This window comes from Stegostoma tigrinum, chromosome 10, assembly GCF_030684315.1.
Source record: "Stegostoma tigrinum isolate sSteTig4 chromosome 10, sSteTig4.hap1, whole genome shotgun sequence".
In the NCBI taxonomy this organism is placed as follows: Eukaryota; Metazoa; Chordata; class Chondrichthyes; order Orectolobiformes; family Stegostomatidae; genus Stegostoma; species Stegostoma tigrinum.
Window position 1 is genome coordinate 61,295,623 of NC_081363.1, and position 111,067 is coordinate 61,406,689.

At 39.5% G+C, this 111,067-nt stretch overlaps 2 protein-coding genes across 4 annotated transcripts; both read right to left on the reverse strand.

The window, feature by feature from the left end:
* Nucleotides 1-212: 212 nt before the first annotated feature.
* Nucleotides 213-75,149, reverse strand: coch (coagulation factor C homolog, cochlin (Limulus polyphemus)). 3 transcript variants are annotated; one of them, XM_048538581.2, is made up of 12 exons: nucleotides 74,901-75,149; nucleotides 73,856-73,917; nucleotides 73,134-73,178; nucleotides 72,612-72,768; nucleotides 41,260-41,393; nucleotides 39,234-39,296; nucleotides 33,332-33,391; nucleotides 22,208-22,355; nucleotides 21,958-22,061; nucleotides 13,230-13,456; nucleotides 5,641-6,154; nucleotides 214-2,852 (listed from the first exon to the last, which is right to left on the reverse strand). In XM_048538581.2, exons 2-12 carry the CDS (start codon nucleotides 73,887-73,889, stop codon nucleotides 2,677-2,679), a joined length of 1,662 nt encoding a protein of 553 aa, XP_048394538.2. In that variant the 5' UTR covers nucleotides 73,890-73,917; nucleotides 74,901-75,149; the 3' UTR covers nucleotides 214-2,676. The 3 variants fall into 3 exon arrangements, with proteins under 3 accessions (XP_048394536.2, XP_048394538.2, XP_048394537.2); XM_048538580.2 differs by lacking the exon at nucleotides 74,901-75,149 and adding an exon at nucleotides 74,434-74,829; XM_048538579.2 differs by lacking the exons at nucleotides 73,856-73,917; nucleotides 74,901-75,149 and adding an exon at nucleotides 73,441-73,528 and having other exon boundaries at nucleotides 213-2,852; nucleotides 73,134-73,225.
* A 936-nt stretch (nucleotides 75,150-76,085) lies between these two features.
* Nucleotides 76,086-108,905, reverse strand: opn6b (opsin 6, group member b). The gene is made up of 6 exons (XM_048538329.2): nucleotides 108,788-108,905; nucleotides 88,857-89,062; nucleotides 87,468-87,567; nucleotides 86,989-87,093; nucleotides 78,716-78,939; nucleotides 76,086-77,064 (listed from the first exon to the last, which is right to left on the reverse strand). The coding sequence occupies exons 1-6, from the start codon at nucleotides 108,903-108,905 to the stop codon at nucleotides 76,630-76,632; spliced, it is 1,188 nt and encodes a 395-aa protein (XP_048394286.2). The 3' UTR covers nucleotides 76,086-76,629.
* Between the last annotated feature and the right edge of the window lie 2,162 nt (nucleotides 108,906-111,067).

The following is a 111,067-nucleotide window of genomic DNA, read 5'->3' on the forward strand; positions in this document are numbered from 1 at the left end:
CACCACCTCATGTTCAAATCCATCAGCATTCATAATAATCTCTCATCCTGTTGTTGCTACCAAAGTGGATAACCTCTCATTTATCCACATTATAATTCATGTGTCATGCATCTGTCAATCTACTCAACATGCCCAAACCATTTTAAGTAAAGTAAAAAAGCAATTTTTAAGGTGCATATTTTAATGACAGTTACAAAATAAATATTAGGTAAATATATGTTTTTAATGTCACTTGATTCTTTCCTGATACACCTATGTTGTAGTCACTGGCATGGAATAGAAGTCACAAGCCAGTTTTGTTGTTTTTGCCATTTTTAATACTTTTTAGTTAGCTTCCATTTTTAAAAAATTTCATTTCCATTTGTTCTTGTTAAACACAATTTTTGTAGTGATTGTAACAAAGTCAGATTGGTGGACATTGTAGAATATGAGTTTCCTGATTGGACCAGTTAACAGCTCCAATCAGGGAGCCCTGCCTAACAGATATAAACGGGAGATTCCTCCCATTTCCCCCCGCCTCCGCCAACTCTATTTTGATTTGATCCCTACACACTCCTTGACCTTTTTCATGTAAGCATTGCTCGTTCTGAACTTTACTTGTTAATGATTCACTGGTCACGTGAGCATTTTTTCTGGCAGTGAAAACGCAGAATAAAATTGTCTTTCACATTTGTGTTTTTACTGACTCTTGTACTTAGATGCTCACACAACATAGGTGCTGTGGGGAGAAATAAGCACTATCGCTGTAAGGCAGTGGTGTAGTGATATTTAAAAAATGAAAGAGGGGAGAAAATAAAAAGGAGTAACAAGGGTTCTGCTCTCTCTCTCTGAGATAGCTGGGCCAGTGCCAATGGACTGTGCATGTGTAAATAAAGGGGTACTTGGTAATGGGCTACTAGCCTTTGTGGAGATATTTCAGCTACCAAATGGAAACTGGCCTAGATTTAAACAGGATATATCAAACTTGATTTTGTGGAATGGTTATACAAAGAGACAAGGATGATGTATATGTTTCTGTCCAAGTTTCCTTCTCTGTCTCTTGCCATGTCTTCTTGCAATGTATGGTTGCATCACTTTGACCAGCATGCCTACACTTTGGCTCAGTGGTTTTTTTATATTGTGAGATTGTTAACAGTAATCAAAGGCCACTTTAAACACAAAGGGCAAAACAAATGGGATTAGTTTGATTTCTAACCATGATCTACACTTTCACATTTTCTAGCAACAATTACTTGATTACAATCAAGAATGGGAACCATAGCTCATTTTTCACTTCCTAGTCCAGGGATACAGATGCCATCGATTAGGTTAGTATATACTTAGAATGGAAACTTCTGCTGTTCACGGTCTGATACTATACACTTAAGAGTTCAGAATGCCGAGCTTTTACTTCAATTGTTTCTGCTCTCCAGTCCGAAAGCAAGTTGATTCACCTCAGAATTCACTTTACTGTAGCCTGGTAGTAGGGGAAATTTTAAGTTCTAGGAAATTATCAGTTAAGGTGCATGGAATTATTAGCCCTTCCAAGATAATTAGTGATTTCAATTCTGAAGAAGGATCACTCGACCCAAAACATTAACTCTATTTTCTCTTCACAGATGCTGCCAGCCCTGCTGATTTTTTTTTCTAGCAATTTTGATTTTGTTTCTGATTTGCAGCATCTGCAGTTCTTTTTTCTTTTGTTTAGTGATTGTGATTCACTGGCAAGATCCTGTTTTATCAAATCTAAGGAAGCAGAATGGAAGAAGAAGCCCACATTGTCTTAAAATGTTATTTTCTTGTCTCTGGTAATTTGGCAGTCAAGTTATCAGTGGGCCAAATGTTGAAGTTAATATTTTATGTACAATAAACAAAACATGAGAAATTGAACATTTAATCTGCAAATATTATTTTGTGATAATGTGAGCAATCAATTCCAAGAGATTGTGAGTAGTTCGTTGTTTGTGCAGTTTGTATTTTAAAAAGCACTTCTTTAAAAAAAATCACTATCATACCTAAGAAATATAATAAACTGTACTACCTTAAATTTATTTTTGAAGACATTCTACTCTACACCGTAAGGATGTAGTCCGTTCTAAAAAGGTAACAAGTTGCAAGGTGATTTCCAGTGCTTGGAATTGATTCCATTTTCAAGCTGATAATTTTCTTCAGGATTTAAATTTTTGGACATGACCTTATCTACTACTAGAACTATTGTAAGCACAAATACCCACTTGGTCGCTCATTCAAATTTAATAGACTGGTATTCATTTTAAACTGTAAGGTATCTGTAAATTGGCTTACACAACATTCAGACAATAAGGACATGTTAGATACATTTTAAACCAGTCATTTTATGTAAAGAACCTTTAACTGAAATCAAATGACCAACACACTTTTTAAACACTCTTACTGAAACAGTACCAACATTTATCTCAAACATGCAGTACATTGTCTATCACCATACAAGCTCTGATTATAAAGGCATTCTTGCATACTGCCATGTTAATTAAATCTTAAAATTCCTGATTTTATTTTGAATAATTTGTGAAGTAGTAGAAATAGCATATGCAGTACCATATATTAATATATCCAGGCCTATATTTCTACAAAATAATGCACTAGCATGTTTGTTAGTATTGATGACAAGAATCAGTTCATTGCCTTTGAATATCAAGGCACACGGTAGCTGTTGGATCACATTGCTACAGCCAAATAATCTTTGCAGATGCCTTTGAGAATATCAGGCACGAGCTTGAACACCATTGGGAAATCTCGCACGAAGAAAGTATGTGCATCTTTGGGTTCTGAAGCCATTGCTTTCAGTTCCTGCTCCATTGCCCATGAAATTCCAACTGAAAATATGACTGTACCTGAAACAAAATGTAGAAAATCTTGAACTCCTATGAAAAAGTTCCAGTGTTGAAAACCAACTCAATAGTCCATTTAGCCATGTGCATAAACTTCTTATTGCTATGGTTCTAATGTCCAAGTCAGTGCCAGTTTAATTCCTCAATTTTCAGATTCTAATTTGAAAGGTAAAGAAAATATCTTTTATCGCAGACAATTCTGCTGACTGAATAGATCCTTTTAAGCAAATTCTAGAGACCACTAACAATAATTCTAGTCCAGAGTTGTTAAAGATAATTTTCTTCCATCATGCTTTTTTCAATACAAACGCCTCATCTTGAGAAAAACTTGCACTTTTTGTTCAACAGTATATACTTTAAATGTCAGTTGGACTCAATATTCTATTTGTATTGGCTAACTATAGCTATGCTTATATTTTGGCCAAATGTGTCATTATTAAAAAATCTTTTTTTTAAGAATATGCTGTAGATTTTGAAAAGAAAATAAATTTTTAGAGGTACACGAGATCAGTGATTTTATCACTAATTGTTCAGCCTAAATATTTTACAAGATGGGGTTAGCAAAAATGTTTTGCTATGTATGGTATGGTCATGCTTACATAAACTTAAAAATATTTATCTTTGCTATTACAGGTATGACCAGAAAGCATTCATGAAATAAGGAGAGAAACTTGGACTTGTTGGTCGGTTTGCTGAGCTGACTGGTTTTAATGCAAACATTTTGATCCCCTTCTCGGTGACATCGTCATTGCTGTGTACCTTCTGTCGAAGCACTGCTGTTCTGTCCCACTCTGAATTTATATGGTCCGCCGGTCATGGCGGGCAGTGTTTCTGGTTCTATACCATAGTGGTATGTGGATGTGGTCTATTTCAACATGCTTGCATCGGTGGTTGAAAGCCAGGCCTTTAGAAATTCTAGTGCTTGTCTTTGCCTTGCTTGTCATAATACTGTAACTTTGTCCCAGTTAAATCGATGTCCTTCTATGTCAGAGTATACTGAAATGAGGGAGAGTTTGTTGTGCTGTTTTGTTGCGAGTTTGTGTTCGTGTATCCTGGTGCGAGTTTCCTGCCTGTCTGTTCTATGTAGTGTTTCTCGCTGTTGCTGCATTGTATTTTATATGTAACATTTGTCCTGCTTTTTGTGGCTACACAGTCTTTTGTCTCTGAGAGTAACTGGTGAAGTTTAGCTGTTGGTTTGTGTACTATCGTTATTCCAGGAGGTCTTTGGACTCTTGTCAGCTCTGATGTGTTTCTGTCGTAGGGCAGGTTGGCCAGTGTGTGGAGTGTACAGTGTCTTATTGGTGTTGTTTGTTTGCCAGGCATCGATGGGCGAAGCTTTTAGGATAGCCATTGTTTGCAAAGACTCCGTTTAGGTGTTCTCTTCATTTTTGCATAATTCCTGTTGCTACGCCTTCAACACCCCAGAACTGTGCAAAAATGAAGAGCAACACCTATACAGTGTCTTTGCAAACAATGGCTATCCCAACAGCTTCGTCTGCTGATGTCTGGTTTAAAAAAAAACATCAAGAAGACACAATGCCCCAAAACACTGGCCACCCTGCCCTATGTCAGAAACACATCAGACATGACTACAAGATAACAAAGTGTGGAGCTGGATGAACGCAGCAGGCCAAGCAGCATCTTAGGAGCACAAAAGCTCACGTTTTGGGCCTAGACCCTTCATCAGAAAACTGCAAGACTCCTATGACGACTTGGAAAAACGATGGCACACAAGCCAACAGCCACACTTTGCCAGTTACTGCCAAAGATGAAAAACACCCTAGTCACAGTGAGCAGGACAAATGCGATATATAAAATACAATGCAGCAACTGCGAGAAACACTACACAGGACAGATGGGCAGGAAACTCGCCGCCAGGATACATGAACACGAATTTGCAGCAAAACAGCATGACCACCTCTCCCTCATTTCAATACAATCCAACATAAAAGGACATCAATTTGACTGGGACAAAGTTACAGCATTAGGACAAGCGAGACAAAGACTAGCACAAGAATTCCTAGAGGCCTGGTTTTCAAGCAATGATGCAGACATGTTGAAATAGACCCCATCTACATACCTCTACAGTACAAAACCAGAAACAAGACTGCACGCCACGACAGACCAGACCATATAAATTCAGAGCGGGACAGAACAAAAGTGCTTCAACGGAGGCTGCACAGTAGTGACGATGTCACCTAGAAGGGAGACAAAATGTTTGCGTGAAAACCAGTCAGCTCAGTGAATCAGCTAACGACTCCAACCACAAACCAATATACAGATCTTCATTAAAACATCAAGGAGAGCAATGTGCAGACAATTAAACCCACTGTTTCAGAGATAATAGGAACTGCTGAGGCTGGAGAATCTGAGATAATAAGATGTCGAGCTGGATGAACACAGTAGGCCAAGCAGGAAGGCTGACATTTCAGGCCTAGACCCTTCTTCAGATTTCTGAAGAAGGGCCTAGGCCCGAAACATCAGCCTTCCTGCTTCTCTGATGCTGCTTGCCCTGCTGTGTCCATGCAGCTCTTCACGTTGTTATCTCTGACAATTAAACCTGAGCAGCTCTTTCTGACTAGTTGCACCAGCATATGTTGATCTCTGGGAGTGTATTGGCTGTTTTGTTCCTCACCTGGGAAATGATGTGATGTCAGAAGCCTCAGGAGTGTGAAGTGTAAACTGGTATTTTTATATATGAATTACTTTAAATATTGTTACCGTGAAAAGAATTCCCCAAATTTGCACTAATGTAGCTGATGTGTTTTTTTAACATCCAAACAATAGTTACCTGATTGATGTGCCACAGTTGCTGGAACCTCAACATCATCATAAGATTGGCCATCAGTGATGATGATCAGCACATTCAGATTGCTGTTCTTCAATTTTCCAAACAAATTCTTTGTGGTGTAAGTAATTGCTTCCCCAGTGGCTGTGCCACCACTCCAGTAAGGGATAGCCTTGATAGCATTTAGCACCGAGTCCGTTGTTAAATGTTCACCAAAATCAAATTCAGTTCTCTGATTGTATGTGAACTGGACAGCACCAACTCTTGCACCAATCTGATGAATGTCAAAGGATTTCACAATTTCAGTGATGAAGCTCAGAACAGTGCGAAAATTGGCATCCCCAACACTGCTGGATCCATCGATAAGAAAGCCGAGGTTTACTGAATTATAACAAGTTCTACTGCATGTCATCTGGTCGTAGGAGCACAACCTTTGTGCTATAGGTTTTATAAACTTGTATGTCCCAAACCAGTTTGGAATAGCATAGGAAAAGAGCCCATTGTTTCTGCAAACAATCTGTGAAAGCAACGAAAAAGGTGCAAAGTAATCATCGTGCAATACTACAGGTGATGGCAAGGAATTTTTGCCACATTTGCTCTTGGTTTGGAGGTATTTTTGAGTAATATGAAGTTAAAGTCTACATTTGATATGCGTAAATGGAATTAGCAAACGTCTAAATGCTGGTGAAATTTATCGCAGTAAAGAAACCAATATTTATTGCTAACGTTACATTTTGTTGACATTAAATACTCAGAAACAAAATGTGGCATGAAATAAAAGATGACTGAACCCTCTAAAGCGTATGTTTTTGGTGTAATTGTGAGATTGCTCTTATGCTACAAACCAGATTTCAGTCCAACTACTTCATTCACAAATTGTTCTGCACGTTTGTCCATAATATAATGGAATTTGTGGTAAACCCATTACAATTTCTGCACATTATCGACTGTATTTAGGCTTTCTCCTTACGGTTCTCCCAAAGTGTGTATCTAGCTGAGATGTGTTTCAATGAATCTGTTACTTTTCAAGATATGTAAAATGTAGCAAATTTGTTAATTTCATAATATGTGCTCAGAAACCTTTAGAAATGCATAGATTAAACAATATTTGTTCCACCTATTAAAAGTAACAAAGTTAGGAGATAATGAGGGCAAAAAGCAAAGCTTTCATAATTGATGGGCAGCACATGCACATGACAAAGTTTATGAAAAAGCCGAGGGAAATTATTGAAATGTCATTTGACGTGGATTGCAAATGCTTCATCTTATTTATTACTAGAAATGTCGAATACAACAGGTTGCATTATTTAATTTGTCACATTGAAAGGCTGTAGGTTACAGTCTGTTAGCAATTACAGAGCCATGATTGCAGAGTGGCCAGCACTGAGACATCTTGAATGTTTAAAGATATTTAATGGTTTGGAAGGACAAGAGGGAAGGGCAAAGGAGCTAGCATATCTCTGATAATAAATGATAAGGTCAGTTCATTTACAGGAAATGATTTTGGTTTCAGCAGATCAGGGTGTCTGATCAGTTTGGTTGGAGATAAGATATAGCAAAGGGAACAAATCATTGGTGGGAGCGGTCTGCAGGCCCAAGTAATTATACAGTGGGATGACTTTAATCTTCATACTGATTGGGCAAAATCAAATTTGAAAAATGAGTTGATAGCCTGCATCCAAGACATTTTATTTTTGAACAACACATCCTTGAGGCTACTGGGGACCAAGCTATTTTGGATCTGGTAATGTACATTAGGCATGAGTGATCATAATATTACAGAATTTCATGCTCAGTTTGAGTGTGAAAAATGTGTGCCTGCAAGTGCTATCTTCAAATACTTGGGTATAAAAGTAGACTTGCCTAAAGTGAACTGGGACAATAGGTTAAAAGTAAGATGGTGGAGATACAGTGGCAGGCATTTAGTGAGATGTTTCATAACTTTCAGAGAGTATTTCATTCAGGAAGGAAGACTACCAGCAGGTGTATTATCCATGGCAATTAAGGAATTTAAAGTGCAAATCAAATTGAAAGACAGTGCTACGAAGATTAATGGTAAGTTTAGCTAAAGAATGCAATGGTCCCTTAGGTGAGATCGGAATGTTATTAATAGCCATCAAACAAATGTCAAAGATTCTGAAAACATATTTTGTATTCTTCTTCACTGTAGGGGATGCAAAAAGCACCTGAAACACAGTTGAAAATGAAGTGGCGGAAGGAATTTAGAACGAGCCTTAAAGAGAAAAATTAATGGGATTGCTGATGAGTTTTGAGGATGACAAGTCACTGGACCTGATTGTCTGCATTCCAGTGTCTTAAAAGAAATGGCTGCAGATATATTGGATACAGTAGGGCGGCACGGTGGCTCAGTGGTTAGCACTGCAGCCTCACAGCGCCAGTGACTGGGGTTCAATTCCAGCCCCGGGTGACTGTCTGTGTGGAGTTTGCACATTCTCCCCGTGTCTGCGTGGGTTTCCTCCGGGTGCTCCGGTTTCCTCCCACTGTCCAAAGATGTGCACGTTAGGTGGATTGGCCATGATAAATTGCCCGTAGTGTTCAGGGGTGTGTGAGTTATAGGGGGATGGGTCTGGGTGGGATGCTTCAAGCGGCGGTGTGGGCTTGTTGGGCCGAAGGGCCTGTTTCCACACTGTAGGTAATCTAATCTAATCTAATCAGTTGTTATTTTGCAAAATTCCTTGGATTCTGTAAAAGCCCTCATAGTTTGGGAAGTTGCAAATGTGACACCTTTTATTCAAGAAAAAGAGATAGAAAGCAGGAGGCTAATAGATAGCTGGACTAATGCTGATATCCATTAATGAAATAGAATGAATAAAATAATATGAATAAAATAAGTAGTAGTAGTAGCTGGACATTGAGAAAGTCATAGTACTATCAGTGTTGTCTTGGTTTTCTGAAAGAACTTTGCTGGATGGCATATGCAGCAAGAAATAATGGAGGCTTAAGTGAAAGATATGGTGATAATCATGAGTAATTATCATCTCCATGTTTATTGGGTGAATCAGATTGGCAAAGGTAGTCTGGACGATGAAAGCAACATGTTCAAGAGCCAGAGAGCAGATGTTCTAGGGAATTGATAATGTGCGATAAGATAGGAGTAATGACGTCAGGGTGAATATGTCTCCAGCTACCAGTCACGATTGAGTTTTGCATTCAGTTAAGAGCGACAAAAGTGGGTATAAGGTTAATATTTCAAACATAAAGGCAATTATGAGCATATGAAGGCAGGCCAGGCTGAAGTGAGCTGGAAAATTAGGTTACAGAATAGGTCAATATGATGCAGTGAGAGACATTTCAGAAGATATTACATTCAGCAAAAATATATTTAGGGTGGCACGGTGGCTCAGTGGTTAGCACTGCAGCCTCACAGCACCAGGGACCCAGGTTCGATTCCAATCTTGGAGTTTGCACATTCTCCAGGTGCTCCAGTTTCCTCCCACAGTCCAAAGATGTGCATGCTAGGTGGGCTTGCCATGCCAAATTGCCCATTGTGTTCAGGAGTGTGTGGGTTGTAGGGGGATGGGTCTGGGTGGGATGCTTCAAAGGGCAGTGTGGACTTGTTGGGCCAAAGGGCCTGTTTCCACACTGTAGGGAATCTATTCTTTGAGAAAGCCCATGGGGGAAGACACTTACCCAGGCTAATGGAGGAAGTTAAAATCGATGTCAAATTGTATGAAAAATATCATGGCATGGGGCAGCACTATAGCTCAATGGTTAGCACTGCAGCCTCACAGCACAGGGACATGAATTCAATTCCAGCCTTGGGTGACTGTGAGGAGTTTGCACATACTCCATATGATTGTTAAGAGGATTGACCATGCTAAATTGCCCTATAGTGTCCAGACCAGGATTGTGCAGACTGGCTGGATTAGCCATGGGAAATGCAGGGTTTCAGTTACATGGGGTTGGGTCTGGATAGGATAGGGTCAGTGTGGACTTGATGAGCCAAATGCCTGTTTCCACATTATAGGGATTCTGTAATTCAAGTTTAGAAAACTGGACAACATAAAAAGCAACAAAAAAATGAAGGAATACTAAAAATGGAGAAATTCCATCCTAAGAAAAAGCTGCTTAGAAATATAACACAGATGGTAAAAGCTTCTGTGGGTTTTTAAAAAAGGGGGGGAAAAAAGTAAGTAAAGTGATGAGTAAGTAAAGTGAATTTGATCTTCTAGAAAAGTCTGCTGAATTTTAATAGGAAATGGAGAATTAATTGATCGTATTTTGGATTTGGTTTTATTACAGAAGATACAAATAATATCCCAGAGATAATTGGGTTACGAGCTGAAAGAGAGGGAGGATCATAAAATGATTAGAATCACTCAGGAAAGTGTAGTGAGAAAATTATTAGACCTAAAAGCTGACACCTCCCCACGTTCTGATGAACTTTGTCTGGGGATTTAAAAGGGGTTGGCTGCTGAGGTGATAGATGCACTAGCTTTAATTTTCCAATATTCCCTAGATTTTCAAAAGATCCCATCAGTTTGGAAAGTTGTCAATCTATCTCTTGTATTCAAGAAAGAAGGGGCAACAAGACACTTTAGGATAGTTGGCTTCACATATGGAAATTATTATGAAGAAGATACTATAGAGAGTACTTAGAAAATCTTAAAGCAATCAGGCAGTGACAGTGTAGTTTTGTGAAAGAAATGTCATGATCTTGTAATGTTTAGAATTGTTGGAGGAAATAACAGGCAATGTAGATGTAGGGGAACTTATGGAAATCATGTACTTAGTTTTCTGGGAGTTATTTGCCGTATTGCCACATTAAAGATTGCTATGCAAAATAAGAGCTAATGGCACAGGTGGTAACATATAAGCATACCAGGGGTTTGTTTAACTAACAGGAAACAACAAGTAGGCATAATGTGTTGTTGCCATGTTTCCAAGATGTAACAAGTGGAGTGCCACAGGGATCATTGCAGGGGCCTCAAAAAATTGCCAAAGACTTTGGTGAAGGAATTCTATGGTTGAAAATTTGTTGGTGACAAAAAGTAGGAAAGTAGTTTGCTAAGAATTTTTAAATTAATGTAGATGAGTTAAGTGAGTAAGACTAAAAATTGATGGAGTAAAATGTGAGAAAAAGTGAACTTGTCCACTTTGGCAGAAACCACAGAAGAGCAGTACACTATTTAAACAGGTTGTGGAATTCTGAGGTAGAGAGCATTTTTAGTAGATGAATCACAAAGTTTGTGTGCAGGTGCAACAAATAATTCATAAGGCATGTGCAATGTTTATTGCAAGAGGAATACAATATAGAAGTAGAAAATTTCTTGTACAGTTGCACAATGTGTGTTTTGAGTACAATGTACAGCTTTGACCTCCTCGTTTAAGAAAGGACGTAGCTGCATTAGGAGCAATTCAGAAAAATTTTATTCAATTGATTCTTGTGATGGGGGGTATTATCTTAGGTCTGTATCCATGGATTTAGAAGAAGGGAAGGCAATCTTATTGAAATCTATAAGAACCTAAGTAGACTTCACAAGGTGAATACCAGAAAGATGTCCCCCCGCCATTGTATGAGAAAATAGAACTCGCAACAGAGTCTCAAAAAGTGTCTCATTTAGGATGGCAATAAGGAGGATTTTGTTTTTATCTGTATATTGAGACCCGATGGAGCTTTTCGTCCTATATTGGTACAGACAGTCATTGAATATTTTAAAGTATAGAGACTCTTGTCTAATAAAGGAGTCAAAGAATATGGCAAGCCTTACCACTTTCAGCCATCACCTTTTCTAATGGCACAACAGGTTCAAGGGACTGAATGGTCTGGATCTATTTCAAATGCTTGTTTGTGTTTAACAAATTTACTAGAGTTTTTTGAGGATGTAAAGAAGTGAATCAGTATGTTATATATTTGCATTCACCAAAGCTCTTTAGACCTTTCAAAACCCATGAACATTTACTTCTTGAATGATAATGGCAGCAGATGAATGGGAACACCACCACCTGCAAGTTCCTCTCTAAGACACTCACCTTCCTGACTTAGAACTATATCACCATTCCTTCAATATCGCTGAGCCAAAAATCTTGAATTCCCTCCCTAATGGCATCACGGGTCTGCCTACAGCAATGGTCTGCAGCAGGTCAAGAAGGCAGCTGACCACCACTTCAAGGGCAACTAGTTCGAGGCAAGAAATGCTGACCCGGTTAGCAACTCCCACATTGCCTCAGCAATTTTTTTTTGTTAAATTCTTAAAGACTATCAATATGGTACCTCGAAACAGGTTTCTGTACAAGATATGAGCACGTACTTTGAGGTTATATTTTAGCCTGGATAGAGGACTGGCCAACTACCAGAAAGACAAACCTTAACTAGTTGCCTCAGGAATCAGTGCTGTGACTTCAACTATTTATGATTTATATTAATTACATGAATGAAGGAACCAACTGTGTTGCAGCCAAATTTGTTGGTGGTATGAAGCTAGATAGGAAAAATAAGTCACAAGGAAAGTTCACAAAGAGTCTGCAATAGAGAGAAGTGAATCAATAAACCTTTGGCAGATGGAATTGAATGTGGGAACGTGAGCTTTTCAATTTGGTAGGTAGAATGGAAAAAGTTAGAATTTTAATGGAATGAGACGATAGGACATTGTAGCAAAGAAGGCCCTGGGCATCTTAGAACATAGGACATAGAACATTACAGCACAGTACAGGCCCTTCGGCCCTCGATGTTGTGCCAACCTGTCATACCGATCTCAAGCCCATCTAACCTACACTATTCCATGTACGTCCATACGTCTTGTACATACAGTGCAAAAAAGTTAGTATGCAGGTGCAGCATAAAATTTAAAAAGCAAATGGAATGTTGGTTTTTTATTGCAAGGGAGATGAAGCATAAAAGTAAGTTAGTTTTTTGGTATAATTGTGCATGGTATTGGTGAAACCACATGTACATCAGTGTGTGCTGTTTTGGGCACATTACTTAAGGAAGGACATATTTGTAACTGAAGAAATTTGGATGTGCAAAGCTGATTCCTGAGTTGAAGAGGTTGCCCAATGAGAAAAAATGACAGGTTAGGCAGATACAGCAAACTTTTTATTAGCTGACACCTATAGGACCAGGAGTTTGCTGGTTGATCAAATGTTCTGAATAATCAAGAGGTGCAAATAATGTAAAAATCCAGCATTTCAGGTATATAATTTTTGCCAAAGAATGCCAGTTTATAAGATGCCAGTTAAAACAAGGTTTTCTGTATGGGAGTTAAGAAGAATGGGGAGTGATCTTATTGAAACATATAATATTCTGAGCATTTACTTTGTGAAGCACCTAAGGGAGAATCTAGAACCAAGAATTACAATTTGAAAATAAGGAGTCTCCCATTTAACTGGAAATAAGGAATGATCTCTTTGAGAGAATCATTAATTGTTGCAATTGATTGAATAAATTGAAATCTTTGACAGAATTTTGATTAACAAGAGGTCTAGGGTAATGAAGACAGGCAAGGAAGTGGAATTAAGGCCACTTCCAATCAGCCATGATTTTATTGACTATTGGAGCAAGCTTGGCTGAAAGCTGACTTCAGGCCTCATTTTCTACATTCTAATGATAATAACTGGTGCAATGAGCTTACCTTATCCATGTAGGTAGGGTCTGGGACCATCTTTTGCTCTTCTGGGAGTGCTTTTGCAACGGAGACAATGAAAACATTCACGCCAGATTCTCTGGCCAGATTTGCTGCTCTTTCGATTTCATCTGAGGGCCATCCATCCACCACAACAACTATGACTTTTGGGTACCCAGGCCGCGTCCCCTTATCAGGAGTGAAAAAGTTTTCTGTCGTGTGAATTAGAGCTTTACCTATTGTATAAAATCAACATTATGAATAAACTTGAGAGAATGTATGCAGAAACATGGAGCAAATTAATTTTCACATGCTCTACTGTGACAAAAAGTTGATTGTTGCATGGGATTTTTAATTAGTGCAGGAACTCTGAGATCTTTCTCTGTTTCTTCTGACCCTTCCAAACGTGTAGGCATTAGAATGTCAATGAGCATAAGAGAGAAGATAACCACAGCTTCTGTCTTTAGATATCTGCTAGAAGTTTTGAGATACCATCCAGGCACTTGCTCCCCATCATTGCATCAAACAGCATCATTGAATTTGAGATCCGAGTACATTTTTTGCAATGATATTTGTGACGAAACCATTTTATACCAGCATACATGAGAGTCTCCATTAGCTCTGCGAGTACATCACTCTCAAATATTCTTATTACATGGAAAGTAGAATTAATTTAACCCACAAGAGATTACATCTGAACATTAAACAGGAAGGAAAATTAATTAGAATAAAGGAGAACATTCATGATTTATGGACTACCACTGCAGTAGATGAAATCCTCAACAGATCAGGTAGTTTATTTTAAAGAAGGAAGAAAGCCAATTCGAAGTTGGAAATGGGGAAAGAAACTGATAAATTCTTGTTTTTACATCATTAAACCTGTACTTCAACTCCCACTTCGCCCAATTCTGCTTGCCACTTGGGATGGGTGTCAGCCAACATTACACGAAACATGTATGATCCATTAGTCCCAACTTTGAAATTTTAGCTTTGAGAGGTTTATGCTTTAAGAATAAAAAGTAAAAAAAGATAGTTGATGCTGACAAAAGCTGCTTTTTTTTAGACTAAAAGTTTCTGTTTCAGTTTTAGGTGATAATACATTCTCTGAACCAGCATTTTACAAGGGTCAGTTGATGCATCTGTTGACATAATTTTGCCTTTTTTTTCCCCCCACAAGAAACTACTCTGCAATAAATCACAATGTACAAGTTGTGCTGTGTAGGAAGTCAAGGTCTTTCAAAGGTTTGAAGACAATTTCCTTATCAAGGTAGGTGAGTGGCAATACTGCCAGACCAGCAACTCAGAGTGGAGAGGTCACAGTCGCATGTGTCACAGTCACAGATGTGTAAGAATAGCCGCCACCAGAAAATAGCTTTGAAAGTGGCTAAATATTTGTAGAAATAAAAATAGCCCACTAAAATCCTTCATGAAAGGATGGCTTACAGATTCCCTACACTAACCTGAGAAGTAGGAATATATAATTAATTGGTGCTTGATAGTATGACAGACATCTTTGGCTGCACTGTTGTTTGTCCATCTATTGACATTCTGGCTGTCACTTTGATTTTGAACAGAATCTTCATATTTCCTCCATTGCAAAAGTCATTGCATCTCTTGGAGGTTCTTGTAGCTTTGGTTTCTATTTAAATTCCTTCAACCTAGATGCTTTTAAAGCTTTTCTTTCTTTTAATCAACATACATCTTGATTTATTTCATTTTCTCAATGTTCATGATCGATTTCATTATAATTGTTACAAAGATGGAGCCCCTGTTATCATGAGATAAATGTAAAATTACAGGTAACTATAGTTAAAATACTTTTTTCATCAATTTCAAACTTGGGAAAAATGATGAGTTCAAAAAAAATTAGTTTTGTATCGAAACTTAACAGCACAGAAGGAGGCCATTCAACACAACTGAACAGTTTCCAAGCAGATAGTAAGGACTGCTGATGTGGAGTCAGACTTAACACAGTGTGGAGCTGGAGGAACACAGCAGGCCAGGCAGCAGCAGAGAAGTAGGAAAGTTGACATTTTGGGTTGGCACCCTTCTTCAGAGAGTTGGAGTAATCTAAAGCTCATCCTACTATCCCACTGTCTTCCAATGGTTTTGCCTCTTCTTCTGTTTCTTCTGATCAGTGTTTCTTTTAAAAAAAAATCCCTTGGCCTCAAAATCTTCCTGTGATTGGTGCGTAACCAGATTTGTTTAGATTGGAGAATAACTAATATGACTTCTTTATTCAAAAAGGGAGGGAAGCAGAAAGCAAGAACTAACGGCTGGTTAGCTTAACATCTGTCATGGGGGAAAAGGTTGAGTTATTATTAAAATTGAGATATTATTAAAAATAACAGGACACTTGGATAAGTTAAAGGTAATTAAGTAGAGCCAACATGGTTTTGTGAAACGGAAATCATGTTTAACTATTTTATTGGAGTTCTTTGAAGGAGTATGTGAGGTGCTGCATTTTGATAAGATAAATCAAGGCAGGACTTATATACTCAATGGTATGGTTGTGCGGAACAAAGAGAAAATGGAGTCACAGGTAGATAGAGTGGTGAAGAAGGCATTTGGTATCAGAGATAATGGGATCTGCAGATGCTGGAGAATCCAAGATAACAAAGTGTGAGGCTGGATGAACACAGCAGGCCAAGCAGCATCTTAGGAGCACAAAAGCTGACGTTTCGGGCGTAGACCCTTCATCAGAGACGGAGACGGGGATGGGGGGAGGGCTCTGAAATAAATAGGGAGAGAGGGGGAGGCGGACTGAAGATGAATAGAGGAGAAGATAGGTGGAGAGGACAGTACAGGTGGGGAGGTAGGGAGGGGATATGTCAGTCCGGGGAGGACGGACAGGTCAAGGGGGTGGGATGAGGTTAGTAGGTGGGAAATGGAGGTATTTGGTATGTTTGCCTTTATTGGTCAGCGCATTGAGTATAGGAGTTGGGAGGTCATGTTGCAGCTGTACAGGACATTGGTTAGGTCCCTTTTAGAACGCGGCATTCAATCCTGGTCTTGCCGCTATTGGTAAGATGTTATGAAACTTGAAAGTGTTCAGAAAAGATTTACAGGGATGTTGCCAGAATTGGAGGGTTTGAGCTACTGGGAGATGCTGAATAGATTGGGGCCTATTTTCCCTGGATCGTCAGAGGCTGAGGGGTCACCTTATAGAAGTTTATAAAATCATGAGGGACAAAGATAGGGTGAATAGCCAAGATCTTTTCCCCTAGGGTAGAGGAGTCCAAAACTAGAGAGCATAGGTTTAAGGTGAGAGAAAAAGGTTTAAAGGGGACTCAAGGGGCAACATTTTCACACAGCGGGTGGTGCATGTATGGAATGAGCTGCCAGAAGAGGTGGCGGAAGCTGGTACAATTAAAAAGCATCTGGATGAATAAATGAATTATTAGTCCCTTTTGTCAGCATTTGGCCCATATCCCACAGAGTTTAGTGGGATATGGGCCAAATGCTGACAAAAGGGACTAATAAATTAGGATATTTCTTGGCACGGACAAGTTGGATTGAAGGGTTTGATTCTGTGCTGTGATCTCTATGATCTAAGTAATTGTGCTGTAGATAAACAAAAACAAGTAGAAGTACTTAGATTTCCAGAAGTATTTTGATATGGTGCCACATCAAACGTTATTACAGGTTATTAAAACTGATTGTGTACATGATAACGTATTGGCATGGATAAAATATTGGTTTTCTACAGGAAGCTGAGAATAGGAATAAATGGATTTTTTCAGGCTGGCAGTATATCACAAGTGGTGTGCCACAGGGCTCAATACTTCACTCTTTACAATTTATAGAAATGAATTGGATGGGGGAGTTGAAGGTATAGTAGATAAATTTACTGATGACACAAAGGAGTAGGCAAAGACCTGGCAAATTTTGTAGTGTAGGAAAATGTGAAATTGTCAATTTTGGCAGAAAGAATTTAAAAAAGTACACTATCAAAATGGTGAGAAATTTGAAAGTGCAAGGATAAAAATTTTAACAGAAAGTGAAAATATGCTGGATACTTTGCAAGCATGTTGAAAATTAGTTAGGGATAAACCACATAGAAGATTTAAACTTACTTTTCAACAAGAACTTATATAGAGGTCTCTTGGAATGTTTAGCTCTGTGACTGTAATATTTTACTTAGTTTTCAATTTCCTTGTTTGTAATGGATGAATTTCAGACCAATCATATAAAGTCCTTTGGAACGGCACCAAATGTTTCCCATTGGCATGTATCTGAAAGCTAAGCTTTCTATCTTGCAATGAGAGAATTTTTGAGATTCTCCAGTTGAGCTTTACTGTGCTTTGCAGTAACATCAGCAATGTTGATACTCAGAAATAGAAACCATGATTCAGTCTGTCACTGAATGTGCATTATAATTTCCAGCAGTGAGGACATCCTTGCCCTGCAAGAAGTCATTAAGAGTTGTCAATAATTTACCATTCAGGCCACAATTACCACCAATAATTGCAGATTGTTGAACCAGATTGTATTACTAAAGAGAAAGTAGTTGGTCGTTGGAGAATTTTCCAGATTGCTGTCAAAAATGCTTTGTCTAAAAGCATTTTAAAAATGCAGTTTTAGAGTTGTATAGTTTGGAAGGATTACATGTATACATCGTTTGAACTGAAACTGGAAAAGGGAGTTTTGAACTGCTTTTTGCTGACAATGAACCAGTTTTTTTTTACTATAACCAAAGGAAAAGTGGAACTGTGTGATCACAGTTACACAAGGTCTTGTAATTTTTATTTAAAATTTGATTCTATCTATCTATCTATCTAAATATCTATCTATCTATCTCTATCTCTATCTCTATCTATCCATGAGTAGAAACAAGTAACATTCAAAGGCTCTGTAAATTGAAAAACACTTTTACTTCAAGCCAAGACCTAGGTCCAGCTGACCAGCTACTGAACTGAGAATTACCACAGTTAACAACAATATAATATTATCATCAAGACCCCAAAAGGAACTGTAAGAAAGTCACCTCATTTTCCCTTGTTTGTACTCTTCATCCACAGACTTTGTTCCTTTTTGCCGATATTTTCCAGCCACAATATTTCTGAAAATCTGTTTGTCTTGTCTGTCCTAATTGTGAATAAATGTATGTGTGTTTCGATTTATAGAGGGTATACTTTATGTTTGAATATTAGAAATTAATAATCCATTTTGCCACCTGCTAGAGGTGTCTGTTGTAATAAATAAGTTTTTTGTTTTCTTATTCATAGATGAAACCTGGTGTGAATTCCATTTATCCTGGATAGTGGTCACAGCCAGACATTAGACATCCCACTGATTAAATTGGACCTATTTTATACTATTGATGGCCTTCAGTACCGTGGAGCTTGATTTCCAGTGCCCTATTGCCATCAGGTCTATGGCAAGTGCTAAGACAAATCAAGATTCCAGTCTACGGCAACATATAGACAGTGCATATTAACATTTCCACTTGTTCATATTGCATGCCAAGGTCCAATTCCCAGTTCAGGAAGTTTAAGAAAGAGAGTTAAGGAAAGTTCACATTAGAAATCTGCCTTTTGGCCAGATCATGGTTGATCATCTATCTCTATTTTCCTTGGTGTCATTAGTCTCTGAAGATTTATCAATTTTTGTCTTGAATGTGTTCAGTGATGGAGATCCTGCAGCCCTCTGGATAGACAATTCAAAAGCTTCACTACATTCTGAATGAAGAATATCCTTATCTCAGTCTTAAATGGCCTAACCCGTATTCTGCGATTGAGTCCTTTAGTTCTAAAAATCAGGGGAAACAGCCTACCTAGACTTACCATATCACAGCCAGTGAGAATTTTGTAAGTTTTTGTTGGAGCACCTCTTATTCTTTGGTGCTGTAGAAATTACAGGCCTGGTTTCCTCAATCTCTCTTCATAAAATAATCCTGTCATTTTAGGGATTACTCTGCCGAATCTCTGGTGCACATATTGTATGGCAAATACATCCTTCCAAAGATATGGAGTTCAAAACGGCCCACAATACTCCTGTTACATTCTCACCATACAATTGCAGTAAGGCAGTTTTACTTTCTTATGCAAATTCCTTTGCAATGAGGGCCAACATACCCTTTAGCTTCTTTACTAATTATTGAACCGCCCACGAGCTATTAGTGACTCATGAACAAGGACATCCAAGTCTGTTTGGATGCCAATAATTCCTAGCTTCCATCATTTAAAAATATTCTTTCATTTTATTCTACTAATGTGGATAACCTTACTCTGATTTCCATCATAGCTCATCTGGCACATTTTTGCCTGTTCACTCAGCCTGTCCAAGTCCAGTTGAAGTTTCCTTGCACCCTCATCATAATTCTTTGGTTTCTGTCTGTGAACCAATTCTCAATTTGTATTAGTATTTCACCCTGAATCCTATGCGGTCTAATTTTATCTACAAACCTTCTGTACGACACCTCATCAAAAGCCTGCTGAAAATCCAATATATTCACTGATTATTCTTCATCTATTCTATGAGTAATATCATTCAAAAACTCCAACAAATTTGACAAACATGTTTTCCCTTTTATATATCCATTTTGGCTCTGCTGAATCATACCACTAGTTTCTAATTGCCCAGTTATCACAGTCTTTATAGCACATTCTAATAATTTCCCTCCTGCCAGCATCAATACATCAAATCTCCTATTCTGCCTCTCCTCTGTCTTTGAATAGCACCACTTTCCAGGCTGCGGGAACCTTTCCAGAAACTACAGAATGCATCCATTATCATCAGTCACTTTTTTTAGCATTATTGGATGTAGCCTATCACGTCCACATGAATTACCAATCTTCAATCTAGTTAATTTTACAAGTACTACTTCTGCATTAATACTAATTTCCTTCAGTTCCTCAGTTTCATGAATCCCCTGGTTGCCTTACATTTCTGTGAAATCTTCCTCAGTGGAGACAGTTAGAAAGTACTTGCTTAGTTTCTCCACTATTTCCCTGTTTTCCACTATAAATTCACCCGTCTCCACCTGTAATGGGTCTATATTTGTCCAAGCTAATCTTTTCTTATTTTCATATGTAAAGAAGCAGTTCACATTATTGTTTCTCATTGGTTCACATTTATAATCTCTTTTCCCTTTTTTATACCCACTCTCTTACGCATACTTTTCTGAGTTCCAAATTGCTCCAGCGCTCAGACTTAGCATTTTTTCCCGGCATTCATGTAATCCACTTCCTTTGCTCCAAAGCATTCCCTTGTAATATCATCTGAATAGCTTTCCCATCTATTCTAACAGGTATTTTCAAAATGACAGAAACCTGTTTGTCTATTCTGACAATGAAAACATCTCAGTAGCACAGGATCTAAAAGGGCTAGGAAGATTCTTTCCAAGACAGTAGAAATTTCAGGATTATATTTCCCTACATTTTAAATTGCAAGGTGATTAATAACTGGGAAACCAGTGAATAAATGAACTTTTGTGTAATTAGTAGCAGATTTCACAAAATGCTTCTAAACTGCATAAGAAAACTTACATTGATTTGTACTTTGCTCATTCTATGTTTTCATTTTTTAAATATTCGATTATCTGCATTTATCTTTCTTTTATTATTTAACAGTACTTTATTTTTCGTGTCATTTAATCAAAAATTTTCTTTGGAATTAAATTTTCTTCCCTTTTTTTCCCAAAGTTTCTATGCAAATGTGTGTTTACTTTTTTGCTGGAAGAATTAACCTGTTAGATTTAAATGGGCCAATTAATTGGAACTATTATAATAGCTTTCTTAAAAAATGCCAAATTGAAAGAAAAAGAATGTAGGCAGTAAGTTAACCGATCATCAAGCAATGGGAATGGTGAGCACTGAATAGGAGAGAAATCATGTAATGCAGATTAAACAGTACCTGACTTTTCGGCAACAGCACATCATCAATTCATTCTGTGTGTGTGGTAGAGAACTGCATTGATGTATCAGTGGGTGAGGCAGCATTGCATTAATGCATCTATGGGACTTTTTGCACTCTGCGTTCAGATTGTATGCCTGTATTCCTAGCCATTTTCCAGAGTGGATTTCTAAATGAAATCTGATCTCAAACTACAATGATTTGCTATTTCTAGATTTTGAAAATTGTTGCCAGCTTGTTTGTCAGTAATTGTTTTGATAGAAGTGCAAATTTAATCAGATCATTTACGTTTTTTTTAAATAAAATTACTATTGATAACCAATAGGTTCATTATTTGTTTTTGGGATAAACCGTAATAGAGAACAACTAACTAGACAATGGAAAATAAAGATTTAGACCAACTATGGCTTCCTAAAAAGAAAATCCAAACATCAAATATAAAAGTAGTAGTCAAGAGGTGCAGTGTAATGCTTTATCAATGCACTGCAACATGAATCGATCTGATCAGGATTTACTCTGAAATCATATACATGGTGACATCCCTCAAAGCTGAATTATCCAAAGGGAATGTTAGTGCGTGCTTATTGTAATTGTTGGTTCTGAAATCAACACACTGACATACAATATTGTTTAGGGAGTAATACGCACAGTGAGCAGTAAGGGAAATAAAAGGGTTGGGTGAAGCAATATTCTGTCGTTATGAGGTCACTTCCCTATTTTTCTAGAATAATTTGCGGTTCCAGGTTAACATCTTAATCAAGTGTTGGGAAGCAGAGTGAAAAGAACAGAACTGAAAACAGGAAAAATATTAATTTCTCAGATTTAACATTTGTAATTGACAATAATATTAATTAGGTTGTTATGAGATGATATCACTCACCAACATTGGTGCTACCTCCTCTGTAAGTCACATTTTTGATTGCAGAGGCCACATCCTTTGAATTAGTGAAATTTTTCAAGTTGAATTCAGTTTTAGGATTCTCACTGCAGAAATAATACATGAATTGCAACTGAAATACTATAATTATGATGATCACAACATTTATATTTTTACTAACGGTTGAAAATGTTACTCAAGTCTGAGTATATTTGGAAAAGAATTTTGCACGATCATTTCTCACTTTGTTTACCTTACTTGTACAATGCCAACAAGTGGTCCTTGTGGTCCAACACCAAGTGAGTTGGTGACTCTAATGACAAAATTCTTCTGAAGCTCAAATCTGCGTTTACCAAGATTGCAGCTCCCATCAAGCAAGAAGGCAATGTCAGCTTTGCACTCTATAGATTGAAGAATAACATTTCAATACTTCTCATTGAACAAATGCAAGTCAAACAAAATGTTGTTTTGATCTAAATAGGTGGTACTATTGGACAAGTCAGATTCCAGAGTACATTCTAGCTTCACAAAGTGTAAAGTTTATTATTGCAAGTCAGATACTGTGGTGGATAGTCACAGATATATTTGTATGAGACTGTCAATGTACTTTTAACAAAAGAAAATAAGTGTATTATCTCAAAGGTGGAAAGGGTAAAAACATGTCCTTGCAAGACAATTTAGAAGTATCATAAATAACAAAAAGAGGCAGCTCTTTCTTTCCCTAATAACTCTCTTACAGCCACTCGACCCCAGTGAAGTATCATTTCTGACGCCTTAAATTTTGTTGTAGTGAACTAAGGCAATTACAAACATTTCCTTCAGTTTTCTGCGCATTCACAAGATAAGATTCTCTCTAATTCTCCCAGAGATATACGGACAGTACAACATACTTGGACAACTTTGAGGCTGCTAAAGACTTATTTTCATCTCTGCTGGCTGAAATACCTCATCAAATTAAACTGTTCTTTTTCTTTCATGAACCTGTTTGAGCTCAACCCATTTGTCCCCTGGTATTCATTTTCTGGTCATTAAGATGCAAGTTAACAAAAAGCATAAATGATCTTACCAGGTCATTTGTTGTGTCCTTTAGCTTAAGTCACGTAAATTCTTGGCAGTCTATCTTAAAACTACTGCTCTAAATTACTTTCTGATCCTTTCTTTTTTAAAAAAAATCAGTCCTTCACAACACTGAAAACATAGAACTCATTTAACATCATGCTAGATTCAAGTTTCCAAATAATAATATATTATAAACTTTGATCATAACTTCCAGCAACACCCCACCAAAAAGAAGTATTTTTAGGAGGCAATTTTCTATCAATATTCCCTCATCACTATTTCTATTTTACGCCAACAGTAATAACATATTTACATTAAACATGATTTTCTTCATAATCATATTCTAAAAAATCCATTTTTATCACAACGTCCATATTTGCTACAGACAAGCTATCAATTATAACATTAAAAATCATTCATATTGCAGGAAATTACAAACTATGTGGTTGCAGTATTAAACTCCAATGAAACAAATTCATATTTGTACTAAGGAAATTTTGTGGGATTTACAGAGACAGCAATCCTTTAAATATGTTTCTGTTGAGTTATTGGATATCTGGATGTTGTAGAGCCAATACTAGGCGCAGTTCTTCTTTCTCCACTGTCAAAAAGTTTTGTTGATGAATTTAATTTGTGTGGCAAATAACCGACTAGCAGTTCAATTCTCATCTCATCCTCATATAGTAACACTGCATCACACTGATGTCAATGATATCAAAAGCTAACTTAAATCTTATCAGAATTAAGAGGTGCTAAAACTGATGCAGTAGTCAGTATAGCTTTCAAGTTATCAAAGGCTCTCTGTCATTCTTTTGGCCACTCAAATCTTTGTCTTTCTCTAATAAAATTGTCAAAGGATCCACCATAGCGCTGAAATTCAGAAAAAAATTTCTGATCAAATCCACTTATGCCAATACATTGCAGAAATTTACATTTTGGTTGAGAGAAAAGATAATCTCAACTACACATTGTTTCACTTCTCTGGGTGCTATTCAGGGTTGTCTCACAGTGTAGTCCAAATAAGTAACTTTGGCTTTGTCAAATCTACTTTTGTCTAGATTTATGATCAAACTGGCTATTTGTAACTGTTAAAGTAGTCAACTGATGTCTTTAGAGAGAGAGAGAGAGAGATGGGTACTGCAGAGGATAAAGTGTTTTATGGTCCCTTCCAGTTCTACTTTGATTTGGCTCCTTTTCCCTCTCCCTACATTTCCCATACCTTTGGTGGCCTGCATTGCCTTAATGGGCTTTGCATGTAAATTGATGAATCAGAGAACATGAGTGATTCACCGGTGGCGGTTAATCAGTAAAAGAATACCACAGGTGGTTTAGTGCTGGGAGAAAATATTCAGTTCGGTATAAAAGCACTTCTGGATATTAAAAAGAAACAGTTTGTTCAATTGTTGTAAAAGTTCCTTCTAGATTTGACTGAATGGAACCATGTTGTCCATATATATAACATGTTTGTATATCATTTGATGGCCTTTTCGGTTAATCATTGAAAAATTGCTGGTGTATTTTCATTCCAAACAGTGTGACTTCACTTTGCTAAAGTCCATCTGGTGTTATAAAAGCTGACATATCTTTGGCTGTAACAGTCAATGGAGCTTGCCAATATCCTTTTAACAAATCTTTTTTGCAACCAACTGGACCTGCGTATCCTGTCAATGCAATCCTTTAATTATGCAATTGGATGTGAATTTGCTTTTGTCAGTGTGTTGACTTTATAATAATCGATCCACAGTTATTGTGAGCCATCTGGTTTTAGCTCCCACACAATAGCTGAACCTCAACTATAATGACTCAATTCAATAATGTCATTGGCAATTACAAATTTAATCTCTTTTCTCTCTCAAACTAACTTCTCTAGGTTAAGTCTGTAAGGCTGTTATTTTAGGGATTACTATTAATTAGAGACAAAGTCATTTTCTCCTGGCTGATTTACAAAATTGATTCATGAATCTATTAAAGCTTTTGCAACTTGCTTCACTGGTTTTTCTGAGAGATGGCATCGTATTCCATTTAATGCTTTAAGCATCTCTGTAACATTCAGTTTGATTACTGAAGGTTTGGATTTTGAATTTTCAATTTTTGAATCATTTTCCAATTGTCATAAATTTTTATTTCACTCCCTGTTCCTTTCACTACCTTAAATACAATTCTCCCCTGTCCATCTTCCAATTACTGTCTCACTGTCAGTTTTGATATGATGCGATAGTTCCATCCTTGTGCGATCTCACATTATAAGAAAATTGTGCAATAACTGCAAAATTTAAAGTGACAGGGACGGAATCACATTATAGTTAATATAGGTACGGAAAGTTTGTGTTCTACTAATAGCATTCTAAAATTCTTAATCATTTTAAAAGCAATTTGCGTTGAAGAAACAAGCATTATATGAGAACTGACTGTATTAACATGTCACACTCACTGATTATATTTGATTTGATGGTATCCTGTGGACCTTGTATTTTAATGGCTCCCCTGTGACAGATGGCTGTACTAACATATTTTCTCCAGCAACAATATTCTGATCTGTGTCTCCTCCAACTGATTTATTTTAATGGCCTGTTGAACATCTTTAAAATAACATTTTGCCAACTCACACACTTTGATCAGTTTCTTTCAGAAACATGGCACATTAGTCAAAAGTGTAGTCTCTGAACTTTGGTTTATATAGTTTTCTTTGATTAATTAATCAAGAAGGTTTCTCACCACATTTCCATAAATGAGTTTAAAAGAATGTGATTCTGCAGGTGCATTTGAGATATCTAAAAAGTCAAACAGTATCATGGAAATTCCTTGTCCCAATCATTACAACATTGATTAATCATATTTTTGAATGTTTGCAGCATAAAATTTGGAGCTTTATCTGATTGCAATTCTTTGTGTAATCCATATCTTGTAAACAAAAACTGGTCTTTTTATTTATCTTTTTGCCATAATTTTCCCCAAAGGTACAGTCTTAGGAAATCTTGTTTAAACATCCATAACTGTAAAAAGGACACTGATTCACACGTCTGGTTTTTTGATGCAAGACCTTGTTAAACAGTTCTTTTAAAGCCGGTATCGGAATTGAAGGTGCAGGTTTAATTGATGATAATTGTTTCCTCATCGGGCCATACAGTATGGGAACAGACCCTTTGGTCCAATCAGTCAAGGCCAACTATGTTCCAAAACTAAACTAGCCCCACCTGCCTGTGCTTGACCCATATCTCTCAAAACCTTTCCTAATTGTGAACTGATCCAAATGTCTTTTAAACATTGTACGTGTACTTTCGTCCACCACTTTCTGTGCTCATGATTTAACATATATGGTATTTTTGGCAAAATGTATTTCCATCTTTATGTAATCCTGCCAATAAAAATAGTTAGCCTGTGTTTTCTAATATCTAAGGGATATATTATTGGAATTTTGAGAGCTGCTTCTAAAAGTTTGTTTTGAAACTGCCACTGATAGCCTACTATCCGTTCCCTATTGTCTAGTAGTTGACCTGGTCCCCTTTCGCTCATTTAAAACCTCCTCATTTAAATACTAATCCCCAGGTATTAATTTGATTCAATTTCAAAATAGGCTCATTTCCGGCTCTAACTGTTGCATTTCAATTAAGGCAGATATTCTAAACATGTCAGCTTCTTTCTTTACAATTTTTTTCACTTAAGTTTTCAAAAATAACATTAAATGACTGAGTTTCCAAATTATCTCCCGTATTCATAGTCTCCTTCTCTTCCTGTCCATTTTATTGAGGCTGAGATCTAGACAAAACACAATCAGGAATCAATCCATAATGTTTCTCCTATAACATCTTACTTTCTTTCACTCTACTCACTATTCTCGACCCACGATAAGGACACTATTTTTAAACCAGCCAAGTTATTCCCTACAATAAAATATATTCCTTTTATTGGGATTTCTTTCATGACTTCAACCACAACTTAAACTCTCAGATGTTTACAGCACAGAAGGAGGCCCTGCTGTCTATCAGGCCTGTACCAGCCAAAAATGATCTGAATGTACTTGTAAAAACAGAAATTGCTGGAAGAGCTCAGCCAGTCTGGCAGCATCTGTGGAGAGAAATCAGAGTTAGTGTTTCAGTTCGAGCGAACTTGAGGTCACTCCTCCCAGAATTTTAACTCTGATTTCTCTCCACAGATGCTGTTGGACCTGCCGAGATCTTCCAGCAATTTCTGTTTTTGTTTTGGGTTTACATTATTCACAGTTTTCTGAATACACTTAGCCCATTTCCAGCTTTTCATTCATGGCCCTGGAGACTATACAGGGTTTTCTTACTAAACCACCATGTCAGGCAGTGATTCCCATCACTACATAAGTTATAAAAAACATTTTCTCCTCTTACCTTATAACTCTTAAATTTATGTTTCCTGGTTATTGGCACCTCTATTAATGGGAATAGTGCCTTCCTAACTTCCCCTATCAAGGCTTCTCATAGTCTTACACATTTCTATCACCCTCTCTAACTTTGCCCTGCAGAAAATAACCCCAGCCTACTTAACGATTTTTCAAAAATTTTCCCTCACTTCAATGATATCACACATTTATTTTTTCATTGCAAATTCTGAAAATGTTTCATCAGGTTATTTTCATGTGGGCCTAAATTTTAATTCCTCAGCTTCAAAGACAAAGTGATAGGCAATGAGTATTGTTCTTTTAACAGATTCATGGTCTGAAGATTGCACTTCTGATCATCTAGTATACTTATCCATAGCTGGACCTTCCAAGGCACTCTGCAGCACTAAAGTCTAAATGTCTTTTATATTCAACTGAGGTGAAGTGTTTTTCAATTCCGTCCTTTGTAAACCTAGGCCCTTTACTCAAATTAGCTCAATCAAATCCTTCATTGGAACAGAATCATCTTTAGTGTTACCAAGTCCTCTTTCTTTCTCTCATTCCTCTACACCTTTTTTAAGCAAATCATGTTGTTTTATTTCTCTATCTCTTTGATGTTCAAGTTTTCTAAATTCCATTATCCCTTCCATTGCCTTTTGCTTTTCTTTCTCTTCTCTTTACAATGCAACTTTTAAAAATTTTTCTTTTTTCTTTTCCCTTTTTTTCTTCTTTTACTATCTCTCAAATTTCCATTGCTCTATTCTTCTCTTTTCCTTCCAACGTAATATGTTTTCATTTCTCTTTTCTTCTTTTTGTTCTAACTCAAGTCTTCTCATTTCTCTGTTTTGTTCCTAAATCAAATTTTTCCATTTCTAACTGAATCTTAGCTAATTCCATTGGTGGCACCTACATTTCAGGTTGCCATCCTTTTAATTCTAAATACATAGTAATCATTTTAAGTGAATTAACATCGACACATCCTGCTTTTATTTCTACTTCCAATTTATTGGTGAATGGACTCAATAAAGCTTCAGGCAAAGATTTCAAAAAGTTCATGCTTAAAACTTGTACTTCCAGAAAATTCTTATTAACAGTTACTGCTTTTTTGAAATTCCAATCTGTGATGTAATATACATCATAACAACTATTGTTTTTTTTTATTAATGTCCACTATCTCCACTCACTTATATCTTTAAAGATTCACAGATGTCTCTTACAGTCACTGGATATCCATTCTGAACAAGCTCCTATTTTTTTATGATCCCAGCTGGTAATATTAAGCAAGTCAGATTCCATCTTGAAATCTAGCTTGATAGACTGTAAGGTTTATATTTGCAATTTGCTTATTGTAGTGGCAATGTCATTAAACATATTCACAGAAGACTTTCAGTGTTATTTTAGCAAAAGAGCTCTAACGCATTATACAAGAGAAAAAATGCAGTGTGTATACAAGATGATTTGACATGATCTCGTCATAAATAGTATAAAGGAAGATGCAACTCTTTTACCAGTTATATCCTTTAGACTCAACTCCTGTCAAGTATCAACACAGAACATAGAACATTACAGCAAAGTACAGGCCCTTCGGACCTCGATGTTGTGCTGACCAGTCATACCGATTTCAAGCCCATCTAACCTACACTATTCCATGTACGTCCAAATGCTTATCCAATGACGTCTTAAATGTACCCAAAGTTGGCGAATCTACTACCGTTGCAGGCAAAGCGTTCCATTCCCTTACTACTCTCTGAGTAAAGAAACTACCTCTGACATCTGTCCTATATCTTTCACCCCTCAATTTAAAGCTATGCCCCCTCATGCTCGCTGTCACCATCCTAGGAAATAGGCTCTCCCTATCCACCCTGTCTAACCCTCTGATTATTTTATATGTTTCAATTAAGTCACCTCTCAACCTTCTTCTCTCTAATGAAAACAGCCTCAAGTCCCTCAGCCTTTCCTCGTAAGACCTTCCCTCCATACCAGGCAACATCTTAGTAAATCTCCTCTGCACCCTTTCCAAAGCTTCTACATCCTAGCTTCACTTTAAAGTTTCATATTTAACTGATTTGGCTGCAAATATTTCCTTTGAGCACATTTTGGCACATTCCCCCATTTGATTCACCACACGTGATTCTCTCTGTTTATCCTGAGACATGCAGACTGGCTAACTCTTGACTTTTCTCTCACGAGGCCTATTTTCAGCTAAAACAGCTTAAAACTTCCTTCCAACTCTATTGGCCTGAAGACCTCAACAAACTAGATTGGCCTTCTGAAGTTATGGTCATTTTCTTTGAAATTGAATCTCCTACGTTGGTCCCTGCCTCCCCTTATCTGGTCATAAAAATGCAAGCCAACAAAAACCAGCAATTATCTCACGATTAGTTGAGTCATTTAGGTTATCTCATGAATTCTTAGAATTCTTAGAAAGGCTAAAATTAGATCATTGTTCCAAATCACTTTCTGATCCTTTCTTATATATAAGAAAGAGACTCACGGTTGGTGTGTTGCCTCTGAGGTGCCAGGGTCTGTGATGTCTCGGATCATGTCTTTGGGGTCCTGAAGGGAGACTGTGGCAAGCCCCAAGTCGTGGTCCACATAGGCACCAACGACATAGGTAGAAAGAGGGATAGGGATGTCAGGCAGGATTTCAGGGAGCTAGGGTGGAAGCTGAGAGCTAGAACAAACATAGTAGTCATCTCTGGTTTGTTACCTGTGCCACGTGGTAGCGAGGCAAAGAACAGGGAGAGATTTCGGCTGAACACGTGGCTGCAGGGATGGTGCAGGAGGGAGGGCTTCAGATACATGGACAATTGGGGCTCATTCTGGGGAAGGTGGGACCTCTACAAACAGGACGGTCTCCACTTGAACCAGAGGGGCACTAACATCCTGGGTGGGAAATTTGCTAGTGCTATTCGGGTGGATTTAAACTAGCTCAGAAGGGGGATGGGAAACTGAAGTGTAGTTCTAGTACACAGGAGGATGAGCGTAGGGAGGACATGGACAGGACCTCACTGTCACAGGAGTGTGCTGGCAGACAGCAAGCTAGATTGAAGTGCGTCTACTTTAATGCCAGGAGTATCCGGAATAAGGTAGGTGAGCTTGCAACATCGATAGGTACCTGGGACTTCGATGTTGTGGCCATTTCGGAGGCATGGATAGAGCAGGGTCAGGAATGGATGTTGCAGGTTCCAGGGTTTAGATCTTTCATTAAGGTCAGGGAAGGTGGTAAAAGAGGAGTAGGTGTGGCTTTGTTAGTCAAGGACAGTATAACGGTAGCTGAAAGAACATTTGATGAGGACTCATCGACTGAGGTGGTATGGGCTGAGGTCAGAAACAGGAGAGGAGAAGTCACACTGGTGGGAGTTTTTTATAGGCCCCCACAAAGTTCCAGGTATGTGGAGGAGAGGATTGGCAAAACTATTCTGGGCAGGAGTGAAAGGAACAGGGTGGTCATTATGGGAGACTTTAGATTCCCTAACATTGATTGGAAATGCTATAACTCTAGCACGTTGGATGGATCAGTTTTTGTCCAATATGTGCAGGAGGGTTTCCGACACAGTATGTCGAAAGGCGACAAGAGGGGAGGTCACACTGGATCTGGTACTTGGTAATGAACTAGGTGTTTGATTCAGTGGTAGGTGAGCACTTTGGATAGAGTGACCATAATTCAGTTACGTTTACTTTAGCAATGGAAAAGGATAGGAACATGCCACAGGGCAAGAGTTATAGATGGGAGAAGGGCAATTATAATGCGATTAGGCAAGACTTAGGCGGCATAGAATGGGTTAGCAAAATGCAGGGGATGGGGACAATCGAAATGTGGAGCTGGTTTAAGGAACAGATATTGCGTGTCCTTGATAGTTACGTCCCTGTCAGGCAGGGAGGAAGCGATAAGGTAAGGGAACCGTGGTTTACTAAAGAAATTGTGTCCCTTGTCAAGCGGAAGGGAGAGGCTTATGTGATGATGAGACAAGATGGTTCAGATGAGGCGATGGAGAGTTGCAGATTAGCTGGGAAGGATTTAAAGAGAGAATTAAGAAGAGCAAGGAGGGAACATGAGCAGACATTGGCAGGTAGAATAAAGGAGAACCCTAAAGCTTTCTATAGGTATGTGAGGAATAAGAGGATGACTAGGGTAGGAATAGGGCCAGTCAAAGACAGAATTAGGAAGTTGTGTGCGTACCCTGTGGAGATTGGACAGGTGCTAAATGATTATTTCTCATCTGTTTTCACTGAGAAACAGGAGAATATTGTAGAGGAGATGACTGAGTTACGGGCTACCAGAATTGAAAGGATTAAGGTTAGTAAGGAGGAGGTGTTATCAATTCTAGAAGGTGTGAAGGTAGATAAATCCCCTGGGCCAGATGGGATTTTTCCAAGGATTCTCTGGTAAGCTAGGGAGGAGGTGATGGAGCCTTTGGCCTTAATCTTTGAGTCCCCATTGTCTACAGGTTTAGTACCAGAGGACTGGAGGATTGCAAATGTTGTGCTCTTGTTCAAGAAGGGCAATAGGGATGACCCAGGTAATTATAGATCTGTGAGCCTTACGTCTGTTGTAGGAAAAGTTTTGGAAAGGATTATAAGAGATAGGATTTATAATCATCTAGCAAGCAACAATTTGATTGGAGATAGTCAGCATGGATTCGCCAAGGGCAGATCGTGTCTCACAAACCTCATTGAGATTTTTGAGAAGGTGGCCAAGCAGGTGGATGAGGGAAGGGCAGTTGACGTGGTGTACATGGACTTCAGTAAAGCCTTTGATAAGGTTCCACATGGTAGGCTTTTGGAGAAAATACAGAGGCAGGGCATTGAGGGAGATTTAGCAGTTTGGGTTAGAAACTGGCTTTCTGTAAGAAGGCAACGAGTGGTGGTTGATGAAAAATATTCAGCCTGGAGTCCGGTTACTAGTGGTGTGCCTCAAAGATCTGTTTTGGGACCACTGCTGTTTGTCATTTTTATAAATGACTTGGACGCAGGCATAGGTGGATGGGTTAGTAAGTTTGCAGATGACACTAAAGTCAGTGGAGTGGTGGACAGTGTGGAAGAATGTTGCAGGTTGCAGGGAGAATTGGATAAACTGCAGAATTGGGCCGAAAGGTGTCAAATGGAGTTTAATATGGATAAATGTGAGGTGATTCACTTTGGGAGCAATAATAGGAAGGCAGAATACCGGGTCAACGGTAAGATTCTTGATAGTGTGGATGTGCAGAGGGTTCTTGGTGTCCATGTACATAGACCCCGAAAGTTGCCACCCAGGTTGATAGTGCTGTTAAGAAGGCTTACGATGTGTTAGGTTTTATTGGTAGAGGGATTGCGCTCCCGAGCTGTGATGTCATGCTGCAACTGTACAAAATGCTAGTACGGCTTCATTTGGAATACTGCGTACAGTTCTAGTCGCCCCATTACAGAAAGGATATGGAAGCATTGGAAAAGGTGCAGAGGAGATTTACCAGGATGTTGCCTGGTCTGGAGCGCAGGCCCTATGAAAAAAGGCTGGGGGACTTGGGTCTGTTCTCATTGGAGAGAAGGAGGCTAAGAGGGGATTTAATAGAGACATACAAGATGATCAAAGGATTAGGTAGGGTGGACAGTGAGAGTCTTTTTCCGAGGATGATGACTTCAGCTTGTACAAGGGGGCATAGCTACAAATTGAGGGGTGTTAGATTTAAGACAGATGTCAGAGGCAGGTCCTTTACTCAGAGAGAGCCTGCCAATGTAGTTAACTCAGCCACATTAGGGGCATTTAAACAGTCCATGGATAAGCATATGGATGATGATGGAATAGTGTGGGGGAGGGGCTTAGATTAGTTCACAGGTTGACGCAGCATCAAGGGCCAAAGGGCCTGTTCTGCGCTGGATTGTTCTATGTTCTATGTTAAGATCAGAGCTTCACAGCACTAGAAAACAAAAACATACTTAACTCTACAGTAGATGTGATAAATTTTCATCACAGCATGGAAGGACCCTTACCCTTGTTCACTTTTAAAATCTTTTTTCCAGATTTTGCAGCTTTTTTCTTTGTTGGTCTTACTAAAATGTTTAAATAATGAAAAATATTAGTTGTCATTCAATTTTTATGCATTACATTTTGATGTGTGCAGAGAGTCTACAAATATACTCTATTAAAACTAAGAAGGGGGAAAGGTTTTTTAAAAATATGAGGCATTTTTACAGAAAGCTTGTTAAAAATATCAGAACCGCTAAATAAAGATGAGCAACAAGTGTGGAGTCCTTTGCATTTTCAATTATATGAACATTTTTCAGAAGTACACCTCAAAATAATCCTCTCTGAACACCCCTCTAATCCACCCAGTCTTTCTCTGTATCAGTAATTACACTGACAGAATATTGCAGTATCTCACAGTCTAAAATTAAAAGAAAAGGATGCAGATGATCATACAATCTAGAAGTAAATAACTAGTTCTGAGACTGAGTAGTTTCACTATTAGTGAATTTCCTTTTAAAAAGCAATGCCTGCGCCCCCCCCTCCAGAATATTCTCATATATACTTTGAAACAGGGTGCAAACTGAAACAGTTGTAATAAAGTCTGATGTCTTGAGTGGTTCACCTGCGTTTTTGGGGTATAGAAAACATTATATTGGAATAACATATTCAACGACACAATGTCAGTAATTGCAAATTTGGTTCTGAAATCTTTGGAAACAACTTTGTGTTCCACATGTAAGGGATGAAGTATCAAACGAGGGCATTAGTCTGATCATCGGGTTGTCGTAGAGTGAATGTACCCTGAAAGATGTGTGTTGAGATCTTGCAGAAGTCCCAATCCACTGAGTATGCAGTAATTACCTGGGGATCTGGAACTTTCCCTGGGCTATTGCCTAGTGCCTGGAATACTCCAAAAACAAATCCCCAATTCTGACACTTTAGTTCGATGATTCTGACTCACTTATCTTAACAGTTAGCCAGGGAAGGTTAGAGGCATAAAATCTGTTCTGGCCCCTGAGTAACTATAAAACATCCACTCCCATCACTCTGATGACCTACACCACATATACCCGCAGAGACCTGACTGGCTGTTTCTGGACACCTGTTTCCCTGCTCACCACCCCACATCATGGGCACTCAATCCAACCCTCCATCCCTGTCAAACACCCAAATGGGCACACCCCACTCTCTTAGCCACTTACCTGCCACTGAAAGCCACCCTCCCATCCACTTTGTGACTGAACCCTTTACCCACTTGCCACCCTACATCCTCACTTACCTTGCACACTTACCTTTTCTCATGAGCGGTTAAAGTGGCTTTGTGAGTTTTAAACACGTAGCACTACAGAAAAGTGAGAGTTTGGAATGGGGAAAGGGATATGGTTTCTGGGATGGTTAATACCACTGCTGTCAGCATGGCTTGATGGAGTACATCTGTTGTGAAGACACTTGCCTCAGAAATCCGGGTGGAGAATTCCTAGAAAAGTAAGTAGGCAACTTTTGATCTGACCTGGGTCAGAAGCAGTGTTTTCCTTGCCAGATGAGAGAATTTGGGCCATTGTGTGGAAGAATACAGAAATCATAAGTGTTTCGCTGCAGGAGTAGACGTTTTAGAAATAGGCAGGATGTTGAAATATGGTTGCAACAGTAATTGTGTCAATTGAGCTAAAGCATTTGTTCTGTTCATGAATCTCGCAGGAGAGTGACATATCTCTAATTCGTGAAAGCTAAATCTAATTGTGGGGTATGCCTTCCTCATATAATCCATATTTCTGCACAGCTTTGAAGTATTCCTTGTTCCTGAAGTGAAAGTTTTATCTGAAATAATGGAATGTCTAAAACTAAGCAAAGAGCTTTAAGACACTGAGATCCTCAGAGATGATATCAATTGGGTGGGAACTTCTCGAGTTTACCCTCATGCATGTTTGTTATTTTTCCTCCTCTGACTGTTCAGGTAGTAGTGAATGTTCCTTAGTAGTGTGGATGAGCAGAGAGATCTCGGTGTCCATGTGCATAGATCCCTGAAAGTTGCCACCCAGGTTGATAGGGTTGTTAAGAAGGCGTATGGTGTGTTAGGTTTTATTGGTAGAGGGATTGAGTTTCGGAACCATGAGTTCATGTTGCACAAAACTCTGGTGCGGCCGCACTTGGAGTATTGCGTACAGTTCTGGTCGCCGCATTATAGGAAGGATGTGGAAACATTGGAAGATTTACCAGGATGTTGCCTGGTGTGGAGGGAAGGTCTTATGAGGAAAGGCTGATGGACTTGAGGCTGTTTTTGTTTGAGGGAAGAAGGTTAAGAGATGACTTAATAGAGACTTACAAAATGATCAGAGGATTAGATAGGGTGGACAGTGAGAGCCTTTGCCCTCAGATGGTGACGGCAAGCATGAGGGGATATAGATTTAAATTGAGGGGTGATAGATATAGGTCAGAATTCAGAGGTAGGTTCTTTACTCAGAGTAGTAAGGGTGTGGAATGCCCTGCCTGCAACAGTAGTGCACTCGCCAACATTAAGGGAATTTAAATGGTCATTGGATAAACATACAGATGATAATGGAATAGTGTAGGTTAGGTGGGCTTCAGATTGGTTTCACAGGTCCAACGCAACAGAGGGCCGAAGGGCCTGTACTGCGCTGTAATGTTCTATGTTCTATAAAATGCCTAGGGGTCTGGTGATACTTTCATTATTCCACTCAAGGTTAACAATTTCAATTGCAATTTACTGCAAGTCGCTGGTAGGAAAAGTGAATTGATCACCAAAAATTATTCTGAAGGAGTTGTGTGTCATTGTGATAGCTGTGTTTAAGGTCAATATTACCACTTGGTGGAGCATCATACACAGAGGTGTGAAATTCGACTGTTTCACGACACATCTCCACAAAACAACAGAGTACTGCTGCCTGAACAGACAATTTCTGGGAGCAAGGGGTCCAGGTCTCAGAGTGTCTAACAGTTTCTGAGTTGAAACAGTCAACTCCCGGAAGTCCAGAGTAAAGACCGAAAGGAAGGCAAATCCTGTGCTGGAACAGTTCCACTTGTTGAAGGTCTTAACCTGTAATTTAACAGATGTCAATACTGCGTAAGAGAGACTGTATGAAAGGGGCAAGCACAACTGTGCCTTGTGAGTCTGATCTGTGAGATTTCTGAGTCTTTCCGGTTGGTGAGGTAATGAGCCAAGCACTTTGGCAGAGTGGGTGCCAAATTCCTGTTCCAGGCACATGTCAATAATGTCGTGCCACAGGCTCTCTCCTGTCCTGCTGCGATGGCAGGAGACACACTCTGGTTGGAACAGCTGATCACTTCTGGTTTAGACATTACGGCAGTTAGTGTCCAAGGCAGGACGAGATTCATTCAAAATTGAAGCAATACAAAAGTGTTCTTTAAATTCAAATTGGTATGAGTCAAAATATTTGTGTGTAAATAATGGAAAATGTGTTTAAGTCTCACACATTCTATTTTGATAACTGACCATGAAAATAGTAACGATATTGCCAATCTTTTCAGATTGATATTATTAAATTTTTCCCAATTTCATAGGGTTAGTGAAACTAAATTCATAAATTTAGAAACTACAGATAAGTCTTTTGTTTCCAGCTATCACCACATAATTATGCTCAAGCAATAATTCTGAACTGGTTGTTTCTGCTCAAGAAAAACTTCTGCACCGTTGAACAAATATAGCACAATTATTCAATAACACTGCATTGTGTGCAGTAATTATTGCTGAGTTGTGACTAACTCAAGTGTACCAAAGGCTACAACAGAAGACCACACCTTATGTTTTATGTCACCTTTAATTGTACAGGCAGTTTGCCTTCTTAAAAAATCTAAATGCAAATCAGCATCTCATTGAAAAGGGAAACACTTCCTCATATTACCAGTTGTCAATTCCTCAGGCTGACTCAGCTGATTTCAGAACACATCTAGAATGCCTGCAGGCTCTAGTTTTCTTTCTAAGCCTGCATAAATCTGCTTTGTTTTCAAAAATGACTTCAACATAGCTGAATCCCAATACCATCCTATGAAAGAACATGTAGCAACAGTCTCAAGATATGAAGCATACACTTACAAATGTTTACTGAGAGATGTTGTGAAATGAAAGATGTGTTACTTGAAGCATCAACCTTGAGTTTCACCCTTTTACTTCATATTCCTACCTGTAAACAATTCCAGGCAATAGATTTGGCCTACTTTCTGGCCTGATAACATAATATTTTTCACCACCTCAGATAATAGGAGAATGTTATTGGCATTCTACACATTTTCTCATCACTAATTTTGTTTGCAGTTTATCCAATTTTGATTTTAAGCTCATTCTTAAACCTAGAGCAGGCTAAGTCAACTATGAGAGAGGATAAAGATGCAAGATTCAGTTCATAGCTAGGAAACAAGTACATCCCATATGTATATCATATATCCAAGAGAGATACTGTTGGAGATTAGTAGCTCAAGTGAAAGAGATGGGGGTGGGAGGGAATGATCAAGATTAAATGACAGCGTGTTTATATGTGTTGTGATGATACTATGGCTTTAAGAGGTGTATTTGGTCCTCTTTTTTAAATGAGGTAAAGTCATGACAGAGACATTGAGCGATTTGCTTCAATGCTCGTAAAGTAAACAGTTTGTGAAGTCTTTGGGTTTTATTTTTACTAAATTCAGAACAATAGAAGCAGCCTGAATGGGTGGGGTCAAACTCCCTCAGAACCAGGATTTTTAGCTTTTGTTTTTCAGTAGCTGTTGCTGGGGTCTTGAAGCTGGGTTTGGAAGTTTTAATACATTACTCCCTACTACTCTTTCTAAGTTTTCTCTTAATGCTTTTCCTCCTGGACTGGAGAATTATGTGAGACAAACTATTTTACTGAATTTGCCTTTGCCAAGGGTGTGTTTATGGGATGTTATTATATTGGACAGTTACCATATAGTAGTTAATCTAGTATTCTGTAAAGTTTTCCAATAGAGTTAAGTTATTCCAATTCTTCCTTTGGTTGTATTTTAACTGGTGTGTATGAATGAAGTGTGTTTTGCTTCAAGACTGTAGTTGACCAATCGAATGGCATCTGGAACACAACATCTGGCACTTGCCTCTAAAATAAGAAAAAGTTAGGTAGGTTACCTTCCTAGTATATTTTGAGAGAGTTTGGTCTGGTCCATAACAGTGTGTGTTGGGGAGGTGCAATATGTGGGATATGTAGAATGAAGGGTTACTAGCTGCTGAGCATAAGGAGTTATTTCATGAAGTCAGATCAAATGGAACTGGAGTCTGAGTTAATACAGTGTGGAACTGGAGGAGCACATCAGGTTAGGCAGCATCAGAGGAGCAGGAGTTGATGTTTCAGGCCTAGACCCTTCATCCTTTCAAAAAAAATTTCAGCCTGACCTGCTGTGTTCCTCTAGCTCCATACTGTATTGACTCCAACTCCAGCATCCGCAGTTCTTGCTATCTCTGGTGTCTGAGCCTGTGGGGTTCCAGAGAATGCCTTCTCTTACCACCCCTGTATATCGATATCTTCAAGAAAACCTGATAATATTCAATATGCCTGATCTGAACATAACCAGTATTTAGGAAATGTTAAAACTCAAACTACAATTAATTATTTTGCAAAAAACCTCTCGTCCTCTTTCTCTAAATGTTACCAATCATTTAAATGACAATCTACTGCTGGAGTTATAATACTATTTGCGATGATTAAGATAAAGTAATCAAATTTTAAAAGAAACAGGATTTTAGGCAAGTTGATATTAGATTTGGGGATTTTTTACTCACTCAAAATAGGAATAAAAACCAAATAAACTTGGAAAATTGGATGAAATTGATTTATATCTAGTAAAGTGAAACTGGTATTCTCAGATTTTAGTGCATTGAATTCCAGTCTAATTAGGCAACATACAGCGTGCTGGGATATCCGGCTGAACAATACAAACCAGCAGTTGGAACAACTGTAGCTTTTGGTGGTCCAGATACCTCGAGTGCTTTTCTTCCAATTTCTGCAGAAGAAATTAACATTAAGATTGCAGGTAAATTAAGAGCAAAGGAGTTATTTACAGTAGGTTATTTGTCTCATGGATCCCATGCTTGCTTTTGTTGGAGCAATCTAGTCAGTCCCACTCCTGCAATTGGTCTCCTTTTCTGTGTGGGTTAATTTCACTAAAGTGCCCATTTGGCTTTCTTTTGAAATCATTCTTGTGGGTAGCATAGAAATGTTCCTTCTCGCATTTCCCTACATCTCTTTCCAGAATGTTAAATCTGTGTTCTCAGGTCCTTGCACTATGAGGCAATGGGAACTATTTTTCCTTGTCTGCTTCACCCAAATTTGTCATAAGCTTGCACATGTCTATAAATCTCCCGTTGATCTCCCCTGCACCAAGAGGAATAACCCCAGCTTCCCAATCTAACTTTGTAAGTAAAATCCCCAAATGGCTGAAACCAGTTTGGAAAATCTCTTTTGCACCCTCTTAAAGGCTCTTTCATGCTTCTGACTGTGGTAATTATTCCAGTTTGGGCCTCACTGGAGTTTTATCAAGGCTAGTCAAACCTTTCCTGCTTTTGTACTCAATGGCACTATTTATGAAACAAAAGATCCCAGAAACTTTGCAAACCATTCCCTCAACACATGCTGTCACCTTTGATGCACATGCACTCCCAGCTTCTTCTGCTCCTGTATAACCATGAGAAACAGTAATCAATTTGTGTGAATATGTTTGTCGTGTGAAATCTATCCTAATATTTTAATATCTGAATGCAAGTGGGGTTCATGACTGTTTATCCCCATTTAATTTTCCTGTGAATCATTGGTGAACATGTGATAAGCTGCTAATTACATTAGTAATACAGTTCGCAAGGACCAATCAAATTCTGAACACAGAAAATAGGTGGCATATTTTCACACTTGCTAATTTTATGAAAGTTTTAACAGTCTAAAAGCTAAACTGAATATTCAAACTTAATTATCACATTTAAAATATTCTCATTTAAAAATTCAACCTCTGCCTGAAATCTTGACTCACCTGCTCACAGTTCATGGCAAGATCAAAATCCCAGCTTCTAGACAAAACCTACAGCTCTGTTGGGGGCAAGGTTAGTCAGTCAATGCCTCCTTACTTTTGGCCCCAAATGGTTCCTACGAGTATTTTTACAGGAGGATCAGTTGTTGCGCTTATGAAACCAAAATTTATTTTTTAAATAAATAGTTTTCAAGAAGCCTAACTTGGCAATTAATATCCTCCAGACTGAACTGGAACCAAGCCTCTGCTTGGTTTCCCCAATGTAGAGGAGGCCACACCGGGTACAGTGGATGCAGTATACCACATTAGCAGATGTGCAGGTAAACATCTGCTTGATGTGGAAAGCCTTCTTGGGGCCTGGGGTGGGGGTGAGGGAGGAGGTGTGGGGGCAGGTGTAGCACTTCCTGCGGTTGCAGGGGAAGGTGCCGGGTGTGGTGGGGTTGGAGGGGACTGAGGAGCGGACAAGGGAGTCACGGAGAGAGTGGTCCCTCCGGAAAACAGACAAGGGTGGGAAGGGAAAAACGTCTTTGGGGGTGGGGTCGGATTGCAGATGGCAGAAGTGTCGGAGGATGATGCGTTGGCTCTGGAGTTTGATGGGGTGGTATGTGAGGACTAGGGGGATTCTCTTTTGGCGGTTATCAGTCAGTTACCAGTTGCGCAATTAGGTAGTTTTCTCCGGGTGATAGTGCGCCGCTCAACTTTTCAAAATACACCTCAGCAGTTTATATTTTGTTGGAGTACATAAGTCGTCGCTAATTCATTCATTTTTTTCCCCAAATGTCTTCAGAAAATATGCAATAAAAACATATAGCTTCATTTGCAGTCAGCTAATTATAGACTTCGGAAACAATGGCTTTTATTCCCGCAGTTTGTCTTTTTGTATTTGAATTTTCACCCCAACTTATTTACTATTTGAAATTTTTAAGGATAATAAAGTGCTGCTCACTGGAGACTGAAAAGGAGCTCATCCATTGAGAAAGCGGCAACGATCTTATCCCATTTGCGGTGGAAGATTGATAATTTTCTTGTCCTGTTGATTTCTGAAGACGAACTATTCCTCCCGAAGTCTTAATCACACCGCTGGAAGAAACCACAAGAGAAGACAATGCATCAGTGGAAAATTAAATCTTTAGCATTTCAACCGGGGAAAAGTCCCTGTTAGTGTAGGTTAGCTGTCACGTTCCTCCTTTACAAAAGTGACTGAGTAATTCATTGGCTATTAAGCGCCTTGAGACTATATAAATACATAATCTTATCCGCAGTTCTTTTTGTTCTTATAATCTTATAAGAATTATAAGATTACCCTGATGGGGTAGAGACAGTCATTTGACCTTCTAATTGCACTGCTGGACAATTCGGCCAAATTATCATTATGGCACTGACCTGTATGGTGAGCTTGGACCAGGCTGGCAGGGTCCAGTGGCATGCCCACCTCTGCCAGTCCCCTAGGAAAAGGACAACCTTCCTATGTACCGTTACAAGGTCATGAATTGAAATAGTATCCAACCATTAGTTTGGATCATATCACTGACAATATCTAATAATTACTATGTTAGCTTTCAGAAAAAAAACATTTGAATGTGTTGCATTATCAAACGAATACTCCTTACATGGTTACAATGTGGAAACCCCATGCAAAACTGGCAAACAGTTTTACAGAAACCCCACTGCTTGTGATAAAATTGAGACGGCTATCATTTTTAGGTGTCCCAATTAAATTAAAAAAGAAGGTAACTTCACAGCAAGGAGAAATCTTTGAGATTGCTGAAAAATTTAGGTTCTGAAACTTTCCCTCATGCTTTTAATTTGCCAAAATCAATCGTGTTCAATCCATTGAAGTAAATGGAGACATAATATTGGTAGCAAAATAAGTCATGCACAGGAACAAACAGAAGTTACAATCCAGCAATCACTCATTCTTCCAATTAGGTCATGTCAGTAGATGCCTTGTATATGAGAAAAATGCTTTAATCACTTATACCCATCCTGTTTCGTTTTCCATCTTGAATATTGGCATAATTACTGCCTCAATGATGAAACCTGTAAATAAATTTTGTTGTGAGGCCTAGTGTGTTCTCTCACTGTATTTTACAAAATGCTTCATTACTACCTATCCCACCACAAGGCGTTCATCTTTTTTGATTCTGGCCCCATCTTACACACACCATTACTGGAACAACTCACCACTCAGCAATATCTGAGAAGAGGTTGATGTCGCTTGTGCATGTGCCATCTTTAAATGAATGTTGTGTGCCGGAGGAGCACTGGTGTTCTGAAGGTTTCCTGCTTGGTCAGAGACATATTGTGAAAATGTTTGAGAAGGGGATGATGGTGTTGTGATTCTCCAGCAGGGACCTGGGAAGCCCTTGAAGAGGCAACGGTACATAGGAAGGTTGTCCTTTTTCTAGGGGACTGGCAGAGGTGGGCATGCCACTGGACCCTGCCAGCCTGGTCCAAGCTCACCATACAGGTCAGTGCCATAATGATAATTTGGCCGAATTGCCCAGCAGTGCAATTAGAAGGTCAAATGACTGTCTCTACCCCATCAGGGTAAATGCCATACTCTTCTTTCTACTACCTCACACTCACTCCATCTCTGCTTCTACACCCATCTCCTGCAAAGGCACATGCTTTCCATTTTCATGCATGTCTACTATATCTTCCCATACCCACTCTCATGCTCCTCAATCTCCCACACCACTAACCTGCGTAGTCTCTGTGCTGCCTCCTCATTCACCTCACCCACTTTTTGCCCACCAGTGCCAAAGCACTAACCAGCTATGCTGTCCATGCTCATCTCACTCAATCCCTCCTTTCTCTCATTGGCAGGACAAGGCTGCCCATACCAGGGCACAACAAGACCACAAAGAAAACTGAAGATGCCGGAAATCGGAAACAAAAAGACAGAAATTGCTAGAAAATCTCAGCAGGTCTGGCAGCATCTGTGGAGGGAAAGAGGAGTTAACATTTCAGGTCCAGTGGCCCTTCCTCAGAGCAAGCAAACAGCGCTGAGATCCAGTTTCAAAATCATCCCACCCCCGGCCTCATCCCATATCCAACCCTCCCCCACCTCCTTGACCTGGCCCAATCTGCCCATCTTCTCCCCCATCTATCTGCTCCTACCACTTCACTGACCAATCTCCACCACTCCCTACCTGCACTCAGCTATCACCATCTCACCTACCATTGCCAGTCCCACTCCTTCCCTCTCTATTTATTCCTGAGCTCCCTTTCCATAACCAAAAACCACCCCCCCAACCCAAACCATCTCTGGAGAAGGGTCCCAACCCATAACATCAACTTTCCTGCTCCTCTGATGCTGCCTGGCCTGCTGTGTTCATCCAGCTCCACACTGTTAGCCCTGAGATACAATCTGATCCAATCTGTGAGCTGGGTGTGTGTTTTTGTGTACAAAGTTTCTGCGACCCCATTGTGGTTGGCAATGTATAGTTTAGGCACCACTGTTCTTAACAGACAGAAATAGGGTGGGAGAGAATTCCAGAGCTAAAGTCCGGGAAGGTGAAGCCGCAGCCATCGATGGTGGAACAGTTAAAACCAGAGATGCTGAAGAGGTCAGAATTTGTGCACATATTTTAAAGGCTTGTGAGGCTGGAAGAGGTTGCAGAGATGGGAGAGGAAGACGGTTAAGACTATGAAAGGGTTGAAAACAAAGATGTAAAGTTTTGACTTGAGGCATTGTTTAATTGAGATCAAATATAAGTCAGAGAGCAAAAGAATGATCCATGAGCGGGACTTACTGTGAGTAAAGACATGGATACCAGAGATAACCTCAAGCGTAGGGAGGATCAAATATGAGATGCTGGCCTGGGGTGCTTTGTATTATTCATGCCTAGAAACAATAAACGTATGCACAGGAGTTTCAGCATCAAAAAAACTGAAGCGAGATGGAGTTTGGCGATGATGTTCAGAAATATGTGGTGCTGATTGGGTTGGAAGCACATTGCAGGATCAAATATGAGACTTAGTTCCAAAGAACTGCCAGGGAGAGAGGCAGAATCAAGAGCTAGTGAACAGACTTTGCAATAGGTATAAAAGCCAATGGCTTCAGTATTCCCAATAGTAAATACAAAGACATTTCGGTTAATCCAGCAGGAGGTGTCAAAAGAAGCTTTCATATTCATTCCATCGAGCACTAACAATGCCATCCCACCACTCTTTCTTTCCTATATGTCCTTTTGAAAAGTCACATACCCCTGAATATTTAGTTCCCAGCTTTGATCTCCTTGTGACCATGTCTCCTTCCCTGAAGGATATTAGTAGACCAGAAGACTTATCCAACAATTGGCAATCATGGTCATCATTCCAAATTCCAGATACGTTTTATTGAATTCAAATTTCACCATCTGCTGTGGTAGGATTTGAACCCAACTCTCCAGAACATTAGCTGAATTTCTGGATTAGTAATCTAGCAATAATATCATGAAGTCATCACCCCAACTTTGTGGCATGCCCTCATTATCTCCTGATCTTTTTGTTCCATCATACAGCTACTGTTAGGGGGCCAACAGACTACTCTCAGTATCTTCTTCCTTTTTCCTTTCGTATCTCCACCTATATAGATTCCAAATCTTCTGACTCAAGACCATTTTTTGCTATCGTGCTCATTGCACCCATCACTAACAATGCTACTCTTTCTTTACTGCATGTCCTTTAGAAAAGTTATATACCTCTGAATATTTAGTTATCAGCTTTGATCTCCTTGTAGCCATGTCTCGGTAACAGGTATAAAGTCATACCTGTTAACTTGTAATTGTATAGTTAATTTGTTTATTTTGTCTCAACCACTATGAGCATTCAAGAACCCTTAATTTTGCCTTTTTACAATTTGTTACATGTTAGACCCTATCTATTGCTTTATGTTTAGAAATTGTAGTATCCAAACAGCTGCCCTGTAAAGCTTCCATATCCTTTCGTTTTGTAAATCTACATTTCCCCTCTCCCACACCCTCCCCTCTCTAATTAATTTAAAGCCTTTCTATGGCCCTAGTTATTCAATTCACTCAGCCATTGGTGCCAGCACGGTTCAAGTGAAGCCTGCACCTTCAGACCAGTTCTCAGTCACACCAGTATTATATGCTGGCATATACCCAATAATATAATGTACCGAATATGCCTAGTAGTATGATAATATCCTTGTTGCTTCACAACTTTAACTGAATGGTTTCAGCCCTTGCCCACTCTAAGATAATTGCTTTATTTGACACCACAAAGTGCTCCCTAATGAGTATTACTACCCAGGATTTGAGAATACGAATCCCTGGCACCAGTGCTGATCCTGACCCAGACTTTCACCTTTGGATCAACAGAAAAAGTAATCCCACCTCCTGATTCAACTAGAGAGTGGCTTCACCTCATCCTGAGCACCTCAGCTCTACCCTCTGTCTGAACAACAGTAACCCTGCCCCTGCTTCAAACACAATAGAGGCCCTGCTCATAACCCAAGCACTGCAGCTCTGCCCCGACCCAAGCACTGAGGGGCCTCCCTAGAGCCCTGAACCCCAGTTAATGTAGCCTGATGTGTCTCTCTTCCCAAGTCCTTCAGCTATTCTATCTCCCTTTTCCCCTGCTCCACCATTTTCATTGTTTTAGACGAGATAGAGAGGAAAGTAAAAGCAGTGAAGGAGTTACATTACTAATCAGGGAGTATGTTACAACTGCAGTCAGAGAGGACATGCTTGAGGGCTCATCCACTGTGGTAATATGTGTAGATCTCACAAATAGGGTGGGTGCATTCACTCTAGTAGGATTATACTATAGACCCCCTAGTAGTCACCAAGACAATGAGGAACAAATATGTAAGTAGATTATTGAAAGGTGCAAGAAAAACATAGTTGATATGCGGGAACTGTTCAAAGACCTGCTGGGGAGAGTTCAAGACCAGCACGTTCTAGTAAAGAGAAAGGATAAGGAAAGCAATGTAAGGGACCCCAGGTAATGAGGGAGTTTGTGAAAAGGGAAAAGGCAGCTTATGTAAGGTTTAGGAAGCTAAAATTGGACAGGACCCATGCCAAATATAAGGAAAGCAGGAAAGTACTCAAGCAGGGAATTAAGAGAGCAAGAAGGGGCCATGAAATGACTTTGGCAAGTAAGGTTAGAGAGAACTCCAAGGTATTCTCTAAATATATTAAAAACAAGAGGATAAATAAGGGAGACAATAGGATCACTCAAGGATAAAGGAGGGAACTTGTGCTTGGATGCAGAGAATGTGCTTGAGACTCTAAATGAATATTTTGCATTTGTATTCACCTAGGAAAAGGATATGGAGGATAGTGAGATTAGTGTGGAGCATGATATTATGCTAGGATATTTTGAGATCAAGGAAGACGTGGTGTTGCATCTCCTGAAGAGCATTTAGGTGGATAAATCCCCAGAGCTCAATGGTATCCACCTCAGGTTGTTGAGCTGGAACCTTTGCTGTTTATGATGTATATCATTGACTTGGATAAAAATGTAGAAGGTTGGTTAGCAAGTTTGCAGATGATACTAAGATCAGTGGAGTTGTGGATAGTGTAGAAGGTTGTCAAAGGATACAGCAGGATATGTATCAGTTGCAGATATGGGTGGGGAAAAGGCAGATAGAGTTTAATCTGGGTAAGTGTGAGGTGCTGCAATTTGGGAGATTAATTGCTAAGGAAAAGTATACAGTTAATGGCATTGATGTACTGAAGGATCTTGGGGTTCAAGTCCACAGCTCCCTCGAAGCAGCCAGGGAGTAGACAGGGTGGTAAAGAAGGCATATGGCATGCTTGCCTTTATTGATTGAGGAATTGAGTACAAGAGTCAGGATGTCATGTTGTAGCTCTATAAGGCTTTGGCTAGGCCAGACTCAGAATATTGTGTACAATTCTGGTTGCCACATTACAGGAAGGATGTAGAGGTTTCAGAAGAGGTTTATGAGGATACTGCCTGGTTTGGAGGGCTTGAACTATAAGGAGGGGCTGGAAAAACTCAGGTTGTTTTTTTTCTTGTATAGTGCAAGAGGAGACTTGATAGAAGTCTATAAAATTATGAGGTTGACAATCAGAATCTTTTTCCCAGAGTTGAAATGTTAATTACTCGGGGGCATGCATATAAAAGTTAGAAGGGGAAAGTTCAAAGGAGATGTGAGGGGCAAGTTTTTTACACAGAGAGTGGTAGGAGTGCAGAGCGCACTATCAGGGGTAGTGGTGGAGGCAAATATGATAAAGGCATTTAGGGGACTTTTAGATAAGCACATGAATATGCAAGGAATAGAGGGATATGGACCAAAGGCGCAGAAAGGATTAGTTTCATTTGGCATCATGGTCAGCACCACATTTTGGGCCGAAGGTCCTGCTCCTGAGCTGTACAGTTCTATGTTCTATGTTTTCTGAACACTTAACATCCTTGTACATTACACAGCCAGTTCTCTCAGTTTTTGCAGGAACTGATGTGTCCTGATGGCTTTAGTTTTCAATGAAGGCAGTTAAGGGCTCTACTTAGGCTACATGTCCAAGTGGATACTGCAGTTTCCAATCCTTTGGTCTGCAGCAAGCCCAGAAGAATAAGCGGAGGAGTACGAGCTGCTTGAAGAGCAAGGAGGAGTGAAGGATTCTCAGCAGGGTTTATCACATGAAAGCCATGGAGAAGGTGCCAAGCAAATGTGGCAGAATGGTTCCAGGAATGAGGGCATTTAGATGCAAGGCTAGCTTTGAGAAGTTGGGGTTGTTTACATTGATGCAAATTAAGTTGAGGAAAGGTGTGATAGAGGTATACAAGATTATGATAGAGTTACACAGGGTAAACAATGGTAAAATGCTGTTCCCATTAGTTGCTGGTACAAGGATTAGAGGACACAGATCTAAGGTTTTGAGATAGAGGGAAATGAGTGGAAAATCTTTTCATGTGTTGAGTGGGAATAACCTGGAAATAATGCCTGTTCTGAAAATGGAAATGATCAATGACTTCAGAAACAAGTTCATTAGACACTTGATGAAAATAGACTATTTGAGAGAAAAACAGAGTAGAACTGGCTTTCCTGCTCCTACGATGCTGCTTGGCCTGCTGTGATCATCCAGCTCTTCCCCTTGTTATCTCTGTAGAACTGATTGGATTGTTCTACAGAGAGACATCATGGACACAATGGGCTGAATGATTACCTTCAGTGCTGTAAATACTCTTCAGCTCTATCATAGTCTAATGTGTTAATTTCAGTTTTGTTATTGAGGAGCATCAGAGCAGACTAATGATATAAAGGTGACCTTAGCCATGAATTCTTTCAGAACAGGCCGCTTCCAGGCTGGAATGTTGGAAGGTAAATGGAGTTGGAAAGGTAAAGGGAAAGGGCAATTCGATATTGCAGTGTAATGATGCGAGTAATAGTTATGCATGCATGATAGACTGGATTTAGTAAACCGACGTAAGGGGACATCAACAAACAAGTTTTGTGGGAAAAAAATGGTAAAACTGAAAGGCTCTTTCTATGAATATGCACAGCATTCATAAGATGAATGTATGGATAGCACAAATAGCAACAGTTGAGTCCACTTGTAAAAATAAAAAGAATGTGATGGCTTAGATTGAGAGTGATGTGCGAACAAAGCAAGGGTGAAGAGAAAAGCTCTCACACAGCGAGAAGTGCATGGAAATGTGGTGGAAGGAGACTCAGTTGAAACATTTGAGAAGGTGTTGGATAATGATTTGGATAGAGATAGTATAGAGGGATATAGGGAAAAGCAGGAGATGGATACTTGGTAACAGCACTGATGCAGGCACTGAGGGACTAATGGCCTCCTTCTGCATCGTAATAACTGTGACTCTAAGTATATGATAATCTTCACAGGCATGTTTCCAATGAGACCAGTGCTAATGCCGACATATCTGAGGGCATTTGTCATTTCAGTAGGGCAAGAAAAAAAGACATCAGGTAGCTGACTTAATAAAAAATGTAATCAATCAGGTAGTGAGGAATGGTTTTGGTTTGGAGGATCAGGATACAGAATTGGTTTGAATAGAGATAAGAAATAATAAAAAAGTCACCAATGGGTGGATTTTACAGGCCACTCTTCAATTTGAACTGAGAAAGTAAGATTTCATGAGAAGAATGCATCTTCCAGGGTAACCTCGGGAAGTTAAGGCTGATATTAAATTGAAAGAAAAGTTGCACATTGTTGCAAAGAGTGGTCGTAGCCCAGAATATTGGGAAAAGTTTAGAAACCAGCAAAGAATGACTAAAAGAAAAAGAGAGATATTGGAACATGAGACAAAATAGTAAAAACAGACAAGATAAAGACTTGTGCACTTCTTCTTCCAAAAGAAAACAACAAATGCTCATTCTTTGGCAGAGTAGGAGACAGAAAAATGCATGCCAAGAATAGCAGAAGTGGAGGGAACAAGGGAGAAATGAATTTTAAATAACTATAAACAGTCACCATCACTAACAAAAAGTACTATAATCACTATCTAATAAAGTAAAAGGGTGCCAAGCCCTCTGGCCTCATGCATCTTAGGGTTTTAGTGGAAGTAGCCACAGAGATATAGATGTTTGGTGTAATATAGAACATTACAGCACAGTACAGGCCCTTCAGCCCTCGATGTTATGCCGACCTGTCATACCGATCTCAAGCCCATCTAACCTACACTATTCCATGTACGTCCATATGCTTGTCCAATGACGACTTAAATGTACCCAAAGTTGGCGAATCTACTACCGTTGCAGGCAAAGCATTCCATTCCCTTACTACTCTCTGAGTAAAGAAACTACCTCTGACATCTGTCCGATATCTTTCACCCCTCAATTTAAAGCTATGCCCCCTCATGCTCGTCGTCACCATCCTAGGAAAAAGGCTCTCCCTATCCACCCTATCTAACCCTCTGATTATTTTATATGTTTCAATTAAGTCACCTCTCAACCTTCTTCTCTCTAATGAAAACAGCCTCAAGTCCTTCAGCCTTTCCTCGTAAGACCTTCCCTCCATACCAGGCAACATCCTAGTAAATCTCCTCTGCACCCTTTCCAAAGCTTCCACATTCTTCTTATAATGCGGTGACCAGAACTGTACACAATACTCCGAGTGCGGCCGCACCAGAGTTTTGTACAGCTTCACCATAACCTCTTGGTTCCAGAACTCGATCCCTCTATCAATAAAAGCTAAAACACTGTACGCCTTCTTAACAGCCCTATCAACCTGGGTGGCAACTTTCAAAGATCTGTGTACATGGACACCGAGATCTCTCTGCTCATCTACACTACTAAGAATCTTATCATTAGCCCAGTACTTTGCCTTCCAGTTACTCCTACCAAAGTGCATCACCTCACACTTGTCTGCATTAAACTCCATTTGCCACCTCAGCCCAGCTCTGCAGCTTATCTATGTCTTTCTGCAACCTACAGCATCCTTCGTCACTAACCACAACTCCACCGACCTTAGTGTTGTCTGCAAATTTACTAACCCATCCTTCTACGCCCTCATCCAGGTCATTTATAAAAATGACAAACAGCAGTGGACCCAACACCGACCCTTGCGGTACACTATTAGTAACTGGTCTCCAGGATGAACATTTCCCATCAACTACCACCCTCTGTCTTCTTTCAGCAAGCCAATTTCTGATCCAAACTGCTATATCTCCCACAATTCCATTCCTCCGCATTTTGTACAATAGCCTATTGTGGGGAACCTCATCGAACACCTTGCTGAAATCCATATACACTACATCAACTGGTTTACTCTCATCTACCTATTTGGTCACCTTCTCAAAGAACTCAATAAGGTTTGTGAGGCACGACCTTCCCTTCACAAAACCGTGCTGACTATCCCTAATCAATGTATTCTTTTCTAGATGATTATAAATCCTATCCCTTATAACCTTTTCCAACACTTTACCAACAACTGAGGTAAGGCTCACTGGTCTATAATTACCAGGGTTGTCTCTACTCCCTATCTTGAACAGGGGAACCACATTTGCTGTCCTCAAGTCATCTGACACTATTCCTGTAGACAATGACGAGTTAAAGATCAATGCCAAAGGCTCGGCAATCTCCTCCCTGGCTTCCCAGAGGATCCGAGGATAAATCCCATCCAGCCTAGGGGACTTATCTATCTTCACCTTCTGAAGGATTTCTAATACCTCTTCTGTGTGACCCTCAATCCCACCTAGTCTAGTAGCCTGTATCTCAGTATTCTCCTCGACAACATTGTCGTTTTCTAGAGTGAATACTGTTGAAAAATATTCATTTAGCGCTTCCCCTATCTCATCTGACTCCACACACAACTTACCACTAATATCCTTTTTTGGACCTAATCTTATTTTCGTCATTCTTTTATTCCTTAAATACCTATAGAAAGCCTTAGGGTTTACCCTGATCCTATCCACCAACAACTTCTCATGTCTCCTCCTGGCTCTTCTGAGCTCTCTCTTCAGGTCTTTCCTGGCTACCTCGTAGCCCTCAAGAGCCCTAACTGAGCCTTCACATCTCATTCTAACATAAGCCTTCTTCTTCCTCTTGACCAGAGATTCCACCTCCTTCGTAAACCACGGCTCCCGCACTCTACAGCTTCCTCCCTGCCTGACAGGTACATATTTATCTAGGACACACAGGAGCTTTTCCTTGAATAAGCTCCACATTTCTAATGTGCCCCATCCCCTGCAGTTTCCTTCCCCAATCTATGCTCCCTAAATCTTGCCTAATCTCATCGTAATTGCCTTTCCCCCAGCTATAACTCTTGCCCAGTGGTATACACCAATCCCTTTCCATCAATAAAGTAAACATAACAGAATTGTGATCGCTATCACCAAAGTGCTCACCTACTTCCAAATCTAACACCTGGCCGGGCTCATTACCCAGTGCCAAATCTAATGTGGCTTCGCCCCTTGTTGGCCTATCTACATACTGTGTCAGGAAGCCCTCCTGCACACTCTGGACAAAAACTGACCCATCTATAGTACTCGAACTATAGTGTTCCCAGTCAATATGTGGAAAGTTGAAGTCCCCCATGACAACTACCCTGTCTCTCTCACTCCTATCGAGAATCATCTTTGCTATCCTTTCCTCTACATCTCTGGAACTATTCGGAGGCCTATAGAAAACTCCCAACAGGGTGACCTCTCCTTTCCTGGTTCTAACCTCAGCCCATACTACCTCAGTTGACGAGTCCCCAAACATTCTTTCTGCAACTGTAATACTGTCCTTGACCAACAATGCCACACCTCTGCCCCTTTTATCATCTTCTCTGTTCTTACTGAAACATCTAAATCCCGGAACCTGCAACAATCATTCCTGTCCCTGCTCTATCCATGTCTCCGAAATGGCCACAACATCGAAGTCCCACGTACTAACCCATGCTGCAAGTTCACCCACCTTATTACGGACGCTCCTGGCATTGAAGTAGACACACTTCAAACCAACTTCTTGCTTGCCGGTGCCATCTTGCTTCCCTGAAACTTTATTTCGGACCACCCTAGTCTCAACATTTTCTATAGTCGAACTACAATTTTGGTGCCCATCCCCCTGCTGAATTAGTTTAAACCCACCCAAACAGCCTTAGCGAATTTCCCCCCCCAGGATATCAGTACCCCTCTGGTTCAGGTGAAGACCATCTTGCTTGTAGAGGTCCCACATACCCCAGAAAGAGCCCCAATTATCCAAGAATCCAAAACCCTCCCTCCTGCACCATTCCTGTAGCCATGTGTTCAACTCCTCTCTCTCCCTATTCCTTGCCTCACTAGCACGTGGCACGGGCAACAAACCAGAGACAACAACTCTGTTCGTCCTAGCTCTCAGCTTCCATCCTAGCTCCCTGAATTTCTGCCTTACATCCCCGTCTCTCTTCCTACCTATGTCATTGGTGCCAATGTGGACCACGACTTGGGGCTGCTCCCCCTCTCCCTTAAGGATCCCAAAAACACGATCAGAGACATCACGCACCCTGGCACCTGGGAGGCAAAACACCAACCGTGAGTCTCTCTCGTCCCCACAGAACCTCCTATCTGTCCCCCTAACTATGGAGTCCCCAATGACTAATGCTCTGCTCCTCTTCCCCCTTCCCTACTGAGCAGCAGGGACAGACTCTGTGCCAGAGACCTGTGCCCCACTGCTTTCCCCGGTAACTTGTCCCCCTCAACAGTATCCAAAACGGTATACTTATTGTTGAGGGGAATGGCCACAGGGGATCCCTGCACTGCCTGCTGGTTCCCTTTCCGTCCCCTGACCGAATATTCCAAATTTTGTTTGATTCTGAAAAGATTACAGCAGATTGGGAGGTTGCAAATGCAACATCAATATTTAAAGCAAAGGTGACAGAAAGCAAGAAATTAAAGTTCAGTTATTCTTATATCTATTATTGGAAAAAAAACCCTAGAATCCATTGTTAAGGACATAAGAGCAAAACATTAATGAAATCGTAATTGCAATTAGGCAAATTCAACATGGCTTTGCGAAGGGGAAGTCCTATTTAACAAATTCATCAAAGATTTATCAGGATGTAAAAGCCATGGTAGATTAAAGGAACCCAGTAAATATAGTCTATTTGGATTTTCATAAGGAATTCAATGAAGTGTTATACAAGATGAGAACATGGAATAAGGGCAATAAATTGCTTGTATAGAGGCCTGGCTAACAGGAAATAGAGAATCAGAATCAAGCTTTAGATTGACAAATTGTAACTGGTGGGATGCTGTGGGAATTATTGTTACAATCTTAACTTTTTATCATCTATATTAATGACTTGGCCGAATAAGGCAACTATATTGTAGCCAAATGTGCTGACGGGGAAAGGGTAAGTGGAAGAAGTAGTTGTAAGGAAATGCAAACTGATTGTAAAATGACATTGATAGGCTTTTATAGTTCGGTGGGGTCTGTGTGTCAGTATATTTGAATCACAAGGTGTCAGTATGCTGGTACATCAAGTGATTCGGAAGACAAATGGAATGTTGGTCTTTATTGAAAGGGAATGAGTATAAAAGGTAGGGAAGTCTTGCTCAACATATCGTTCCAGTAACATTTCATCAGAAGCATCTGAACTACTGGACTGGAAACATTAACTCTGCTTTCCCTCCACAGATGTTGCTGGACTTGCTCCAGCAATTTTTGTTTTGTTTCAGACGCCCAGCAACTACAGCATAAGACATATAGGATCCTGAGTGGGTTTGACAGAGTAGACACTACAAGAACGTTTTCTTTCAGAAGGGAATTTAGAACTGTGGGAACAGTTTAAAGATGAGGATGGTCCCACTTAAGATGTGAAGAAGAAGGAATTTCGTCTCTCAAAGTGTTTTTAGTTTGGCATTCTCTCCCATTGAGAACAATGTAGACTGGATAATTGAATGCATTTGAAGCTAAGTAAGACAGACTTTTGATCTTTAAGTGAATGAAGACTTATTGGGGCAGGCAACAAAGTGGTCATTGCATGGCACAATATGATCCAGGAATGAAATAGTCTATTCCAGCTCATTTTTCTTATAATATTATGAACTTTTAGAACATGGGACATTTGCAATTTCTCACATGGCACCCGACAATATTGTACAGGCAAGCTGAATGTAAGGAGAGGGAATGCATTCCTCTCCCTTGATCCAGAATGAAGCAAAGTCTAACATGTATGGATTCACCAGCAAGCTTCCCCATGGTGTCGGATGAAGAACTGCACTCATGCAGATTTATGGGTATAAGACACGTATTAAGCATTTAAAACTGCCCATGCCCATTCCCAGCTGTTTAGGCACTGTTGCCTTTAGTTATGCATCACATTGCCTTAAGCAGCTGGCAATATGTGCAGAAGCTGCGAAATGTAAGTGCGAAGCTTACAGTAGTGCTAAGTGTGTGATACTGAAGTCAGGCCATGGAGGTTAGTTCTGAATTATAGCTGATAGAGATTATTGGTAGGTGAGATTTGGGAGTGCGGTGTACACATCAGTCTGTGAGGTCCATTGTTCATGTGTTTGGATCTGGCATTTGAAGATGCATTTACTAACCCTGGGCATGAGTGGGAGACCATTGAACTTTTTATGTCAATGCATCCTCAAGACGTAGTCTTTTGCAGTCAATGCTAATAATTTGCTCGTACTGCCTTCAAATATCTGTCTGGAAGATCTCTTAGTTCCCTGTGGTTAGATGACCCCTATCCAGATTTCATACAAAGGATTCCTGTGCTATGTTCGAGAACCTTGTTGTACAAAATAAAAATCATAGTCCATTTGCCCCATTTTTCAGCATTCTGTCTGTGTGGATTCCAAACCACTTCAGGATCCTAAGATAATAAAATGTGAGGCTGGATGAACACAGCAGGCCAAGCAGCATCTCAGGAGCACAAAAGCTGACGTTTCGGGCCTAGACCCTTCATCAGAGAGGGGGATGGGGAGAGGGAACTGGAATAAATAGGGAGAGAGGGGGAGGCGGACCGAAGATGGAGAGTGAAGAAGATAGGTGGAGAGAGTATAGGTGGGGAGGTCGGGAGGGGATAGGTCAGTCCAGGGAAGACGGACAGGTCAAGGAGGTGGGATGAGGTTAGTAGGTAGATGGGGGTGCGGCTTGGGGTGGGAGGAAGGGATGGGTGAGAGGAAGAACCGGTTAGGGAGGCAGAGACAGGTTGGACTGGTTTTGGGATGCAGTGGGTGGGGGGGAAGAGCTGGGCTGGTTGTGTGGTGCAGTGGGGGGAGGGGACGAACTGGGCTGGTTTAGGGATGCAGTAGGGGAAGGGGAGATTTTGAAACTGGTGAAGTCCACATTGATACCATATGGCTGCAGGGTTCCCAGGCGGAATATGAGTTGCTGTTCCTGCAACCTTCGGGTGGCATCATTGTGGCACTGCAGGAGGCCCATGATGGACATGTCATCTAGAGAATGGGAGGGGGAGTGGAAATGGTTTGCGACTGGGAGGTGCAGTTGTTTGTTGCGAACTGAGCGGAGGTGTTCTGCAAAGCGGTCTCCAAGCCTCCGCTTGGTTTCCCCAATGTAGAGGAAGCCGCACCGGGTACAGTGGATGCAGTATACCACATTGGCAGATGTGCAGGTGAACCTCTGCTCAATGTGGAATGTCATCTTGGGGCCTGGGATAGGGGTGAGGGAGGAGGTGTGGGGGCAAGTGTAGCATTTCCTGCGGTTGCAGGGGAAGGTGCCGGGTGTGGTGGGGTTGGAGGGCAGTGTGGAGCGAACAAGGGAGTCACGGAGAGAGTGGTCTCTCCGGAAAGCAGACAGGGGTGGGGATGGAAAAATGTCTTCTAGAGAATGGGAGGTGGAAATTCTAGAGAATGGGAGGGGGAGTGGAAATTCTAGAGAATGGGAGGGGGAGTGGAAATTTCTAGAGAATGGGAGGGGGAGCGGAAATGTCTAGAGAATGGGAGGGGGAGTGGAAATGGGCCTCCTGCAGTGCCACAATGATGCCACCCGAAGGTTGCAGGAACAGCAACTCATATTCCGCCTGGGAACCCTGCAGCCATATGGTATCAATGTGGACTTCACCAGTTTCAAAATCTCCCCTTCCCCTACTGCATCCCTAAACCAGCCCAGTTCGTCCCCTCCCCCCACTGCACCACACAACCAGCCCAGCTCTTCCCCTCCACCCACTGCATCCCAAAACCAGTCCAACCTGTCTCTGCCTCCCTAACCGGTTCTTCCTCTCACCCATCCCTTCCTCCCACCCCAAGCCGCACCCCCATCTACCTACTAACCTCATCCCACCTCCTTGACCTGTCCGTCTTCCCTGGACTGACCTATCCCCTCCCGACCTCCCCACCTATACTCTCTCCACCTATCTTCTTCACTCTCCATCTTCGGTCCGCCTCCCCCTCTCTCCCTATTTATTCCAGTTCCCTCTCCCCATCCCCCTCTCTGATGAAGGGTCTAGGCCCGAAACGTCAGCTTTTGTGCTCCTGAGATGCTGCTTGGCCTGCTGTGTTCATCCAGCCTCACATTTTATTATCTTGGAATTCTCCAGCATCTGCAGTTCCCATTATCTCTGATACCACTTCAGGATCCTGTTCAGTTAAAATTCTCTTCTCCTTTAGATATACTGTCTGGTGTTAGATAGTGCAGGCTAACTTTATATGATGCTCGATTCTCACATGTTTGGGCTGTGTGTTTAAGTACACTCCTATAGTACTTTAACACTGGCTTCTAAGGTGACAATGAGCATACAGCATGCAGTTTATATGCAACCTAAATCAGAAGGAATGAAAGTGAGCTAATTGTTTGTATTTATACCTCATGGACTACAGTTGTTCGAGAGGGTGGCTCACTACATCTTCCCAAGGGTAGTAAAGGATGCACAATAAATGTTGGCCAATGCAGGAATGCTCAAGGCATGTGAGAGATTAAAGATAATCCTCACCAATGGTTTGTCCAACTCAGCCATGAGTGAACGGTGCATTGTGGAAGGTGCCATTTCCTGGATGATGTTTTAATTGAGACCCGTCTGCCTGCTCTGGTCGCACCATTTTGAAGAAGAGCTGATGAGGTATCTCCAATGTCTAGTTGAATATTTATCCCACAATCAAAATCACAAAAAGTAGATTTTCTGGTAATGATCGTGTGGCAGATATTCCCTGACTTCTCAGAATGTCAGGATGGAGAGTTGTGACCATAATTTCCTAAGACAATGACTGTAGACATTGATAAACCCAACGTGAGTTACATGGTGCACTGCAGAGTGTAGGCGAAGAGAGGCCAGCAGATAACAGATCCCTTCTCCATTGGGACGTAACAAAATGACTGAAGCTGTCTCCACCATTCTCTGCGGGAAAAGCTGGGACAAATCCTTCTCTTCACCCTTACTGTCAGTAAGGGTGATTGTTAGGAAGCGGAAAGGGAATAGGCAGGCAGTACAGGGATTCCCTGTGGCCATTCCCCTCAATAATAAGTATATCATTTTGGATACTGCTGGTGGGGGGGGGGGGGGAACCTACCAGTGGAAGGCCATAGCAGACAGGTACCTGGCATTGAGCCTGGCCCTGTGGCACAGAAGGGACGGGGGGAGAATAGGAGAGCAATTGTAGTGAGGGATTCGATAGTAAGAGGCACAGACAGGCAGTTCTGTGGATGCGAACAAGATGAACAGATGGTTCATCTCGTTCGGTACCAATGACATAGGTAGAAAAAGGACAGAGAATGTTAAAAACAAATACAGGGTGTTAGGTTCGAAGCTGAAGTCCAGGGCAAACAGGGTAGTTATCTCTGGATTACTATCGGTGCCATGTGATAATGAGATAAGAAGTAGGGAGAGAGTGCAGCTAAACACCTGGCTACAGGGTTAGTGTAGGAGGGAGGGCTTCCATTATGTGGATCATTGGAGCACATTCTGGGGAATGTGGGACCTGTACAGTAAGGACAGGTTGCACATGAACTGGAAGGGTACTGGAGGGAGGTTTACTCGAGCTGTACAGGGCAGTTTAAACGAGCTTGGCAGGGGGTAGGGAACAGGATTTATGATTCAGAGGATGAAGTATTCAACCTTCCAACAGACACAACAGGGAGTGAGGATGTTTATAAAGAACTGCGGCCGATGGAGCATAATCGTGGACACAGAGATGGTTTGAGGGGTGTATACTTCAATGCTAGAAACATCAGAAATAAGGTGGATGAATAAGGTGCATGGGTCAGTACTTGGAACTACGATGTTGTGGCCATTACAGAAACTTGTGTAACTCAGGGGCGGGAATGGTTGTGGGAAGTTCAGGGATTTAGATGCTTTAAAAGAAATAGGGAGGGTGGAAAAAGAGGCGGGGGAGTGGCATTGCTAGTCAGGTCTATTATAGCAGCTACTGAAAGGCAGTTCAAGAATGATGTGTCTACCGAGTCAGTTTGGGTTGAGGTTCAGAACAAGAAAGGAGCAGTCACCTTGTTGGGGTTTTTTTTACAGACCCCCTAATAGTTGCAGAGAAGTAGAGGAGTGGGCTGGGAGGCAGATACTGGAAAGGTGCAGAAGTCACAGGGTTGTAGTCATGGGCGACTTTAACTTTCCAAATACTGATTGGAAATATTTTAGTTGTAATAGTTTAGATGGAGCGGATTTTGTCCAGTGCGTTCAGGAAGGATTCCTGACACAGTATGTAGATAGACCAACACGAGGGGAGGCCACTTTGGATTTGGTGCTTGGCAGTGAACCGGGCCAAGTGTTAGACCTGTTGGTAGGAGAGCATTTTGGCAATAGTGATCATAACTCTGTTACTTTCACAATAGTCATGGAAAAGAATAGGTACATAAAGCAGGGTAAAGTTTATAATTGGGGGAAGGGTAACTACAATTCTGTAAGGCAAGAACTGGGTAACATAAGTTGGGAACAGATACTGTCAGGGAAGAGCACTATTGAAAATGTGGGGATTGTTTAAGGAATGCATACTGCATGTGCTCGATATGTTTGTCCCTAGCAGGCAGGGAAGATGCAGTTGAGTGAGGGAGCCTTGGTTCTCAAAAGAGGTCAAACAACTGGTTAAGAGGAAGAAGGATACTTATGTAAGGTTTAGGAAACAAGGAACGGAAAAGGCTCTAGAGGGATACAAGTTATGCAGGAAGGAGCTGAAGAAAAGGGCTTAGGAGAACTATAAGGGGGCGTGAGAAAACCTGGGAAGATAGGATCAAGGAAAACTCCAAGGCTTTTTACACATACATGAGGAATAAGAGAATGACCAGAGAAAGGGTAGGGCCGATCAAGGATTGTAAAGGGAATTTGTGCGCAGAGCCTAAAGAGATAGGCGAGGTCCTTAATGAATACTTTTCTTCAGTATTCACAACTGAGAGGGACCTAGTTGTAGAGGGAGACAGTGTGTAACAGGCTAGAGGAGGTCGATGTTAGTAAGGAAGATATGCTAGAAATTTTGAGGAAGTTGAAGATAAATAAGTCTCCCGGGCCTGATGGGATTTACCCAAGGATTCTATGGGAAGTGAGGGACACGATTTCAGGGCCTTTGGGGATGACCTTTGTGTACTCACTGTCCACGGGTATAGTGCCAGAAGATTGGAGAGAGGCAAATGTCCCTTGTTCAAAAAAGGGAATAGGGATAATCCTGGAAATTACAGGCCAGTTACATCAGTGGTGGGCAAATTATTGGAAAGCGCTCTGAGAGATAGGATTTATGATCACTTGGAAAGACACAGTTTGATTCGTGATAGCCAGCATGGATTTGTGAGGGATGGATCATGCCTCACAAACCTTACTGAATTCTTTGAAGAGGTGACCAAACACGTGGATGAAGGTAGAGCAGGTGATGAGGTATACATGGATTTAAGTAAGGCATTTGATTATGTTCCCCATGGTCGGCTCATGCAGGAGGTAAGGAGGGATGGGATAGTGAGAAATGTGGCAGATTGGATTCAGAATTGGCTGACCCTTAGAAGACAAAGGGTGGTAGTGGATGGAAAATATTCAACATGGTGCTCAGTTACGAGTGGTGTACCACAAGGATCTGTTCTGGTCCTCTTCTATTTGTGAATTTTGCAAATGATTTGGATGAAGGAGTGGAAGGGTTGATTAGCAAGTTCATGGACGATACGAAGGTGGGTAGCGTTGTGGACAGTGCGGACGGCTGTTCTAGGTTACTAAGGGACATTGATAGGATGCAGAGCTGGGCTGAGAAGCGGCAGATGGAGTTTAACCCTGACAAGTGTGAGGTGATTCATCTTGGAAGGACAAACTTGAAAGCAGAATACAGGGTTAATGGAAAGATTCTTGGCACTGTGGAGGAGCAGAGTGATCTTGGGCTTCATGTTCACAGTTCCCTGAAAGCTGCCACCCAGGTGGACAGAGTTGTTAAGAAGGCGTATGGTGTGTTAGCTTTTATTATTAGAGGGATTGAGTTCAAGAGCTGTGAGGTTATGCTCCAGTTATACAAAAGCCTGGTTCGGCCACATCTGGAGTATTGTGTGCAGTTCTGGTTGCTTCATTACAGGAAGGATGTGGAGGCATTGGAAAAGGTGCAGAGGAGATTTACCAGGATGTTGCCTGGAATGGAAGGAAGGTCTTACAAGGAAAGGTTGACAGAGCTAGGGCGTTTTTCTTTAGAATAACAAAGGATGAGAGGTGACTTGATAGAGGTGGACAAAATGATCAGCGGTATAGATAGACTGGACAGCCAGAGACTTTTTCCTAGGGTGGACGTAGCTATTACGAGGGGACATAGTTTTAAAGTGAATGGAGGTCGATATAGGGGAGACGTCAGAGCTAGGTTCTTGACTCAGAGAGTGATGGGGCGTGGAATGCATTGTCGGAGGGGATAGTGGAGTTGGCCTCATTAGGGGCATTTAAGTGGCTATTAGATAGGCATATGGATGATAGTATCAGGTAGGGGTGGAGCTTAGATAGACTTTGGGATTAGAGTAAAAGTTCGGCACAACTATGTTCTAAGTTTTATAGTCAAAGAAGGCTTATGGCTCATGATGACTGAAAAGATCACAAGATTGCAATGAATTAGCAAGGTCTTTCAGGCAAATTTAATTCCTCCTACCCTGGAAATTCCACAGTTATCCCATTCCAGTACAACAGTCTCTAAAACAATAGCAAGGCTTTTACTCTTTAAATAATTAACTTTCTAACATCAGTTCCTGAATATGTCTTTTGCCAGTTTGAACCACTGTATCTTTGACTTCTTGTCAAGCAAATCAAGATAATAAAATGAAAGGAAAATACAAATGCATAAAAGATTTTTATTGGCAGTGGGTTTTAGCATATTTTTCACCAAAGTTCAGCTCTAATACTGAACCCATAAACAAGCCTAAATTGGCAATTGTTGTTGCCCTTGCAAGAAACAGCGCTTTACAGCAAAACTTGCAACAACAACTTATATTTATCTCTTGCCTTAATGCAAAGAAACCTCCCAAGATGCATTACAAAACAACATGTGACACCACACCAGAAATGAGATATTAGGTCAGATGGCTAAAAACTTGGCCAAAGAGGCAGTATCGTGGATTGCTGAGAAGAAAAAGCAGTAAGTTACAAGAGGGTTGTGACAGTGTTTGTCAAAACCATACTGAGCTGTTTGAATATTTAACTGACTTACCTTGTGATGGTTAAGTCCTTGGTGGAAACTGGTGACCATGAAAAAGGCACCAAGTACTATTTTAGAAATTACTTAAAACAGCACCAAGAGATATTAGGCAGGAAGGTGGCTATGTTCATACCCCAGAAAGCTATGCAGCTCCTTTCATTGATCACAGAAGATTGTGTTCAGAATGATCACAGTTTAAAAGGCCTATCTGCACAGCAACATCTGGCTCTTGAAGAAGATACGGTTCAGGATAGTCAATACTGGGACACAGAAATTGCCATCAAGAGTCAACACACACTTAAAGTTAGATTTAGGGGTGGCATCATTGTTTTGTCAGAGAGCTTTGCATGGCTGGGAGAGGTTACGCTACAACTTTCCTCTGTCCAACTATTCAGCGCAGGAAAATCAAATCTTGAGGTAAAAGGCCAGCATCAGGCAACATCATAATCAACTATCAACATTGTGGGGGTAACCACTGATGAGCGGTATTAGTTTTACAAATACTGTCAACACAAGATTTGATCAGAGCAGGAATCCTGTGGTGAATAACCCACCTCCTAATTCCCTAAAGCCTACCACCTAAAAGACACAAGTCAGTAGTGTGATGGAATATTCTCCACTTGCCTGGATGAGTGCAGCTCTAATAACACTCAAGAAGCGAGACGCCATCCAGGATAACTTAGCCCACTCAGTTGGCACCCCATCCACAAACATTCACTCCCTTTAACACCAATGCACAGTAGCAGCACTGTGTGCAAGATATACTGTAAAAATTCACCAAGGCTCCAGAAACAGCACCTTTCCAACCCACTTCCATCTAGAAGGATAAGGACAGTTGATACATGGGAACATCACCACTTGCAAGTTCTTCCCCAAGGCACTCACCATCCTGACAATGAAATATATTGCTGTTCCTTCAGTGTCACTGAGTCAAAATCCTGGAATTCCGTCCCTATCAGTACTGTAGGTGTACCTAAAGCAAAGCTGAACTGACTCACCTCAGCAGTTCATGGAACTGAGGAGGTCTGTGATAACCACCATTAAAAACCACCATTTCCACACAAGTAATTCCCAAAAGTAGTCATTTTCAATTATGTGCTACAATTTACCACCATCTGTTTTAAGCCTTTGCAGCTTCATTTGGATTTGACCACGTCACAAGCTCACCAAGCCAAGTCAATGGTGAAGAAGAGAGAAAAGTACAGACCATAAAATTCCTTTGGCGAAAGAATGATAACTTTCAAACAGCCCTATTCAACTACTGTTCTGTAATGCAGCAGGGTGGCTTCACCCTATACCAATTGTTGATTGAGCAAAGGCTGCGAACCCAACTTCCCTCCCTTTCCCAGGCACTAACATTTAATGTGGTACTGCAGGACCATAATCTGGTATGGCAGAAGGAGAAACATTGTAGATCAAGCTTAGAACTTCAACAAGTAACTCTGGGCCTATGACTTGCTCATATTGGAAGAAGGATTCCAGATGTGACTCCAGGTTTAGCAACACCCTGGGCTGAGATCATACCTTATCTACATGGTATCATTCAAAAGCACAAGAACGTTTTGATTTTAGTAAATGACAATCCTGGATAGTTTCTGTACTCTGATTCTCATGGGGAGGCTGTGGTATTCGGCTTTAATGACCAAGAGAAACACTGAAAACCCCCAAAGCTGCAGTTTGACATTTACAGGTCTTCTCGAACCTCTGCATTGAAGGTTTACTTCAATTTATTCAGGGGTTGCAGGTATCACTGAAGGGTTATCCATTCCTAGCTGCCCTTAAGAAGGTGGTGATAGGCTGCCTTCTTGAACCATTGTAGTGAATTTGGGATAGGTACACCTACAAAGCTGTTAGTGAGTTCCTAATCATCTTCATGCAGACAGGTGAGGAGTATTCTATCACACACACTTGCGTCTTGCATCTACTGAACATTGTGCAATCATCTAGTGCGGCCTCATTTGGAATATTGCATGCAGTTCTGGTTGCCTCATTACGAGAAAGATGTGGAAGCATTGGAAAAGGTGCAGAGGAGATTTACCAGGATGTTGCCTGGTCTGGAGCGCAGGCCCTATGAAGAAAGGCTGATGGACTTGGGACAGTGAGAGTCTTTTTCTGAGGATGATGACTTCAGTTTGTACAAGGGGGCGTAGAGGGGTGATAGATTTAAGACAGATGTCAGAGGCAGGTTCTTTAATCAGAGAGTGGTAAGGGCGTGGAACACCCTGCCTGCCAATGTAGTTAACTCAGCCACATTAGGGGCATTTAAACAGACCTTGGATAAGCATATGGATAATGATGGGATTGTGTAGGGGGAGGGGCTCAGATTAGTTCACAGGTCGGCGCAACATCGAGGGCCGAAGGGCCTGTTCTGCACTATATTGTTCTATGTTCTATCAGTGAACATCCCCACTTCTGACCTTAGCATCAGAAGGTCATTGATGAAGCAGCTGAAGTTTGTTGGACTGACATTATCCTGAGGAGCTCCTGCAGATATGTCCTGATGAATGAACGTATAAATCGCAGAGAGCTAGAATGCAGGAACAGCAGGTAGTATGGAAGGCAGATGGAATTTTGGCATTTATTGCAAATGGAATAGAGTTTAAATGTTGGGAAATGTTGTTACAACTGTACAAGGCATCAATTAGTTTGTACCTGGAATATTGCATATAATTTTGATCCTTTACTTGAGGAAAGATGAACTTACATTGAAGGCAATTCAGAGGAGACTCATTAGATTGACTCCAGAGATGAGAGGTTTGTCTTTAAAAAGCAGATTGAGCAGTTTAGGTATTCTCGCTACAATTTAAAAGGAAAAAGAGGAGATCTAATCAAGGTACTTAAATATTAAAGGGATTGGCAAAGTAGAAATAGAGAGGATGTTTCTCCTTGTGGAACAATCTAGTACAAGAGGACAAAGGCTTAGGATTCGGGTGGTAGATTTAAAATAGAGATAAGGAGGAATTACTTCACTCAATGGGTTGTGAATACAGAATTCAGTGAGTTGGATGTTGGGACACTGAGCAAATCTAAACAGAAGATAGACAGATATTTAATTAATAGTGGTTGAAAAGTTATGGAGAGCAGCGGGAAAGTAGAGTTGAGGCCAGGATGAAATCACCCATGATCATATTGAATGGCGGTGCAGACCCATGAGGCTGAACTGCCTGCTTCTGTTCCTTGCTCTTATGCCCTGGAGCTGAGATGACTGCCCAACAATCACAACCATCCCTCTTTGTACTTGAACAGCATTTCTCCCTGATTCCCAATTACTCCAGTTTTGCTAGGGCTCTTTAATGTAGTACTTGGTCAATGAGACCTTGATGTCAAGGACAATAACTCTCACTACACCTCTGGAGTTCAGCTCTTTAGTGCATTTTTGACCCAAGTCTATAATGAATCAGGAGCAGAATGGCCCAGGCAGACCTAAACGGACAGTCAGTGGGCAGAGCTTTGCTATACAGGTAGTTCTCCTCGAACATAATAGTTACATTCTTGTGTGACCTTATGCTGCAGAAAATCATGCTATAGAAAATCGCTTTATAGGAAAATCGCTATACCTGTACAGCAGAAAGTTCACATTGTCCAGCATCCAGTATTCATTATCATGTTACAGCCAATTCACAAAAACTAAACATGCAGAACAACTTGTACAGGTGATACTTGAGTGCACTGTTGCTGACACCTTCCAACACTTTACTGGTGATTTAGAACATAGAACATGATGTTGAGCTGAACTTTTACCTGAAACTTAAGGTCTATCTAACCTCCACCTACCTTATACTATCATCCATATGCCTATCTAATAGCTGCTTAGATGCCCCTCATGAGACAGACTCCACTACCCGCCTGGCAATGCATTCCATGCTCTACCATTCTGTGAGTAAAGAACCTACATTTGACGTTTCCCCTATATCTACCTGCACTCACTTTAAAACTATGCCCCCTCATATTAGCTACCTCCACCTTGGAAAATGTCCTTTGGATGTCCACTCTATCTATACCTCTGATCATTTTGTCCACCTCTATCAAGTCAATTTAGAGTATACTGATGGAGCAGTAATTTTCTGGGTTGGATTTGTGGATTTTTTTGTACAGGACATACCTCGGGAATTTTTCTTATTTCTGGATAGATGCCATATTGGAGCTGCCAGGGTAGGGGCACGGCAAGTTCTGGAATGCAAGTCTACCTTGCTATTGTCAGAATATCGACAATGTTCACTGGATCAAGTTCGTTCAGCTATTTCATGAGATTATGTGGTGTGAACAAATTGATTCAAGAATGCCATTTGTGATGTCGAGGACCTCCAAAGAAAGCTGTGTTGGATTATCTGGTCGGCACACTGGCTAAAGATAGTTGTAAATGCTTCACCCGATCATTTGCACTGATATGCTGGGGTATTTGTGGAGATTCCTCTATTAGTAATTTTCCATTCATGAATGGTTGTGGCAGGACTTCAGAACTTAGATCTGATCCATTGCTGCAGAATCATTGAGCTCTGCCTATCACTTAGTAATTCTGCTGTTTGACACTTAAGGAGCCCTGTATTGTACTTTCAACAGGTTGACACCTCATTTTTAGGTATTGCTGATGCTGCTCCTGGCATGCCCTCTTGCATTCTTCAATGAATCAGAATTTACTCCTTGGATTGATGGTAATGGTAGAATGGGGAATATACTGGGCATTGTTTAGGGATTGTGTTGGGAGCATAATTCAGCTACTCAGGATGGCCAAAGTGCCTTATGGATGCCCAGTCTTGAGTTGCTAAATCTGTTTGAAATGTATCCCATGTAGTATGCTGGTGGTGCCAAACATGACGGACGGTTTTTAGAAACGTGAGGGTGGGACTTTGTCTTTATAAGAATGTGTAGTGGTCACCCCAAAATGATATTGTCAAGGACAGACTCATCTGCATCAGGCAATTTGCTGACATTGATGACCAGTCTCTTTTCCTTCATTTTGGTTCTTTCACCGCCCACCACAAACACAGTTGCTAGTTATGTCCATTAGGATTGATCGATCTTGGTCAGTATCAGTGCTGCCAAGCCACTGTTAGTGGTGGACATTGAAGTTGCCCACCCCGAGTACATTCTGTGCCATTCTTATCTGCACGTGGAAGAGTACTGATTCATAAGCTTAATTGAGGGGGTGGGGGGGGGGGGGGGGGTGGGGCTGGGCAAAAGAGTGCAGTACATTATAATCAACAGGAAACTTCCTTGCCCATGTTTGACTTAATGGTATGAGACTGGATAATGTGCAGCATCAATGCTGAGGACTCTGAGGACAACTCCCTCCCAATTGTACATCACTGTTCTGCCAGCCCTACTGGGCCAGGTCTCATCCCAGGATGGTGATGGTATTTTATGGAAGGTACTGACTCTGAGTATGATCATGTCAACCTATTGGTAGTGAAGAGTCAATCATACTGCTGGGGGTCACATGTAAGTCAGACCAAGTAAAGACAGTAGAATTCTTTTACAAAAGGACATTGATGAACCAGATGGGTTTTTATGACAATGAACAATGAACAATGATTTTATAGTCATCATCAGACTTTTATCCCAAATTTTAAAAAAAGTCAAATTCCACTATCTGATGGTGGGATTTGCAATAAAATCCCCAGAGCATTACCTGGATCTTTAGAATACAGCCCTAGCAACAATATTGTTTCACTACCACTTCTCAAAATATGCAGGATGCCTCTGTAACACTGAAAGATGTTCCATTTAAACTTCAAAATGGAGAAATATATATGATAAAATGGTATGGAATAAAGTTGGGTCATAATGACTTTGCAGTTTAGAAAACCCACTTCAATACATTAAAATAATCTGTTATTTCCTTCTTTAGTGCTTATCTTAATAAAAAGTGTATATGAAAATATGTTGATTTTTATTTTCATGGATGCCATTACAGTTAACATTTCCTGATAAAATGATAATTCCAGCACATTTACAGTGGTAATATGATTTACACTATTAGTTGCTTCAGTAAGTTCAATATTTGTATGAAAGCAAAGAGTTAGCAATACTTTTTGGTGTTGGTTTGTAATGGGTAGGATTGAACTGGAAAAATATTCCTGAACTGAGTCTTGTTCAAATGAAACATCTAAAATTAATTGTGCCCTGATGGTCATCAATGTTCCAAAAACTTGCTGAATGGTGTGATCAGTCAAATTCTTTAAATCTACATCTGGATACAGGAACAGCTTCCTCAAACTATACTGCACTCATGTTTGTTAAAACGTAGCTATAGAGCCTGGTAAAAGAACAGTCTAGGCTTGATACATGAGCTTTCCTGTTCCTTTGATGCTGCTTGGTCTGCTGTGTTCATCCACCTCTATACCTTGTTATCTATTTGAAAGGAGAAGTGTGTTCTGTCAATTTATTTGTTGTTAAAATAAGGCAACATTATAGATCATTTCTCAGTTCAGTCTCTATAAATAAACAAATATATTGTCAGTGTCTTTCTATTAGCCTCACTCTGTACTGTGTGGTTCTATCACTGGAATTTTACATTTGCTCTAGGAGAGAGCCGAGAGATTGGCGGTAAGAGAGTGTATAAAATTGGTTGGATAGCAGAGAATGTTCAGCCCATCATCTTCCTGCTCCTTCACATATTTGGCAAGCTGTACGGTAGGTGCCAAGCAGCCTATCCAACCTCAGACCAGTTGAGGTCCTGAAGTGTTCAAATAATAGCCAGGTAAGGGGTTCCTCCTGACTGTCACTAGGGGACAGTAACCAGTAAAACCAGTTTAGATAGAGTCAACGGTCGTAATAACTATGTGGCTGCGTATGGCAGTTGACAACTCAATCGTTTGCAGAATTAGTGAAGCATTTAAATAGGGTCAGAGATTTTTGCAAGAGGATTATTTCAAAAATTGCTGCAAAAGCTTTAGTTTCTTCAATGATGCGGAATGCCAAACAGGAAGTTTGTTACCATCATTGATGGTCTAAGGTAATTCAAGTAAATTTAGGGCTCTCTTTTTCAGCAATCAACACCATTTGCATTTGATTTTAATTCTATGTAATTTATGCCTGATTTCACTCTTTGGATTTAGGGTAGCCTGCTGTCAACTGATAAAATGCAAACATCTGCAACACAACATGAGCCTTATACTCAATTATCCTACCTGAAGTGGAGCACTCTGCTTCCTCACAGTACTCTATTCAGTGGTGTGGCTGAGAACTGGCAAATCTCCCTTGGTGCAAGTGTTTAGTGTGAATGCTATTCAAGGACAGGCACAAACATACTGCTAGATTTATTTAACTCTGAAATCAGGCAAGAATGGAACTCAATCAAGTTAAAACAGTTATAGTTATTTTGTTTCTTTCCTCACTTTGACAGTGCCTTCAAATAAGATTCTGCACTACATCTATATTTATAATGATGGTTACTTGTCCAGTGTTTTCATATTTGTTGCATTCTTTTACAATACATTGTCAGAAATAATTATACAATATTGAAAATTGTTTTATTCTCTTTGCCCATGTTGCATACAAAGTAACCAATCTGCGTCACTATAATGTAAGAAAAGGTTCTGTGTTGCAACTAAATTAATTTCTATTTAAAATGAAACATTTGCTTCCTTTGAATCAGAAAACTTGGAATATGCCTATTTGCACAAAACTCCCTCAATGCCAAAAAAAACCTATGCTTGTATCAACAATTCAGTGAACTGAATGGTTTAATGCAAGCAGTTTGTGGTTACCAGCAAAAAGTAATCAGCTGCAGTTAGATATTGCACACAGACACGGATATTAGTAAGTCTTGTATTTTCCCATTAACTCCTTTGTCTTTCAAACTAAGCAATTGAAATCTGAAACAGAATAAATTATGGGGGAATTACATTACAGTCCACAATGAGTAGCAGATTTAGTTTACAGAAAGACAATGGAGAAGTATATTTTTATATAAATCCATTGCAATGAAACTAGTTCAAGACTCAACACAACATAAATAATGAAAAAAAAATCCTTTGCCTCCTATCTAAATATTTAGCTCCTGCAGCACATTGCAAGGCCAAATCCTTCCAGTGTTACTGACTGGATATAACAATGATAAGTAGCATTCATAACAGTTAAATGGCTGATAATTAAGTAATTCCATCACCTTCCTACTATTCTCCAAAGGAAAATCAATGTGTATGAAGAAATGCTTGAAAAGAAGCATTGATGAATTATCCTTCTGGAAACCTGGGATAATTTAGCCCCAGCTTTGGAATGTTGGCTTATTTCCTCCTAGCCAGTTGATGTCATACCTCATGTGAGGTAACTAGGATATATTATAATATTTGATTTCCTGATTATCTAAGATGCTATTGGGAGTCAGTGAAACACAATGGAATATTCCCAAACAGGATGATGTCAGAAAATGAAAATAAAGCATTCAAATTGTTAGAACTAAAATTGTTACAGACTGCTATAAGGTTTAGGGAAGTAATTATCTCATCCTAAACAAAACATTTTGTTAATTTTCAGCTCATGCACTGCTACAATAAAATAAAGAGACATCCCTTCACAAATTTATTCAAGATATCATGACATAATTGATAAATTTCTAACATTAACTCTATTTTAGTCTGATTGCCAAAAGGACAGTGTAAGGGGGGAAATATGAGTACCACAAATTATATGGCAACAATCCTACCTGCAATGAATTGCATAATAACCTCATGATTACTCAGATTGAATTGCACAGCCAGCTGTGAAATATTCTTGTCCATACATTCAGATCTTTCTGGCTCTTGTTAGAGAGGAGTATGTCAGCAAGAATGTGATTGATGGATGTCAGACCATCAGATGTTGGAGCACAAGTAGGCCATTCAACCCACTGAATCTGCTCTGCCATTCAGTCAGATAATGGCTGATTTGAAAATTCTCAACTCCACTTTCCTGCCTTGCCCATAACCGTTGACTCTTTTACTGATTAAAACTTTGTCAATCATAGCAATGAACATTCTTAATGACTCAGACTCAAGAGCCCTCCATTGCAAAGAATTCCACAGATGTGCAACCGTGTGAAAACTGGAAACAAAGTAATAAAATTGCTTTTAACTTCAGGAGTACAGGAAGAGGGAAAATGATATCATGAGGTTTCCATTGTTGGTTGTTCACAAGGCTCATTTGATAGTTGTCATGCAGTAGTCTTCATCCCTTGCAAGGGCAACAAACACCATCTTGATTTAGAACTATATTGTTGTTTATTCGACCAAAAACCTGGAATTCCCTTCCCCAAAGCATTGTGAGTACATCTAAATCACAAGGACTGCAGCCATACATAAAGTTGGCTCATCACTACCTTCTTGACAGTAATTTAAGAAAGGGCGGCAAATGCCGGTTCCATCACAGAAAAACAGAGCATGTGAACAAAGAACAAAACACTATCACACTTGCCCAGTTTGAATTTGTTGCACAGCTGTATGGGCACTGAAATAAAAAGAAGTCCAAAGGATTTCAGGGTAATTACAAATAATTAAGGTCATTCAGCCCATTGTACTTGTCTATCCAGAGCAACCTTACAGTCCTTCTATTCTTATTCTGTTTGTCACTTTGATGATACTCATGCTTTTATTGTTGCCATCTTCCTGAAAGTCCAATCAAATTATTGATTGCTCTCTTCATGTAGAACTTTTGGACATTAACCATGAAGTTTCCTTTCTGTATTAGAATCTGTTTATCCTGGTCTGACTCCCATTTTTGATTAAAAGCAGCGTTCTAGATGAACCTTTCCTATTTTTACCATTTATGACTCTACAAGATCACCTCTGAGATATCTCTTCCAAAGGTGAAAAGTCCTTCCTCATAACCAGATTCATAATAATCAGGACCAAACCATTAAGTTCCTTTCTTCACTCAGTTCCCTGATTTCTTTGTTGCCAGTTGTGGATGCAGTATAGAATATATTGAACAACATACAGTACTTAGAACTCTACCATTCAACTGTTTTAATTGCACAGATCAACATTTTATTTGCTTTGCATTAGTTAGACATGCTTGACCTAAATTTCTTACACTTCCATTCTTAAGCTGTGGGCTTTTTTAGAAACACATCTATTCATGTGCATTGATTTTGAAGATGAAGTTTCCAAAGACAAGCAAGAGAAAATATGGTTATACTGGAAAAGAATTTCAGGCCCATTGCTCCTCAATATCATATACACTCTGCGCTGTCCTATGTCTCCCTAAAATTGCATGTGTATTGCAGCCTACTAAAATATGACTATCTACCTGACCCACTGCCTGTGAAAATGCATTGCTCATTTAGGTTTAATTCATTAATTATTTTATTAGTTTTGGGATATTTTCTATGTTGCTTTAAGAGAATGTTACTATTAAGGATCTCACCTGTGAACTGCAGCTGCACAGATACTGGAGACTGAGGCATACACTCCAGATCCCCAGACAGATAGCTGGGAGTAATCGCAACGTGGTGGGCATAGCAAATCCACCCGATTCTCCTTAAAATAAGCACCTCTGGTGGTACAGCCAATTGAAATGGGCACTTGAATAATAAAACACAGTAACATAATTTGCAACAAATATCAAAGTGACATGCCTGATAAAGATATTCCTTAGCAATTTAAAATTCAAATCTTAACATATTGACACAAAATGATAACTATTTTACAAGATGGCATCAATTGTCCCAGTCACATTGAATAGGAATACTTAATAAATATACTTTTACATTACATAAGGTTATTGAGGAAAGTGTACATCTGGTTGTGTGAGGTCTCTGTACGAACACGGTATTGTGCCCCAATTTTAAAAAAAGCTTGCAAAGTGCTTTAGAAATCTTTTGCATGAAATATGTTGATAAAAGTAAAGAAAGCATGCAGAGGAGTCATTACATTGTACAAAGCGTACCTGATCCCTGGGCTCCCTTTGCTGATGAAGTGAATGTTAAGACCCCTGCACACATCAAAATGAACAATATCTTGTAATTCCAGAGCATAAAACTTTCAAAAGAGAAATACAAGAATTAGTTACAGCTGTTAGAGGAATTAGAAAAGAGAACTTGCGTAAGGTATGACATCAAAAACATAGTCATTTTCCGGTGAAACAAGTCTGAACTAAACAGTTTTTAAATGTGTGAGCAAATTGGGGAATATAATGCTAACAGCAGTAGATGAAGTAACTTGAATGAAATAACTAGATTTAAACTGCACCAAACCTTCTACAACAACTACATTTTGTGAGGACCCTGTCAATTCTACTTTTAGGTGTTTTGCTGCCCTGGAGATATTTGCAGCTGCAGCTTTTCCTTAGCTCCAAGACGCTCCTAGTCTCTTCATCCGTCACATTTGACAAGTGGCCGACGCACAGCAGGTGAAGCGGACCTAGATAGCTCGGTGACTCCCTCCCTCCTAACAGGGTTGTGCTGTGGTGATATCTGAACCCCCCCGGGACCTCAAAAACACCCGGTGCGACCTAAATCTGTCGCATGTCTCCGGGTGTCCGCAGGTTTGACCGAGGGGAGTTCAGAACCTGCCCTTCAATGAACGGGGTTTGAACCGCTAGTCCCTAGGTTGATCGAATTTGTCATCACACACTGTTTGCCGAGTGATTGACGGAGATAAGGCACTTACCGAGAGAAAGGATCGCCGTGCAGAATGCAGACATTGTAAACAGCGTCCACAGTCTCCCAGTCCTAGAGCGACAGTCAAATACAAACCACACATCATCGACAGCCAAAAGCCCCCGAAACAAGGATAATCTGAGCAAAAAGTACCTTCAACAAGACTATTTTACCATGGCAGCAGGAGTTATCAACATCGCAAGTGAATGATTGAAATTTCTTACAGGTTAACACTCAGAATGGGACCTTGCGTTTCTTCTCTTTTAACTCTCGGTTTATCAGATATCACCAAAGAACAAAATAAAAGCTCGGGTACCACTCTAGGCGTTTTGGACAACATATAAACGAAAGCGGTAGGAAAGGTCTGCATTTCACAGCAAAGACTTTAATCCCTGTCGCAGAGTTGCTTGTAATTTCATTATCATTCACAGCAGCTGTTGCAGAGTTTTGTTACAATCTGCGGTTGGATCTATGTCATGAATCCCAATTCCCCCATTCTACTCTTTGTTCACAGTTCACGCGGAATAACAGGACTTTTCGTTAGTAGTATGTCAGAACTAGCTTAAAGCAGCACACTAAAGTAAATACCTCTGTACAGAAAGTTTCCACTCTCAGTTCGCAGCTGACCTTCACCCTGAGCTCGGGGATTTCTGAGCTCTCTGATTCAGTGTCCGGCTCAAAACTCAGGCTTAACCCAAACTTCCCCAATTCACCTAAATACTCCCGGTTGCGTCACACCGAGGCGTTCTAGTTGTGCACTTTTTGCGAATGGCTGGGTTTTTCATCAGCCCTCTCACTGACGACAATTAGGTTTCACAAATATGGAGGAGACAAAACGAGTTGCCATGCTATGTAAATTGGTGTCTGAGAATGGAGGGAAATCTGCGCTAACATATAACCAGCGATCCTTCGAAAACCAGACAGAACCCGAGAAAAAGATGCGGAATGTGGGGAACTGACTGAGCAGTTATCACCACTTTAAAACAAAAACCCGAAATAAAACCAGCCAAACGGATAATCACCCAAACTGAAAATCATCCGAACAGACAATTTACCTGATCTGAAATCAGAAGAGCTGGAAATTGCTCCTGGTCTGAAATCACCAGACTGAAAACCTCCCAAACTGAAAAATCGCCTGAAGCGAAAAATCACCCAAACTGAAATCCCAAGGACTGAAAAATTATCCAAAATGAAAATCACCCAAATTAAACTCACAGACAGAACATGTCAAAACAGGGTAAGCTGAACCAAGAGCCTGACCCTGCATGTGAAAGCACAGACAGATGTATGAAATGCCAACCTCTTGATGAGAAATGGCAACAGCTTTAGTTTAGAAATTTAACAAGTTAACAAACGAAGTTGTCATGGCAAGCAAATCACTCCCATAATATGAATATTTTCACTCAGTCCAATAATATTCAGTTAGTGTATTGGCCAGTAGGATTAACCTAGCAACCTGCACTTACACATGTTTAATAATCAGAACAATATCCTTAATGTACATCATAGAAATAAAATTATTCAAAATAAACCAATTGTAAGAATCAATGAAAGGACATTGAATCATCATCTGAAGTTTATCAACAATACTTTATTGCAACAATACAATCATATCAGATCAGAGCTATGAACAGGGAGAGCTCTAAGTTTAAAACCACTCTTGTGCATTGAGATACATGAAAAGCTATGTATCAATAAATATTTGATCTAACTGGTTCAAACAATGTCACAAGTACCTGCTTGCTCAGGAGAATCCCTTTTACAGTGCATCCCTGCCAACACCCTAAACAAAATGTTTCTACTTTGCCTTGTAAACCAGAATGGAATGAAAGTTGGAGATTGCCATTTTAAAATCTGTTTCTGTGTATCAAGTCTCCTGCCTGAATAAGAATCATTCCTCTTAAATTTTCAGGGGATGCTTTTGGAAGAAGAAATATTGAAATTGTTTAGGTAGAATTTGTGGCTTTCCTATATTTTATTGAAACATTAATTTACCATAACATGTTTATTTTTCTTCAATAGAATATCTCTTAAATTTTGAATATTGTTTCCACTCCACTCCAAGTAGGATGTATGCTTACATAAACACTTTACATATGAAAGTACTAAAAAATATTGTATTTAGCATTATTTTAGTTTTGTAAAACAGTCTGAGCATACATTTTGAAAGAATGGTACTATAATCCAATTGAAATCATATTAGCATGGCCTTTGGAAAAAAAGGCTTTTCATTCATAAAATCAAAGCATAATAAAAACAAAGTTGCTGGAAAAGCTCAGCAGGTCTGGTAGCATCTGTGGAGGTAAAAACAGAGTTAACATTTCAGGTCTGGTGACCCTTCCTCAGAACGAGGCATAGTAAGCTTGACAAATACAACATCAAATATTCTATTGAGTGGCAATTTGCTTTACAAAAGCCTTATTAAAACTCAGAAAAATAAGCAATAGTCCACAGTATTTTTCACGATATACCACTTGCTGAAAATCTGTGATTAAGTGACAAAATTCAAAAGTTAACAGTCTTTGTGCTTTCTCTTGAAAAGCTTTTTGACTGCTTTACCACTTTTGCCATATTAAAGTTTCTGATGATCAAAGGAACTGATTTCAACTATCACCGATAATTCATCATATTATCCAAAATGAAGTTATTACATACACATAGAATTGAAAGTCAATGTCTGTATTAAACAGAAATGTTTTAAGAAACCATAAATCACCATAAAAGTATATGATTGTACAATTGCTTATAAAATCAGGCTGGGACTGAAACTGCAGTTAACCAGAATTAAAGACGTTCTGATTCACCTTCCCGTCCTGAATCCTGTTTCTTTTCGAAGTGACAGGATACAGTGGTGATGGGTGTAGTGTTGTTCAAGTCTGCACTCCAGTCTGGGATCTTGGCTATGGGAATAGATACCTGGTACTTGTCAGCCTGATTTATAAGCTCTGGTTTCCTACTCACATTGGTTTGTTTCACAGGTGTCACAAAGCCTGCACCACTCTTTTCTTTCAGGCAGTGGAAGAGAGCCCGCACTTCCTTGCGGAACTTGGGGCTCATGCCAAAGTAAATGATGGGGTTGTAGAAGCTGGCAGATTTAGCAATGAGACAGGCGAGGACACTGGTGATGGCTGGTGCACTGTATCCACATGCTGACCACATTGACATGACTGCATAGGGGGACCAAGCCATAATAAAGGCTGTACAGATGATAAAAGACACCTGCAAAATAAAGCACACCAGCTGCTCTAATAGAGGACAAAACAAAGATTTGTGTTGCTATTTCAGTTTGTAAATCTTGATGTTGTTGTGTACATCACTTAATTCATTTGGATTAACAATATCAAATTTGAGCAGTGATTTACTGTATAAGCAGCAATTAGGTTTGTTGTATTTAATATTTGACTGATAATTAAAATTGATGATTTTGGTGGTATAAATATTAAATTATTCTTTCCAGTTGTCTGGTTCCTAATTGAATTAATTGGTAGAGGCTGTTCTAATCTGAAAGATATTCAATGTGAAACATTTTCTTTGCATGAAGTTGCATGTTCTCTCCCACATTTACTGCAATGTGAAAGAGAAACAGCCTGTGACTGGAAGGGCATGTGAGAGACGGAATGTGTGATTGGAGGAGCAGTTCCTTATAGATTCGGTCTATCTCACCTTTACTGATTGGGTGCCTAGGTTGAGCTTTCCTGAGCATTTTAGGGCTTTTGAGAGTAAAGTTGCCTGTCACTCCTATGTATTATGAATGCTATTCCTATCATCTAAGATGCATTGCCCATAATTTGACATAATAGTCCAAGTGAAGACAAGCATTATGTTTTATAAAGGTTCACAAAAATTTCTGTGCTTTCTCTCTTTATAAAACACAACAGAGTATATACACGATGTGTGCATACACACCACACCCATCCCTCACCAAAGCTCATGGAACAATTTGTTCTTCCTTTCAAAGTGTATCACTTCACTTAATAGGGGTAGCAGAATATGTGCAAGCCATTGATTTGAATAAAAATATCTTCAAATTCACTGAGTAATTGGGTAATGCAGGTTTGAACCAGAAGTTATGCTGATTGTAAAATGGCAAACAAGGTATTTATAGTTGGCCTTAATCCCTTTGGGTTGGGTAAACAAATAAAATTAGCTAAAATTTCTAACCCAAATGAATACCTGTTAATTTAATCTCTTCATAGCTCTTTCCGTAATTACTCTTGTTTGAGGATTCATTTTGTTTTTCCTACTTTTAATGCCACTAGAAATTAACTGTTTTTTTGGAATTCCAAATATTATTTGTTATATAAATGACTGTGTTCCACTCTCACCTCATAGTTGTATTTGCATTGGTAGCTGTCCAGGGGAAATTTAACTAGGTTAATTCCTGAGAGATTTAACAGTGCAAGTACAGAGTGGATGTTTTCCTACAAGGGAGAACTCTAGAACTGGGAGTCATAATTTTAAAGAGGTGTCACTTATGATGGTACTGAGGAAGAATTTCATCTCTCACTCGTTTGTTAATCTTTGGAATTCTCTACCACATTGAATATATTAAAGCTGTTTTAGACAACTTTTTGAACTGCAAAAAAGTCAAAGGTTATGAGAAGCAAGTAGGAAGGGGAGCTTAAGACCACAGTCAGATCAGCCATCATATTATCAAAAGACAGAGCAGGCCTGAGTGGCCCAATGGCCTATTGCTGCTCCTGTATCTTATGTTCTTGTGTGGAAGTTCTAATCGTCTTGCATGCTTTTTTTAATCCAAGTCATTTTAATGTTATACCTTCATTATCAATCTCTTTGCTGCTCACCCTGTTTATCTCTTATCCCATTTACACATACTTCTCTATTAATTTGTCTTCATGATAGTTCTTACCCGTGTCACTTCTTGTTCAATATGACGTTGGTGTTCACTGATCTCTCCTTTCCTGACACATTTGTGACTGGATCTAATCATTTTTATTATGGACACATATGAGAAAATCATCACTGAGACAGGGAAGAAGAAACAGCAGAGAAATATGCCAAGAACATAAGATTTGTAGGCAATAGAAACAGTTGCCTGTATCCAATCGATCTCACATGTGCCATACAAGCGATCTGTAACAATTCAAATAAACATTAATAATAGTTTGCAAATTATTAATCAAGAATATTGAGAGTTTTTTTTCTCATTCACATATAATTTATATCAAATTCACACACTGAAAAAATACGTTATGCAAGAAATTACTCTTGAACTTAACAGAATTTAGAGTGACCTGTACTTTTCAATTAATTTTAAAATGTGTTTAAGATATTCTTTCTGTAATAGCTGGCATGGGCCACAATGGGCTGAAGGGATTCTTTCTGTGCTGAAACCATTTTATGCCTCTCTGTATATTTATTAAGGAAAATGAGTGGACCAACTCATATTTCAGAGATATTTTAATCATTAAAACAGCCATGATAATAGTTGTAAAATAGATTATTTCCGTCTGCTATGTACAGTAAGAAAGGTCTTCACTTACACTCCACTAGATAGAATGAGGTGGTCAAGGGGATATTGGGACGGGTTTAATGAGTTAAAGCAGAGTGACCTTTTGGGTGAAATATTAACAAGGGAGGTGGGAACAATGAAATGAAAGGAGATTATGAGATTTATTCTTAAATAGGATGTCAGTGCTGCTGGCCAGACCAGCATTTGTTACTAATGAACCAATTGGCTGTTTTGGCCATTTCAAGGGCCAGTTAAGAATTGACCACATTGCTTTGGGTCCGAAGTCAATTTTTAAAAATTCATTCACAGAATGTGCTCGGCACTAACTCGGCATTTATTGCCCACCCCCAATTGCCCAGAGGGCAGTTAAGAGTCAATCACATTACTGTGGATCTGGAGTCACATGTAGGCCAGGCCAGGTAAGAATGGCAGTTTCCTTCCTGAAAGGACATTAGTCCAGCGCTTTAATCTGTAATGCTGAAAAAACTCCTCTACTGCTCTTTTTCCCTAACAAGAAGTAATGTTTCTATTTAGCAATAAATAACAATAGCATCAAAATGTTAATCAAATGTAATCATAGAACTTATGATTTTAGATTAGGGATTGGATTACAACTCTGCACCATGGTCCAAATAGCCCCAGGCATCAAATTTATTAGACTTGAATATACAAGCAGAAACTGACAAAATAGTGTGATGGCTGCAGTGCTACCTCTGGGTGAAGTATTACCATGTACACAGCTCTTGGGCTATCACCCAATGACTTCAACACATTAGAATCTAGGTAGTTGCCAACTGAAGGTCTTTTTTTAAACATATATGGCAATATGTAATAATTATAAACGGTGAAATGTAGTTAATTTATGAAAAAGCTAAGGTAAAATCTGCAACAGTTATTTGAAAATGCAGCTTGATATGTAATGTAGTTATCAAATTTTGTCTCTCTCACAACCTAGCAATTAACTCACCAAATTCACAGACTTACTTGTGATATTCTTATTGGTTTCCGACTTGGACTGTAAAAGATGTTAAGCTGCTCTCACTAAATACAGGCAAACTACCAGAGGGGTTGGGAACAGCCAATGTTGTATCATTATTTAAAAAAGAAGCAAAGTAGACACCAAAAAATTATGGGCTGGTCAAATGGACATTAGTGATGGTCAAAATGTTATGATCAATACTAAATGATAATGAGAGATACTGCACAATCTTATCTGTTACTTGGGCAGGAATAATTTTGTTAAGAAATGTCATGTGTTACTAAGTGAGCTTAATTTCTGAAGAAGTAATAAGGAGGATTGATGAGGGCAGTGCAGTGGATATTGTCTATATGGGTTTTAGTAAGGCATGTGACAAGCTGCCACAAGGCAGACTGGAAATAAAAATTAAAGCCCATGAGATACAGAGGAATGCAGTGAGTTCAGTGGCAAGAAAGAAATGGTGATGGTTAACAGATGCTTTTGCAAATGGAAGCATTTGCAGTGGTGTTCCTCAGGGCTCAGTGTGAGGTTTCTTACTGTTGATGGTGCATATTAATAATGGTCTTACATGTGGGGGTATGTTTGAGAAATTTGCCGTTGACTCAAAAATTGGTCAGATAGCTGATAGAAAAGAAAACGGTTGTTGAAGAAGGTTGCTGTCATTGGTTTGATTTATGGGCAGAAAAGAAGCAATTTGAATTCAATCCAGCGAAGTGCGAAGTTATGTACTTGAGGAGATTATATAAAGCAAAGGAATGCTATACAGGAAGGTATTGAGAGGGGTAGAGGTAGTGAAAGACATCGGAGTACATGTGTACAGACCCTTGAAAGTGGCAGAACAGATTGATGAGATGGTAAAGAAGTCACAAAAGATGCTTACTTCATTGGGCAAGGTATTGAATACAATAGCAGTGATGTAATACTGAATCTATATGATACTAGTTTGGCCACAGTTGGATATTTATCTCGGTTTGGTCACACATGACAGGAAAGACATAATTTCTCCACAGACAGTATGGAAATTTACAAGAATGCACCTAGGGCTTAAAAACTGCCGTTGTGAGGAAAGACTAGATAAGTTTGCTTTCCCGAGAACAGAGGGGGCAGAGGAGTGACTTAATTGAGTTGTACAAATAATGAGGGGTTTGAATTGAGTGGACAGGGTGGACCCATCTCCCTTAACACAATTATTAGGGGGTATAGATATAAGTTAATTTGTAGAAGAATTAGAAGTGGTACGAGGAAGAACATTTTCACCACAGTGTTGTGGCTATCTGGACTTGCTGCCTACTTCGGTGGTATATGCAAAAGTTTTCAACTCATTTAGAAGGAATGTGGATTTGTGCATCAAATGTTACAACCTGCAAGGTTGTGGACCAAGTGCTGGAAAGTGAGATTAGAATAGGTGGCCAGTTTATTCAGTGGTGCAGAGACAATGAGTGAATAGCCTCATTCTGTACTGTTAATTTTTAGCGGTTTGATGGTTCTAAACTGCTGTCATTAATATTATTAATAAGGTTTAATCTGGAACTGACAGCAGAGAGTTTAGGTGTAACATATTTCAGGAAATGCTATGTATGCAAGTCCTCAAATTTCTTGTTTTTTGTATAGAACATCTCAAGCTGCATGCTTACAATTTCTAATCACTTGTTTCCTGATAAAGTATAAAACAATTAAATTGGCTTTGAATTGAATTGAATATTTAAATGTACTGGGGAAACAGCAATTTTTTGATGTTGGAAGTATTATAAAAATTGCAAACAAATTGCAAACATTAATCTTTTCTAAATTGAAAGAGTGACTACACTTTAAAAGTACTTCAGGTGGTTGTGGTAGGTAACTGCAAGTCTTTATTTTGTGTTTTTACTATATTAATCTGGCTTTTAATCATTGCAGATTTGTGATCAGTGTGCCAAAGTAAAATAGAAGCTGGCTTCAGTCGATGGACAAGTGGGAGATGTTAAATGGTTTGTTTTGGAAGCTACTGTGAACTGAAAGCAGAAATGAGAAGTGAAACGCTTGTCTCAAGTTTAAGGCACTTTAGGGCTGACAACCAAATGGTTATGTCTGACCACAGTGGCTTTAGAATGTGAGTTATTCAGCAGTAATTGCATTATCAACACTTCATCCTGTGAGCATGGACTTAATTTTCCTTTCCATTTTCTCTAAATGTCAACTGTTCCTATTTGTCTACCTGAATAAACCAGGCAATGCAGCAGTGTTATTCAGGTAACATCATCCAATTATCCCCACTGTTGCCTTCTCACAAGCTTGCTGTTGTCATTAACGCAGAATCAGACAAAGCTTTGGAATTGACAACAAGTTTGGTGCACAATGCCAGTTTGTAGCAGAGGATAATCTCAGAAGTCAAAAAGCCAAGCTCATGAGGAAAGAATAGTAATTGAAATTGAAAATATGATAATTACCCTGGACTGGCACTCCAAATGAGAAGTTGTACCTAAAACTTAGTGAAAGTCCAGGGAATAACAGTGTAAACCTACTTCTCCAAGTTGACTCTCTGTCAGTATACCTTCCTCTGGGAACCAGTGGTTATGGAATTTTGCTCATGGAGGAAACAGATGAAGTGTAAAAGAAACAAAAAAGAAAATAGAAGAAAATAACAAAATAGGACAAAATAAAAGAATGGTTTAAAAATATAGCATTTCTTCATATGCATTTTACATACATGGGTTTTTTTTAATCGATCTTTGATATTTGGAGGGTGTGGTTGGCAAGGCAAAACTTCATTGTCCCTCCCAACTGACCTCGAAATATACATCTTGTTAGGTTATTTCAGAGAACTGTTAAGAGTCAATCTCATTTTCATTGTCACTGTTACCAAGGCTGCCTTTCAATTCCAGATTTATTTTATTAACTGAGCTTAAATTTCACCAGCTACCATGGTGAGGCTGTAATTCATGTCTCCAACTCATTAACCTGAGTCTCAGGATTCCTCGTCTAGTGACATTAATATTTCTTTTCCTTTTTAATAATTTAATTTTACAATAAGAATTGAAGTACAGAATCCCTTTCTGTCATAATTAAGCAACACAAAGTTTGTTTCTCACCGCACTTAAAGTTAGTATCAAAATATAACTTTAATTCACAACAAGTTACTTAATTATTCACATCCAAAATCTGGCAGCCTCAGGGCTGAGACCTCACTGGATTATGGATTTACCTGGAGTTTGGATTATCTTGCAGGTGGAAAAGACAAGTAGAGGCAGGTAGATCTTAAAACAGCACAATGCACTCAGGTCAGAGTTTATAACCTAGAGCACCACACCCTTCTAATAATATAAATACTAACGTATTTGAACTTATTACATCAAAGTTGTAAAACTTTAGGGTCCACGTGTAAACCTATATTTTTGCTCCAATTAAACAAAATTCTAATGGTTGTGGGAGCCTGTTGAAACCATTGGTTTTCTGGAGGGTTATACATAACAGTATGTACAGGGTGTGAATGAGCATTTGGATGGATAGATAAACAAATGGTTGAGTCATACTTCTGGCCCTCTGAACTCCTGACAGTAAAATATCTGGCCTTCGCATCGTTTTAATTGTTGGACAGTCAGATTTTGGGTACTGATGGTACTATGGGCCAGGTGACAGTTGTAAGGTCAGGGAATATATTCATGATAGGGATTGTTAGCTTTGTTGAAATTCAGACTCAAGGGACGTGAGGACAGTGGGCAAAGGTGGAATTGAGGTGGGAGATTGGTTAACATCATGCTGAATAGTGGGGGAGGACTGAAGGACTAAATGACATGCTCTGACTCTTATTGCTAATGTTCTTACATGAAATTACTTTGCCCCATCCTTCTGTTCTTTGTGGGCTGATATTTTTGCCTATCTTTTTGAGAGATTGTATTAAAATCTTTTGGCAAAGAATACCAGTACTGGCAACAGGAACATTTATTTCTTTACTGCATCAAATTACTCCCTGAGTCAATTCCAGATTACATAATGGTTTAAATATACCCTGGGGATAATGCAGATTGACTATAACATAGACCTATTTGAGTGTCATTTTCTGTGGCATAGCATAGAACTGTAAAAATGCACAGATGCAGCGATAGTTCATCTTCCATAGCACATTATTTGAGTGGTCGTATCTTACAGAAGCACAATAACAAATTTGCATAACATGGGGTCATTGTAACAATTTGCATTTGATGTAGTGCTGTTGGTATGGAACGTGTTCCAAAACATTTCACAGAAGAGTAAGTAAAATGAACAACAAAAGCAAAAACCAATCTTTCTCATAATTGATTGACAATGCTCTTTAAAAGTAATTTGATCAACTAAAATTTGTGCTGTTAATTATGTTTAATACATTCCATTTCAGAATCTTCTGGGATCAGTTTGCTCCTCTGGCAGTAAAAATAGCTCCCAGAATGTATTTTTGGTTGTCATTGTTAGCTGTAAAGTGAGTTAAATACTGAGATGGAGCAGAATTCAGTGGGGTTGTCAGAGATATCAGCAAACCATTTCATACTGTGACATTACACAATACTTACAGTGCAGAAATAATCCATTTAGCCTAAAGGATGAGGTTCAAGATCCACAGGGGGATTTTTCAATAACACAGCATCTGTTTCTATATACTTCACTCTCACATGTTATTAAGTTTCAACCTGAATTTATCCATGCTATTCACTTCACTTATGGCCTGGGGGTGTGAAAACTACATTCTAATCACTCGCTGGAGAATGAATACTATAGGTCAAGTCACCATACAATGCTGGAGAATGGACTTCCTTACAGCTCCCTCAGAGCAAGTCTCTTAATTATTGTTGAATAGTCAGAAAGTTGGCAGAGTTGACAAATACAATAGGAATCATAATCAGGCTGACTTCATGGAATTCAATCTTTAGAGCAGAGAAAATAAGAGCGAAGCATTTTACCCTTATTGGTTCAGATTCAAATTTAAGTGCAGGAAGTAAAAGAAGACTATTTAACTTTGTCATTTATATTATTTTCTGAAATACTTTATATAACCTATCTCAATAGATGGAAGGTATATCTTTATAAAATTTAACTGTAGCATTTCAGTTCTATCCTCTTCCTAACTTGTATTTGCAATTAATTTTTAAAAAATCGTTTAGTATTTTAATCATTTAGTGGAAGCTTGTCTTCGGTAAAAGAGCAAGACACATGTATCCCTCCAGCTGACTGTTATACCATCAACTGGATATTTAGTTCCATGAAGTGAACAGAACTGAATATGTGTGGATAGTATATCAGATAACTGAAGCAATGTTTTACACTGCCATCTCAAAACACACACTTCCATAAATATATCATTCATCTGATGTACATTTTCAATTCTAAAATTTATTACAAATTTTCTGTGCTATTGCATCCAGACCTACAGCAATATAGTTGTCTCTTAAGTGTGCTCTGGGAAATTAGGGCAGTAAATGTTGGTTTAGCCAGCAATGCCCTCATCCCATGAATGAATGGAAGAAAAGTCCTCACCCCTCATGTGATCATAGTCCTGCTGGTTGTAAATGTAATCACCATTGAGTGGAGTGGTGTGGAATCACGTGGGTTGGTAGTGGCCCTCAAATATCCATAATATACATCAATAGCTTAGATAAAGGGACTGAATGCATGACAGCTACAAAATGAGTGGGCAAAAATTTGGCAGGCGTCTATAATGTTAGAAAGTGTGATATTGTCCACTTTGGCAGGGAGAACACAAAAACAGTATTCTATTTAAATGAAAAATTGAAATGAAAACATGAAATGAAATATTGTAGAATTTAGTGTTTCAAAGCAGCTGCACAGTCCTCCCAGGCCTGAATTCGGACACCTATTGTCATACACAACACCTTAAAGAGGCCACATTTAGAGGGAATATTGTCATATTGCCTGAGTTTTCTGGCACATGAATCAAAAGAAGTTAGCGACTAGGTTCAGCAAGTGATCAGGAAAGCAAATAGAATGTCAGTGTTTATTGTAAGGTGAATGAAATAAAAGTAGGAAAGTTTTCCTGCAGTTATACAAGACCTTGGTGAGACCACATCTTGCAATACCATGTACAGTTTTGGTCTCCTTATTTGAGAAAGGGTATATTTGCTTTTGAAGCACTGTAGAGAAGATGTGCCCGACTGGTAGCTGGGATGAATGATTTATCATATGAAGAAAGATTGAACAGAATGAGCCTTTACCCATTAGAATTTAGGAGAATGGGAGGCAGATAGAAAGGACGGCAGATGCTGGAAGTTGGTAAAATGTGGAGCTGGAGAAACACAGCAGATCAGAAATCATTTGATGAGCAGAAAAGTCAATGTTTTGGGCCTGGACCCTTCACCAGGACTGGGGAGGGGGAAGGGAGCTCAGAAATAAATAGAAGGATGGGGTTGGGGAGGTGGGAAGGCTAGTGATAGGTAGATGCAGCTCGACGGTTGTAGAGTTAAGTCAGTGGGAAGGGTGGGGCAGATAGGTGAGAAGGAGGATGGACAGGTTGTGTCAAGTCAAGAAGGTGGGGATAAGAGGGAAGGCTGAACATGGGACGAAGTCGAAGGTGGGGACATTTTGAAGCTGATGAATTCTATATTGAGGCCTTTATGCTGTAAGCTCCCAAAGTGTTGTTCCTTAGACAATATACATGCTCATATCTACACTGTGAACAAGCATCATGTTATCTTAATATGGCATAACGCTGTACCACTTTTCTCACCTGTGTAACTGCCCCATCCTAGAAGGGGTGTTGCAGACCAGAAAAGAGCTGCCAGCCACACGATAGACAAGACCAGCATAATACTAGATTTGTTAACCTTGTAAGCTGTGGAGAGACCAAAAAACAATTTCCTATCAGATTACTGCATCTGCAATAACAATACTTTGACAAGCACTTCAACATCCTGGAGCAACCATTATATTGTTACTTAATATTACCACTTTGAATTCACTGAATTTAAAATGTCACCAAATGTTGTTGTTCCTCTTAGAAGATTTCTTTGAAATACTTTGTTTCAATATGGTATGGTATTTATAATACGACCAATTAGAATTCACATTACTTTGCGAGGTATAGGTTATAGGTAGCAGCTGTCATACATATCACACTGTTTTGAGGATTCTAGATGCTACAATGGGCATTTAACTGTCAATATTAAGCTAAGGAAAACTTGTTAGTGGAGGTGTTGAAGGTTTTACCTTGATGCGGTTTGCAACCTTTGATGTATCTGATGACGCTGATGGCTGTCAAAGTGTTAATACTGCTCAAACCAAACAGCAGAGTCAAAATCCCATCCACCTAAAGGACACAGAAACTTGTCAGTCCATAACACACAAGTTAAACACTTCCAGGAAACTTTGCAACCACTAAATCCCAGAGTAGCAGTTTGACAAATGCCAAAATTCTAACTCAGTTTCACGAATAAATACTTCATTCAGCGTTGCTTTCCATGATGGAAGATCTATGCCAGCACAAACGGTTTAAAATTGCCTTGCAAAGTTACATTGATACTTTTTCCAATATGACTACAGGCTACATTTAACAAAGCAAATAATTCCTGTAGAATTGTGCTGATGCAAAAACAAGTTTGTTGTAAAAGACATATACTTTTTTTATTGCATTCCAAAGTAGAGCTGTAAAACACCCAGCTCCAACACCACTGTTAATGTTCTACTTTCCATACCAACATGTTACTTATGGAATTGTTATATAGGCCCATAATGTTTCTAAACAAACTGACATGCACACTATCAGCAAAAGGATTGCAATTTCTCTCACAAAATCTAAAAGTTTGTCGGGTTTTAGCTCTTGTCAAAACAATGTCTTCCTGCTATATCAAGAATCTTTCTAATCAACTTTGTATTATTGCTACTAGCTGTCAATTAGAACAGACTTTAAATTCTCAATTCATGCAATATGCACACCATTTTCATATTTGGAAGCAAATGTGCTGATTATCAACACTTTTTTTCCTGAAAAAATGCATACAAAGTACTTATTTCAATTTTTTTATACACTGTTCTCACTGTCATGACCAACGAAATTGTTAAGTTTTGTTCAATCAGGTGTAACTGTGACTTAACTGTGTACTAATTCATCATCTTCACAAAATCGCTTCCCTGGTTCTGAAAATCTAATTTTATATGTGTTAAGTCTTATTTCCTTTGGGGAGCATACATATTTCTAAACTAATAAGCCTTTATTAATCTCATATATATGTTCCAGACTTTAGTTTACTTTCTGTCAAATAATTATACTTCAGTTCTAATCTGTGCCTCATACTTCTTAGTTTGGGAATTCCTTAACCTGAATGCCTGTTCAGCTTGCTTAATGACTTCATATCTTCGGAACTCCACAGATCTCCATTAGAAAGTGCCAGATTCAAAGCCATGCCAAAATAGAGGAGATTGACATTCTAGAGTCTGCTAAGTCTTTGCAGGATGCTTTTTCAAGATCATAATCCGGGCCAACATATTTGGTTTCTTATAATTGTGTCAACACTATACATAATTGCAATGAGGGTAAAAAGAAATATAGTTCACAGCACATTTTAAATTTAACTCTAAGAATTTTAATTGTTAACTCACTTCACAAGTCCAGATAGACGTGATGAGAAATTGATCATCTTGGAACATATTGAATATTTCAATTATGCCCCGCGAGTACCCAAAAATTGAAATGCTGGCATCTGATATAGCAAGATTGAATGTAAGATAATCTTGGGGTTCGAGGGCCAGTCTTCGTTTGTACATGATGGAGATGACAATTCCATTCCCAATCCAAGACAGCCAGCCTGAGAGAAAACCAAGGAGTGGTTAAACACTTCTACTCAAGTTGATGATCTGATGCATTATTTTTCCAAAAGAAAAAGAAGCTAACATTTCAAAATACATTTTGTATGTCAGATATAATTACTTCCCTAACTAGGCTGTCATTTTCCATTTATAAAGAGAATTTGGAATTTTGTGCTGGATGGTTCACATTGTAAACAGTGCACTGCTTCTGTGCCAAAACTGTTAGAATGACAGCTGCAGTTGGATATAGGATATCGCAGTGACTCAGTGTGTCCCAAATAAATTGTTCTAGAGTCTTTTTGAATAATGCACATATTGCCAAATTTATAATTTTTAAAGAATTTGTTTGATTTAACATTTGCAGAAAATGATTCATTCGAGAAAAAACAAGTTGTGTCTGAAGTACAAGCTGTTTACGTGACAGCCCCAGGTTTCCCTAAATCTTTTACAGATTAAGATTTGCTTCTCAACTTTTTCTGCAGGAGTGATGGAAAAGTTACAAAATTATTTCTGAGCCAACACTGAAAAAAAATCAGCATAATTTACAAACTAATTCATGAAGTTTAAAATGTCAACATAAACATTTATAAATAACACCATTAGCCCTCAGTCAACGTATTTGTTCAGTTTTAATCATGTAGTGTTTTGCAAACCCCTTTGATTCAACTATATTTTACAGCATGCCCCAGTTAAACCTGAAAACTTGTTTACAACTAACTTTCCACCAAAAGGAAGTTAACAGGCACTAGGGTTTATAATACCATAAAGGAAAGTAGACACAACACTCAGATCAACACAGCACATTATTTCACTTTTCACATTTCAAAATATAATTTATATTAGTATGTTTCCTCAAAAAATAATAGGATGGATCACCTTTGCTGTTGACCACACATCGAGTTTGGTATCAGGCCTCTATACATGAAAGAATATCAGCCATTGTAGCTTCAGCTAAAGTTGGGCAATCACATATGCTAAAGGACAATCATGAATTCCTTTTATACTATATGTAATCTTATACCAAAACAATATCACCTCCATGTGTGATTGCTCTTACTGACCTCGATGTTTCTATTTTATCATACCTAATTTTGCCCTACTCTGCTACAATAATCCAATTGAACAGTCTTTTCAAATGTCTACCATTTTAATTAAGGAGGTTTCAAATGACTTCGTGGCAGCTTGACAATTATATTTAATAGCAATTAACTGAGTATTAAACGCCAGTTAACTTGAACCGCATTATGTTATTTTAACATATTTTTGCTTCAGTGAAGGTTCTACAAACTGGTACCTAACTGCTAAAACTAAAATTATGAGTTTGAATTTAATAATAATGAAATTGCCTAGATTCACAAAACAAAATGAGAATAGCAATTGATGTTACAAAGTTTTATAAAATAATAAATTGATAAACAATCAATCACTTTTCCTTGAATACAAATACTACTATAAAGCACCATGTGGTGGCATTTTTAATAGTCTCAATTTGCCTTTACAAAGAAAATGAATCTGGTGTGTTATTTTGATTGTGCCACCATTTTTACTGTTGTGAACCACGGCGACACTTCAGAAGGCAACATATTCTGAGTTCTGCATTTCAACAATCACTTTAGAAATATGTGTGTCTGCTGGAAAAAGATAATTCTTTTTAATGACATTTCTGGGACCTTTATTTTCCTGTAACAACTTGACCTTAGTGATGAAAACTTGCCAAATGAGCAAGATGGAGTTCAAGTAACATCTGACATTGGGTATTAGCCAGGTACCCAATTACCAAACGGTCAAATACATTTCCTATGACTAAATTGAAATGTCATAATTCACAGATACACTGAAATCATAATATTATGCAGTAGCCTATGATAAATTACGTTAATGTTGTGGTTAACATCATTTTCACTTATTTTATCAACAGTATAATCACACTGTTCTCAACTCTTAAACAGCTGCTCATCTGGAGGAGCTTAGCCAATGTTCTTCACAACAGCAGCAAGACTTCTATTTGAAAAAGATACTGTCTACATATAATACACAAATAATGGATGTTTGTGATGAGGGTTAAGAAGTTAAAGGCTACAGTTTAGTGCTGGTTTAAGGTAAAAATATGCGAAACCTTCATAAATCATATTAGGGAGCAGACGTGAAAGTCTTAGAGGCTGTGAGAGATTAATGAGAGTGGGATCCAGGACTTTGGTTAACTGGAGCAGCTGGAGAAACAGGTTGCTTTCCTTAGAGCACTGAAGATAAATGTGAGATTTGGCTGAGATGTTAAAAATCATGAAGGGTACTGATAGGGAGAAACTGTTTCCAGCAGCATAAATATTGGCAACGGACAATACAGGTTTAAGATAATTGCCAAAAGAACCAGAAGTAACATAAAGGGAAAAAAGTGCAGTGAGTTGTTATGATCTAGAATATACTGTCTGGAAGGGCAGTGAAAGCTAATTAAATGACTTTCAAAAGGATATTCGTTAACCAGTTGAAATGGGAAAATTTACAGGGCTATGAAGAAAGCATATGGGTTTAGATTTATTTTGACAGCTTTCAATTAGACGTCACTGGTATGATGGGCCAAATGGCCTGCTGCTGTGTACCATTATTCATCGGTCAGATTCTGTTTCTACATTTTATATCAATTTAAAACTCTTTGTGAATTTAAGATTGGTAATTTCTTCCCAAAATTGATCACCGTAAATGTACAGTTTTCATTACAAAAATCACATGCTCATAGAAATGTTACAGCACAGCAGGAGGCCATTCAGCCCATCATGTCTGCACCAGCTCTCTGAATAAGAAATTTAACAAATTCTACCCTCACCTTCTCCATATAGCCCTGCAAATTCTTCCTTTTCATATAATAACCCAATTTTATTCTTGAATGTTTCAACAACATTTGTTTCCAACACATTCTTAGGCAGCTGTTTGCAGACCTTATCCACATTTAGGGTGAAAGAGTTTCACCTCATGTCTCCACTGTTTATTTTTGTCAACAGTTTGAAATCTGAGTCTCTCATCCTTAATTCTAGTAGCTTTCCCTTAAGATTTTGAATATTTCCATCAAATCTCCTCTCAGCCTTTTCTTCTCTATGGAGAACAAACTCAACATCTTTGATCTATCTATGTAACTGAAGTTCCTTATTCTTGAGGCTAATCCTGTGAATCTTTTCTACTTCATCTCAAATGTCTTTACATCTCTTCTAAGGTGTGCAGAAAGAATGTAATATTTCATTTGACCTAAATCAGTGTGTTATACAATTTTAATATAACTTTTCTGCTCCTTTTTTCTTCTCATACCTGTTGGCTTATGAGAAAAGGTATGTACTTATATCTATTTCCATTACTAACATTTCATGGGGTGATCACAATTGGTTGACCAAGAGGCTCTCCTACCCTTATTTCTTGCCACAGGCATGTCAAACAGGTGTACAGTTTGATAACCAACCTGTCTGGCCACATCACAAAAACACCTTCCAAGCCCTGGAGTTAAGCTCAAACCCAGAGCTTCTGACTGAATGATATGGATGCCACTACTACACAATTAGATCTCCTTTCTTGTATGCAATGCTCCATGTTAATAAAGCCTAGGATACTACGTGCTGTCAACCATCAACTGACTGGTGTATATTCTACATTGCCCATAAAATAATTAAAAATGATTTGCCAAATTTATGCCAACTTTCCTTAATTAGCACACATTTAACCTAGTGACCCTTGATTTTGTTCCAGTTATTGTTTCTGGGAGTCTCCCCACCAACAATGTTGAATGGACTTGCCTATTAACTCAAAATAAATATGCAATTGGAATGATGAACTGTGTTAAAATCAGTAGCCTGCAAAAAATTTGAAGCAAATTATTCTTTCATGGGATGTGTGCATTTGCAGACAGGTCAGCATTTGCTGGCCATCACTAGTGACCCTTGAGAAGGCACAGTTAAACCACCTTCTTGAGCCTTTGTAGTCCATATGATGTAAGCATACCCACAGTTTTATGAAGGAGGACATTACAAATGTAGTTCTAGATCAGAATAGAGCGGCTTGGAGGCAAACCTGCAGCTGGTAATGTTCCCAAGCATCTGTTGCCCCTGTCCTTCTTGATGTTTGGAGGTTTTTGCCTTTTTAAGATCCTGGCAATGGATTCTTGGTGAGTTGCTGCAGTTCATCTTGCAGATAGCACAAACTGCTGGTGCTGTGAGTCAGTCATGGAGGGAATAAACGTTAAAGGTGTTGAATCGGGTGCGAATCAAGTGGGTTGCTTTGGTCTGGATGGTATTGAGCTTTTTTGATTTGATTTGTTCATTTAGATTGATTTATTATTGTTATATATGCCGAGATACAGTGAAAGTATTATTTTGCGTGCTATCCAGACAAATCATATCGTACGTGATCTCATCAGGACAATAGAGCAGAATGCAAGATATAGTGTTAAAGCTACAGAGAATGTGCAAAGAAAGATCAACTCTAACATACAAGAGGTCTATTCAAAAGTTGAATATTATTGCATGTGCAATTATCCATAGAAGGGAAATGTAAGTCTTTGAGGAATCAGGGTCCCCCATCATGCCAACCAATAGATGAAACATGGTAAAAACTGAAAGAACTGTGGATGCTGTAAATCAGGAACAAAAACAAAATTGCTGGAGGGGCTCAGCAGGTCTGGCAGCATCTGTGAAAGAAACTGTTCTGAGGAAGGGTCACTGGACCCGAAACATTAACTCTGTTTTGTCTTTCACAGATGAAACATGGTAGCTGGAAAGTGGTCTTGTATGGAACCAAAATGTTATGGAGAGGGATCTAAAAGTAACCAGAACTAAAAGAAAAAATTAACTACAATGATGCAAAGCCATTACAATAGCTCAATGGGAGGAAAAAAAACAGAAAAAGTCTTACTGCAACATAACCTAGGAGCCGGGGCTCTTCATCAGAGGCATAGCAGCAGAGCAGACATCAGTTTGGAGAATGGAAATATCTCTATCAGTCCCAGAGCAGTTACTGAAGGGAGGAAAGCCTTTGACAAGTTTGCATGCTTGATGACAGGACTTTGCCAAGTAACAAACAGCTTCAGGGCTGCATAAAAAGACCAGCATATCAGATTAGTACTCTGATCTATCTGTACAGTGCCATTGTGTGTGATGTGTTGACCAAACAGGGGTGGAAGAAATTTCATCTTCTTATACCAAGTCCTGAAAGCCTTTGATACATACTTCAGTGCCCAAAAAATGTAAGCATTGAATGGAATAGATTTAACATTTGGAGCTAGAGATGAAGGGAATTCACTGATTCCTCCATCGATGATTCTTTAGATAAACAGCAAATAGTGCATATGACAATTTGAGGGGAATGCCATCATATGACTATATAATTGTTAGTGAGACGGATGATGCACTATTAAATTCTTTACAGTCAATTGAGGACTTAATGCTCACAAGGAAGCACAGTTTATGAGGCAGCCTGAGAATATCAGCTCAGAATGTTCATTAAAGAAACTGAACAATAAGGTTTGAAGTTGAGGGCAGAAGTAGTAGTCAATTACAGGAAACCTGCTGGTATCAGAGAATAAAGAAATTGCAGCATATCAGAGAATCTCAAAGCAGTGAGGGAGAATTGCTGCAGATTAAGAAGTACTGTAAGGAAGGATGGCTAGTATACATCCCTAGTAACTGTATACTGGGACAATACTTCGAGCAACAATCTTGTGGTCATAGATTCACAGAATCCCTACAGTGTGGAAACAGGTCATTTGGTCCAACAAGTCTGAACCGACTCTGTCCAAAGTGCATTCCACCCAGACTCACCCCCATCCACCTTATATTTTTCATGGCTAATCCACCTAACCCACACATCCCTGAACACTATGGGTAATTTGGCATGGCTAATCCACCTAACCTGTACCTCTTTGGACTGTGGGAGGAAACTGGAGCACCCAGAGGAAACATATGCAGACACAGGGAGAATGTGCAAACTCCACACAGACTATCGCCCGAGGCTGGAATCGAACCTGGGTCCCTGATGCCAGTTGTATGTGTTTTTTTAACAGAATAGAATGTACCTGCAAATAAACAAACATTTTGAATGAAATGATTCACTGTGTGTGTGTGTCTGTGTGTGTGTGTGTGTCTGTGTGTGTGTGAGAGAGAGAGAGTGAGAGAGCGTAATAAGTAATTGAAAGCTGTACTAACCAATTACGGTAGAGAGATCATAAAAATTTACCAAGGTGATGGTGTCAAAACAGAAAAGTAAGGAAGATTTTACAGATACAGAAGTAATGGTGTCACCTGTAGTGCGACATGAACCCAAGAGAGAGCTGGAGAGAGAACTTGTAGTGGAGACTGCCTGAGCTGTTGTGGATCTATGACTCTGTTAGTCAAAGTTGTTGTTACTATCTACAGAGACTTGTGCAGAATCATTTAAGGAATTATTAGGCCTGTCAGACGATGAAATATATTTCAACTTGGTGTGTTCAGAACATGTGAGAAGATATATATTTGTAAAATTATTAAAAGTTGATATGTCCATGCGCATGAGCTGTGCTGTAAATCCTATGAAATTCTCTCGAAGCAGACAGGTGATTTGGACTCCCAGTAGGTTAGCCCTTACAGAATTGTACGAGGAGTATCACTGAGGCCAGCAAGATGGCAAGACCCCAGTTTCAGTTTTGGAGTCATTACCACACTTGAGATCATGTTCAGTTGATTTCCAATGTTTGGTTATGAAAGGTTATCACAATTGCTATAGATCAATGTAACTAAGGCTGCATCACAGCAGTGAGAAGGAAGACACTTCACAAAGAACAGCAGCCAGAGTTAAATAATGAAAAATGTGATTGCAGAATTTTGTTCATTTGCCATTTGAGACTGAGATACGTTTGTACAGAACTTATAAGAGATTATATGGTGTGGAATAAAGTTTGTGATAGTATTTAAATAAGGCCTTGGAAGGAGAGAATGGACAGTAGCTTATTTAGACCTTCTCAGCCATGCTTTTTTATATACTTATTTGTAGAGATTCCACTCTTTACCCTGATTTACTCCACGGCTTTGGAAACACTCTCCAGCATTTTCTGTTATTATAAAGATTGTTACATCTGTTGAAGTGCCTTGGGTCCTGATTGCACTCTTCAATTCTCTGAAACTGAAGCATGTGAGTAAGAGTGAACTTTCTGCCGACACTAAGTGTCCTCTTTTGTGTGAAAAAGACACATAAGCTCAAATTTTAAAAATTACAAACCAGAGATGTATGCCGAATGAAGGCTACTTCGTGTATATTTTTTAAAAGTAGACTTTTTATTTGTTTGAATCTCTTGTAGCTTGAATTGCTGGAATACAAGAAGCTCTTTCTCAAATATAAGTTCAGCCTACCAAGTATGCACAAATTCCAGGAGTGTGATAAGATTGAAATTTAAATTTCCTTTCCGATGCCACAAGGTTTGGACCAAATCCGAGTGGAGATTATTATTAGGTAAACGTAAGCGCCACAAAAACACATTTCAAAAATATGCAGAGATCGTAGGAACTGCCGATGCTGGAGAATCTGAGACAACACAGTGTAGAGCTGGATGAACACAGCAGGCCAAGCAGCATCAGAGGGGCAGGGAACCTAATGTTTCAGGCCGAGACACTTCTTCAGAAATGGGGAAGGAGAAGGAGGTTCTGAAATAAATAGGGAGAGAGGTGGAGGCGGATAGAACATGGATAAAGGAGAAGATAGGTGAAGAGGAGATAGACAGGTCAAAGAGGCGGTGTTGGAGCCAGTGAAGGTGAATGTAGGTGGTGAGTTAGGGAGGGGATAAATTGGTCCAGGGAGGACAGACAGGTCAAAGGAGGCGGGATGAGGTTGATGGGTAGGAGATGGGGGTGGGGCTTGAGGTCGGAGGAAGGACAGGTTAGGGAGGCGGGGATCAGCTGGGCTGGTTTTGAGATGCAGTTGGGGGAGGGGAGATTTTGAAGCTTGTGAAGTCCACATTGAAACCATTGGGCTGCAGGGTTCCCAAGCAAAATATGAGGTGCTGTTCAATTTCAAAAATATGTTTTGTGTCTGCTTTTCAGGGCAAGCAGCAATGCAGATGGCTAACCCTTTCTGAAATCAGCTGCACAAAATTTTCTACCCACAGTAAAGTGGCTTTTCAATATACACATCCAATCTGTACGGGAACTGCTCAGCAGCTAAAATCTTTCAAGTGTTGGAAAGAAACATCAGTTATATCATTCTTAAATCATACCTAAGTGCTGCTTCTCCACAATATTTTTGCATTTCTCTCCCCCTAGTTTCACCCTTCATCTTTTTGAAGACACTTTTGGCTCATGCTGCAAGAAATTTCAATCTGTTCTAGAATCCTTTCAATTTGAATACCTTTCAAGTTATTTTTATTCATTCCTGGGATGTGAGCATTGGTGGCACAGTCAGAATTTATTACCCACAACTAAGCGCCCTTGAGATGTAACAGAAGGTGTTGGCAGACTATTTGACACTGGAAGCCCAGTCTTGTCATCAGCTCAATATACTTCCTGGCATCTCTGGATAATAGTTTGGTTCCTGGATCTTAGCTCAGAGCCTTGCCGTCAATTGAAGCTCTGTTTAAGCCCCTGCTATTTTTTTGTTTCCGAAATGTGAAATTCACTAGCTAAATATTAATTGCCCATCCCTAATTGCCCTTAAGAAGATGGTTGTGAGCTACTATCTTGAATTGTGGAATTTATCTGTGTCAGTCCACCCAAAATATTATGTGGAAAAGACCTCTGGGTTTTTGTCCCAGTAGCAGTGATGGAACAACAGAATAGCAATTTTGAGGAAGACTTCCAACGGTGCTGTTTCCCTACATCTGTTGCCCTTGTCCTTCTAGGGAGTAGGGGATATGGGTTCGAAAAGTGCTGTTGAATGTCAGCTAGGTCTAGAAAGGCTAAACATTAAATTCTATATTTTTTTTACTTAAATACTTTAGTAATACTTTTTCAGTAGAAATAAGAATCATAAAAGATTTTAAGCAATTTTGCGATAAATAATGAATCATTTGGCCATAATTTACTCTTGTAGGGCATCTAATGGCATTTGAACTTATAAGTTAAAGAATGTTATGTTGCAAGTTGTTGAAAGCATAAGCTGATCTCACATCAAGGAAAACAGGGCATGTGGAATATTAGTGAGCAGAGCATCTCCTTGGCTAATCAAATCTTAACTGTGAAGTTAACTGTACTAGGGCTGAGAAAAATATAAACTTGAAATTCAATGTACAATCAGGTGCAGAAAGAGAAATAAATAGAATAAAAGTAAGATTCGATTAAGAGAAATACAAAGGGATTGAAAGAAACATTGAAAACAATGCTTTAAATAAAAATGTTAACCTTTTAAAAATCAAAATAACAATTAAAATCTGAAGATATGAAATTCCATATTTGTAATAATTAATTATCAGTGTGAGTGTCATCTCACCAGAAAGGGTACTTACACTGAAACAGTTCAGACTTAACTTTCTGTACAAGTTTAGGTCATATCTATCAAAGAAAAACTTGATGTCTTCAATGCGTTTTGATTGAGAGGCAGACAGAAAGATATCATTTTCATAAGATTAATGCTGAGTGGCACAACTCAGATAGCAATATTCTGAAAATTGTGCTCTGAAGTCATACACCTGATGTTGGTGTGTTTTAGTGAATGATGAACAGTGGATGCCATTTACCTCCCCATTATTCGAACAGCAAATTCTGCCTCAGTGATTTATTTTCAGAAGTAATGCACACTTAAGGGGCTGAATGAACTGCTTCCACATTGTAGGGATTCTTTGAAAAGTGTATCTATGAGACATATTGATTATCAACAGCCAAACTTTGCAATACCACTGAAAACCTGAAATTTCGCTTCCATTATCAAAAATAAAAATCCAAACTCTTACACGAATGACCGGAACTGGTAAACACAGGTAAGTCTGTAGCCATCTAGGTGACAGAAAGCAGGAGATGAAGGCACTTAAAGGTGTACCGAAGAATAGAAAAAACTGTTACAGAGATAGTAGGAACTGCAGATGCTGGAGAATCTGAGATAACACGGTGTGAAGCTGGATGAACACAGCAGGCCAAGCAGCATCAGAGGAGCAGGAAAGCTTGACGGTTCAGGTCGGGACGCTTCTTCAGAAAAAGAGATAGTTTTTCTGAAGACGGGTCCCAACCCAAAACATCAAGTTTTCCTGCTCCTCTGATGCTGCTTGGCCTGCTGTGTTCATCCAGCTTCACACCGTGTTATCTTTTAATAGAAAACACTGACTGAGTTACTTAGTATGGGATGTGCATGGGAGCTCATGCTCACATTGAAGGATTGTAAGGATTTTAAGGAAGCTGGAAAATTTGTCAAGGTTTATCAGTGTAACCCTCACAGCAAAAATCAGTTTGAGATTTATAAGTTACCGAACTGGATGAAGAAAAAGAAAGCAAATCACCAAGAGCTGAAAATAGCTCTGGCCTGTTTTCAACAGAATGAAGTTTCCATTTTAGGGATAGTGAGACTGATAATTGGTAATGTTGAAAATTAAATGGGGGGTTGTCTTCTGCGGTTAAAAGTATAATTTACCTACTAAACAGTGTGTAGTCAATGTTTCTTTTAAATCATTTGTTACGGTAAAGTCTTTATTGCTGTGTAATCTTTCAGTCATAGAACATTACAGTGCAGTACAGGCAATCACTGGAAAAACTCAAATGTGTTTTTAAAAGTTATTGGTCTTTACAGGGATCATTAGAAAATCCTTCCAGATTTGGTTTTGATTAGACAAAGGTATTTCTGCTTCATCACAATGCCTCTGTAATTACACCAGTCAGCTTTTGCTTCTGCATTCTTTCATACATTAACACGCATTGCTTAATTCACGGTAGTTGTAAGTTGTGGACATATTGGTAAAAGGTTAATTAAAAAAATCTCAATTTTCTTTAGGAAAGTGATATTGTGGCTGGAATATATATTGTAAACAATCAAACCCATCAAACAAAATTTGTTGTTTGCTGATTTATTAATAATACCTTTGCTCTTGGTGAGTGTATACAAATATGAATGTTTTTATATATCATTATATATCATGTCCTCTCAGTCTGAAAGTTTAACATTCTGATTTTGCTTCCAGGCTGGTGGAAGTGAAAACCAGATGATATATGAAACAATGAGATGCAGAAACAGGGAGTGAAGTGGCGTTTTAGGTAATAGATGGTGAACTCCTCTATAATTATTCTGCTGTCTTATGGTGTTGAGGCCTGCAGGATTCAGGATGTACTTTTATCTTTCCTGCTTTTTTTCACAGCTCTTTGAACGTTCTTTCTTTCAAATGAGACATTAAATCAAGGCCTCACCTGCCACTTAAGTGCAATAGCATGATTTTGCAGAACAGCTGAGAATTTCTACTCAGTGACTCGATAAATGTTTACCTCTTAACAAGCAGTACTAGGGAACTAAAGTAAAGCCTTCTAAAAATCCAAATACACCCCTTCACTTGCTCTTCCTTATTTATCGAGTTATATCCTCAAAAAACTCCAGTAGATTTGTAAGCATGATTTGTCCTTCAGTAGTCCATACTGGTTTTATCCAAACCTGCTATTGCTTTCCAACTGTTCTGTTATCATGCCTTTTATAATAGACTTTAGTATTTTCCTCACTTCTGATGGTAGGGTGTGTGAAATTCGCTTTTTTTCTCCCGCCCTTTTTGAATAGGGAGGTTAGACTTACCACCATGCGATCTGTACGAGCTGCTTGAGTCTATAGAATTCTGGAAGATGGCCACCAAAGCATTCAATTTTTCCAGAGCCACTTCCCAATTTACTCTGGCATGTCAGACCCTAGGAACTTTTCAGCCCTTAATGCCATTATTTCCCTGGGAGTATTTTCTTACTAAAACTGATTTCCTTCAATTCTGCCCTCTCAATAGAGGGATAGAGCAGACACGGTGACTCAGGGGTTAGCACTGCTGCCACACAGCACCGTGGACTTGGGTTTGATTCCACTCTGGGGCAACTGTCTGTGTGGAGTTTGCACATTCTCCCCAAGTCTGTGTGGGCTCCTGAGGTGCTCCAGTTTCCTCCCACAGCCCAACGATGTATAAGTTAGCTGAATTGCCCATGCTAAATTGCCGATAGTGTTCAGGCATGTGCAGATTAGGTGCATTAGCTATGGGAAATGCAGGGTTTTAGGGTAAGGGGAGGGGTCTGGAGTGGGATGCTCTTCAGAGTGTTGGTGTGAACTTGTTGGGCCAAATGGCCTGCTTCTACACTTCTGGGATTCTAGAATTCCTGCTCTGAAGTCATAGAGCATGGAAACAGGCCATTCAGTCCAAAAGAGTCCATGCCAAACATAATCCCAAACTAAACTACACACACAATCGCCCCTCCCCAGTTACTCCTGGCCCATATTTCTTAAAACCTTTCCTATTCAAGTACTTATCCAAATGTCTTTTACGTGTTGTAATTGTACCTGCATCCACCGCTTCCTCAGGAAGTTCAATCCACATGTGAACCTCCCTCTGTGTGAAAAAATTATCCCCTCGTATTTTTTTTTTTAAATCTCTATCCTCTCACTTCAAAAATGTACCCCCTAGTCTTGAAATCCCCTATCCTAGGGAAAAGGCAACAGCCATTAACTCTATCTGTACCCCTCATTATTTTATAAACCTCTATAAGGTCTCCTCTCAAGCTCTTATGCTCCAGTGATAAAAGCCCCAGCCTACCCAGCCTTTCTTTGCAACTTAAACCTTCCATACCTGGAAACATCCTGGTAAATCTCTCCTAAACACTCTCCAGTTTAAGTATATCCTTCCGAAAACCGTGTGACCAGAACAGGACACAATATCCGAGAACAGCCTCACCAATGTCTTGTACAATCCGATCATGACTTCCCAAGTCCTATACCCAGAGGACTGAGCAATGAAGGCAAGCATGCCAAATGCCTTTTTAAGCACCCCTCTATAAGTGCTGTAAACTTCAAAGAATTATGTGCCTAAGCCTCTAGGTCCCTCTGGTTTACAAAATACGCAAGCCCTACAATTTGTTGGGTAAGCCCCACCCTTGTTTGTTGTACTAAAATGTGATTCCTCACATTTATCCAGATTGAATGCCTTCTCCCATTTTTCAGCCCATTGACCCATTTGATCAAGATACCTTTGAAATCTTAGAAAAGCTTCTTCACTGTCTACTATGCCACCAATTTTGGTGTCATTCCCAAACTGACCGACCACGTCTTCTGTACTCTCATCCAAATTACTTATTTAAAATGAAAAAAACAAACAAGAATCCAGAACTAGGCTCTGATGAAGGGTCTAGGCCCGAAACGTCAGCTTTTGTGCTCCTGAGATGCTGCTTGGCCTGCTGTGTTCATCCAGCCTCACATTTTATTACCTGTGGAACACTGTTGGTGACAGGCCTCCAGTCCAAAAAGCACGCCTCCACTATCACTCTCGATCTCCTGCCATTAAGCCAATTATGTATCCCATTGGCTAGTTCACCCTAAATCCCATGTGACCTAACTTTACTAATTAGTCTACTATTTTTCCCTGACAATCCTGGGAGGTTATTTGTGCTATCTTTTTTGAAGAGAGCAGCAAAGTTTGTGTTCAGTTTTCTTTGCACCCCATTATAATTTTCTTGGCTTCTGACTATAAGGGGACAATATTTATCTTGACTATATTTTTTCACTTCACATATTTATAGAAACTTTTATGGCCAGTTTTTATGTTCCTAATTTTACTCTCATACTGTATTTTCTTCTTGGTCAATCTTTTTTACTGACTTCTAAAATGCTCACAATCCTCAGGCTTGCTGCTTTTTCTGGCAATTTTACACGTCTCCTTTTCAAATCAAATGCTCTTCCTAATTTCTTGGTAAGCCATGTTTGAGCCACTTTCCCTCTTTCCTTTCTGCACCAGACAGGAAAGAATAATTGTTGTAACTCGTGCACACGTTCTTTAAATATGAGCCATTGCCTATCTACCCCTTCAGTATGTTTCTCTAGTTCATCTTTACCAGTTCATGCCTCATACTCTCATAGTTCTTTTTATTTCAATTCAGGGCCCTTCTTTTGGATTTGACTACTTCACTCTCCATCTTAATGAAGAATTCTATCATATTACAGTCTCTCTTTCCCAAGGATCCTAGCACAGCAAGATTGTTAATTAATCCTTTTGCAATGCACAGTACTGAGTCTAGAATAGCCTGCTGTCCAGTTGGTTCCTCAACTATTAGTCTAAACAACCATCATGTATATACTTTAGGAAATCCTCCTCCTCAATGCCAATTTCAATTTGGTTTGTTCAATTTATATGTAAATTAAAGTCTCCAGTGATTACAATTGTACACTAATTATGTGCGTCTTTGATTTCTTGCTTAATGCCTTTACTTACATCTCCTGTTTGAAGGGCCATCGTCAATACCCAACATTTTCTGACCCTTGGTGTTTCTTGTCTCACTCATCCTAATCATGATCTTATGAACCAATATTGTTCCTTACTATTGCCTTGATCTTCTTCCTTTAATAACAATGCTACTCCACCTTCTTTCCCTGTTGTTTGTCTTTCCTAAATAATGAATCTCCTGCATGTTTAGTTCCCATCCTTGGTCACCAATGAAGTCATGTCTCTGCAATTACAACTATATTATGAACATCTGTATCTATTTGTGCTGCTAATTCAGCTACTTTAGTGTGAATGCTGTGTGCATTAAAACAAATTATCTTTAGACTGGTCTTTTAACCTTGTTAGTCATCTTCGTTTTGTTTTGCACAATGGCCCCACTTGTTCTTTTGGGTATGTTTTCTTGCTGCCTTCCAATTTTGCTTTGTACTTGTTTGACTTTTGCTTCTATTCTTGTTTCACCCTCCTCTGTCTCTCTGCTTAGGTTCCTATCCCCTTCCATTCTAGTTTAAACCCTCCACCACAGTACCATGGAGGTCGCATAGAAACCTGGAGTCACTTTTGTGTATGAGAAACAACTGCCTATTCCCCTAGTTGCTGAAATGCATATCACGATAGTTCTTCCACTCCACTTACTTCCAGCTTATGTAGCAGATTCACATGTATAGCCATTGATTTCACTTTCACTGCCATTCCCCCCATCAATGTCTAAACTGGTGCATGTGTTAGAGAAGGGGTAACCATAGGGGACCCCTGCACGACCTGCCTTCCACTACTCTGCCTGGAGCTCCCTATTCCAATCCAGCCTGTTTAGTCTTTACATGCATTGTGTCCTCCTCTCTGAACTTACTGCCCACAGTAATCTCAGCACCATGGATATTATTATTTTTCCAAGGGACTTCAGTGTCCCAGGTAAGCCCATCATTTATTTTCCATTCTAACAGTCCTTTAGAAGGTGCAAATCACCTCTTAAACTACAGTTGTCCATTTGGACTAAGTACTGTTGGGGAGGGAGTGCCAGGATTTTGACCCAGTGACAGAGAAGGAACGCTGATATAGTTTCAAGTTAGGAATGTTGGGGGGAGCTTGCAAATGGTGCTTCAGTGCTTCCTACACCCTTACTCTTCAAGGTGGTAGTGTTTATGAGTTTATAAAGTGCTGTTTAAGGAAGATTATTGAGTTGCTTCTAGATGCAGCTGCCACAGTACAGCAATATTGGATGGATTGAATGAATATTGTTAAGGTGGCGGATGTGGTGCCTAGGAAGTGGATTACATTTTCCTGGGTGATTTTGAGCTTCATATTGTTGGTGTTGTATTCATTGAGGCAAGTAGACAGTGTTCTGTCACATTGCTTGCTTATGCCTTATAACTGGAATCTTTGGAGAGAAAGGAGGTGAGTCACTTGTCACAGTCTTTCCAGCCTTTGACCTACTCTTGTGGCCACAGTACTTATATGGCTGATCTTTCAGGTCAACAGTAATCACCCCCAGGATGGGTCTGCTGTGTCCTTGTTGAACAGTGGAACAACATTGATAGCCAAATGGTTTATGTTGGCACCTCTTCTGTTTTATCTTATGATGTCATAATGTTGGATTCAACAAACAGTAATGCTATTGAACATCAAGGGAACATGATTAGATTGTCTTTTATTGGCATTTGCATTTGTGTGCCATTTACTTGCCACTTACCATCCCAAATGTCAATATTGTTCAGATCTTGCTGCATGCAACATATTTGAGGATCCACCTTCAGTATCTGAGAAATTGTGAATGGTATTGATAATGAACAGTGATTAGCAAACATTCCCATTTCTAACCTAAGTTATTAATGAAGCAGCTGAGCATAGTTGGGTCTGGGATGTCATCCTCAGGATCTCCTTCAGCGATATCCTGGTACTGAAACAGTTGGAGTTCAAAATTCATAACTATCGTCTTTTGTGAAGCTATGACTTGAACCAGAGAAGAACTTACCCCATGCTTTTTGTTGACTTCAATTTTGTTAAAGAGGACTTCTTGGTCAAATGTTGCCATGATGTTAAAGGTATATATTCTCACCTCATGCACCTCTGGAATTCAGCACTTTCATCCATGTTTTGCTAACTGCTGTGATGTAGTCATGTGCCAAGTGGTCCTGGTAGAACTCAAACTTAACATCAAGGACTAGGTTGTTGTTGTGTAATGTCACACAATAGCATTATTGTTAGCTCCTTCCACAACTTTGCTGATGATTGAGAACTGATGAGGCCTAATTGGCTTATTTATCCTGGACCCAGGTCACCAAGTTCAAGTTACAATCTGACTATGGACCAATTTTTATTTTAAAATTAGGCCACATTAAAGCTTTAATGTGCTCACTAAGAGGCTAAAATCACAAGATTCCAAAAGTTTGGGTACACATCAATGGACTGTAGCACACAGAGTTCAGACAATAATACAATCCACAGTATATAAAAGTACTTAATGCCTCATATTCAGAATGAAGCTGAGGTAAATACAGGTAACAGAGAAACATGGACACTCTACAGAAAAAATAAAGAGCAAACATGGTCCTGACATTTTGCATGAATTTCTCAGCATCTCCTAAGACTATTGTGACACTGTGCATCCTCACATTTCATTAAACATTTACAAGTCTTTCTCTTTCAAGGGCCAAGCTTTGCAACTCCCTCAGAAGCCAGTCTGTCATGTACTGCTTCAATGACTGCTCACTTTCTGGTAGTTCACTTTCTTCCCTGGATTTTGGAAAATACACTCAGTGCTGACTCACAGGCATAAATCCAACCTTTCAGAGAAAGTCAGCCCACCTTCCACTGGATTTTTTTTCTCAGCTCTAATCTTTTTCAGCTCCATCGCTTGGCTCTGAGGACTTCTTGAATCCTAACTATACAGTGCTATTCAGCTACTCTTGAAAATTCTGCCTGAGACCCGATTACACTATATCACTAAATAAAAACTGAAAAAACTGTGGATGCTGTAAATCAGGAACAAAAACAAAGTTGCTGGAAAAGCTCAGCAGGTCTGGCAGCATCTGAGGAAGGTCACTGGACCTGAACCATTATCTTTGTGTTTACCATCACAGATGCTGCCAGACCTATTGAGTTTTCCCAGCAACTTTGTCTTTGTACACAATACTACTGTCTGTCTTCATATTACAACGTGAAAGTTACATGCAAAACATTGACTTTGCCTCTGTCTCCCTTCTATACCACCAAGCAACTATTTAAAGAGCTTGGTCAATGGTGTTGCTAGTTTTGTAGCAGAAGTGCTGGGTACTAAGTTAGGTTACATGATGTCGGGCAGTGATAGTCAAGGCAGATGAGGCTCAAGGTATTTGCTGCATGTCTGGAGTCTTGGTTTTGGAAAAAATTATCTTTCAGTCAAGCATGATAAACACTAAATGTGTGCAGAACAAGATTTCATCTCCACTGGGATGTTACTAGAGAGAACAATCTCCTGAATGATTACTTGTGTGTAATGAAGGGAAGGGCTATCAAGAGGTTTCAAGACTGGGAATTGAAACATTCAAATCAAACCAATAGATGTGATTGGAAAAAGGAACTCTCTCTGCCACTTGAATAATTTAAAGTAATGGTGTTGGGCTGGATGGAATATTTTTCTGTCATACGTTTCAACATCTTTTAAGTTGTGCTCTACATAAACGACTAAATTTTACTTTATTTTCATTTCTTCTGAGTAATAAATTTCCACTTAACTGTTAAAAACAAATCTGCAGGCTTGTTCGTTTATGTTTCAGTAACAAGCCAATGCATTAAATAAAAAAGCACTATGATTTATCAAGTTAAATTTCATCCTTGCTTATAATTTGTCCAGCAATAATATCCGCTTGGGTCAGGAAGCTGGTTACCTCACGACCTGCTACGCGTTCAGTTTGACAGATATGTCTTTCAGGACCAGAGCAGCTATGTTAATAGTGGTGTTGCCACGGCATGTTAGTGAGGAACCTTAAAGGTCTCACCCAAAACGTATCTTACACCTGTGCTGGCCCTCGTGTCCCTTCCAAGCGGTGTTCACCACGTGTTTGTTAATTATACAGCACCACCAATCATGGTACTTAGAAATAATTAATATTTATATGGAAGCATATTGGAAATATTTGATTTGGAATGGCCAACTAAATTAATACCTTGTATGATTGTCAATAACGAGCATACTTTTAAAAGTCAAATACGAGATCACTTTATTGCAGATTGCCTGGGTGGATTTGCTTACAGTTTACGAGAAGCAATAAGTCACCCTGAATCATTCAGCTTCAATTATATAAATGAGTTAAGCTTTCTTACAGTGTCTGACACAGTAATTCCTTCGAGCTTGTTCACCTGATGGCCTCTATTTAAAAAAGAAACTTACATCAGAATGAAATGCGCGGTTATTAAGGGTACCAGTTTTCACCAAAACTTCATTTAAATGATCATTCTTCACATTATATGTGACTTTCACATTGGAGACTGACGGAGTTTTTAAATTAGCTCATGGAATAGGAGTGTCACTGACAAGGCCACTTACTGCCTGTACCTAATTTCTCTTTACAATCCCCCATCTTAAATAGCCGCAGACCGTGTAAAGTAGAGCTCCCCACAGAGCTGCTCGGGATTTTGACCCAATTATTTAGTTGATACTATTCTAAGGCAGATGATGAGTGACTTGGAGGGACATTTGCAGGAGGTGACGTTCCCCTCTGCTTTTGCTCTTTTAAGCACACGGTGCAACAGTACGCTTCCCAGCTCAGTATGATTTCATCTGACAATCACACATAAAAGTTTTTTTTGTGTTATGAACTTGACTGATTTTTATTCTCCCGAGCCCGCGGATAGTGTAACTATCCTCCCTCCCAATGATACAGCTTTAAGTGATTCCATCCTGAAATGACACTATACATTTCACTGGAACCAGGTTCACATCTTGGTAGCTGAGATTCAAGATCAGAATTTCTCAATGGAACGAACACTGCCCACGAAAGACTCAACTTCTCTCAGGTATAAATCCGATCCACTGCTATTTTTCTTGCAAATGTCCCACAAACACAACAAATAAATCCTAAGCACTTTATTGGAAATATTGCTGCCAACAGACACTAGTTATCTTTAAAAAAATTCTCAAAGAATCAATCAACATACATATACAAACTGTGTACAACGCTGGTTGTAAATTAATGCAATTCCGTCTTCGCAAGATCCACTGCAGAATAAAAGCTACATTTGTCTCTGATGTATTTTCTTTGTATTTGAAATGAGCTTTAATTTTATTTTTAGAGCAGTTGCTATATTTTAATGGCATATGCCCTAGCAGAATAAAGACCAATACACTGTACAGTCTTTAGATAAAGTTCACACCCACCTAGAATCAGGAGATAGATTCCAATGATTGTTTTTCCAGATTCGGACACCGCTCTGTCCCTTTGCAAAGAGTTGTTTGACCACAGGAAATTGCCGTTCAGCATGGCATTGGCTGCCATTTCTCTGATCCTCCACTACAGGGAAGCGAGGAGACACGGCTGCTAATGCCTGAGGTCATTCTTATACCTGTCGCAGACAGCCCCTCTCCTGCCCTAGATTTACTTGTCACTCTGATGTGGGGGCGATTTCTTATTCCAGTGAAATAGCGTCAGCTTCAATTGTTTGTGTGGATCGTAAATACACAGGGTTATACTAGCCAGAGAATAGCAAATTCACAATGTTTTATTGGGGCAAGTAGTGGTGGTGGGGGATGGGGGGGAATAGGTAAAGTTCCCTTTGATAGTAAGGAAATGTCAAATTTTGAAATCTGAGGGCTCGAATGGCTTGACTCTATTCCTCGAATTTGCACACTCAGGAACAGGATTTAACCTCTGCAGTGATGCATAACTGGTGTAAAACAAGCTCGCAGGACAAGGTTGGTCGGAGCAGTGTGAGACCGGGCTACCAGTTCACAATCCTAAAGCAAAATACTGCTGGTACTGGAACCTAAACTTAAAACCAAAAATACTGGAAATAATCGGCAAAAAAGGTGATTAGTAAATATCTGGGACTGAGGTAAATGATCCCTAACAACACAACTTACCCCAAGGAAATCCTGAAGTGTTGCCCTAGCACTGAGACAATTATCCTTCAACAACAACAATCTTTCTTTGTGCTAAGTATTACCAGGGAAGGAAGGAACTCAGGAGAGAATTAATTAATTTTTCATGTCTGTTGCTCTTCATCAGAACTGAAGGGTGATCAACCAGAAATTATACAGAGATAATGGGAATTGCAGATGCTGGAGAATTCCAAGATAATAAAATGTGAGGCTGGATGAACACAGCAGGCCAAGCAGCATCTCAGGAGCACAAAAGCTGACGTTTCGGGCCTAGACCCTAACACCCTGGATATTACATGGTCGGTACCAGCTCCCCACACACCCATGCTCCCCACTCACCCAACACAAGAGACAGCAATACAAAAAGATATTTCGCCAAAAGTCTATATTCTCTTTAGCAAAAAAAAACACATTGCAGAGTCATAGAGACATACAGCACAGAAACAAACCCTTTGGTCCATGTGCGTGCTGACCAGATATCCCATTTGCCAGCATTTGGCCCATATCCCTCTAAATGCTTCCTATTCATACACCCATCCAGACACCTTTTAAAAGTTGTAATCATACCAGCCTCCACCACTTTCTCTGGTAGCTCATTCCATACATGCACCACCCTCTACGTGAAAAAGTTGCCCTTAGGTCTCTCTTATTTCTTTACTATCGCACCTTAAACCTATGCCATCTAGTTTCAGACTCCCCCACCTCAGAGAAAAGACCTTACCTATTTACCTTAGCTATGCCCCTCATGATCTTATAAACCTTTATGAGGTCACCCCTCAGCCTCCAACGCTCCAGGGAAAATAGCCCCATGTACTATCGTTTACAGTGGCATATTTTCTGTATACTATCAGTAAGGGAAGCCATCATGTGGACAGAAAGCTATTTACTCTAGTGCTTTCACTTTTGTCTATCCCTCCACAAATATTGCACACAGCTTTTAAAACATCCAATTCTTATAATGGTTCATTGCAGGTTATTGCTGGTTCTTCGTCTGGGTCTGTTGGTTGAATGTCATTGCCGTGGTGAATTCTCTCCCGAAGGGCATTGTGGATGTAAATAAGCACGTGGTCTGCATGGGTTCAAAAAAACAGCTCACCATCACCTCTCAGTGGCAACTGGGGACGGACAATAAATGCTGGGCCAGCCAGTGATGCCAGTGTCCCATGAGTCAGTAAAAGAAATGTTGCTGCTGAGCCATTGTATTTGTCGGGATGTAGTCGATCCCTGGGATTCATGATCATTCCTTTGTTTACTAAGCAAAATCCAATCTTCCTTACCAACTATTTGCTCTGCAGAAATATCTTCTCTGGTTGAACATATGTGTCTATGGTTATTACGTTTCTGATTGCTCGCTGTCACCACATACAACCAAGTAACTATTGGTTTACAGAGTTTTCAAGTTCCAGTGGGCTGGCTTTGGTTAAGTGTGACAAACATTTACATGGTGACCTGCACTCCAACTCTCAACCCTGGCAATAATTTGGCAAACTTTTAAAAGCAGCATTTAACTTACTGTCAGTTCACTTTTATTTTGTCACTTTAGATCAGTAAAATGGCCAT

Bases quoted from the DNA above. Each gene is read 5' to 3' on its own strand.
- coch (XM_048538579.2), bottom strand. From the start codon at position 73,221: ATGCTCTGGAATTACAAGATATTGTTCATTTTGATGTGTGCAGGGGTC. The intron at 39,297-41,259 runs GTGAGCAGCACT...TTTCTTCTGCAG, and splicing joins GAGCTCCTTTTCAGTCTCCA to AAATTGGAAGAAAAGCACTC. The intron at 33,392-39,233 runs GTTTGTATTGTT...TAAACATTTTAG, and splicing joins TACAGTTGTTCCAACTGCTG to TAAGACCAACAAAGAAAAAA.
- opn6b (XM_048538329.2), bottom strand. From the start codon at position 108,905: ATGGCAGCCAATGCCATGCTGAACGGCAATTTCCTGTGGTCAAACAAC. The intron at 87,568-88,856 runs GTGAGTTAACAA...TGTGTCCTTTAG, and splicing joins CGTCTATCTGGACTTGTGAA to GTGGATGGGATTTTGACTCT. The intron at 87,094-87,467 runs GTAAAACCTTCA...GTCTCTCCACAG, and splicing joins AGGTTGCAAACCGCATCAAG to CTTACAAGGTTAACAAATCT.